This window comes from Podarcis raffonei, chromosome 7, assembly GCF_027172205.1.
Source record: "Podarcis raffonei isolate rPodRaf1 chromosome 7, rPodRaf1.pri, whole genome shotgun sequence".
NCBI lineage: Eukaryota > Metazoa > Chordata > Lepidosauria > Squamata > Lacertidae > Podarcis > Podarcis raffonei.
The window spans coordinates 30,148,491-30,292,669 of record NC_070608.1 but is presented as its reverse complement, the minus strand read 5'-3'; the positions used below and the strand labels follow the sequence as shown (position 1 = coordinate 30,292,669).

At 43.0% G+C, this 144,179-nt stretch overlaps 3 protein-coding genes across 4 annotated transcripts; 1 reads left to right on the top strand and 2 right to left on the bottom strand.

Annotated features, from left to right (window-relative positions):
• Nucleotides 1–34,416: 34,416 nt before the first annotated feature.
• STMN2 (stathmin 2) lies at nt 34,417–75,656 on the top strand. Its single transcript, XM_053395794.1, has 5 exons — nt 34,417–34,660; nt 66,411–66,506; nt 66,715–66,887; nt 72,045–72,236; nt 74,087–75,656. Exons 1-5 carry the CDS (start codon nt 34,642–34,644, stop codon nt 74,144–74,146), a joined length of 540 nt encoding a protein of 179 aa, XP_053251769.1. The 5' UTR covers nt 34,417–34,641; the 3' UTR covers nt 74,147–75,656.
• Nucleotides 75,657–90,383: 14,727 nt separating this feature from the next.
• HEY1 (hes related family bHLH transcription factor with YRPW motif 1) lies at nt 90,384–94,119 on the bottom strand. 2 transcript variants are annotated; one of them, XM_053395793.1, is made up of 5 exons: nt 94,025–94,119; nt 93,092–93,167; nt 92,921–93,004; nt 92,685–92,766; nt 90,384–91,229 (listed from the first exon to the last, which is right to left on the bottom strand). In XM_053395793.1, the coding sequence occupies exons 1-5, from the start codon at nt 94,036–94,038 to the stop codon at nt 90,643–90,645; spliced, it is 843 nt and encodes a 280-aa protein (XP_053251768.1). In that variant the 5' UTR covers nt 94,039–94,119; the 3' UTR covers nt 90,384–90,642. The 2 variants fall into 2 exon arrangements, with proteins under 2 accessions (XP_053251768.1, XP_053251767.1); XM_053395792.1 differs by having other exon boundaries at nt 93,996–94,093.
• A 31,278-nt stretch (nt 94,120–125,397) lies between these two features.
• On the bottom strand, nt 125,398–126,207 carry LOC128417343 (protein B4-like). The gene has a single exon (XM_053395836.1). It carries the CDS (start codon nt 126,205–126,207, stop codon nt 125,398–125,400), a length of 810 nt encoding a protein of 269 aa, XP_053251811.1.
• Between the last annotated feature and the right edge of the window lie 17,972 nt (nt 126,208–144,179).

Below are 144,179 nucleotides of genomic sequence, written 5' to 3'. Positions count from 1 at the left end.
GGACCCATATTTAATGTTATAATCGATTGCATTTATTATGTATTGTGTATTTTCTGTTTTTTATATTGTGATTTTATCTTGTGAACTGCCCTGAGATCTACAGGTATAGGGTGGTATGCAAATTTTAACAACAAAATGAGAGCTAAAAACATCTGGCATGCTTACAAATGCCAAGCATTTGGGAGGATACCACTGGGTTGTTGTATTTAAAATGACAACAACAAAAAACAGCCAACTTACTACCTAAACTAGAAAGTAGTTTTTAGACTATCAAATGTGTTTTATACTACTGAATAAATTCCAGAAAAATCAAGCTAAGGAAAACTACTAATATCTAAGACACTAGTTTCATACAAAAGTCTTGTCTCACACCCACAGCCAAAAATCACATATATCATTGCTTCTAGAGATAGTTATTCAATCAAAAAACATGCACCTTTGTGGTGGTGGTGGTGGGGAATTCAATCTACATCCCTACAGAATAAATTTCTGTCTTTAATGAACAGATCTGATAGGCAGTCACAACATTAGTCATCTGTCTATCACACATTTCCAAATTTGGTGTTCACCTAATGTGCTGTGCATACCATTTTATCAGGATTTTGAAATATCATGCAAATGAGCTGCAGCTCCACAGGCTTGGCTCAGAAGCTATAACCTCATACTAGATCTGCAGGAGACAAGTCTAGTTGCCTTTGTTTTGGAAGGGTATCTTTCAAAATGCCCCAAACAAGGTCCAGGGATCAGATTCCTCTTTTAAAATGTAGACATGTTGGGATTTTACAGCTACAAGAACCTACAGTATAGTAGCCTCTACTTTAATTTGGTAAATTATTACGTTTCAGCAGCTCCAAGAGAAATATAAGCCATTAGCAGCATGCAGCGCTTCTCCAGGGATACAGCACAATAGCACTCTTTCAGAGATGCAATCAATTCTCAGGGAGGTTGTTTCCTGCATGATTCCAGGCTGCTCCTTTAGAGGAAAAGCTCCCCATAAATGAAGCAGGAAATGCATGACATGTTTCAGCAACGGGCCATTATAATTTAATGGGGCATTATTAAAATACGAAAAAGAAAAAGTGCCACGCTTAAAAGGCCTTCACGTGAATTACCCTCCCTCCGTTTCAAACTGGAAGCATCTGTGGCACGTTTTTTCATATGCTTAACCTTTTCCTCCCTCCGGTGGGAAAACAAGCATTCAGTGCAATAGATCAGCTGTGTTAGTCTTGTGGCTGGAGATAGACAGAAAAATAGGACACTCGGAATCTTAACTACATGCGATGCTAGCAGAGTGATTAGTAAATATGTTGTTTTTAAAAAATTAAGTACCAGGGGTGTGGAGTGGGAAGATAGTGTTAGTGCACACAGGGAAGGTAGGTTTAAGCCTTCCTAGTAATAATGGGGGCAACACACAGCAGTTAGCATTGGGGGGAAACTATTGTCCTCAATGGGAGCTTTCCCCTCTTAGTGTCAATTGTTGCAAGAAGAGGATGTTTTACTAAGACCATGGCTGGGGAGGGAAGACTTAGACTGCCCCATGCACTGCAGTGTTGATACCTAGCCTTCCACACACATCCCACAAGCCTGTTTTTTAAAGATGTGATTGCTAATCATGTCATTAATGTCACACATAGTTCAGCCTATGTGTAATGCAAGACAACAGTTAGTAATACACATACAGGCATATACAGAGTCATTGTCATTTTCAATGTACAATTAAACAATTATACTTAGCAGAGTCTACCAGCTTCCCACTGAGCTGTCATACTGTACTTTACAACCAAGGGACATTAGATGGCAAAAGAAGACGCATGTGTACTTCTTTATCTTATTTTTAATAAGATTTTTTAAAAACATTTGACAGCCCTGTTTAGGGAAGTTTTTAATATTTAATGCTCTACTGTTTTTAACATTTGATTGGGAGCTGCCCAGAGTGGCTGGGGAGACTCAGCCAGATGGGTGGGGTATGTATAAATAAATAAATAAATAAATAAATAAATTAATAATAATAATAATAATAATAATAATAATAATAATAATAATAGAAAGGGGTTGGTTTTGTTAGCTGTTCCTATGAGCTTCCATGCTTTGGACTTTAATTAGAGCCATCTGCCATCTGTCTGGGACCATCATAATAAGTATCATAGCTAATTGTCCAGCTATGGGTTGGCCGTTCTTATTACAGTGGTACCTCGGGTTAAGTACTTAATTCATTCCGTTCTTAACTTGAAACTGTTCTTAACCTGAAGCACCACTTTAGCTAATGGGGCCTCCTGCTGCTGCCGCACCGCCGGAGCACGATTTCTGTTCTCATCCTGAAGCAAAGTTCTTAACCCAAGGTATTATTTCTGGGTTAAAGGAGTCTGTAACCTGAAGCGTATGTAACCTGAGGTACCACTGTACATGTAAAGTGTCTTAGACAAGCGTTTCACCTCTTTACTCACATACAAACAAATTACCAAAGTGGGTACAATGGGAAAGGATCTAGAAAACAGACAGAAATCATGTCCGTAACGAACTGCTTTGCTTTCTGGGCAATGGATATTGAAAGTATCTCTATATGATAAGCATTTGTTGAAGCTTGGCGGCTGAAGTGTTTCTGTGACACATTTAGAAAGCTGGTGATAAAGTCATCCTTAACAACACTTGGGCGTTAGGGAGTGGGGGAGAACGGCAGGGAAGAAATAAGCCTCCCTGAAGTCTGGTCTTTCCTAAATCATCCCCAGAATATTATCAAAGCTTTCTCTCTTTGGCACATGTGTAGGTGGTTGACAGCTGCACAATACTGATAACTAGTTACCAGCACGGAGCTATTTCCACTGTATTTATTCAAAGGCCCCTAATGACAAGTTATAATTGGCTATCTCTAAAAAGCATGTTACATGCATGATCTAAACTTCTAGTAATTTCAGAAACTGCATCTAAAAATAGCTATTTTTATTTTTATTTTTTTTGGCCTTTTCTTCACTTGCTTCTGTTCCTTAATTGAAGAGACCAGCTCTGAATACACTTACTGGCTCTCAAGAAAACCGGAATAAGATTGCACTATAAATATGATTTGGCTAGATCTCTGGGTTTCAAAGCTAGAATGCAGCCTTAAGGAATATTAAAGCTCTCTTGACTGCTGTGTCATTTTAAGTCCCCATTAACTCACTGCAGAGTCACTTTTGAACCTAGTTATCTGGCATTATGAAGTCACTGTGGTGAGAATCTTCTTACAGGAATCCAAAGGCATTCCTTGGGAAGGAAATGCATCTTGTAGAGTCAGCAGATTCTATGAAATGTCGACTCATAAGGCTCGTGTCCATCTCGTTAATTATTTACCGTTATTGGTTTGTTTAGTCCCTTGGCTTCTGTAAATGTGGTTTTCTGCAGCCCTAGTAATGCAAAAAGGGGGAAAGGGACAAAAAGGAGGGATCATAGGAGATATCTTGGGCTTAGGCATTTTGGGTATAGTCAGTCCCTTGAAGCAAACTGGGAACCTATGAGAATGATAAAGAACTGGCATAGTATGCCCATATCACTCAGTCTCGTTTAGTACTATTGCCACCATGTTCTTTATTAATTGCAGTTTGTGGACCCATTTTCAAAGGTAGCCCCAAACACAATGCATTGTAGTAAAGACTATCAAGACATGAAACACTGCAGCCATACTATCGCACTCTAGTTAGGTCATGGCTAGCATTTTGTTGGTGTTAGTACAGGGCAGGTCACAGGGCAGATTACAACAATTTAAAATTCAATATTCATAGAATCTGTGAATTGTAGAGTTGAAAGGGGTCACAAGGGTCATCTAGTTCAACCTCCTGCAATGGAGGAATCCTTTGCCCAACATGGGGCTCAAACCCACAACCCAGCAATTAAGAGTTTCGTGTTCTATTGAATGAGCTATGATAAGAGTGGTTGAAACAAATTATAATCATGGAAACAGGGTGAGACCTGAAAACGCATCTCACGTGTCAAGCTTAAATTCCCTAACAAAGCCTTTTCCAGTCACCCTATCGCTCCCCTTTGCCTTTTAGCACACAACTCACTACCCCTAGAGGACTTCACATGCAGTCTTCAAGTTGATGCTCACTTCCTTAACTCTGGAGTCCTTTGGGCTTCTCTCGGGATTACAACTGTGGTCTTCAATCTACTTCGGCAACAACTGTTGTGTCAGGTTTGAAAGGAAAACCTCTTGGATCCATGCCTAGAAATCAAAGGGCAAATGAAAGAAAACATGGAATAAAGAGAAGTCTGGACGAGTCCTTAGCTTCAGCACTTTCTTAAAGTCTACCATAGAGCCTTGCTCTCTTCTTAGACCTCCTTGAACTCTTCACTGGAATGATATCAGCATCTAGGTTGGAGCTTCAGTTTCTTTCAGATGCCAACTTCTGCCATTGGCCCTGGCTCCCGTCGTGCTTTCCCAAGGCTCTCCTGAACCTCATTTAAGGTCCCTTGCTATTCCACTCTAACCAACTTCAGCTAGAACTGCTACTTTCTCTGATCATTACTGAACCTTGCCTTTTATTTGTACCAGCCAGGCTACTCTACCCAAATGCCCCCATTGGTGCTAAACTCCACCCTCTTGTTGCATCTTGTCACAAGGAAAATTTAATTTGGTTTGCCATTGCTGTTTACCTGCCTAAGTCCCCTGGTAGTTCAAAATGGTAAAATGGATTGACTTACTGTCTATGAAGATCCAAGTACCTGTGGTTTATTATTGAGCAGCTGTCCAAACTCTGACTCACTGTCCCCATATTTTATAGACAGTATATAAAGGCTGCCTTAATTAAAAATCAGAGCAACTTCAGGCTCACATTCTTAGCAGAAAACATTAAACAATCAACAGGAGGCTTGCTTTGTTTAAATGGATTGGAGATGACAGGAGAGAGAAGACTGAAACCCAGCTATACTGTACCTAGCTTCTTGCCTTAATGGTCTTGGGATTTTGCCCCCTTGTCAAAATGTATTTCTTAATTCTTAAACCAAATGTGGTCATAATTACAGCAAGAAGACTCTTAAGAAAATAAAAGAAATATCTGGAAAAGAAATCCTAATACGGAAATAACAGAAATAATACTGTTGCACCAATAACAGCCTTGTAGCTCCTTAGCTCCTCCTGCCCACCTAGCAGTTCGAAAGCACGTCAAAGTGCAAGTAGATAAATAGGTACTGCTCTGGCGGGAAGGTAAACGGCATTTCCATGTGCTGCTCTGGTTCGCCAGAAGCGGCTTAGTCATGCTGGCCACCTGACCCGGAAGCAGTATGCCAGCTCCCTTGGCCGATAAAGCAAGATGAGCGCCACAACCCCAGAGTCAGCCACAACTGGACCTAATGGTCAGGGGTCCCTTTACCTTTACCTAGCTCCTTAGAAGGCCAAGGACAAAATTATCACTTGATTTGGAGAGAGGCACAGCACAGAAACATTTTGTGAGAATTTTTCACCCAATTACGTTTTGATGTCATAGAATCATAGAATTGTAGAGCTGCAAGGTACACTGGACCTCAGTGTCCGGGCAGAATGATGGGGGTGGAGACGCTCCATCAGGTATACTGGACCAAGGCCATTTAGGGCTTTAAAGGTCAGCACCAATACTTTGAATTGTACTCGGAAACGTACTGGGAGCCAGCATAGGTCTTTCAAGATCGGTGTTATGTAGTCTCAGCGGCCTCTCCCAGTCACCAGTCTAGCTGCCGCATTCTGGATTAGTTGTAGTTTCCGGGTCACCTTCAAAGGTGGCCCCACGTAGAGTGCATTGCAGTAGTCCAAGCGAGAGATAACTAGAGCATGCACCACTTTAGCAAGACAGTCCGTGGGCACATAGGGTCTCAGCCTGTGTACCAGATGGAGCTGATAAACAGCTGCCCTGGACACAGAGTTGACCTGCGCCTCCATGGACATCTGTGAGTCCAGAATTTTTTGGCAGCTGTGAGTCCACAATTTTTTGAATTAAGACTATATATAAATATAAAAATCTAGAAACAGAACAGCACCAGCACTTTAATTAACAGCAGTCAGTTCCCAAAAGTCTGTTGGAATAAGAAGGTCTTCATTTGCCGGAGCAAGGACAACAAGGAGGGAGCCAGTCTAGCCTCTCTAGGAAGGGGGTGCCAAAGTCTGGGAGCAGCCACCAAAAAGGCCCTTGGTGGTGTACACCGTATTATAACCTTAGAGTTCCACAGAAGGACTAAAAAAATGAGATGATGTTATCCTATTTCTTTCTCTCTTTTCCCCTCTCCAAGTTATTCCATGTATATAAATGTAAAATCGCAATAGGAGTAGCATCATTAGCATCTACCGCTAGCATATACCAGAAGAGCATTCTTTGCTTTAATATAAATATACTGATTTGCACAAAATAAAGATGTATTTGTCTTTAGCTGCAGATTCCTATGCTCTGAATACATCCTCTTTCATTATATTTTCCATCTGTTGGCCAGTACATTATTCCTTCCCCTGTATTTTTGAGTACCACATTCAGCCTCACAACACACCACTGCCTTCTTAAAATAATAATAATGCTGGGTTGTTTCCAACTAAATCATACTCAAAGTAGGCCCACTGAAATCAATCTGCTTAAGATTGCCATTTCCATTTATTTCAGTTGATATACTCTGAGCATGGCTTATGTGGAGGTACCCATTTCCTATCTGCTTGTTTTTCTGTTTTCTTCTTCTTAGTGTCCTGATCTGTTTAAAGTTGCAACACATCCATAACATTCATCATGAAAATTGTTGCCACCTTGTAAAATGACTTCATCATTATTAATGGTCCACAAGTTGTGGATGTATGTATAGTTTAATAAGCTCTTAAATGACCATTTTTTAAAAAAGAATCATTTCAACAAAAAGAATAAATATAAAAATCTGCAAGCCAATTTCTAAAACACTCCCTAGGTGCTAATGTTATTGATGGGGAAAGTGTTGTCAGTACCAGGAAAATATTCAAGAATGGGGCTCTAAGGCCTAATTCACACATTATCTAGGCAGTGTGATAGCTATTAAACAAATGATTCCACATGGTTGGGCTCCATAATACATACAGAGGGGAAATCGGGCTGGGATAGCTCAGTCGGTAGAGCATGAGACTCTTAATCTCATGGCTGTGGGTTCCAGCCCCATGTTAGGCAAAAGATTCTGCATTGCAGGGAGTTGGACTAGATGACACTTGTGATCCCTTCCAATTCAACAATTCTATGATTCTGTGGTTATCTCCGTGGCAAGAGCCCCATTGGAGATGTGGTGGTGCTTAGAAGAGAAAGACCTGTGACCAGAGGTGAGCAAAGGTGTCAATTTCATTTTTTCATTTTTCCCATCTTAAATCCAGTCCTCCACATTTTTGCAGCAATTTGCTCATTAAAAAAAAAAAAATCCACGTGAAAATTCATCAATATTTTGGTGCAAATTTCTCCTAATGAACACATTTTTGTATGCCGTTTTGGCTAGTATAGATATTTTTGCAACGCATATTTCCTCCTAGTATAGCACACCTCCAATTTTGTATGTTATTTTCATGAATATATGCATTTTTATGCTCCGTTTTACATAATAACAAAATTTAATGGAATAATTTGTACACAAAGAACAATGGTTCCAGCCGTTGACTTTTTTCACTTAGCCAATCACAAGATGTTTACAAAGAATATTTGTAAAATGAAGTCCAAAGAATTCATAGCCCAGTTCAGTGTTCCAATCACCAGTTAAGGGCTGTAGCTCAGTGGCAGAGTATCCGTGGCATCTCCAGGTAGAGCTGGGAGAGAATCCTGTTTGGAAAACCTGGAGAGCCACTGACTGTCACAGAGCAAGTCAGCAGTAAATCACTAAAAAGGTAAAGGTACCCCTGACCGTTAGGTCCAGTGGCGGATGACTCTGGGGTTGCAGCACTCATCTCGCTTTACTGGCCGAGGGAGCCGGCGTTTGTCCACAGTCAGTATTTCCAGGTCATGTGGCCTGCATAACTAAGCCGCTTCAGGCGAACCAGAGCAGCACACGGAAACGCCGTTTACCTTCCCGCCGGAGCGGTACCTATTTATCTACTTGCACTTTGATGTGTTTTCGAACTGCTAGGTGGGCAGGAGCTGGGACCGAGCAACAGGAGCTCACCCCGTCATGGGGATTCATACCGCTGACCTTCTGATCGGCAAGCCCTAGGCTCTGTGGTTTAGACCACAGTGCCACCCACGTCCCTAAAATCACTAAAGTTGGAGTTAACTCTTCATTAGCAAAAGCACGATCTTCACAGACTTGGCTGAGTGTCAGGTGTAATGAGCACAGCAGCTCAATCCTGGTGGTCTTGCTCCATGGAATTAGTTGCCGAGACTGAAAGTCCCTGCCTCCCCACTGCCATCTACATCCCCTCCTCTACAGGATTTCCCCCAATAATCAGAGACTGTGCCTCTGCTCTTTTCATGCCTCTTCTGGTTTTGGGAGACCGGGGGTTGGGGGGGACTTGTCGCAGCAGGAGGGAGAGACCACTCTGACTCATCTCTGCCTATGGGCCTCTTCCCCCCCCCACTCACCTGTTTCAGCTTCTGCCTCTGATTCTGCACTTCTCTCTGCCACAGACTCTCCCAGCTCACTAAGCCCTGTTACTTCTTCAGCTTCCAACACCTCTTCCTCCTGGTCTTTTCCCTCTGTTCCTTCTGACCACTCATTGTTGTCTCACCACCTCTTGACGGGTTCTTAGCCTTCTACCTCTGGTGGTTCCCCACCTGGTTCCTCCCACCATTCCTCTGCATCCAACCAGTCCATGACACTGACAGTGTGGACAATTGTGAGCTAGAAAGACCATCAGTGCTTCTCAAAATAAGGCAGCTTCCTATGTTCCACCAGTAAGATGTGCTCGTGTCTTCTGTGCATCCCTATCAGGAGTCTAACTGCAATAGTGGGGGGAAGAGTCTGACTTGACAAGCTTGCTGATGATCATGAAAGCAACAGAGAGGCTGGTAGTCAAACGATATATTTCACTGCAAATATTTCTGAGCAAACTGTCTGCAACTATAAACGACAATCAAGTTTCCAGAAATTCTGCATGCTGCAATTATCTCTTCTCTCAGACTCCTACTGTAAAAAAAAAAGCAGCTTCAGAAGTGCAAGCTATAAATTTCAAATGAAATTAGTACTCAAAGAGACATGCCAGCTTGTCATTCCTAGCAACAGAAATCCTTTCTATTTTGTATTCAGGCACCATAGATTAACTGTGTGCTGTTCTTTCAAGTGCATCCAGACTCCCTATCCCTCTAGGAATAGGAGACGTCTCAGAAAGTGTGGATTTTGTAGGTTCACCTTTAAATACAAACTCAGTTGTCTTTCTTCCCCATCACTATGACTGATGTCCTGCAAGCCTTCCATGACAATGTGCAAAGGCCCTTAAAACCACATAGATACTGTTTGCAACAGCAGCAGTCTTGGTAGTCTATTGACTCCTTCATCTACCTCCCACTGAATAATATGTTCATGGTGTCTCAGAGCTGCTTAAAAGAACAGATTGAATCCCACTGGTGTCTGTCCACTGATGGAAGACTTTTAGATCCAGTGGAGGTTTCTGTCAATGGAATGGTGATTTGCCTTTTCTACCGCAGTTCCCCATGCCACTTTCCATGCTGTCTGAAAGGCCCCAGCAACCGTCCAGAACAGCTATGGCAGACATAAAGGGTGACTGCAGGTAAATGGCAGACTATCTTGAACTGTGTTCTGCTGGTGGAAGGCTCTGCTGGGTCACAGTCTTCCATCAGCGGTGGGGTACCAACTGAATACAACCCACATGCACCAAGTCTCTCTAGGCAACACTTTGACAAAACAAGCTTCTGAAAATGAAGCTAAAAGGTCCTGGGCCTTGGTGTGAAATCTGAATAATTTGGAAATACAATTCCCCCATTTTCAGGATTCTGTGACTTCTAATATTAGAACTGAACATTATGCTGCAGCGTGGGAAAGATAGCATGAAAATCTTGATTTTAGAATAGTTCAATTCTGCTCTCACAGCATTCTTAGAGGGACTTTGGCCAAGGGGAACATGTTTCTTAAGCAAGGTTGCCAACTGCTAGTAAATTTGCTGACTGCCAGGAAGAAAAATAGTCGCACAAGCTTTTCCTGCCATGGAAACAACAATCCTGCCAGTAATTCATTTCATTTCATGCCTTACCCATTTTTTGAGAATAGAAACCAAAGTACAGAAATCAATATAATTTGAACAGGAACTCAGTTGCTCTTCTGTTAGCTATTAATTTATAGTAGGTATCTTTATTTTAAAGAGCAAAGAACATGGGTTTCAGTTAGTGAATATGTGTACCCACTTAGGTCTCTGCCAGTGAGCAATTACTCTAGTTAGCCTGCTGCCCTGTGGTGCTTTTAAACCTTCTGTGTTGTAAAGCAGGTGTGGCGAGCCTGTGGCCCTCTAGATGTGGCCAAAATATATCATTCCTACATCCTTGACCACTGGCCATGCAGGCTGGGGCTGCTGGGTATCAAATCCAGTGACATCTAGGAACACCAGATCCCTATCCCTGGTGTTTTGTTGCCATTTCCAAAGAGCATATAATGATGGCTCAGTCTGAGTCCTGAATCGCAGAAGGTCCCTCTCCTACCCATAAACACACCTGCATCAGACAACCTTGCTAATTACCAGAACTCTAACGATCAATCCCAGTCTACCTTCTGCCTGCCCCTGCACTAATCTGTCCCTTTCCTTTCCTTTCTCCTTTACTTTGACAAACCACGATTCCCTCCTGTATTCATTGGGGCAGCAGCAGCTCTTTTGGAGAGAAGCTGAAGGTTTAAGGCCAAGACAGCTCTTTCATTCATTTCCTCTGTGGTGTGAACATCTTCTTTGTCCTTTGTTCTTTCAACTACTATAGAGGTAGAAGACAGCAAAGGGCAAGATGGCATCTCTCCACCCGCCCTTCTACGGTGTAAAAGACTGCTTCAAAACTAGCAAAAGGATAGTGTCCTCCCCAACTTCCAAAGGCAGCGAGCTAGTTATGGGGTGCAGGAGAGACCATGTGGAATGTACAGCTATGTCCTTCAACAGAAGGGTGTGACTATGGGGCTTGTGAGGATCAGCCAGGGCAGTTTCCTCCCTCTGCCTAATGGTAGGTCTGGTCCTGGGTGCTCCAGCAGTAACGAAAGGAAATGAATAGCCTATTAAATAAGGTATTCCTGTGTAGGGACAATAGGGGACAACTGAGGCTCTTCACTGAAGCACCAGGAAAGGAAAAGAACAGAATCCCTACATTTGCCCAGGGATGTAGTGGCAGGAGAGGTAGTTGCTAGGGTGGCCGCTATCCTACTTTACAGAGAACAGCCTTCTACTGAGATGCTGTCAGAGGATGGTCTTCCAGTTGAAGGGCTCTCTGCTTCAAGTTCTGTTTAAAGATAAAACAGCATAAGAAGAGAGAGCAGGGCCCTTGACATTTCCCATCAAGCTGCACAGCAGAGCAATACAACACACAGGTCTCTTGACCACCGTCTTTCCCAGGCTAGTGAGGTGTCTTGTATTTTGAGTTAAATTATACTACTTATTTCTAAATCTGCATCTATGCAGTAATTTAACAAATGCAAGTATTACGCAACTGTGTTGTCTTTAATGGTGATGGCTGTCCTCTTTTTTGACAATGTGGATCCTCATCTCCTTCTTGTCTCTGTCTCTTATATTAGGATTCTTGCCACGTGCAGAAAAATGCACAGAGATGGTGATGGATTGATTTTAATGGTTTTGTATGTTTACTGTGAAGTGCTTTGTGATATATAAATGAAAAGTGGTATGTATTTTTTTTCAAAAGAATACAATGAAATAGGACCCATTTCTATGCATTGCTTCACAGTTTAGTGTCCAGAGTCACAGAAATATACAGTTCAGTTTAAATTCCTTGGAGTCTACACTGAGACAGTATGACAAACACCTTGCAATAAAATTAAATCAGGTAAGAAGACAACACAGCTTAAAGGGAGAATTGGTCCTCCCCACCCAGTTTTATCTAATCACTGGACCATGTATAGGCTAGCTAATTTCTACTTCCATTAACATAGGCCTAAGCCAAGTGCTCATTTTAATTTAAATTACATAGTAAATGGAATGCCATCCCAAGGGTCTTAGTGGAATCTGGAAGGAAGAAACCATGTCTGTATCATTTGTATTTCTGTTCCGGCATTAGATGTACGAGGATGGGGACTGGGAGGAGGGAGTGGCAGGAAGAAAAGCACAAGACACAACATTGGGAAGAGTCTTTTTGGGTTTTGTGTCTAACATGATTCAGTTCTGATCCATTAATTCTTTCTCCTATTCATAGGTCCACTTATCCAAAAGTATGTTCCACTGAAATCAAGTTTAGTCATTGTGATCATTTATTTCTCGGTTACATTTCTATCCCGCCTTTCAGCCAAGGAGCTCAAGATGGTGGTCATGGTTCTCTTTCTCCCCATTTTATCCTCACAACAACCCTCTGGGGTAAGTTAGGCTGGGAGACAGGGACTGGCCCAAATCACCCTGTGAGCTTTGTAGCTGAGTGGCAATTTAAGCAGATGGCTGAGCCTGCATGTCCAGTGATGACTGGGATGGTGGCCGATAGCGAAGGGCTGCAACTGCCACCCATCCAGGAAAGAGGGTAAGCGGCCATTCTCTACTGTGGCCAGTGGCCATAACAGGTTACACCATCTCTCTGTATTTGCACCCTCTAGGGATTTCCAATATATCACTGTTAGAATTCTTGCAACCATAAGTATCTTACTAGTTATTTATTGTTAACATGAAAACATTCGCAAACTCAGCATACATGGACAGCGACACTCTTTTACAACTCTAAATCCTGTCCTGGAGTTTGCTTCCCTCTCCTCTTTCCCCATAATCCCACTTGGCTTCTGTTAAAGGGGCAGTAGCATATTAACAATTAATAAGGGCAAAGCTGAAGGCATAAGCTTTTATGCTTTAATAAGCTTTCTTTTCCCCTTGCTAGCATCCTAATTCAGAACCCATTAATAAGGCATGATTTGCACAAGAAGCCAATTGCATAGGTGGCTGCTCGCATAGCAACTGCTATGTAGCAAGCGGTTTGTATGAAGCCGCTCACCTTGTGGTTATGTCAATGTTAAGCAAATCATCATATATGTGGCAAGCTACATGAGTAAATTCAACCAAACACTCCTTAAATTAATCCTACACGGGAAATTTTTAGGATCAAGGTCTAGGGCATAAACCTTGAATGACAAGTTAATGTCTGGGCTGTAGAAAGCTCAACGGATTAAGAAGCTGCAGTCCTTTATATGTCATTTGACATCCCCTGGGCAAACATTCCACATACAGAGAAGTAGCAGGAATTGATCCAAGCAAGATTGACAGGAGCTAGCAAGTTTTCATTTCAGGCTCAGAAATGAGCTGTAGAAATAGTGGTAATCTAAAGCGAAGAATTTGATGTAATAGATTTTCCTGGGGCTAATGTTTTGCTTTCTAAGACTTAGAAATATGGAGATTTGATGGGGAGAGGAAAATATTCAGTTACGCCATGGAGACTTGTGTTGTGTTGAATATTGGAGTGCCAAGATTCCATCACAATCATTTTGACACCATCTGCTAATTTTCTGAGCTTGCCATTAAAAATTGCCATCTATGTCATGCCCTCTACTCAGCTCTCTCACCCACCATTATCCTTCTTGTGATATTTCATTCCAAGCTCCCTTCCGGTTCCTTTCTCTCTCTCCATTGTGTCTTTTTGTTCCTTCCATGGTGACAGACCACTCCTACCTCCACCTCTTCTGCAGCAGCTACCAGCCGTATTACGTACAAAAAAATCATTAAAAGAGGGGCACCAAACCATTTCCACAGAACAGAACAAAACACACACCTCAATCTGATTTGTTAGTGAAAGGGACTGAATAATCCCCAAGGTATTTTAATTCACAATCTCACGATTTATGTAATGATGTGATTTGAAATTGGTAGCAAACGTTTGCAAGTCTGGAGCTATATCTTGGCATCATCATTAGCTTTCAACTGGATTTTGGGCCATGGGTCTTTTCCTGTTGAATGTTTTCTACAGAAAAATATGCCCTTATGTATATATGTATGCATTGTTACGTATTAAATTTCTATACTGCACTTCATCCGAAGATCACAGGGAGAAACACAAAAATATATAACATAAAAACAAACAAAATGAAACAATAACACACACACACCACAGTTTAAAAGAATGTAGATTGCTTAATTAGTCAAAAGCCTGGGAGAAGCAGAATGTTTTTGCCTGGCAAAACAGGAAGTGGCAGAAGTGGGTGGAGTACAGGTCTTACTCTTACTTTTGTACCATACCATGCAAAAGCCAGAGTTTTGGACACCCACATCTCAATGCTGGTGAAAGGTGCTATCATAGTTCCAAGGACACATTCCACCAGGCAAAGTACTCAAGGAGGATGAAAACTGTGGCCTGAGGAGCAGGTGCAAATGGGGAAGATTCCAGGGAGGGCAGGTACAGAAGCCTGGGGTGCCATATTCTGACCCTGGTCACAAAGTTACCTACTACAGATTTAAGGCTAAATCACCATAGCAGCTCTTCGACCAATAAGAAGATTAGGTTCAGAAGTTATATCAACCTATCTTTCCCAGATCAGATTCTCAATGTCAGCATCAAATGTGGGCCGCCAGATCACTATAATCAATTCAGTTTAACGTTTTAATAAACTCATTTTCTTCTTCAAATACCAGTTTAGTTAGTTAGTAAATAAATAAATAAAGTAGATAAATAGGTACTGCTGCGGCGGGAAGATAAATGGCGTTTCCATGTGCTCTGGTTCCGTCACAGTGTTCCCTTGCACCAGAAATGGTTTAGTCATGCTAGCCACATGACCCGGAAAGCTGTCGGTGGACAAACGCCGGCTCAGTTGGCCTGAAAGTGAGATGAGCACTGCAACCCCATAGTCACCTTTGACTGAACTTAACTGTCCAGGGGTCCTTTACCTTTTACCTTTAGTACTTTGAACTAACCCTGTACCAAATTCCTAGCTCTTTTTGCAGAGATGTCCTGTCAGATGTCTCCTCTTAACATATCCCAATGATAAGTTGCTGCAGAACTGCTCTGTCCCTGAGTTTAGGGTTAATCTTAACTGTTTCTATCTTTCTGCATATCTTTTATAACCTCATTGTACACTGCTTAAAAACTATTAACACTGTGGTTGAATAACTGAATTTAAAAAACAACACTGACATTAAAAAGTCTGTGGCCTTCAAGAAATTTTGTATCCCTCGTGCCATTCCAAAAGTTCAAGGTATCTCCATTAGATGATAACTCTATGTATGCACATCAGGCAGTGTTGTTTTTGAATGATTCTTCAGTACATCATTGGAATATGAAACTAGCTAAATAGTTTGTGGTAGCTAGTCAGTCAAGGGAGGGAAATATGCCAAAGTGATGATTTGTCGAATGGACAAGTCAACTACATAGCTTACTTAAAAAACCCAACATGGTCCCTTCCAAATCTATGATTCTAAGATTCTCCATGACGAAAGGCTGGAGTATACTCAAACCATTGGACTCCCCACCTCACTCACCTCATCACAAAAAAGTATATTGTGGAGTTGGAAAAGGTTCAGAAAAATGCAGCCAGATTATCAAGGGGGTGGAGTGACTCCCCTATGAGGAACGATTGCAGCAATTGGGACAGTTTAGTTCAGAGAAAAGGCAAGTAAGAGGTGGTAGAAATTTATAAAATTAAGAATGGCATGGAGAAACTGGATAAATAAATCTTTTTCTCTGTCTCATAACGTAACACTCATGGACTTACAATGAAGCTGAATACTACAAAATTCAAGACAGACAAACAAAGGTCTTTCTTCATGCAGCACATAGTTAAACTACAGGACTTGTTCCCACAGGAGGCAATAATGGCCACCAACTTGGATGCCTTTAAAAGAGGTTTGGACAAATTCGTGGAAAATACCTAGAATTCTGGGCACGTTAATTTGCTAAGGGTTGCTGGGAATTATAACTTTGCAAGGGGTGAATTACAGTGCTCAGAATTCTATGAGGGAGAGAATGTGCTTTGAATGAACTTTAGACTTGAAGTGCACTCACGGCCTTAACAAATGCTAAGAATTGCAAATGGAAATGTGCTAAGGTGCTCTTGTAGCCTGTGCAGCTATATGTCATTATCTGTAACCTCTCTCTTGTTCAAGACAATAGCAGGAGGTCTATAAAATGTTCTGGTAATGAATTAAAATTCATCTTATTTGTATAATCTTCATGTGCTGGGACTGCCTCAATTTGTATCCCATTGTTTTCTTCCACTTTGCATTTTCTTGACTTTGGGGGGGAGAAATAAGAAATTAATCAATTTCATTCTTTCTGCAATCTGTTACGTTTCCTAGTTCCCAACAGCTACCCCTCCATCTATGTATTTTGTTGATTTTGTTCCCTCCTTTCTCTCCCCAATCCGATTCTTGGGGTGGGGGGAGAGAACAATTTTATATTGGATTTTGTTTCTTAAAAAACACCAGCATAATTTTGAAAGAACTGCCTTGCTGCATTTGGAATTATTTGGCATTATTGCTGACTTCTAAGTGGAAAGAAAATTAGCTGCAATATAATCAAAAACAGAAAATCAATTAAGTAAAATTTTATTCATCTATCAGTTTTATTCACACTATTACGAAAGGCAACCATGCCAAGGTTCTGATTAAATCAAAAACTTTTCATTAAAAGAACAGAACTACAACCTTTGTTGTACTGTACCTACATTTTATTCCATTTTACACAACAATCTAACAATCAGAATCATGTTATCAGATAATTGATACTATTGTTCTCCACATGCCATTGACTGGTTAATGTCAATGGCAATGCCCTAAAAGAGGGCTTGAGAACCTCCAGATGTTGCTCCCATCATCCCTGACCATTAGCCACTGGGTAAGTATTAAATCTCAGAAGAGTGTGATGCAGACCTTTTGGGGTTAAGAATAGGGCTTTTTTCAGGGCAAACGCACAGGAACTCAGTTCTGGTACCTCTTAGGTGGGTTCTGGAACCTCTCAGGTGAGTGCCATTGCCATTCTAAGAGAAACAGTGATACGTTCATTGTGAATTCCGGCACCTCTTTTTCTAGAAAAATAGCACTGGTTAAGAAAGACACGTGGAGATATCTGCTGACTGGCCCTACTCTGCCAAAGCATAGCAGATATATTTGGACACTGAACCACACTGCGAAAGACAAATTAATACAGGCAGTTTCAGAAGAAAAGGAGGTTTGTTGCTGAACACAGTACTTATGCATTCTGCTCTGTATTACTGTGCTCAGTGGTGTAGTGTGCTACACAAGGGTGCATAAAACAAGAATAAAATATGGGGGAGAGGTAAGCCCCGCCCCACATAATTGATCACATGACACAGCACATGCACACCATTTGAATGGCAATGCCTATCAACTTTGGGGAGGAGGCTGACCCCTGAAATATTGGGGGGCAAGGGACCTTGACCCCCTAAGAGTTGGTTCCTACAGTGGTCCACAATTATTTTCTGCAATGTATTTAAGAGTTCAATATTGTAAATGTTGGAAGTAGAAGGAAGGCCAGCCAGGGGCAAGAGAAAAGCAGCTTTGCATATCAGCCTTTGTAAAAGGAGTCCATGAGATCAGCCTTAATGCTGCAAGACAAAAGGAGAAGCATGACTGCAATGTTAACAAGGGACCTTGTTTTTATACTGCCCATTTTTTTACATTCTAACAAGCCAGATTGTTCTGTCGGAACAACATCATTTTCTGGCTAATTAATCTATCAATTAATGTATAGAACCTTGTGTCTAAACAGTGACATCTGTGACATGTGGCATCTGTCAATGACCAAAGGCCATTGTGATGCAAAGCAGAGTCACAGACAGTTGTCATTGCGCTCTTGGCTGAATCACTGAGCGTTGACATTAGCAGAACTATATTCTCTCTTTGCTAACTGCCCTCCAGTGCTAGAGGGGAGAATGATTTCAGAAATGGAGTGAAACGAAGGGGACGAGATCATCACTGGGGAAACTGAGCCCTGGGGTATTTTTCCAGACCAACAAGACATTTCGCACATCCAGTGGCATGGAAATTCTGCAATCAGTTACAGTGCAGGCCAATCTGCACAGATGCAACAAGCAGTGGCTCAGGCACAGCATTGTTTAAAAAGCTGCATGTTAATATTCATATAAAACCTCTCTCTCCAGAGGGTGAACATGTGGCCAGGCAGGGCATGGCTCAGTGGTCAACAGCTGCTGCTGCCACCACTACTGTCTAGGAGTAGCTTCCACCATTTTTCCCTTGTGTGGCCAGAGGAGGGAGAGGATGGGGGCTGCCTGTCACTGGGACATGCTGCCGCCATGTTCAACTCCACCCCCTGGCTGCATGTGACATCATGCACGTGACATCAGAAACTTGTGTTGGGACCCCACAATGTTTTTGAGAAGTAGGCATCTCTGATGAGCACCAAAGAAAGTTAAAGGCTCACAGCAGTCACATAATCCAGGTTCAGAGGGCTGGGAGGTCAGCTGAGCTGAAGATACAACAAAATCAGGCAGAGAACACAGGGCAAAGTACCGCAGCCAAAGAACCAGGTCTATTGAACTCAAATGTTGGATTGTTCATTGTTTTCAGTTTTGCATTTCAGGAAGTTGTATATGTCCCTGAAACATTTGTTTGCCTAAAGTGATGAATAAATGCAAATAATAAAATAATTTTTAAAAGTGTACTGGAAGGTAGCGGACTCAAAATTTGGTGCAAGTTGCACCCTCTGTTCAGACAGGCAAGGAGCCAGGATATAGGCCTGTCATCCAAACAGCTTCAAGGCTCCGGCAGAAATGACTGGCAGAATCCGCGACCAGGGAGAAGAGTCGGCAGAAGAAGATTGGAAGAAATTTAAGGACTATTTAAAGAAATACTGTAATATTACTGAATTTTGAAGGGAGTTGGATTGAAATTAATGGTTTCTAGCTGTTATGGTAAAAGATTACGGAAGAATTTTTTTTTCTTTTTTTTCTTGTTTTAATAAGGTTTAAGCTACAATAATTTAAGAAGCTGAATAGAAAATAAAGGGTTAATTAATTGTGAAGTTAGGAGATTAGGATTTGCTGGATAAATAATTTGATCTAGAAAACAAGAAGGGGAGGTTCGAGGAAGTCAAAGGACGATGGTTTGGAAATCAGGTTGTGAAAACTATGTGTTTTTAATATTGTCTTTTTTCTTTGTGCTTTTTTTTCTCTTTTTTTGTTTGTATAAAATGGAAAATTTTAATAAATATTCATTAAAAAAAACAGCTTCAAGGCTCCTCTCCCCATCCTTTGGCTGAAATAACACCTTCAAGAGGCTCATGATACCTTCAGATCAAGAAGGCATTCACATCTCACCAGAAAGGAGGGATCTTATCAGCAAAATGTCTTGCAAACATGCCACACTAGGACACCAAGCTGTCACTTATTTCCACAGGGACATGTCCGATTGTCTCCCAAACTACTCTGCAGGTTGATATGTGGCAATGGCCACATTGAAAGCCACAAAATTTGTGAACATACAATACCAGTTCTGAAGGAATGGCACTGGCTGCCAAAGTCAAAGTGATTGCTTTGACATATTAAGCCCAACATGGACATCTGATGGACCACATGCTTCCCAGTGTGGTGTAGTGGTTAAAAGCGGTAGACTTGTAATCTGGTGAACCAGGTTCGCTTCCCCGCTCCTCCACATGCAGATGATGGGTGAACTTGGGATAGTCACACTTCTCTGAAGTCTCTCAGCTCCACTCACCTCACAGAGTGTTTGTTGTGGGGGAGGAAGGGAAAGGAGATTGTGAGTCACTTTGAGACTCCTTCAGGTAGTGATAAAGCAGGATATCAAATCCAAACTCTACTTCTTCTTCCCAAACATTACAATCAGGCGAGGACAGTCTCTCAATGGTGCCACAGTTGTTGAGTGTCTGATAGGCGGCAACTCATGGAGTGTGTAGCAGCACCTTTGCCTGGTCCTGCCCACCACTGGCACATTGCTGCTAGGTTGCCCACAAGGTTATAAATACTGATCTAGATAAACTAACCATCTGACCCAGTATAAGAGACTTCCTATGTCCCAGCCAAAGGTGAAACCTGCGAATAGATTTCAGACACCTCCTAGCAGAATGAGTTTATCTGTCAGGAACTCCCAAGGAAAGTAATCTTTAAACAGAACAGGCAGCAGCGGTATTTAGGAAATGAATCCAGTTAGTTAATGGATCACAGAGAAAAGCAGACAAGATTATCCTGCAAAGAGGATGCCTCTAAAGATGGATTATCTGTAATGAGATTACTCACACAGCAGAGTTCAGTTCCAAGAAAGGGGAAGAAGTCTTAGTGCTATAATGCAATTCTGTTTCTAAATGTATATCCCCCCCCCAAAGAAATATTAAAGTTAATCTCACAGTCAGTTCCCTACTTCAGTTAATATTATGTAGTCGGTTACCATGATAGAGATATTATTATTGTTAATGATCAAATGCTGTGTTTTGTATTGCTTGTTGGAGTATTTGACATCCAACTATTCATGACACCTAAAAATGAGGTACATTCCAGTTATATTGTTGAGTTTCCTGGGTGCTGGAAAGCACAATCAGGGCAGGGTAAAATTATTTCCCCCTCCTGAGCACAATCTCTGCCATCTTCTTTGACTTGTGATACTTTGCAAAAATACTCCCCATTAATTTTCCCCAGCAGCTGCCATGTTACTACCCTTTGACCATATTTCTTTTTCAAACTCTGTGAAGGCTCTAAGGGCTTATTGAAACCTATAGGCAACAGAATGAAACAAAATCAGCAGATTGATTAAAATAAAATAGCTGTTGGAGAGTTGAGTGCCAGAATTGGACTCGATAGACTCAAGTTCAAAATCCCACTCAGCCACTGACTCTCAATCTAACCTACCCCATGGGGTTGTTGTAAGGATCAAATGGGGGGGTGAGGCATGTAAGCTGCCTTGGGCTCCAGGGAAAATATACATACACACTAGTTGAATTTGTCTCCAAAACTCTGTCCCAGAACATGAATATAAAGATTACAAAGTTATAATTATTTTCTCCAAAAAAATAATAATGAAATGATAGTCGTTTTGCATGCCTGGCATATGGTAAATCTAAACTCAGGAAAAGGGAAGGACATCTTGGATAAAATTAATCCCTAGAATTAGACATCCTGTCAAAATGCAAGGTTGTCACTTTGTCACCCAAAAATAACTTTGTGAATAAGTAGGATGCAGGTCTGGTTTATAGTAATTTGTTATAGCAAAAGCTGCCAGCATCTCCTCCTGGAATTTGTAGTGTGTGGCACTGCTGAAAATCCACTCTTAACCTAATTTTTAAAAGTGCAATATATTCCAATTGTATATTTTCTGAGTTTATTTTAAATCATTTGTAGTTACAGCTTTTATGTTTCATTTTAACTCCAAAGCCAAATGTGCCAGTAAATCAAAGCAACGAAGTGGTTAATTGGAGCCAAGGGAGGGAGAGGCAGGCAGAGAAACAATCACCTCCCCTCACACCTCCTTCTGCTTCAGTTAAAGCAAATCTCCCCCCTCAAGCATGCATGGTGGCCCTAGAAGAGTTTAAGGCTGAGCTGAAATTTTAGAGCATGAGTAGGCAAACTAAAGCCCGAGGGCCAGATCCAGCTCAATCGCCTTCTAAATCCAGCCTGTGGACAGTCCGGGAACCAGTGTGTTTTTACATGAGTAGAATGTGTCCTTTTATTTAAAATGCATCTCTGGGTTATTTGTGGGGCATAGGAATTCGTTCATTTATTTATTTTTCAAAAATATAGTCTGGCCCCCCACAAGGTCTGAGGGACAGTGGACCGGTCCCCTGCTGAAAAGGTTTGCTGACCCCTATTTTAGAGGATGGGTCAAAACAGAAGCTAAGACTATGGTAGGAATGGGAGAGAGGTTTGACTCAGTTTCATTTAAAGACAAGTCCACCTCCTTTCCATAACAAAATGCAAACCAAAATACAATCTTCAAAATATGCACTTCTCCAAATACTGTGATGCAGTTCTCCAACTGAACAATGTTTACAAAATTGCTTGTGCTATGTTAAAATGTGCATAAAAAGTACACATACTGATATAAAGGGAAATGCAAAAATGCATTTCGTTGGGAGAAATTCACATAAAAATGCTGGTGAATTTTCATAAGATTTTTTTTTTAAAAAAAAAAGAAAATGGAAAACGATGCAGAAATGTGAAGAAATGAACTTAGGATCTGAAAAATGAGAAACGAGGGCAGGGGGGGCCAAAACAGAAAGACTTCATCCATCCCTAAAGCAGACTGTCTTTTCTTGCCAACTTCTGCTATGCTGTGGCAGCACTGCTCCTGTGTGGTGGAAGCTGCCATATTTGCCTATAGGCATGACTCTTTGTCAATATGTTGCATTCTTCTGAGGGTTGTTCTGAGGGAAGAAATGGTAGCCGTGGGCCAGAGGTACCAAGAAGAATGGCATTGCTGGTTGTAAGCCCCCCTTCACCCATATTTTGCCTCACCCCCTGAATCGCTGCCCTCCCTCCAATTTCACCACTTATGAAGGGGGCGGCAGAATGATTAGCCAACTGCCTTGTGTGAGAGGAAGAAGAGGCAAGCAACTCACGAACTTGGGCCTGCTCTCATGTCAGAGTTTACCTCTTTGCTACTGCCGTCCTTCATATTCAAAGGAGTTAGGTCTTATTTTGCTTGTAAGACTTTCGCTTGTTTAGTTTTGTTTCAGCTTGTTTTTCAAGCTCAGCAGCTTAACAATTTGTAAGCAACCTGGTTTCCCCTTTGCTTTGCTTCCCTTCCCCTCCCCCATCAGCCCATTTCTTTTATGGTTTCTAAATTTCTAAAATAGTGGTGTCATTTACTGGGACCATGGCATTCTATACAAATTTTCTCAGCCTCTTGGTGGCTTTGCTCAGGAGGTGGGATACAAATGAATGAAAGACCGGGATGTCATGTAGCCCTGCCTAGTGGCTAAGGCTGCAATCCTCAGCTGCTGCAACACCTGGGCACAAACACCAGTGAATTCATTGGGACTTACTTCTGGGTATATGTGGTTAGGATTGCAGCCCAAGAGAGTTCAAGCCAGTCAGCTTCTAATTTGATCTCAGTTCAGCCACAGACTCGGCAAAGGGTTTTAGGCTAGCCACTGTTTCCTCAGCTTCAGCTAGAGATAATAAAATGCCCATTTGCTTTCCAGCAATAATGGATGCGAAAGTGCTTTCAGTGCTCAAACCGTGCTGTGTATATGATAAATATGATTAAATAAGTGTGATCATTACCTAAGCCTGACATCACAGTTTAAAAGTAGATTAGTCATGACATTTCACAAACAGGGAACATGACTTAACTGCCTGTAAATGGCCCTGATCTGAATTTGTGAGAGAGCAGCAGAGGTTATGGGCCCACTCCTTCACTTGAACAGATTGGTTGTTTTTGGTGGGGATACCTGGACTGACTCTTGCTTTCCTGCCCTACACAGGCCCTATTTAGGCATTTCCCCTCAAGTGTTTCCCATTGCATGAGGCAGAAGATAATGCACATTCTATGAGTCATCCCTACCTCCACTGTCAAGAGGCCATATGCCTCAGCCCAGTATACCTGAAGGAGCATCTCCACCCCCATCGTTCTGCCCAGACACTGAGGTCCAGCGCCCAGGGCCTTCTGCAGTTCCCTCACTGTGAGAAAACAAGTTACAGGGAACCAGGCAGAGGACCTTTTCGGTAGCGGCACCCGCCCTGTGGAACGCCCTGCCATCAGATGTCAAATAAATAAACAACTATCTCACATTTAGAAGACATCTGAAGGCAGCCCTGTTTAGGGAAGATTTTTAATGACTGATGTCTAAATGTATTTTTAATCTTTTGTTGGACGCCACCCAGAGTGGCTGGGGAAACCCAGCCAGATGGGCAGGGTATAAATAAATTATTATTATTATTATTATTATTATTATTATTATTATTATTATTATGAGTGCCAGTCACTGGGAAACACACGTAGGCAGAGTGCTGTTGCAGAGGAAAATCCATGCAGATCCATGCAGAAGAAGCCAGTCCCTAAGGCACGCTGGCAACTTCCTTATTACCAAAACAAGAAAATGCTTCACACACAAAAACATGGCAGACACTAATTTACACACATAGATGTGAATTTAGAATAGTGACTATAATTTAAATAAGACAATACATCTCAGCATTGGGGGAAAGAATGCAACCAGGATACCTGTATGCCTGGTCTTCTACCCCATCCATATTGTTAGGTTGGTGTTCCAGGTTGCAACGCATCAACACAACTGATTGGAATCAGTTTGCTGTCTAGGTGCTAGGTGAACTTCAAAGACCTCCACTCTTTCTTCTTAAGGAAATTTATCATTAAATTGGATTCGAAGCGGGCAACCCTTCAAGGAAATGGTTGTTCTGTTAAAGTAAGATGCATGGCAATGCTACACTCCTCCCAAGCCATTGACACCTTCCAAAATGAAAAGAAGCACACATGCTAGAAATGGACCAAGAGCTACTGTAGTAGTTGTTTGAAACCAGTGACTCCAGTCAGCAAACTAGCTGCTGTGTTTTGAAGCAGCTGCAGTTTCTGAACAGTGCTCAAAGTCAGCCCCATGCATTGCAGCAATCAGAATTTTTCAAAGCACATCACATTTGGGGGTGTCTGCAATAGTTCATTTCAGCCTGGCAATTTGTCACCGCAAATTCCCATCTCCTGTGCAAGGAAGCAGTGTTGGAGGTGATTAATATTACCCTAGGGATCAGCGTGTGGAATCGTTTTTCATTTCCACTAAATCAACAAATTGGGCAGATGTTTAAATATTAAAATAAAAGCAAGGCCAACAGGTAAACGTCAACAGGAGAAAAATAATAATTAAAATGCTGATCTACTTTATCCTTCTATCGTTTTTGTAATTTTGCAAGTGTGTATTATTCAAATAAGATTTCACCATAAAATTATAGTTTTAAGTGGTGCCTTGGGTTTTGACATTTAATAAATGTATTTGTCTCATTATACATGTTCTTTATCAAGTGTTCATTTGAAAAGCCCAGGAATCCCATATAGTAAAATAACATTTTTGATAGGAGATATTAATGAGGTGATTAAGCTGTCTTGCAAGATTTGGTTTTCACTGGTAAACTGATGGCTCAATTCTAACAACTAGTAATTAGAGCAAATCATTTAATTTTAGCTGGTTACAACTGTGTTGTCTTGTCCGCTTACCATTTTCTTTTGATATTTGCTCTTTATAAAGTCTGCTTTTAAATATTTTATGCTTTTAACATTTATGTGTAAACAAGTAGTTGCATGTCAATAAATTAGCTGCTGAAGACCAACTGTAGAAATGGTGTAGTAATTTGTTTTTTAAAAAAATTGTAAAGCACGAATCACTAAAAATATGGAGCTGGCTTCAAATCCTGCTTAAGAGAGAAGCTAACTTGCCTTATATACAGCTTAGGTCAGCGCTGAAGTAACCCCCACAATAATAAAAGAGATGAGAGGTTCCGCAATATGGAAGGTGTGGACCTGTTAACTATCGTGAGTGATAAAAGCAACTTTACACCATAGCTGTCAACTTTCTCCTTTTCTTGCAAGGAATCCTATTCGGAATAAGGGAATTTTCCTTTAAAAAAAGGGAAACGTTGACAGCTATGCTTTATACCTGCATTGACCAAGTGAAGATAGAAGATAGCCAAAGACAACTTAGTTTCAATAGGGAAATGCTGTTTGCAACATTATGATGTTAATGAATAGCAACATACAATTGGTTGTCACTTCAAAGGAATGGCCCACAGGTGATCACCAAGACCTTCAGATGTATGATGTACAGAGCACATGGTTTTATTTTATTTTTTATTAAACAAATCTATTCATTGCCTTTCAGGTGTTCAAGGCCAGCAGACAATGACAAGCATAACAAAACAGAGCAGATTCAATGAGCAGCGCAGAGACTCAGACACAAATAAGAAAGCAGCACCAATAAAAGGCAAGGAAAATCAGGGCTCATCCAGACTCCCTTTTCTGCTGTGTTTCTAGGCTTCAAAGCTCGGTGTCTGAGGATTTCTTTCCCGCCCCCACAGGAAAACCTACATTTTAGCACTAAATTGGGACAAATGGCAATCAGATTTTCTGTGGATTACCACTTGCTCTGATGCAGCAGTAAAAAACCCACTCAGACAAAGGACCCTGTGCCCGGAAAGTGTGGTGCAAAAGGAAGTCCAGATGAACCCTTAGATAGGACTTTTGTTTTGTAAACCTGGGTCTAGTTTGATGAAAGATGGCTTAGAAGTTGAATGAGTGAATAAATCCACGGTGGAGAACCTTTCTCAGCCTGAGGACTACATTTCCTTCTGGACCATCTGCCATTGGTGGGTGAGGCCAGAAGCAAATGGTAGTCCAACAACATCTGGGGGACCCAAGGTTGGGAAAGTCTGCTCTGAAGACAAGGGCTGGATCTAGACACATAAAAAAAAGAAGTTTTAGAAAAATGCATTGTAAACCTCATAATGAGAAATCACATTGCCAAAAAATGGAACTCCAATTGTTACTGCCCTTTCAATTTAATATCCAGCTGCTGCTTTTCCCCTGGCAGAGACTCCAGGCATGAGCAAGAACCTTCAGGGTCTGAAAAGCCTTGGTCCTAACCTATTAAGCTACTGTGGACTGCATTTCCTGAGACCTCAGTGCCCTCTTCAGATGCAGAAGGGGACAAATGTGTACCCAGGGAGTTGCCTGATGCAAACTCCATCTAGCTCAGTACTGTCTACGCTGACAGGCAGTGTCTCTCCAGAATTTCAAGCCAGGTTCTCCCCTAGTCCTATCTGGATATGGTGGGTCTTGACCCTGAGGCTTTCAGCATGCAAAGCAGATGCTCCAATTCTGAGCTATTGCTTTCATGTTACATCTCCCCACATGACTGGAAGACAGCAGGAATATCTGGATTGATTAGGTCTAGCAGTAGTCTACTTGGAACCTGGGTGTGTTTCTTTGCCGGGTCAACAAAGCTATATATTTTGCTCTCTGCATCCTCCAAGTTCAAGACACTGACCTTAGAAGGTCTGGATTGAGATACAGCCAGCCAACCACAGCCCAAGCCATACAACCCAAGAATAACGAGGAATGAGAAAAGAGAAGGCAAATTTATCCTTACCCAGCAATGTTCTGCTAACAAGCTACAGGGAGGTTCAAAGTTCTATCACTGTGTTGACTAAACACAAGAAAGTAAATAATTAAGAGAGACAGCCTTTTGACATTCTTTATTTTCACTCTGAAATGAGAATCTTAACATGACTGCAATGTAATTGTTTTTGCTGCATATAAACCCTGATGCTGGACAGGGGTTGTTTCTCTCTCTTTTTTACCAGCAGTGAGCTACTGTTTTAATTGGCTTTTCTGAGCTGGTACATATTAATAACAGCTTGCAGTGTTTTTCAACTTTTGGTGTTTAATAAGGAGTCTCTTTTCTTATGATTTACAGCAGCAGTTTTATTCCTCCTGGCCATTATTATTAAATTGAAATTTAAGCCTTCAAATTCCAGTGCAGGAAGCAATATTCTCTATCATGTAGCGCTGGTAATTAATTAGGTTCTAATTTAGTATAATCCTTGTGCATTCTTTTTTCAACACAAAGTTGTATAGAAGAGTATCAGAATGGACTTATTATAGCCATTTTTTCCCCTTAAGGGTTTAAAATCATTAAGGAATTCGGCTTTCAGTTTTTACAAAGTAATCAAGCTTCTAGTCCTGAAAATTTATAAAATATGCATTCACAGTATTTGCAAAATGCTTTCTGACTTTTTCTTTTCACAGGGTTTCTCCTGTAAGGTTCCAACCAGGTCTGGATACAGTTCTGGTGTGTGTGTGTGTGTGTGTGTGTGTGTGTGTGTGTGTGTGTATACGGCTTTACTGCACACACATAAAACATATTTTATGTTGTTTGCATGATTAGTATTTTATATTTCTTTATTGTTGGTTGCTGAATAATTTCAATGTGGGAATCCAGTTCAAAGCCTCTGTAGACAATAATCAAACCTAGGGGTCATCTTCCCCAATATTCTGGATGGAATGTAAAGCAGCCTTAAGGAGATCAGTCCTGTTGTTGGCATGCAGAGGGTCGCAAGGCCAGCTGGCTAGCTCCAGCTGAGTCGTCTCCTTCCAGCCATCCTGCTGCAAAGATCCATCAGCCTCTGCTCCAACGTACATCAGTGACTCGGGCTTCAAAGCCAGGGCACACTATTTCAGCAGAGTGAACTGCACACACAAATAGTCATGAGGTTTGTGGAAGCATACTACAACTACTGATTTATTAATCATAAATCAGGACAAAGAAATATGTCGTCTCTCTCTTTGTCTTCCCAGAGAGACAGAGAAAAGCAAAATCTATATTCACAATAGAAGTTCCCAGCAAGCTGTGCTGGTATGTAAACAGACATGTGACACGCAACAGTTCCATGTCTGCTCCTTAAGGTGGAATGCCAGATGTTGGGCTGCTTGCCAGATGTTGGGCTGTGGGGGCCCAGGCACCCACAATTTTTCAATGAAGGGGGCCACCCCTCAAAGTTCTATACAGCAGGACACGCACAATATGGGGTGTCTGCATGTCACTCAACATGGCCCACAATGTGTGCAAGTCACCACCCCAGGCACCCTCTGTAGCAGGGGCAAGGCAGCGTGCCTGCCTGCCTGATGGAATACTCTCCCATCTCCTCCCAGCCCCCAGCCCCCCGTGCTGTTCTGGGGATTCTCCTGATTTCCCCAGCTGATAGGGGGGCTACAGGGGGAGCAGAGGAGGAAAGGCTGCATTGTGCTAGTGGGACTAATAATTCAGCCAGACCTAACCCTGATCCAAGCCTTCTGATCATCTGAACCGGCAACATAATCCCTAATATGTTCCGTGTCTATACAACCATGTATTCCTAATTATCTCAATTTCTTATTTTCCAGCATATATAGAATCATCTAGGATGCTAAAATATTTACACCTGCAAGAAGTTTCTCAGCTCTCCATTTGCAAAATGCAATGTGTGAGATGCCATTTACAGTGTATTGACTAAGGATGTGGTATTTTAAAAGCTATTAGATATTACCCTGTTCAGGAACAAACGTTTGAGAGAGAGAGATTTCCATGAATGACAATGTACGCAAAACTCAGGGGCACTCATACATGTACTTCAACTCAATAAAAGCTTCATATAGCCCCTCAGCTCTTGAAACATCTGAAGAGAATTATTGGAAGAGAACATTTAAGAAGAGGCAATTTCTAATGTCAAATCCTGAAGGTTTAAACTCCCTCCCATCCCCCCAACTTTTCTCTACAATTTGTGTGAACTCAGTATAAAAAATTTGTAGCCCCGAGTGCTCCATCGACAGCCTGATAACTGCTCCCCATAAATAACTGATATGCCATGGGTTTGACATGACATTGATTGTCATGTAATTTCTTGAGCCCAGATTTTGGTGATGGAAATCTCCACGGTACTCAAGACAGTCTCCTCCCTGTTCCCTCTGGGGGCAGGCAGATTTTTATGTGCCTGACAAGTTAATAATGTGGCCTGTTACTCTGCCACGTTTTCTTTTCAAATATGGAAATGCTTGATCTGTGCAGCAAGCCACAATGAAAGAAACCCTCCCCCCTTTTGGCTCAAGTTGCCCATTCTACTCCTCCCAGTGAAATCCCAGAGAACAAAGAAGCTGTCTATGGATCATCATGAAGTCTTACAGAATGGCATTAGGCTTTGCAGATAGCAGTGGTCTTAGAGTGCTCTGCTTTACATACCTTAATACTGTTACATATTGTGTTCTTAGAATAAGGATGATTCAGGAAACATTAAATCAGGTACTTCTTCATACAATGTATCATTAACTTACGAGATTTACTGTGCAGTGATTGGCCACTAGCATTATCCGGGGTTAGACTCATCAGATAGACCAGTAAGGGAAAGAGGGGGATGAATGAGTCAAACAGAGACTCATTTATGCTCTTCTGTAAATGTTCAGCCTCAAGCTGCTTCACAGATGTGCAATGGAGGGAATCTGCCAGCAAAGAAAATTGCCTTCTAGATTCTACAGTAACAGCCAAAAGGTTCCTAAATGTTTGGATGCCTTATGCAGAAAAATCAAGTGGCATAGACACATTGATTACCAACAGGAAAATTCCAACAGGAAGTTATCCTGTGGAAACATCATGATGTTCCCCACTCTACCAGCCCTAATGCTTAATAAATGCACCAGATGAAGTGACCATCACATATTGCCTCATTTCAGGAAAGTGTCTGACTAACAGGAAAGGATTGGCCTAGGGCTGGGTGGACTTCATGCTTGAAGGAAGAGTCCCTAGCAATGGTGTAGTGGAAGGGCAGTGCATGTGCTTCTTCACAGTAGGAGCTATGATGTCATCTGCCAGAGTGGCATTTGTGGGGATTCAGAGACAGATCTCATCTGGCACATGAGCCTAGGGTAGACTCAGGCCAGAAGTCACCCAGTACACATCATGACTGATCAGGCACTATAGGTGTGTGTGTGTGTGTGTGTGTGTGTGTGTGTGTGTGTGCCTGTCATGATGAGCTCCTACACATCATAAATTACCACTAAACCACTGTTTCCTGCACTGGAAAAAAGACAATACCCTAATGCTCTTGTATCCCCTCTGAGTATGACTCAAGGAAGCCATTACCTTTCTCTCTCTTCTCTGTAAATGAAAACTACACACACACACACACACACACAGAGAGAGAGAGAGAGAGAGAGAGAGAGAGAGAGAGAGAGATCAACCCCTTCCCCACACCCCCTCTCTACTGAGCTTTGCTTTTTAAATTGTTTCAGAAGAGATAATCTGCTTTTTAAGATAAAAAGTAAAGATTATTTTATGGCTGTATCTACAGAGGCCACATTGTGCTACACAAAGAGTTAACTGAAGTCAGCCATTTGCACCCATTCATCCTCTACATCCCATCTCCTATTCCTAATCCAGCTCAGGTGGGAGGGAGGGGGGATTTAGCTTTCATGCTTTATAGCCAGACAAAAGGAACAGAGTGAGAATATAATGAAACATAATGTATAATGAAAGTGGCAAGGTACTGACAGAAACTACTGATTTCTTATGTTGGAGAAAATATCATATAAAGAAAGGAAGCAACAGATACACACAGGGGGGGGGTGTCCCCAAGCTAGACCCTGATTCATTCCCACCCCACCCCCCAGTTCCAGTCATTGCTGTGGTTGAAGGAAGCTTTCTTATGATTCAGCTAAGTGATTCGATTGGCAATGTAACAGTCTGGAAAGCTGCAGAGTGTTTCAGTACCAAGGACAGCTCCAGTGCTGCTGCTCACTTGCGTTCTTGCTTGCCTGCTGAGCATAGAAGTCCTGGACAAAGCTTGTGTGTGAGGCAGCCACAAGCTGATAATTATGACTATTCTGATCTGCATCATCATTGTGGGTTGGTTTCTGTTTCTTAGCTTAGATTTTAGAACCTTTTGATGGAAATCCAAAGAAAGTTAGCAGTGTTTGGGGCTCTTGCTACAAGAGCTGTCCTCTTATTTCAACACATGAATCCTTTTTTCCACTTCAGTACAGCTAACATTGTCTCATTCAAAGTCAAGCGGCATCTGTGCTCTCCCACAAGACTTTGCAGTGCATCAGCAACCCTTGTCTCTGGTCTGGAAAATATCAACCATCTGCCCTCTCAGCAAAACCATAATGGTTGTTTTAATATTTGTTTCAAATAACCTGGGACTTTCAACATCTTAGTGGGGATATGATCTGAGAATCATACCTGCTACATGGTGGGGGGGACCTTTGGCCTGTGGGCTAATCTTGGCCCACCAGAGGGTACAATTTGGATCATGTGGCCATTGCCCCCCAAACCATGCATACACTGATATCAGTTGACATCACTGATATCAGTTGATGGGCAGGAGGACAGTGTTGGCTGTGCAATCCTTTCCCCACCAGGGAATACCACCAGCATGTGGCTCCCATATGGATGCCTAGATGGGAATGTGGCCTCGGGCTGAAAAGGGTTCTCCATCAGTGCTGTAGCTCAAGGCCTTGAAGAGAAATTCCAAGGTCCTCACATCATACTGTAAACTGCTGTCCCAGTCTGAACATTTGGGCAAGATTTAACCAATATACCAGTGACTACAATTTGGGGCTTCTGCTAGAATGCACAACACCTTTTTCCAGTGTTGGCTGATATGCTGGCTGTGCCTTTTCCGGGAACATCTCACCTAGTCCTAGCTGTACATGCCCTGGCAACAGCCAGACCAGATTACTGTGGACCTGCTTGTAATAGCTGCTTAGAAATTTTAATTGGTTCAAAATGCACCTGAGAGGATCTTAACTGGGACTCATTGTATGGAGCCTATAACATCAATATGACATCATCTTTATTGCCTTACAATTTACTTCTGGCCCCAATTCAAAGTGCTGCTTTTGTGCTTTGGAGCCCAGAATAAAAGAAGGAGGGGGATTTTCAGTAATTGCATCCAGACTCTGGAACCTACTTCCTGAGAAGGCTTTGCTCCTTCTTGGTTTTCAGAATATTGTGAAGGCACAGATGTTCCAGGGGGCTTTTTGGAGTATGACAAATGAAATCTGCCCTATGCTTAAAAAAATTAATTGTGTTTTAGTTCTCTACTGGATTTTCTGGGTTGATGTTGTTTTAAATCATAATAATGTGATTTTAGCATTTTTGGCTTTTTGATATTCTTATAACCTGTCTTGGATGTTCAGTTGAGACAAAGGTGAGATGTGTTTTAAAATTAGAGAGTGAAAATCCTAACATCACAAACACACACACACACACACACAGAGTGGGTGCCTGAAAAATCCCTCCCACCAATCATTTTCATCATAGTTACCTCACAATTATTTTCACTCACAAAGAAGTATGTGTTGTGGTAAATCTCAGGGTACTACTTAATGCCATCGCTTTGACTATCAAATAGTACAAAAGAAAGAACATCACTGGTATTAGTTCTTAGCTCACCAAAGCTGTGTTCATAGTCCTTTCTAGCACAGCATCTTTGAGTCTGTATCTTACATGAATTTCAATTCTCTCCAACTCAAATTATCAAGTGAAAGCACAAATTGATGCTTTTGCTCTATTGGATCAGAAGGGAGGAGGGAAAGTCCTTCTCTTTCTCTCTCTCTCTCTCTCTCTCTCTCTCACACACACACACACACACAGCCCTTTTGGCAATCACATTAGTGCTTAGTTGTGACAAAGGAAGGGAAACATGGCAGCAGAAATTAAATCAGATAATTATCATCACCTGGATATATAATTGCATCAGAGAGAACAAGAGAGATGTTGAGCCACTTGAAACACATCCCCCCCCGGATTATATTCTGATCATTTTGCAATTTCTCAGCTGCTTATATTTATATTTGCTAGTCTCAGGCCAAGCTCTGCCACTTTCTTATGCACAATAGTTGGCCCGTGTGAAACCTAACACCCACCACCCCCAGCAATGATCCTATATTTTTTAGAGCACTAAAATACTGGAAGACAGTGGTGAATAGGCCATTTCCATTCTTCATTTTAAAAACCCTATGGTTTATACACACTCCATCTAGCTAACAGTTCTTTTCACACTAATGGAATAGAGGATAGCACTGATCCCTCCCACACTCCAATGAGCCCACCTCATAATAAAATATTATTTCTCCATTGTCACCGCACCACAGAAGAGGAAAGAACAGGTTCATTCTTGTCCCACATTGGGTTCACAATAGAATTTCCCCTGTTCCCAAATTTCAGACACATACTGTACATCAGCAAATGAAGCTGTACATTTACCATTAATGCATTTGGGAGTCATCACACTTTCTCTGCCTTATCATTCTATATTTCTTAACAATCTGGATGTCAAACTTCATATTTTCTATTCTTATTTTGTAAGCTTGCAGTGATGATCCCAGACTTAGCTTTTTTCAGCTCTTGGCCACTTGCTATTTTTATGATATGCATGATAACAAGAAGAGTTTATAAGAGCAAACCAAAACACATTAAAAAGCAGTGAACTATTGGTGTTAACAATACACTCACAATGAAATCCGATGCATGTCTACTCAGAGGTAGGTCTCCCTGACCTCCATAGGCCTTACTCACAGGATAATGTACATAGGATTACAGCCAATATATCTATAATTCCACTGCATGGGTGCAAAATCAGCTATAATACTAGGTAATTTTTGTTTAATGTTCTCCCCTGCTTCCTCCTATTAGTACCATAAAATGTGTTAAAGTGCATTTGTGCATGTTTTACAGGTAGCAACAGCCAGAGATTTCAAGACCAATAGGCTTTTCATGTAAGACATTAAGCATTTGACATGGAATGTACCACTGAAATGAAAGCGAAAGGGGGGTAGCAGCATTCAAGAGCCAATTTCTATTTCAAACTGCATTCTGGCACTTTATACTCCATCACCATTGGCAGATCAATATTTAATGCTTGGAGATTCTAGCTCTGCAGGAGTCATGTCAGGGGACCTCTCGAGCCAATCTGCTTGGATAGAGGAGTGATAATTATTCATGGGCTCCTGCCTCTTACTCTTTCTTTTGCACAGCCCCACTCTGCTGACTCAGTGCCTTAGTCTTCTCTCTCTCTCCCTCCACTGCTGTAGCTGGACCTCTTTGCCTTCACAACCTCTGAGCGTCTGTACACCTCACAATGGCTAAAACTGCAATGGGTAAGGAAATAGTACCATCTCTTTTGTCTTCATCCTGTATAATAGCTGCTCTATTCTAGAAACCTGCTGTCCGTGGTGCTGACGGAGCGCTGATAATACTTATAATCAAAAATACTGTTTTTATTTCTATTATTCTCCTTGGGTTGTTGTTTTTTGTTGTTTTTTACAGCCAAAACCTGGAAGCAGCTGACAATTTGAGGGTTCCTTATGGTTTACTTTTAAAAAGAAAAATCCACTTCGATTGTTTTACACCCCTAGCCACAAATCAGTTCATCCGGAGTATTAACAGCGCAATCCGATTGCAATTCTAGCGGTCTGCTTTAGTGTTTGGGGTCAGGTAAACCCGAAGCTCCATTTCCAGAGCACTTTTCTGGGACTGGCGTGTGGCAAAAAGGAACAAGTTATTCTGTGTTTTATGCGGAGTTGTTTCCAGCCTCCTAAAATCACGCCCTGCTCATCGCCTGGTGTTTGCAACCGGAGGGGGTGCGAGTTTAGGAGAATGCATTGGGGGAAACTGACCAGTCCTTTTCGGCTTGAAATTGCTCAGCCTTTTTGAATTAGATGGAGACGGCATTAAATCCAACTATCTTTATTGCGTAAAGAGGAAGTGAAGAAGGGGTTTAAGAATTAGGTTGCGCTGCCTTTGTGTTAAAGATGGACGGGTGGTGTACGTGTTTTTCCTCCCTTTTACTCCGTTGTAGGGTGGGGATTTAGGGTTGCGGTCGCCTTTGCTTTCTTTGTGTAAGGCTGTCATGCAGCCGTTGCTCCGGGCGTTCCCGGCGAGAGCGCACCTGCAGAGAGAGCGACGCCACAGACTCCAGCAGCCCGACACAATGCAGAGCGACCCCACCCATATCGTTGTTGCTGCTGCTGCTGCCTAGTCACAGGCGCACTGGGGAATCCTCCCCCTCCCCTGCTTTTTTCTCTCCCACCCACTCCCAACGCTCAGCTAGCAAGGGAGAAAAAAGAAGGGGCTGGAGGACAGGAAAGAAAAGGCACTTCACCCTTTCCAAATTGCAGCTATTGCTTATCAGCATCGGTTTTCCGCTCCCTTCCAGTTGTTTGTTTCTGCAGCAACCTCTCCGATCCCCTTGATCTCTAGAGGCTGGTTCTTTTAGTAGCCAGATTGTGGGGGGAGAGGGGAAAAAGTAGGTCACTGGATTACAAACCTCTACCTCTTCCTTCTCCCCACCCCGCTAGAATTGCCCCACCTGCTGTAATGCCTCCAGCGACCTTGTTTTTGTTTGGTCTCGTTGAAAGCAGAAGCAAATCCCCCTCTCCACGCACACACATGTAGACTCAGCAGCCCCCCAGCCACACCCCTGCACCGCACCCAACCTCCCTCCGCATCTGAAAAGAGGTTCATTGCAGTGCTCACCGAGAGCTCTCCAGCAGTCAGGACTGCAGGTCGGGGAAGAAAGATCATAGCTAGCTGTGTTTTCGGAATTTATACCAAGAAAGGTTATTGTTGAAGTCAGTAAAATCTCCTGATTTAATTATTTAGCATCGTTTGGAAGAGAGCCACGGGCTTTGCTTTCCTCTTGCCCCTCTGATCCCTCTTTCCTTCTCCCCTTCTCTCTCTTTCTCCGACTTTCTCGTCTCCATCCCAAAACTGAGTCTGCAATAAAACTGCTTTATGGTGGAGAAAACAGATATTGCAGTGAAGGGCGCGGTGGGTACTGGGGAAGTGAAGGGAGACGGCTTGGCGACCAGCATCACACATCTTGAAATGGCTTTTTAACGTATCCAATTCTTTTCTCCACCTTTTGCAAAAAATGAAACCAATATATTATAAGGGGGTGCCGATTTCCCCCCAAAAAGCACCAACTGACACACAGGCAACTTGGGGAGATATCATATTTCTTTTTTCCCCTTTCCCTGGTCCTCCCTCTTTCAAACAAAAGCCTTGTCACCTAAGAAATCTTGCTCGTTTGCTGCACTCTCACTTGTCCAAAATTAATACGGATGCTCACTGAGCCCCACTCCTTAAAGGCTGCTTTCTTTTGGCTTCGAGGTGCTCAGTGCTGCAGGAAGCCACTCCAGCCCACTGGCAGAGGGCTTTGTTATTCCTGAGGGAAGGGCATGAGACAGCTGTTTATGCCAATGCAGCCAGACAGGAGTCTGGCCTCATCCCCTTCCCACTCCTCCCCAATGCTGCAATCGGGTAATCAGTATTGATAATTTGTAGTCAGTCAGAGACTGGTCACTGCAGAAGGCCCCTGTTCAGAATTCCATAGCCACAGCCAGCAAGGGATCTTCAGGGTTTGGCAAAGGAGGATTTCATGAATCCAATGCAGGTGAGGTGGTGGCAGTCCCTAGCAGCTGCCGATTAACCCTGATGATTAATAGACCCTTCCTAGTCACTCCACTATTCAGGCCTGCCTTACTTACTTACCAAGGGTATTGTCTGCTAGCATAAATAAATGCAGTGCCTTATTCTTAAAACTCCCTCATGAGTAACTGCATTGCCGCATAGACAATAACATCTTTATTTTCAGTTTTTTAAAAAAAATAAAAATGGTACTGAAGTCATGGAATCATACAGCTGAAAGAGACCTCTGAGATCATCCTGCCAATACAGAGATTCATTGCTAAAGCATCCTTGAAAGGAACACAGGCACTAGGAAGCTGCCTTTGACTGAGTTAGACCATTGGTCCATCTAATTCTGCATTGTCTACCTTGACGGGCCGTGGTTCTCAAGGTTTTCAAACAGGGTTCTCTCCCAGCCCTACCTTGAGATGTCAGGAATTGTACACAATACCTTCTGCATGCAAAGGAGATGGTCTACCAGTGAGCTGCAGCTCTCCCCCCAAAATATTTTGAATATTAGAACATGGGAACAGAGGAAGCTGTCTTATACTGAGTCCATTGGTCCATCAGACTCAGTATTGTCTACACTGACAAGCCTGGTTTCAGACAAGGGTCTTTCCCAGGCCCACCTAGAGATGCCTGGGATTGAATGTGGAACCTTCTGCATGGGGAGCAGATGTTCCACCCCTGAGCCATGTCCCAAGGTGGCTGTCCAGCCTCTTCTTCAAAACCTTTGATGAAGGAGAGTCCACCACCTCCTGAGATAGTCTGTTCTGTTGCCAAACAGCTCAAACCATCAGGAGGCCCTTCCTGACGCTTAGTCTAAATCCTTTCTCTTGTAATTTGGACCCACTGGTTCAGGCCCCACCCTGGGGAGCAACAGAAAACGTATTTGCTCCATTGTCTATGTGGCAGCCCTTCAAATATTTGAAGATGACTTTTGTATCTCCTCTAAATATCCCTAGTGAAAAACTGCTTATGCAAAATTATTTTCAGTTGTTTACACATGCAAATTTGAAAGAATGTTTTGGTAGCTAAAATATAATCCATCTGTTCCCCCTCCCACTGGGTATGGTTGTCATCTTGTTTCCTCACTGAGGCTCTTTGCCTTTTCTCACTAAAAGATGCAGTGATGGGAAAGCTGTATCTGTTGAACTTAAGCCTGTAACAGCACCAGAGTTCTAGGGGGGAGGTGGGGGCGACTCCTATATCAGTTGCAAAATTCTCTGATTAATGTCCTAGGGTAGGGAAGTAGAGTTGCTATTCCAGAGGGAACGCAGATATTCAGTCCTCATCTCAGTGTGGGAGAGAAACACTTGGTTCTCATTAAGCTGGAAGGCTGTCAATTATTTTTAAGACAAATAATTACACTGCAGGACATATACTTCCACGGAAAATGGATCAATGAATAGATGAAGAACTACACACTGATTTGGCAATAGATGTATAGCATTATTTAATGGTTTAGGCTGACTTTCCATCATACATGGGCCCTGACATCAAGATACCAGCTTTCCAAGAACTGCATGAATTCTGCTCATTTCAGCTCAGCACAGAGGTCCTCGCCAGTTACTGATTTTCAAAGAAATGTGCCAAGGGCAGATGTTCAGACCTAGAAGCCCTACTCCTACTAAACTATAGGTCAGAGTGAGCAATGGGTGTTTAGTTGGGAAGGTCATGTGGGCGGGGAGGGGGGGTTGCAGTGATTTTTAGGAAGTCACTAGCTTGCACCAGGCGTCCTACTGGGAAGATCCAGTTTTCTGAGTGCATGTTCTGGAAGTTGGGCAATAGGGGCAGTACAGGATTCCTTTTGGTGTACCGACCTCCCCGCTGCACCAAGGATTCCCTGTCTGAGCTGCTTCAGGTCGTGGCGGATTTTCTCCTGGAGACACCTAGTTTGGTTGTCCTAGGGGATTTTAACATCCATGCCGACACGACCTTACAAGGGGCCGCTCGGGACTTCGTGGAAAGCATGGCCTCCATGGGGCTGTCCCTGAATAAGTTTGGCCCAACTCATAGTCATGGACATGCCTTAGACCTGGTGTTCACCTCTAGTGACGTGGGTGATCTGACACTAAGTAAAAGTGAAACAAAAGAAGTGCCATGGTCAGATCACTTCCTGGTGCAACTGGACTTCTCCGCGACCCTTCCCCTCTGCAGGGAGGTGGGACCAATTCGGATGGTCCGCCCCCGCCACTTAATGGATCCAGATGGTTTCCAGAGAGTGGTAGGGGATGCTTTATCCCATGTTGATGGCCTTTCAGCTGATTCCCTGGTGGCCCGCTGGAATGCGGAGTTAACCAGGGCTATCGACTGTCTGGCTCCGAAGCGCCCTCTCCGATTGCATGGAGCCCGGACAGCCCCGTGGTTTTCTTCGGAGCTGAGGGCGATGAAACAATCGCTGAGACGGCTAGAGCGTCGGTGGCAAAAAACTCACTCCGAATCTGACCGGACACAGGTTAGAGCTCAACTTCGAGCCTACCAAGTGGCGATAGCGACGGCGAAGAAGACTTTCTTCACCGCCTCTATTGCATCTGCAGAAAATAGTAGCAGGAGACTCTTTCAGGTGGTTCGCAATTTAACGGAACCACCTTTACCACCGGGGCCTTGTAAAGACCCCAAGATCTCCTGCAACGATTTTGCAAAGTTTTTTGCAGATAAAATCACTCATATTCGGAAGGAGCTAGACACCACCGTGGGAGCAGGGCTGGGGTGGGAGAGTGCTAGAGCTCTGTCTGGTCAAGTTGCATGGAATCAATTTCAATCCGTTACCCCCGAGGATGTGGACAGGCTGCTTGGATGCGTGAAACCAACCACCTGTCTCCTTGATCCTTGCCCATCCTGGCTAATAAAAGCAAGCCGGGAAGGGCTGGGCGATGGGCTCTGCGGGGTGGTGAATGCTTCCCTCTGTGAGGGAACATTCCCAGATCCGCTGAAAGAAGCGGTCATTAAACCGCTTCTTAAAAAACCATCTTTAGACCCGGCCAGTATGGCCAACTATCGCCCAGTCTCAAATCTTCCATTCTTGGGCAAGGTGATTGAGCGCGTGGTTGCTGAACAACTCCAGGCACGCCTGGAGGATGCGGACCATTTGGATCCCTTCCAATCAGGATTCAGGCCTCATCATGGGACTGAAACTGCCTTGGTCGCGCTGGTTGATGATCTCCGGCGAGCTAGGGACAAAGGTGAGAGTTGTTTCCTGGTTCTGCTGGATCTCTCAGCGGCCTTTGATACAATCGACCATAACATCCTTCTGGACCGTCTAGAGGGGCTGGGAGCTGGGGGCACTGTTATGCAGTGGTTTCGCTCCTTCCTCCTGGGCCGTGTTCAGAAAGTGGTGGTGGGGGATGAGTGTTCAGACCCCTGGGCCCTCACTTGCGGGGTGCCTCAGGGTTCCGTCCTCTCCCCCATGCTTTTTAACATCTATATGAAGCCACTGGGAGAGATCATCAGGGGGTTTGGACTGGGTGTCCATCAATATGCAGATGATACCCAGCTCTACCTCTCTTTCAAATCAGAACCAGTGAAGGCGGTGAAGGTCCTATGTGAGTGCCTGGAGGCAGTTGGAGGATGGATGGCGGCTAATGGATTGAGGTTGAATCCTGACAAGACAGAAGTACTGTTTTTGGGGGACAGGGGGCGGGCTGGTGTGGAGGACTCCCTGGTCCTGAATGGGGTAACTGTGCCCCTGAAGGACCAGGTGCGCAGCCTGGGAGTCATTTTGGACTCACAGCTGTCCATGGAGGCGCAGGTCAATTCTGTGTCCAGGGCAGCTGTCTACCAACTCCACCTGGTACGCAGGCTGAGACCCTACCTGCCCGCGGACTGTCTCGCCAGAGTGGTGCATGCTCTGGTTATCTCCCGCTTGGACTACTGCAATGCGCTCTACGTGGGGCTACCTTTGAAGGTGACTCGGAAACTACAACTAATCCAGAATGCGGCAGCTAGACTGGTGACTGGGGGCGGCCGCCGAGACCATATAACACCGGTCTTGAAAGACCTACATTGGCTCCCAGTACGTTTCCGAGCACAATTCAAAGTGCTGGTGTTGACCTTTAAAGCCCTAAACGGCCTCGGCCCAGTATACCTGAAGGAGCGTCTCCACCCCCATCGTTCTGCCCGGATGCTGAGGTCCAGCGCCGAGGGCCTTCTGGCGGTTCCCTCATTGCGAGAAGCAAAGCTACAGGGAACCAGGCAGAGGGCCTTCTCGGTAGTGGCGCCTGCCCTGTGGAACGCCCTCCCATCAGATGTCAAAGCGATAAATAACTACCTGACATTCAGAAGGCATCTTAAGGCAGCCCTGTTCAGGGAAGTTTTTAATCTGTGATATTTTAGTGTATTTTTGGTTTCTATGGAAGCCGCCCAGAGTGGCTGGGGAAACCCAGCCAGATGGGCGGGGTACAAATAATAAATTATTATTATTATTATTATTAAGAAACCTGTACATGTCAGAGGAATTCTCTTTCTATGTGAAATTACAATAAGGGGGCAGCTTGCTAGAATAAGCCCATCTAGTCTGGCGTTCTGTAAATGCCTGCAAAACAGGGTGCTGGAATTTGTGGCCCTCCAGATGTTGCTGGACTACAAGTCTCATTATTCTGACGATTGGCCATGCTGGGAGTTTTGAGTTCAAAAATGTGATCTGGAGGATGGCTACTCCTACTGTAAAATCTTACTCGGAAGAGTTGGTGATAGCTATCACCAACTCTTTGTCCCACCATTTGTTGTGACTAAGCCTGTGAGAATGAAGGCCACAGTTAGCCAACAATTGAGCTGGTTCACTTCCAGTTAAATTGCACTTAGGGCTAAGGTGCTTACTGTTAATTATGAGCAAATACTCGTACTGGGGAAGGAGCCTTAAAAGTGGTGGCCCCTTTCTTAGAAAAGTTCACTATCTGCCATCTTGAGACCAGCCAAGCCATTCCCATTTAATCCACCTTTTATTCTACCATAGAAGCTGGTTGTGATCTTCAATTTGTTAAATTACAGTGTTTTCATATCTCATTTTTATCATGTATTGCACTTATATTTTATGTATTTTTAAAGCCATTGGAAGTTGCCCAATTTTAAGATAAAGGGGGATGTAAAATGTTTAAGTAAAAACATGTATAGTTCCCTGTTTTCTAGGAATATTGATGCATATCTGTAGGGGTTTTCTGCGTCTCCCATGACAATTTGTTGCTGCTTTGGTTATGTTTTTCCTGTCAAAACCTAACTATATCATTTCTTTGCAAACTGCCACAGCTTTTATTCTAAATACATCAAGAACAGCCAAATTTAAGCACTTTTTTAGTGCCGCTGATTTAAACGGGAGAGAGATTTAAGCACATACATAACACTCACACTGAATCAATGGAACTTAAAAGAGCTAAATTCTGACAGGAGCGTGTTCATTGCTTTCCAGTCTAAAAGCTTCACTAGGTTATGGCACATGATGCTAGACAACCACATGCTTAAGTGCCTAGACAGATACAGGCTAATGGACTGTGTCTCATCTACCAGCATCATTAATGTGAATTTATTAGAATATTGGGTTTAATGTGGGGAAATGTCTTAGGTCATAACCCTCAAACCATATCTTCAGCACTTCAGCTTTATTTCATGGTTTGATTTCTAAATCATAGCAGTTTTGACAAAACTGTAATTAATGTGTCGCTTGCACAAAATAATAGGGCAGAATTTGGCCTAAAACGGAACAAGAATGCTATTATTTTTTCAGCATGTCCACTGTTCTTTGGTATGCATGCTTATATTGTTCAACTTTATTTTTAAAGACTAGTAACTCAGTCTTCAGAAAGTGTCAAGGAGTTCCTGTTGCCAAATTTATAGGAAGCTGCTCTCTTGATAAAAAGAAAATAATGATCCAAAGCCAGTACACACTTCTGAATATAATTGTCTATATAATTAATAAAACAACAACATGTATAACTGAGGATTAGAGAGTATGTATAGTCCTAAAATCTCTTTTGGCTTGTTCTGGTCTCTGGAATCCAGAAGCTGTGTCATATGGCAAGGCCAGAGAAGTCTCAGATACCTTGTTGTTACTGGTTTCCAGACATTTCCCCCCCAGCTTTATACAATTCTGTACTAAAATTTGAAATTGGTTTCTGTCTGAGTTATAAGCAGTTGCAAGTTGTGTTTGTAATGTTTCCTTACTATTAATATCAAGGTTGGGGAACCTGTGGCCCTACTAATGTTGCTGAACAACAGCTCCCATCATCCCTAGCCATTGGCCATGCTTGCTGGGGCTGATGAGAGTTTGTAGTTCAGCAACATCTAGTGGTCTACATGTTCCCCACCCCTGATTTATACAGTACTTGGTTATTAGGTTTCTGCCTTGGCTTTCCTTCAAGCCACTCATGACAGAGAACAAGCCCTGTTCACATTTATCCTGGGCATGGGCAGAGATCATCTATTTAAACACATATCTGCTCCATTCCCAGAGACAATGAGATTGTCCACATTTAAAGGAGCATTATAAAGTGGTTCTCCAACTCTCCTCTGCATCAGGGGTAGCCAATGTGGTACCCTTGAGAGGTTGTGGGACATCAGCTTCCATGAGTCCCAGCCAGCATAGCCCATAGTTTGGGATGGTGGAGTCTAACAACATATGATGTACACACACTGCCAGGGGATCTTCCTCTGTTGAGCTCAGATATTGGCAATGAGCTTGACTGTGGGGGAAAAGCACATTGAGAGAGGGGTTGTAGAAAGGTAGGTGGCAGTCAGAGTGAGGCTCCTACATTCCTTACCCAAGGAGATGTTTTGCTGTTAAAAATCATATCTACACAGCCATATTATTTTTCTAAATAAATAAAAAAATTGTCCAACAGCACCTTAGAGCCCAACTAAATTTGTTCTGGGTATAAGCTTTCGTGTGCATGCACACTTCTTCATGCACATGAAAGCTTATACCCAGAACAAACTTAGTTGGTCTCTAAGGTTCTACTGGACATTTTTTTAATTTTTTAATTTATTTCAACTGTGTCAGAACAACACAGCTACCTACCTGAATATTATTTTTCTGTGCAACTGGGACATGGGTCTGGTGCCATAACATCTGAAGGGAGCCATAATGGCAGGCCTATAGACACCCAATAATTTTGTGGCAAAAAGTAGGAATTTGAACCAGAGTCCTACACTCTGTACACTACCCTAGCAGTGGCACACTAGTTCACCATCCATTTGATTATTTTTCTCCAAAATAAATTCTTCAAAGGTGCTAGCTAATGAAACAAAAGCAGTCTTTCTCTATATAAAATCAAACCCATCCCCCCAAAAAATTATACATTTATAATATAACTATAAAACAAATTTCAGTAGTCGTAGTATTTATTAAATTTGCTAGTCACTTTATCTTACCCAAGGCAACCCAAAGCAACTTACAACAACAATAATAGTAATAAGCGAAGAGTTCAACATTCCTCACTCAGACTTCCATTCTTCGCATCTGATTAGGGCAGACAGATGATTAAAGACACAGGTCTGTGACTATTCTTTTGGACCATCATATATCGCATAGGAATTATGTCAAACAAAAGCAAACTGGCAACAAATTAGTGAGGTTGTTGGAATGACCCATGCTGAAATCTGGAGACAGGCTGATTTGATCTGTGAAGCCAAAAATATTCTTGTTGTTGACTTTACCCAAAATGGCATCCAAGTTCTTTAGAAACACTACATTGAAAAGTTATGTATTCAAGGAAGAAAATATTTAGGCATCATAATACAATGTCCACAATCATAATCACAACCACATGTGGTCTTCCAGGTGTTGTTGGGCTACACGGGATAGTGGCCCCTAGTCAACATTAAGTGGTAGCAGCTGTCCAGAGTTTCACACAAGTCTTTCTTTCTGTTGGTCAATGGCCCAAGGGACACCTCTGAAATTACAGATCAGGTCAACTAGCAATTGGACTGATCTACACTTTCGAAGCTCTTCTCCCATGGTTGCCATATCTCTTGCTCTCCTCCCTGCCCACCTCTGCTAGAACGAGCTATGGCAGGCCACATCAGGCCCATGGCCTAGAGGTCATAGATAATGGGACATAAAATATGAACATGCATACACTTTCGAAGCTCTGCTCCCATGGTTGCCATATCTCTTGCTCTCCTCCCTGCCCACCTCTGCTAGAACGAGCTATGGCAGGCCACATCAGGCCCATGGCCTAGAGGTCATAGATAATGGGACATAAAATATGAACATGCATACTTGACCTTTAAAGCCCTAACCCTGTGGAACGCCCTCCCGTCAGATGTCAAGGCAATAAACAACTATCTGACTTTTAGAAGACATCTGAAGGCAGCCCTGTTTAGGGAAGTGTTTAACATTTGATGTTTTATTGTGCTTTATAATGCTTTTAATTCTGTTGGGAGCCGCCCAGAGTGGCTGGGGAAACCCAGCTAGATGGGCAGGGGTATAAGAAATGTAATAATAATAATAATAATAATAATAATAATAATAATAATAATAGGCAACAATACCTATACCAAAGCACCTGCATTTCTCAAAATATGCAAAACCTCTGAACACAGTTGACTGTGGGTATGAGTGTGCATACTGTGAAAAGCAAAATGTCTTATTGTATCACTTCCAACTCTGAAAGCCGTTAACGCCCATCTCCAGACACTACTTTAGAGCCAAGTCACATAGTTCTACTTACACAAGCTTAATGTTAAACCCTCTCACTTTATACGCTGTGCATGTAAGGGCTAGTATACCCATTTCTGCCTTGCCGCTTCAAGCTGAACTATGGACCTTTCTGAAGAACCATATTTTGCCTCATGAAGAATTATGATGATAAGCTTTTATGTCCTGCTCACATGACAGCCTGAAGTATATGCATGTTTCTAAGCCAGCCATTTTCAAAGCTGATAAGAATTTTTTTTGTTAGGATATCTTAGGGCAATCCGAAAACACAACCAGGATTTATTTTAATTTCACCCTGTGCCAATTTGTACATTTGATATTGATTGTGCAGCTGTGTCAGAACACAATAGAATTTGTGGGAGCAGAAAAGTGACATTAATAATTACTATTTTAAGTTTTGGAATAATATTTTCATGCAATATACTGAAAATGACATTTGAAGATTATGTCATATTATGAGGATTATTTTCTTAAAAATAAGTAGCTCTTTCAGTCATCTGGTTTTTTAATGGGACTATTAAATACAAGTGTATTTTTACTTGATCTATTCAGTTTAATTTGCAAAGACTGCTTTTAAAGGTTGTATTCCAATCAACCATCACTAAAACGGATTTCTGAGATAATTGTCATGAGAAGAACAAAACTAAAAGCAGAAAATTGCTAGGAACATATCAAAGACTTTAATGTGACTCAGATAAAAATGGCAGTGCTGTCCATGCCACACACCCAATTTCAGTAATTGTATATATAACAATTATCAATTTATTTTTAGCTGGTTGCAGTGTAAGTTTCCTTTTTTATCTAAAACACTCACATATATATTGTAATTGTCCTGAAGTATTTCAGTTAGGATGAGTGCTTGAGATGGATGAATCTGACAAAGAACTATTTAAACTTTAGGCTGCGTTAACAGGGTGATCCTATGTTCTCAGAAGTAAGGCCCACTTAATTAAATGTGACTAACTAGCCTATGTGTATCTACTGAGAAGGAAATACCACTGAATTTAGTGGGACATACTCCAGTGGAAAGGGTGCATTAGATTGCTCCCTATGCCTGCTAAGATATTTTCTTCCCCTCCTGCTTCCCTTCCTATTGGTGCTGCTTCAGTCTGTACCTTTCTTTTCTGCTCCTAGTGGTAACCAACCACTGTTTCCTTTGCTTAGGCTGAGCAAATCTTCTAAGTGTGGGTGTTTTAAGAGTCTGGTCCATTAGGGCAAATGGGGCACTTCCCCGCCAGTCTGCCCTCAGCCAAATCCTACCTGCCTATCTTCTTGCTTACTACCAATCGGGAAGTTGGGGCATGGCCCAACCTATCCGTTTCTTCCTCCTTACTGTTGTAGAACTCGACAGGGATTAGGATGGAGGAAAAGTTAGTTGGCTGTGCCTTCTCTGGGGCTCCTTGCCTTCTGCCTTACATGTTTTGTTTTGTTTATTCATTAAATGTGTACGCTGCCCTCCATCCACAGTTCTCAGGGTGGTTCACAACATAAAAACACAATATAAAAGCACAAAATACATGATAAAAAATAAGAACAAAAAAACCCACAAACCAATAATCACCGCTCTCTACCACCCTTACCTAATGGGCTCCAGCTACCAACAAATACCACTACAGTTTTGAAACATGGTGCCCAGTGCCCTGCTTACCACTTATGACTTTATTTATTGAAAAACATTTTACAAGTTCTTTTGAAGAGCTCAAGGCAACTTCTACCAAAGACAACGTTATTGTCCAAACACTAATAGCAATAACAAAGGATATCTCAACACTGAGACTTCCGGGTTAGTGCCAGCGCTGAATGGCGGATTTCTCCCGGAGCTCCGGGAGAGATCTGCTTCGCGGGTTCGGGTCTTGTTGCTCACGGCGGAGCAAAGACCCTTAAAAGTCACAGGCGCGTAGCCTGTGAACCGGAGACTCGGCGGGCACCTTTGCCCCCCCCCCCGACGTTGTGAAATAGCCTTTTTAAAGGCTATAGATCAGCGGAGGGGTGCGTGGAGCGGTGCTGAGAGTCGCTTTCACCCAGCCTGCGAAGCGAAGCCGCGTCGCCATCAGCGGAGAGCGCTGACTTCTTCCGAAGATTTTGGACTAAAAGAGAGCAACTTTCCGTGAGTAGGATTGAGTTTGCATTACAAATTGGACGTCAAAATTAATGAATTTGGGCACCGAGACGGATAAGTACTAAAAAGGAAGTCTGCTTACCGTCCTGCAGCAAGATTAAAGCGAAAGACAGTGAAGCTGTAACTTTTGACAGCTTTTATGAGCTAAGAAACCCAACACCAAGCAAAGAACTCCCCCCCAAAAGGCAGGGGAGGGGGGGAAGAAGGCTTTAAAGGGATTTCCTGCCTAATTTAAAGGAGATTGAACTGATTACCGCTGCTTATCTACCTGGGGGTCGGACTGCCGGAGGAAAGACACCGGCTAAGGACGGTTGCTACAAATAAGGTTAGAAAGTAACTGACATATAGACTTTGGTTACTCTCAACTTGAAACATCGTATTTGGTTACATAGTAAGTCATTTGCAGGACACTTTTAATTTGGATCTTTTACAAAGTAAGGGACTTGGAGGGCTTTTGCTTTTTGGAAGTGTGGGAACAATTTAAAGTTCAGAAACTGATTTTGCGCCCTCTAGAGGATTTGGTCAGCTTCAGGAACTAAGTGGAATTTAAAACCTGAGAACTTTTTATTGTTGACAGTTTAAGAGTGTGGGAATGACCTTGAACGAAAGACTTTGTTATGGCAGATGGTAAACAGAAAGAAGATCCACAAGAAACAACTTTGAGATCTGGTAGACAATACAAAGTGGACTCTTCTATGCAAAGAAGGGCCTCTGTATCAGGGGCCCCGGGAACTGCAGCTGCAACAAAGGCAAGAGTGAAAACAATGTCTTCAGAAGATGCGTTTACAAAGGCCTTGGGAAAAATAAGTGATTCTTTAGAGGAATTAAAGAAGCAAGGTGCTGAAACAAATAAGAAAATTGAAGAAATCTCTGGGAAAATTGATCTGAATACAAAAAGTATAACTGACCTTGGAAATAAAGTGAACTCTAATGCAGAAGCAATTGGGAAACTATTGGAAGATTCATCTACAACGCGAAAGATAGCTGAAGAAGCTAAGGAAATTGCTACTGCTGTTGAAGGGAAACTTCCACCGGTGTACAGGAAATTGGATGAGTATGAACTGACACTTTCTATGCAGGATATGCAACGCAAGGAGAAAAACCTAAGGATTAGACTTGTGCCGGAAAAAGAAGGAGACAACTTGGTGGATTATTTGACAAAAGAGTTTTCTGACTTTTGGAAGCAAGATTTGAAAGAAGAAGAGCTCAAAATTGAGAGTGCATTCAGGTTGGGAACAAGGCAGAAGAAGAATAGACCCAGAGACTGCTTGATAACTCTAAGATCCAAAGAAGAGAGGGATAAAATATTGAACCTGCATTATCAAACAACCCTTCGGATTGAGGACTCTTATATTGAGATTTTTAAAGACATCCCTAAAAGTATCTTGGATGCAAGAGGTCCTTATAAGGATTTGGTGACACTATTGAAGAGGAACTACATACTATTCAGGTGGGAGTTTCCCCAAGGCTTGTCTTTTAAATACAAAGGCAAGAAAAGAAGAATAAAAACAGTGAGTGATAAAGACAAGTTCTTGGGAGAACACGAAGAAGACCTACAGAAAGAGACCCATCCAGGAGAAGGACATCCTTCAAGATTAGATAAAGACACAGAACCACCGACAAAGGACGAACAACAATTGGGAGCTGTAGGAGGAATTAAATAACCCCATCATGGCTTTGCAACTTCTAACTTGGAATTGTAATGGTCTAAACAACCCCCGAAAAAGAAAAAATATATTTCATGCTTTAAAGAAAGATCATTTGGACTTGATTTGTTTACAAGAGACCCATGTGACAAGAGCACATAGAAAATTGTTAATAAATAAGAGACTGGGACAAGAATTTATATCTTCAGATAAAGTAAAAAAGAGAGGAGTGGTGATCTACGTAAAGGAAAATTTGCAGCCGAAACAAATTTTTAAAGATGACCAAGGAAGATATTTGGCAATTGAAATCCAATTTCAAGGAGAAAAATTTCTGATAGTGGGGGTGTATGCACCAAATGAAGGGAAAACAGAATTCTTTAAGAAGTTGCATGAGATTTTAACGGACTATATGGACTATAAACTGATTATGATGGGAGACATGAATGGAGTAGTTTCAACAAATATGGACAAAGCACAAAGACAGGTAGTCACAAAAGATGGAAGACTACCAAAAACCTTTTTTGAAATGACTGACAATATGGATTTGATTGACATTTGGAGAACAAAACACCCACTAGAGAGAGAGGGAACCTTCTTTTCTGAAGCCAAAATGACATGGACTAGGATCGACCAAATTTGGGTGACTAGCGGTATGGCGTCGAATATAAAGAAAGTGGAAATCTGCCCAAAAACTCTCTCCGACCATAATGCAGTAAAGATGGTGATGAAGCAAACAACAACTGGCTCTTTCAGATGGAGAATGAATGACACCTTATTTAGAGACGAGGAGATCTGTAAAAAGGCCCAAAAAACCCTGAAAGATTATTTTGAAATTAATCTAAGGACTAAAGTAGAAAAAAGAATAGTATGGGACGCAAGCAAAGCCGTGATGAGAGGGTTTTTGATACAACAAAATACATTAAAGAGAAGAAAGCAAAATGAGAGGAAGGAGAAAATTCTGGATAAGATAAAAGAAGGGGAAAGGAAATTAAGATTGAAGCCAAAATCGCAAGAGATTCTAAGAGAAATTAAATTGTACCAAACACAATATATGGAACTGATGAATCAAGAAATAGAATGGAAAATTAAACAAATGAGACAGAAGTCTTTTGAATCTGCAGACAAATGTGGCAAGTTATTGGCTTGGCAAATAAAGAAGAGACAAAAACTCAACACGGTAACAAACTTAGAAGTGGAAGGAAAGAACATATGCAACCCAGTAGAAATTAGGAATTGTTTTCAGAACTACTTTAGACAATTGTATACACAAGGGCCGCAGAATGAAATAGATATACAACAATTCCTCGAGAAAAATGGGCTGAAAAAGATTTCGCAGGAAAGTAAGACAACTTTGAATCAGGAGATATCAGCACAGGAAATAGAAGATGCCATTCAAAACATGACGTTGGGCAAATCACCTGGACCAGATGGATTGACTTCCAAATATTACAAAGTTTTGAAGGAAGGACTTATACAACCTTTGAAGGAAGTCTGTAATGAGATCATGAAGGGGAAAAGGGCACCCGATACGTGGAGAGAGGCCTACATTACACTTATACCAAAGACAGAGACTGAAAAGACCCAACTTAAGAACTACCGACCCATCTCCTTGCTAAATGTGGATTACAAAATCTTTGCTGATGTTTTAGCAAAGAGACTGAAAAGAGTTTTGATGGAGGAGATTCATGGGGACCAAGCGGGCTTTCTCCCGAAAAGGCATTTGTCGGACAATGTAAGGAATATAATTGACATTTTGGAAAAGTTGGAAGTGAATATAAACACTAAGGCTGTTTTGATATTTGTGGACGCCGAGAAAGCCTTTGACAACATTTCTTGGAGTTTTATGTTGAAGAACCTCCGGGGGATGGGGGTAGGCCAAGGGTTTGAAAATGGTATAGGTGCAATATATTCTGAACAGAAAGCAAAATTAATTGTAAATAATGTTGTAACAGAAGAGTTTAAGATTGAAAAAGGGACACGACAGGGGTGCCCTATTTCCCCATTACTTTTTATATCGGTCCTTGAGGTTTTGCTCAATATGATCAGGAGGGACCAGTTGGTTAAAGGCATTCAGGTCGGAGTCAAACAATACAAATTGAGAGCATTTGCAGATGACCTGGTACTTACATTACAGGAGCCAGAAGCTAGCACGAAAAGAGTTTTGGAAATAATCCAAGAGTTTGGTCAATTGGCAGGATTTAAATTGAATAAGTTAAAGACTAAGGTATTAGAGAAAAATCTAACACAGATTGAAAAAGAAAGGTTTCAGAATGAGACGGGGTTGACTGTGGCTAAAAAAGTGAAATATTTGGGTGTGAATATGACAGCTAAGAATGTGAATTTATTTAAAGACAATTATGAAAAAACTTGGACAGAAGTGAAAAAAGATCTAGAAATATGGTCAAACTTGAAGCTTTCCTTGTTAGGTCGAATTGCAGTTATAAAAATGAATGTTTTGCCAAGAATGTTGTTTTTGTTTCAAACATTACAAATAATGGATAAAATGGACTGTTTCAAGAAGTGGCAGAAAGATATATCTAAATTTGTCTGGCAGGGCAAGAAGCCCAGAATAAAATTTAAGATATTAACGGATTCAAAGGAAAGAGGGGGGTTTGCCCTGCCAGACTTTAAATTGTACTATGAAGCGGCAGCTTTCTGCTGGCTAAAAGAATGGCTGCTTCTTGAAAACACAGACATTTTGGATTTGGAAGGATTTAACAATATTTTTGGGTGGCATGCATATTTGTGGTATGACAAGGTTAAAGCGCATAAAAGTTTCAAAAACCATATTGTCAGAAAAGCACTGCTGAATGTCTGGGTTAAATATAAGGACTTGCTGGAAAATAAGACTCCAAGATGGTTATCACCAATGGAAGCTAAGGCAGTTAAAAAGCTAAATATGGAGTCGAAATGGCCAAGATATTGGGAAATCTTGGAAAAGGAAGGGGACAAACTGAGATTGCAGAGTTTTGAAAAATTAAAAGGGAAGGTGAGAGATTGGTTACATTATCACCAAATAAATGAAGTGTTTAAACTAGACAGAAAAATAGGCTTCCAGGTGGAAAAATCAAAATTAGAGACTGAACTGTTAGAATCCAGTACTAAGAATTTGTCAAAAATGTATGATCTGCTGCTGAAATGGAATACACAAGATGAAATGGTAAAATCAAGTATGATTAAATGGGCTCAGGACATTGGTCATAACATCATGTTTGCTGATTGGGAAAAGTTGTGGACCACCGGGTTGAAGTTTACGGCGTGTAACGCCTTAAGAGAAAATATAATGAAAATGATTTATAGGTGGTACATAACCCCAGTCAAGCTTGCAAAGATCTATCACTTGCCTGATAATAAATGTTGGAAATGTAAAGAAAAGGAAGGTACATTCTTTCACCTCTGGTGGACGTGCCCGAAGATTAAGGCATTCTGGGAAATGATTTATAACGAACTGAAAAAGGTATTTAAATATACTTTCCCCAAGAAACCAGAGGCCTTTCTCTTGGGTATTGTCGGCCAGGGGGTGTTAAAGACAGATACAACTTTTTTTATGTATGCTACAACAGCAGCTAGAATACTTATTGCAAAGTACTGGAAGACACAGGATCTACCCACACTGGAAGAATGGCAGATGAAGGTGATGGACTATATGAGTTTGGCAGAGATGACGAGCAGAATCCGAGACCAGGGAAGAGAAGCGGCGGAAGAAGAATGGAAAAAGTTCAAGGACTATTTAAAGAAATATTATAAAATTGGAGACAGTTAGAATGATGTTGGATTAAAACAAATGGTTACTATCAGTAATGGTTATGACAAAGAGAATAAGGGTGATTAGCATAAATTTATAATAAAATAAGGCAAGATTTCGCTGAATAATTGTAAGAATTTGGAATACAGAAACGGGAAGTAAGAGGAGGTCGAGGAAGTAAGGTTTAGAAATTGGGTTATGAAATGGTACTTGTTTTATGTTTTATTATTGTTGAATGTTTGTTCATGTATGTTTTGTTTCTGTTATATAAAAAATTGTTCAATAAAAAAAAAAAAACAAAGGATATCTCAACACTGCCCCCAAACCCCCCACTAAAAATTCATTACAGTACAGTAGACACATAACTGTAACCAAGAAACATCAGCAGCAAGAGAAGACGACATTTCTTGACATGCTTTATCTCAGAGGTGGCAAAAAATAATAATATGCAAGACAAAGTCAAAGCATTAGACATGCCCATTCTAGTATGGTCCTCATGTATGGCCTAAGGATCTGTGCTACATGTAGCATCCATGCTACAGAATGGACCTCCATCTTCTAGGGGTCACCAGCCTTTTGGGGCAAGTGAGCACATTTGGAGCAGGGGCCATGGGTGTCAGTCACAAAATGGCTGCTATGTGGTGTCTGGCATAACACAAAATGGCTGCCACATCTAAAAGAGCAGAAAAAGATGCAGAAAGATGCACAAAAGGATACAGGCATGCCTGCCCTATGTCATGCACTGTGGATTTTTGAGGAGATATTTACTGAGGCCTTTTGTAAGGGCCATAGGACATACTTGTAAATGCAGTGACTCCTTTCCATTTTTTACACTTCTCATGAGTGAGCATGTGAAGGATCATTACAAAACAAGAAAGCTGGGACTTGGTATTCATATTACTATGGTATTCACAAAATATATTGTCTGTGTTGCTAATAGAAGACCTTACAAGCCTCCAGTAAATCACCAAAACAAATTAACCAGGTGAATAGAGGCTGTTAGCAGTAGCAGCAGCAGGAGATTATGCAAGACTAATAAACATCCAAAGCAGCAACTCAAAGATGTGGGTAGCCCAACTGAACATTCAACCAAATAGCCCTAATTTTAAGAAGCATTTAAAAATAGGTATCCGCAAATGTTTGTTTCATACAAAAGCAATTCTGGTTCTTCATTCACATTCTCTACAACACTATATCTCTATAGCATCATACCAATTTATATCAGAAGTACACCTAACTTTTAACATTGTGGGTTATATCCAGAGTTACCTTCCATGAACAGAAGGACTTCGTCCATTTCCAGGAAGGACCTAAGTCCAGTGGAGACCAGTAATGTAGTGGCAAAGTTTAAAATTATTGATAAATCACAGCCATGTCTCATCAGAACCACACCCCCTCACAGCCATGCCCCTTTTAAGATTATACAATAATCTTAATCTTAAAATTCTACAATAATAATAATTAGGGGTGCATCTCAGCGATCAATGCTGGGATCTCCATGTGTTGCCTTTCAGCTAGATCTGCTATTTTATGCATGCATGCATGCATGGACAAATGATTTGGAGTGCTCCTGTACCTTATTTTGGACTCACTTTAGCCGTGTTTTCCTTGAAGTTCCATTGTACATAATAGCATTTGCACACCATTCTCTTGAAACCAAAGCGCCCTGTGTTTTCAATGTTCCTAAATGCTTGAGGGCATGAAGAAAAACTCCTTCTTCGTGTTGTTCCCACTTGCCTCCTATATTCGAGGAGCCAATCCTCTGGCTGACCCATCTCCTTTCACTCTGATTGACTCCAATCAGTAGCTTTAAAAAAAAACCTCCCATTTCATGATGAATGGACAGCTCTTGGACATTGGAGACAGGGTCTCCGCTGGGACCCTGCTGCAAATATAGTAATGGGTCTTTGACTCACCAACCCCTCATGATCCCAGACCACTACACCTCTTGTGGAAACTCCACCTGAAACAAGGGGAAGGAAGTAATTTTGGCTGACTCATCCATCTCCCTCCAGCCAGCTTCCACATGGTTCCAGAAGGGCTCCTCCAATCCACGGAAACAGATATTTAGGGGCCGCAGGAGAGAAAAAATCCACAAAAATCAACTTCCCACCACTTCTTAACATGGGAGCAAATGGGACCTCAGGATTGAGTCCAGTAATAATATATAATAAGATTGATGGTAATAGTTCAATCTCATGTTGACTAGACAGATTGACTAGTTAGCAGTACGTATTTTGGAGACAGTCTTATATTCGCAAGGAATCAGCAAATTTCCTGTTTTCACTGTTTAAATTTTAAAATATGAGATTTCCAAAGGAATATTTTGAATGGAGAATATTGCATCAGAATTTTGAGTGGTTTGGTATTGTTAGTACCTATTGGTTGTTTAGTTTTTGGAAGCTATCAAATAGAAAAAGCTGCCAACTCTCTAATACTAAATTCATTGCATTCTATTCAGCAGCATTGAGTACTGTCAAAAACTATTCCATGGCAACTAGCAACTACTGCCAGGTGCTAGATATCCTTGCATATTACTAAACCATAGACTTGTGTTTTTAAAACTATTGTACACCAGTTCCAAGATACTAAATATAATTGTGTGTCATCCATCAAGTACTCTCAAAAGCTAAATTAAGCCTACACAGCTTGGGATCGCTCCCTCCAAGCTAAATGCAGCCCTATAGCCCACCAGGGATTTGATCAACCCCCAGGTTCTGCTGCCTGCTTGGGAGTGTAAAAACACTGGGGTGGGGGTGGTGCTAAGCAACTGTCGAGCAGGCATATATTACATGGCAGGTGGGCTCCATTCAGTTTGCCTGGCCTCAAAATTGCACGCAGACTGTATTTTTACTATTTCCCATCAGCTATCAAATACCAGCAGGAGCTTGATAACACCTCTTTTGCAAATCTTGTAGGAGCAATTGAAGTTTTCTATACCTCTGGGGAGACAGCATATCTAGATGGGTCACAAATTGTGTTGCCCTGATTTAGGAGCTCTTGCGTAGAATTTAGTCAACATATTTTCTGTCTTGGGGCACTATTTTTAGGGAGAACTTAGGCTTTATTAAGCTGTTTTGGCACAGGCTGGAGAAAGGATGTGGAAAGTTTTTCAGCCAAGGTTGCATTTCCTAAGGCTAACTTCCTGGGAGGGTACCACATGCTAGTGGGAGGTGGAGCCCAAGGCAAAAGTAAGCAGGTCACTGAATGTGAATTTTACCTTCGCACAATAGGCTGATTTCCACCCATGCATGCACACATCTTTATCCTCCATCCAGGCAGGTAAAAGGCCTTATCAGATTTCAGGGACACATTCCAGTCATGCAAAAACACTTGAGCAGAAGGTGCAGCAGGGCTGGTCGTGGGGAAGTGTGGGCTGGGAAGGGCAGACAGAGAGGCTTGGCCACCCAGCCTGAGGTACCCAGTCTCTGGGTTAGAGTAAAGTAAGTTGAAGTATTAATTAACTCCAAAATGTGGCAAACTTCTACTGTGAATTCCTTTGTGATCCTTTGAATGGACATCTACCACCTTGGCTCTATTCAGGATTAGTTCAGTTCATTTATGAACATTCTCTGCAAATTCTTAGAAAGTCCTTTAATTCATACAGCTGACAAATGCAAGATGGTGCTTCTTTGAGAATCCACTGCCAAGCAGTGTAGACTCTGGCCCCAAATATCTGAAAGACCACCTCCTTCTCTAAAGACCCTCTTGGGTGCTGAGATTGGCAGATGGGGCCCTCTTGGTAGCTCCTCCACCCTCAGAGGTTTGGGATGGTGGCCTGGGAATGGGCATTCTCTGTGGTGGCCCCTAAGCTGTGGAATTCCCTCCCCACAGAACTGAGTCTGGCACCTTCATTATACAGCTTCCGGAGAATGCTGAAAACACACCTCGTTTCTCTGGTTTTTGAATCCTGGGGGTATATATTTTTAGGACCCATCTTATTTTTTGTGGTTGTAAATTGTTTAAAACTTTTTTAATATTGTGTTTTAATGTTGTAACAGAAGCCCTGGGGACATTACACTCTAGATAAATTTGTACAATGATGACCTACTTAATTATGGGCACTGGTGATGTCTTTACCTCAAGCCAGTTTAAGAGTCTTTCCCTCTCTTCAGTGAACCCTGGGGGCTCTAGTCCTAAGTCAGGAACTAGGAATCTCTAACAGGGAATTATCAGCATCTTCACTAAACTACAATACCTAGGATTCTTTGAGAAAAGCCATGGAGACAGTTAAAGGGATAAGCTTGCAGTGTAAAAATGCCAGCTGTATTCAATGCTGATTGTCATCAAGATAACATATGCAAATTCATGCTGATATGCCAGCAAGAGATTCAGCAAGAGGGTCTCAGCAAACAGTTGCTTTCATGTATTGCATTTGTTTGTTTCTAATTGATTCACTTGCAGTTGTTTTGTAATTGTATGTGTTCTACGATTCTATGTACCGTATTTACCAATTTCTGATTAAAATGTAGCACACATTTGAAGTCAGCCTACCACAGGCTACAGTTAACATATCATAGCCTTAGGAGAACAGCACCCGTGCTTCTCTGTTTAAATAACAGATGAGATGCTTAGTGTTAATAAGATGTAAATCACTTGCCTAGTCTGCAGCCAACACCTTTACATACAATTCTATCCCGTGTATCTTCAAGAAATTCAGGTGTCGGTCAGTACCTGAGAGTGAAAAAAGGCATTGACAAGAATGAAGTTCTGTGAGAACTATGGATCCTTCTTCCAATTAGCACAGGGTGGTACCTATCGTCACAACTCTATGATGTAGATTAGGCTGACAGGGTAACTGGACAAATGTAACCAAGTGAAAGCTTCTCAAGCAAAGTACAGTGGTACCTCAGGTTACATACACTTCAGGTTACATACGCTTCAGGTTACAGACTCTGCTAACCCAGAAATAGTGCTTCAGGTTAAAAACTTTGCTTCAGAATAAGAACAGAAATCGGGCTCCGGCGGCGCAGCAGCAGCAGGAGGCCCCATTAGCTAAAGTGGTGCTTCAGGTTAAGAACAGTTTCAGGTTAAGTACGGACCTCCGGAACGAATTAAGTACTTAACCCGAGGTACCACTGTAGTCAGTTTCCAGACTTGTGGAGCAGCTGCCAAACAAGGCTCCTCTGTGCTCCCTTGTGTTGTTGTGGACTTGGACTTGTTCATAAAGAGCTTGCCTGATGTCTGGGACTACAAGTATCACCTATCTTCTCCAATCTCTTGGACAGCTTTCATCCTGACATTTAGAAATGGATAATGAGCAACAGTTTGTTTCCAGTATTCTCAAAATAGCCTAAGAGGAGTGCCTAGTCCAGTATTCTGGTTTCCATAAGTTTGCAACCAGAATGCCTCAGGGGATTATGAAAATAAAGGCCATCAACTCAGTATCCTTCCCCTGTTGTTCATTCCCACCATCAGAGGTTGACCACCTTTTGAAATTTCTGCTGCTTTTCAATCCTTGATTGCTGCATAGTTGCCTTGCTGATTTAAGAAGCAGCTTGAGTCCTTTGCTAGCATCCACTTCAGTCACAGAAGGACAACCATGCAAGGAAGGGAAGAGGCAGCCCTGCAAGCTCTGCCCCACTTATGCTGCATCACATCTGCGTTGAAGGACATTCTTCCAAAGTGAGGAGGCTCCTCATCTCGTGGAAACTCCCTGCATGATTTAGAATCCTGTTTTAATCCACTATGAATCCAAGTCACACCTATAACTCTATAGGCAGAGGAGGCTCCTGATTTCAGAAGAATGACCTTCAAGGGAAGGTCATGTGCTGGAGAACATGACATAGGATAAACCCTGCAGCTGGATCAGACCAAGGACCCATCTAGCTCAACACTCGCTTCTCACAGTGGCCAACCAGATGCCATTGGAGAGCCCATAAGCAGAACCTGAGCTCAAGAACACTCACCTCCCCACCTGCAATCTTCAGCAACTGATGCTTAAGAACCATGCTATATCTGCCAGCATAGGGAGCAAGAAGGCTTGCCAAATGCATGATTTATTTATATATTTTATTTGTGAATCATTTCCCATGAGGCATCTTGAAGCAATTTGCAATATCATTGTAAAGCAATTTACAAGATAATTATGTATTTGCCAACAGGATTCCTTGCCGGCCCTGCACCATAAGGTCCCAGGGCAGGTTATAAAAATACAATATTCATTGCATAAGTGAATTGTATGCCTGAACAGGCTTTTGGTGCCCCCAGGGGCAAGGACAGCTCAGAATTACAGTTGTTTTAGCTTTTTTTGCTCTTTAGGTGGCTTGACTGAAATGTAAGTAAATTCATTATTTAAAGGATGCTTGCACACATTTGATCCCCTCCTCCCTTTTTTAAAATTGATATATATCTGGATGCAAATGCTAGGCAGCAGAGTCATATCCACTCTCAGTCACATCAAAAGCCAGTGCAAGAGCCCTTGCTTTCCTCTGGTGGAAAATAAAAGGCACAATTAAAATTTCATTTGCATTAGTGTTTGCATTCGCTCAGCAAAACCGACACATTAACTCAAGTTTGAGAAGCGAACATAACAATAATGAGACTAGGAATGGATTCTCTGTAGCTTGTTCAAACAGAACTGCAGGAATGAAGATACTGTAAAATGGCAATTTCAAGCCTTCAGGGATATTATTACCTTTTGGCATCGGTAAGCAAGCAATATTAGTATTACCTTAATATATACCTCAGGATCAAATCCTGTAAGTGCAGCACAAATAATTCAGCTTGGCAAGGGGTCAACATGGAAATGACAGAATGGCATATCAATCAGATCTCTATCCAGTGGTTTTTTAGGCATCCAAAAGAAGAAGTACAATGCCCATATACCTGTGCTTATTTTTTGCAACCTTATAAGCATCATAAATCCAGTCCCTTAATTATTCATTGTTAAGCACCCACCTGATCACTATGGCTTCTTTGGTCATTGTTTTCTCAACGGACACATACAAATTTCTGTTTTGAAGATTCATGCTGAGCAGTGCAAGAGAGCCATGATGCAAGGATAAATGTCTGGCAGTGGTGATGATCTTCTGTCTGGCCCATGGACCAAATTAGGCTAGCCAGGCCTCCCCATGTGGTCTGCAAGACCATTTTGGCCAAGCCACACCCACATGCTTGACATGGGGTGTATAAAGATGTGGCTCAGCTGAAAAGCGGGTTTGCAAGCACCACAAATCATCTGATTGTCAGTGCCTGCAAAGCACCATTCCACTTCCCCGCACGATTTGATTTCAAACCACACAGGCAAATGAAAACTGGTCACCTGGTTTCACTGTGATGTCAAGTCACTGACAGATGGGCAGCCCCACTCACTTGTCAAACGGCCCATGTGAGGTGGGGAGTTAAGAGTCTGGTCTGTTAGCCAGATGCAGTTTCCCACCCCTAGCCTATGAAGAGTATTTGGAGTCCTGATGATAGCTGTGTTTAGGTTGTCCAGCTAGCTGGGAGGTAACTAAACAGTCAGAATGTTTGGGCAGATGGACCTTACAGCAAAGATATGTGCAGATTAGCATGTTGCTCAACAACTCGGCAGGAGCCTAGAGAGAGTTTATATGCTGTGGCACGCTCCTTGCTTCAACTTAATGGAAATGATAGACTACTAGTTGACTTCAGGACAGTACATCTTCACACAGTGCATAGTTAAACCATGGAACTCACTCCCACAGAAAGCAGTGATTGATGACAACCAACTTAGATGGCTTTAAGACTGGTATGACAGATGACACCTGTAGCATCAATTTCAGTTCTCCCAGATTCTCATATTCTCAAACGACAGCTCCCTTGGCCTGAAAAGCAAGATGAACTCTGCACCCCATAGTCGCCTTTGACTGGACTTAACCATCCAGGGGGCCTTTACATTTTACCTATTTCCAGTCAGCTCTCCACATTTCTGCAGCAATCAGCATTAAAAAAATAATAATTCAATCCTTTTTGGATGCAGCTTTGACTAATATACATATTTTGCAAGTGGTTTTCCCTAATGGAGTGCATACTGTAAGAATGCACAGTCTGCAGCATGTAGATTGGTTGTGAGCCTGAATAATTCGTCTTAGATTTATGTGAATCCACCTATAATAGTGAAAGTCAGTTGATTTTTAGCACTCACGTTGGCTCTGGAGCCCAATCTACACTATACATTTAAAGCAGTATCATACCACTTTAAACAATCATGGCTTCCCCACCAAAAATCCTAGGCACTGTAGTTTGTTAAGAGTGCAGCAATCTGTTAGGAGAGCCCTATTTCCTTCACAGAGCTACAGCTGCCAGAGTGGTTTTACAATTAATCTCTCTTCCCTTCTTAAAGTACTATGATACTGCTTTAAATGTATTGTACAGATGGGTCATTACATTCTTCTTTATCCCTGCTTTCTATGGTCAAAAGTATGGAAGACAAGTAGTAACTGAAGTGAAATATCCACCCCTGAATTACTGGGAAATGGTTACTCACATGTCTCCGGTACTCTGATTTCGTTCTTCTATATGGCAGAAAATTAACCTTGAGAAGAATGGCTATTCCATGTAGCCCTCTACTCCACCGTCTACTATATGTGCTAATTCCACATACCATTCTTTGAGATTACATGTGGTCCCAGGGTTAATGACTTGCCTTTGGATAATAGAATCATAGAAGAGTTGGAAGGGACCCTGAAGGCCACAGTGACATGAAGGTTCAAACCCCACTACTGTTATTAACTTATTATGCACCCATGAGCAAGTTGTGTCAAAAGGCCTAAGGCTGCAATCCGCAACACTTTCCTGAAAGCAAGACCCATTGAACTCCATGGGAACTGACTTCTTAGTATAAAAATGCATGGCCAGTTTCCTACTTGCGTTGTTGGATGAATTGTGGCCTACTTCACGGTGTCGATCAGGGGTGGGGAACTGAAGGGCTGGATTTGAACAAGGCCAACCCTCCAAGAGTCCAATTCCACAGGACCCAAGGTAGAAGTGGGTGTGGCTAAAGTACACGGGGCTAAAGACAAAGGGAGAATAACAATAAAAGAAGAAATGAAATGAAAAATTTAAATCACGTCTCTGAAAGAAGTGGGAGGGAGTGTCGCTAGCAACCAGGAAGTCTACTGACATCTACTGGAAGGAAATCAAGTCTCAGAAGAAGAAGAAAAGAATATAGTAGTACAGGTTTGATACACCAATGTAGTCCATTCCCCTGCCAAAAGCAGCAGGGACATGGGTGGAGGAAAGGCACCAAAACCAACCAGCACCTCAATTTCATCCAGATTCAAGGTGCTAAATGAACTGTCAAGCCCCAGCTGCAATCAGGAGCACACTGCATGAGCCGTGGGATGTTCCCTAATGCTCTAGGTTCGGGTGACATTAGGTGATGCTGGATGATTGACAGTTGTGGGAGGGCTGGAGGGTTCCCACTGCTGGTGCAGACAAATAAAAGAACATACATGTTAACTCAATCAGTCGTTCACAAAAGGGGGGAAACACAGTGCTTAACATCACTTCCCTTTGTGACCATTGCCTATTACTATTTTTAACAGTAGTTGTATTTTAACTGTCAGTCGAAGCAGTCTTAGCAATCTAACCAAATAGTAGATACAGCAATGTTTTAAAAACTAGGGGAGGAAATATGAGGCTAATGCCTAGTTCTAGGATTTCTATTAATGTAATTTTTCCATAACCATTTATTCATTGTGGTTGATCAGAAGCGTGAAACTCCACATTGCGAATCACAAAGGGAACCAAATTAAGAAAGCTGCCCAGCAAATCTGTGTCAGTTTGACACTGAAAGAAAAATGCAGGCTTTACGCCGGCAGCATATTTAATACAAACCCAAAAGGCACATGGCATAGCTGAATCATTTAACCTTCAGAATTCGAGAAACTGCTTTTGCCAATGGAATGACCGAGGGATCAATGTAAATGCAGTTATGATGCACTAAAGGAAATACGACCCTTGCGTGGCCTGCATTTCATGCTCCATCTAATTTGAACCTCCTGCCTCTGCCTCTCGTGGCGTCTCTCCCAAAGCAGAAAATGAAATTGGATTCAGGGTCAGGAACTCAAATGCATCCTGAAAGCCTGCCTAAGCAGCAAAAGGCTCTGCAACAGACAGCAAGGTGGGGCTGAGCCAGATTATGGTTTCCCCTTTGAGCCCACTCACCGCAAAGGAATCAGCTATGCCTGTATCTGTGTCAGCAGGTTCCAGGAACCCTCTTGGTTGAGGGATTTTGTGAGTGATCTGTGAGTTTGCTTGGGCTCTGGGTGAGAGGTGGGAGGGTGAGAGGTGCTGAGAGTGCCGAATAAGGATTTTTATACCCATATTTATTCATTCATCATTTGTATTAATGGTTTTATTGTTCATTTTTGTAACGTGCTGCTGTTTTGTTTTCTGTACGCTGCTTAGATATATTTTATGAATTAAGTGGTGCAGATGTCTAAATAAAATACATAAATAAGGCGGCCAAAGGGCATTTTGTCTTTTGTCTCTAAATCATCCCTCCAGTGGTCTGCACTTTGTACCCTTCCTTAGATGTCTGTGCTTCCTGAAAACCCCATGACGTCCTCAGCTGGGCTTTCTAGGAAGCTCAGAAAGATTGGGAGGCTGCCTACTCCTTGCCTGACAGCTGTTTGACATTTTCCTTTTAAAGAAATCTGCATGGAAAGACTTGGCTAAAAATTACAAGGAAGATGAAATTGAAATTGGTGAGTGCACACTCACAGGTGCTCAGTAGACAGCTTCCCCATGTTCCAGTTAAAGCTCTGAATGAACCTCTCCCATGTGGCTCTGAGTGGTGATGTTTTTTATGAAATGGAGAGAGAATGTACAGTATTTTGAAGCAAAACAATGAAGCATAGAGGGGCCTGCTCACTCTGCTTTTATGATCACAGAATCCACAGCAATATGCAAATTATGCTTTTCTTCCCTCCCTACATTAAAGTTGATCAGGCCATAGATAGATAGATAGATAGATAGATAGATAGATAGATAGATAGATAGATGATAGATAGATAGATTGATAGATGATAGATGATAGAAGATAGGTAGATGATAGATAGATAGATAGATAGATAGATAGATAGATAGATAGATAATAAATAGATAGATAGATAGATAGATAGATAGATAGATAGATAGATAGATATAGATAGATAGATAGATGATAGATAGATAGATAGATAGATGATAGTAGATAGATAGATAGATAGATAGATGATAGATAGATAGATAGATAGATAGATGATAGATAGATAGATAGATAGATAGATAGATGATAGATAGATAGATAGATAGATAGATGATAGATAGATAGATAGATAGATGATAGATAGATGATATAGGATAAAATTTGTGCACAGATATCCAGTGTGTTTATTTTACTGGGCCTTCTACAGGCATAGCTGTGTTTGTCCATGCATCCATCTCTGTAGGAAAAAAATAATCTGTAACCTCACTAAAAGCATTTCAATTCTATTTTATAATCTCAGGTCCAAACTATGTTAAATGTGTAGCTTGACATTGCATGATTCTTTTTTAAATTTTTAATAGCAGCTTCTGGGAAGGGAGTTGAGCAAGATTGGACTGCAGTGAGTGAAACAAGCCAACTTCAAACAATGGATTATAAAGTTGGCTTGTTTCAACAATCCATAGTTCATATTAGCTGCAGTTTAGAAGCAAAGGTCTCTGAGTTTCTAGGTGCCATTCTAATGGAGAGAAAAGAAAGGGGTATGCAGAATCAAGGGTTACCACTGCCATAATAAACTGTAGTTTCTTGTGACATGCAGATATAGCCACAGTACAGTTTTGCTGTGAGGTTTTTCCAAAGTTACCGCCTACTGAGATTTCTCTGATGGGATTGTTTACATACCATTCAGCTGCTACTTAGTTTTTAAAAGAATCACACAAATCCAGACTATACACCTGCAGTTTGGCCCCCAGACCATATGAAATAATAATAATAATACATTCAAAACTAAACAAGGCAATCTCAGTTGTTAGCTAAAATTTATATTTAGATCTATGGTGTGTTTCATGCAGCATTATTTAAATGAAGTGCATTGTTATGCAGTTCATTCCTCAGATGTTTTGCATGCCACTCACAGTTTACTATATTTTACTCAAAGCCCTAGATTCAAAGAACTATGGACTTTGGACCTGCATTCAAACTCCCCATGTCATTTTGCAGACCTATTTTGACACTGACAGGAGTTTGTGACATGGCAGTGAGGTAGGGGATTGATGAGAATGCCACTCAAGGGGGGGGGGGGGGAATACTGAAAGTAGGTTTTGAAATCCCAGCCAAAGTATATCCTATTTGCAATCTTGCTGAGAAACATGCAGGTTAAATGTTGATGTACTTGCTACATATATGAGACAGACAATTCAAGGCTAGAAGTAACCTCTTGTCTTTGTGAGTTTTCTTTGCATTCACATAAGCTGGACCTTGGAGGGGAGGTCTCAGTACTTGAATAGTTGGCACTGTGGTGCTGGATCCTGGCTTCATAAATGCAGATTGGCATACATTATATGTTCCAATATTTCTCCCCTCTCCACAGCAGAGAACTGGCCAATAAGAGCCATCAGAAACACCTGTGCATAGATGCCAACTCCATACGGCTGAAGTGTCTTCAGACCCCCCACCCCCAAAGTCTATTGGGGCTGAGCACCCCCCCCCCATCTTAATGGGCTGGGCTTCATGGTGGTGGGCCTCACCAGGCCTCATTGCAGCAGCAGGCCTCACTAGTCCTCACATCACAGATCACATATTTGCATGACAGCACACTGTGCATCATGTGTGTGACATCACACACGCATAACAGTTCCCTCCCCCCCCCCCCATGTTGGGCGGAACTCAGTTTCTGGACCTATGTGAGAGCCTTGGGGAAGGAGAGGCTGAAGCAAGACTTAAATCCTCAGTGCCCTAGGTGGAGAGGCTTTATTCTTTCACTTCTCATTGGAAATAAACAGTTATCAGTCTTTAACTGCCCATAAGTGAAAGACGATCCCTGATGGGTGAGGAAAAAGGCAGAAACTGCAGCCTTATTCATATTTGCTGCTACTGGCATGATGAGTGTGTGTGTGTGTGTGTGTGTATGAGAAAGATCAAAGATTCTTCAATGCATAAGAAATTATTTTAAAAAGCCACCATTTATGAGAAATCTTTCATCTTCTTAAATATTTTTACAAAGTTTTAGTTGAGCAATTCATTTTGCAGCTCTACCAGCAACACTAATTGCCATTTAAATTAAACATTCTGTAAGACAGGAATCAGGAGAGGTGAAACAGATTAATACAGTCTCTTTCATTTCAGCCTACAAGGAAAAGATGAAGGAGCTGTCGATGCTTTCTTTGATCTGCTCCTGTTTTTACCCTGAACCTCGAAACCTGAACATATACACATATGATGGTAAGTAACTTTCAGTGGATATTCTTTGGTTTAGCAAAGGATTCCTTGGGCTGCCTTTTATAAGTGTGTGTGTGTGTGTGTGTGTGTGTGTGTGTGTTCTAATGTCTGTGGCAGCCCAAGAAGCCATCTGCATTATCTGTTGCCATTGCTCTTTTATCACAATACTAGCACAATATTGGGTTGAAATGTTTTAACTTTTCCTTTACAGACATGGAAGTGAAACAGATCAACAAGCGTGCCTCTGGCCAAGCTTTTGAGCTGATCCTGAAGCCACCTTCTCCAGTCTCAGAAGCACCACGGACTTTAGCCTCTCCAAAGAAGAAAGATCTGTCCCTTGGAGAGATCCAGAAAAAGCTGGAAGCTGCAGAGGAGAGGAGAAAGGTATCTAGCCACTTACTTCACGGTCAAAACATGTAACTGGGAGGAGGAGAAGGGATCCATTCAAGTTAATCTACTTGCTATCCATGTTATTATTGGCACCAAAAATGGTGAAGGAGCACTTGCAAGTTATACATTGCAAAAATGTTGTTGTTGTTGTTGTTGTTGTTCTCCTCCTCCTCCTCCTCCTCCTCCTCCTTCTCCTTCTCCTCCTTCTTCTTCTTCTCCTCCTCCTTCTTCTCCTCCTCCTCCTCCTTCTCCTCCTTCTTCTCCTCCTTCTTCTTCTCCTCCTTCTCCTCCTTCTTCTCCTCTTCCTTCTTCTTCTTCTCCTCCTCCTCCTCCTCCTCCTCCTTCTCCTTCTCCTCCTTCTTCTTCTTCTCCTCCTCCTTCTTCTCCTCCTCCTCCTCCTTCTCCTCCTTCTTCTCCTCCTTCTTCTTCTCCTCCTTCTCCTCCTCCTTCTCCTCTTCCTTCTTCTTCTTCTCCTCCTCCTTCTCCTCCTCCTTCTCCTCCTCCTTTTTCTCCTCCTTCTCCTCCTCATCCTCCTCCTCCTCCTCCTTCTCCTTCTCCTCCTCCTTCTCCTTCTCCTTCTCCTTGTAGTACATTCCAAATAGGAAGCTGCCTTATACTGAGTCAGAACATTGTTCTATTTATGCTGATTCTAAGTGGCTTTCCAGAGTTTCTGGCAAGGGTCTCCCTCGGCCCTACCTGGAGATGCTGGGAATTGAAACTGTGAGGAAAGATGCAATTCTTCATTGCTTTCCTTAACACACAGTGCTCCACGTTGAATCAATGAGCTGCTTCGTTTGCAGAAATCTATGGTCTGTGTCTGAAAGCAGATGGAACTGTCACTTAAGAATAACCAAGCATATGACTGTTTCAGTGCTGAGCGGACATGGCTCAGTGATACATGCTTTGCATGTAAAGTATCCCAGGTTCAAAACCCAGCATCTTCCAGGTTGGGCTAGGAGAAGACCCCACCCTAAAATCCCAGGCAATACTGAGCTAGATGGACCATAATCTGATTTAGCATGACTGCTTGCTGAGAACATTTCCAGTTGTTGCAGCATGAAAAGGGGCCTGAGCTGATGCTAGCATGAAGCTCTACTATGGCACATTCATTTCTGCAAACAGGCATCTTAAACCCCTCTGGATTTCTGTAACCTAGTTAAGATATGTTCTTCAAAGGTACAAGCTCTCTTAAAAGTCTTGTGACACTTTTAAGACTAGCAGATTTATTGTGGCATAAGTTTTTTGTAGACCAGAGCCCACAGCGTCAGAAAACATATGGTAAATCTATTTGTGTCCAAGACTCCCATGGGATTCCTAGTTGTTTTGAGTTCTTACACTGTCCCCCAAAGGCAGGAGTGGGAAACAACACTTCAAAATGAAGTTAGGCACATAGGAGAGCTAATATTGTGTATGTGTGCGTACTATTGCTGTTAACTGCTACTACTATGCTTTAAACAATTTAAATGTCGCCTAACTGCAATAGTCTCTAAGTGGTATACAGGAAATACAATTCAGAAAAGGTAAAAATCAGTCCCTACACGTTCAAGAAATCGGTAGATCACTTGCTTTTTCACACATCCCAATCTTGTACCTAGTTTCTCATTCACATTCCTCCCCACTCAGATCAATAGCACTCACCTGTGTACAATTGGTATCAAGTTTACACCTGAAGACTACAGGCTTGCTTGCAGGTTACACTGAGCACAGGTGCAAGCCGTCTCCACACAAGTACAAATGGTTGTTTGGAAGAATATGCGCTTGTTGATTTGGACGGCGCCACTGCTGTGTACACAGACTGCACACTCAAACTATACAAGTGAATAACTGTACAAGTGTACAGCTCAACTTTTTGTGTATACATATTGTTCACTTGTTAAATGTAGTGTGTGAACTCCCTGTCATGATACCCATAAACTATTTCAGATGTCATGATAACCATGGCTTATTTCCCCTGCCATTTCCACCTCTGTCACAATTAGCTACAGTTTAGCTTGTCATCTAAACCCTGCATAGAAGCTATGGTGGTGCTATGTGGTTGGCTGTATCATTATTAGCACCAGTGCCTGTAGTCGTATTTATATTATTTCACATCCACCCCTCTCATTTTCAAGAACCACAAATAAAATCCATCCAAATATATGGTCCCCAATGCACTAAAGAAATGTATCTGAATATCAGTGAAAGACAGAATTCATGCCATAGCATCTATTACCCAGTCCTTCCCCAACTGAGTGTCCTCCAAAAACTTTGGATAGCTGTGGCTGATGGGAGTTATAGTCCAAAAAATCTGGAGGGGATCACATTGGGGAAGGTTTCTATAACTGAGGGACTCAAAATACTTAGCTGTTAAACTAACTTCCAAGGTTTTAAAAGCAAAGATTGAGTTGTACAGTAGGATCTTCCTTAGCCAGAACATTAATATGAATTATATTCCAAAGGGATTCATATTCTTAGTAGCTTTTGGATTATGGTGCAGAAATTACATGTGATCCTATTAATGGATTTGCATTTATGTGAAAGGTAATTGGGAAGCCCCTGCTGTTTAACATTCCATAGAATTGGGGATAATGTTCACCCTTTTAAGTATTCATGCTGTCAGGTGCTCAGTGGCCATCTTTTGCTTGTTAATATCACTCACCATAATGACTATATGCAAAAGAAGCTTCCACCTAATCATCAGCAAAATCTTCTCTGTTACAGCAGATGGGCAATGCCATCCAATTTCCTTTTCTAGTCTGTGAATGCAGAAGCTAAATAAACCTTTATTTTTAACCTTTATTTTAAAACAAGCCAGTGCGAAGGGGAGGTGTATGCCTCCTCCTTTGCTTCTTACTTAAATATACTAGAAGACTGTTCATGATCTCCTTTTCTGGTAGGTTCAGGGTTCTCAATGCAAAACAAGCATCTCTGCCCATGACCCGCTCTCTCAAAGTTTGTGTTTAATCTTAGAATTTATTGAGCTCAGATAGAGAATACAAACTTCCCCCACTATATAGTTACATGCACAGCTATGCTCAGATTCTTTCTGACTGTGGGGAAGAATACTTTGGGACTAGTTTAGGAGCTCATTCCTGACTCTGCAATTGATCTGCCTGGCCCAAGCCACTAGTAAATTCAACAGTGTGGTGCGTTAGCTCAGTTATGTGAGTAGCTCAGATCTTTCTGAGATCTTCTGAAGTGGAAATTGGCCCCGCACAGTCTGAACCCATATTAAATCATTAATACAAGCAAGATAACACACACACACCAGTCTGAAAAACCACTAAGCATGCAGTAGCTGATGGAAATCACTGCACATATTAGTTCTCTCCTCATGGTGAGCTGACTGTATTCATTTCACATACCATGTGCAGGATTTTATTGTTTTCCTCCCATATTTAATGAGCAAACTAGACAAGACAGCAGGAGATATAAAACTGGAGCTGGTAAGTGAGAGTAAATGCAATTATCATGGAGCAGGGAGATACAGTAACTGTATGCTTCCCCTGAAGGGCAAATAACAGCTCTAGGGAGGATGTGAATTGTAATAAGTGCATGAGGGAAAGGGTTAACTCTTCTCCCTCCAGTGCCATATTCCCATTATCTTTCTCCTTTTGAAAAACTGTAGGGGATTTAATCATGGACTTCTCACTGCCTTATATCACTGGAGCCCAATTCACATTCGGAGTAGTTAATGGTGGTGCGTGGGGTGTGTGTGTGTGTAAATACACAACTGAAGTGGTGTGTACACCAGGTGTGAGGAACCTTTGGCTCGCCAGATGTTGCTGAACTACACTTCCCATCAGTCCTAGCAAACGTGGCCAATAATCAGGGCTGATGGGAATTGTAGTCCAGCGATTTCTGAGGAACCAAAGGTTCCCCATACCTGTTGTATGTAATGGGTAACATATAGACAGCCATTCAATGTATATGCAATTTCAACCAGATGTCATCATCTGACACCAGTTCACAGGTTGTGTGAATCATCCCCCAGCTGACAGTAAAGGCCAGCTTCAGGACACAAAATAACCTTGAGAATTTAGGTCATCCCTGTATGCTACCTTTAAATATTTAATCAATATGTGGATGAATAAAGTTAAATATGGAAAGTGTCTAAGAAATATTTTTAAATGCAGATAGTTTTGTCCACCCGTTCAAAACAATCCAAACAGTAATGTAATAATACTTGTATTAAGGAGGAAAGCCAACAGTTAACTTCAATGGGGAAGGGATGGCCATTGTCTTTTTGCTTAACAACATGCAGCAGGAAGAAGAGTCTTATAAAACTCAAAAGCTAGCTCGCTGTTTCTGTAACTTTTAGTGGGCGGTAATCAAGACAGTATGCTACCGCTAAAGTATCCAAGGGTTATAAACACATTCCAGCTCTTTAGTTAAGAAAAATTACTTTCGGTAACTCCTTGGGTTTGAAGCCAGATTAAACAACAAAACATTTGGGGCATTTTGAAATCGTGAATTCCGTAGGATATGGAGGAAATGTTAACTTCTGAGACAATTTGCAATCAAGTAAACAAATATACTGTGAAATACATAACTTGAGTGAAATACAAAATGCACAGGCTGTGATCTAGCAGTGGCTCCCACCAGAGGAAGCCATTTCTGTTGATTTCTTTGCCTTCTGACAGCTCCCTTTGCCCCTTCCCAAAATAATGTACTCCAGAGGGTAGGTGAACCCCCTGAAATGATATGAGATGTGCTTTTAAACTACAGGAGGAACGGGGAGAATGTGCATCAGAAGCATAACTCCCAATCAAAATGTAGTTTTTAAAGCAGCCCATAAAATTTGCCTACAATCCCATAGAACAACAAAAATAGAATGGCAGAATATTTGGAGGAGGTTCTGTTAGTAAGAGTGCTGCTCAGGGATTCATGTTTGTCAGATGCTCTCAAAAATTTTCAGACATTTTTATTGGCATTGGCATTTCAGACCAGAGGTGGGGGACCTGTGATCACACACCATTGGACTACAACTCCCATAATCCCTTATTACCCAGGCCAGCTGAGAGTTGGACTCCAACAGCATCTGGGAGGCCACACGGCTTCACCATCCTTGCTTTAGACATATTATTTCACATATTATCCTTCCAACCTTGGCTGAATGCTTTTCAAACAGACTATCCCCTTGGATCTCTTTCTTTCCCCTTCCTTTCACAGTCCCAGGAGGCTGTGGTGCTGAAACAACTGGCAGAAAAGAGAGAACATGAGCGAGAAGTCCTTCAGAAGGCTTTGGAGGAGAACAATAACTTCAGCAAAATGGCAGAGGAAAAACTGATACTGAAAATGGAACAGATCAAAGAAAACCGTGAAGCTAACTTAGCTGCTCTTATTGAACGCCTCCAGGAGAAGGTAACCAGGCTGAGGTTATTTTGGGAGGGTGGAAGTGGTCATTTGTATTTCAATATGCATGATGGGCATTGTAGTCCTAAACATCTGGACTGAATTCATGTGACAGTTTACTCCAGTTCTCCAATGTTTCCCTAACTATTCATTTCTGCATTAGATTTGAACGTTCACATGGCGTAAAAGGCATTTCTGGAAAACTAAGGGAATATAGTGCATGCTTAGTGCTGGTTTCCATGTTATTTGATTCCAGAAAAAATCCATTTGCAGCCCCCTAAACCCAGAAAATCAGGGGAGTAAAGTGGTGTAATTTGAGGTAGTATGCCAGCATACAGTTCTTTCCTGCTGTTTTCATCAGGGAATCATGCAGGAATAGAAGATGTATGTGCAAAAAGTGCAGGGTAGCATTTGTTGTCATGTCAAACCACACGCACTGGTGTGAATAAAATTTAGCACAACATGCGAGTTTTATCACTTAAAAAGCCACAGTTCCATAATGCATCAGGTACTGCAGTGCAAAAGGAACGTCAGAAAATGGGACAGAAGTGCAGAGTATTATAATTAGAAAAACTAAACCAAGATGCCTTATGTCTTAATGCAGCCTGGAGGGCACCAGGTTGGGAAAGGCTGCCAAGGTGCTAAAGGCGAAGAGAGAAACAGCCAAAGAAAGCTGTGCAGGCATGAGGGAAATGCCCTCTGCTTTCCCCAGAAGGTGTAGGAAAGGGACCAAAGGCAGCAGACATGCTTTCAGCTGATTTCCTGCCTCAGCCTAAAGTTGACTTTTGATGTCCCAAAGATGTCAAAACTTTCTTTCAGATGGATTCAGAGATAAGTGTGCAAAGATGGCATGTGGTGTGGAAGCACAATCATGTCTGCTTACCTCCCACCCTCTCAGGTGTGCCTAGCCTGACTCTAATGCAGGGCACCCAGCTCCCACCAGGCAGCATGACCAATAATGAGGATGGGAGTCCAACAACCTCTGAATCAGTATGGAGAAGGCTCCTCTAGACCAACTACCTGTCCACACACTGGACATCATATTTGGTAGTCGGCGGTTCGAATCCCCGTGATGGGGTGAGCTCCCGTTGCTCAGTCCCTGCTCCTGCCAACCTAGCAGTTTGAAAGCACGTCAAGTGCAAGTAGATAAATAGGTACCGCTCCGGTGGGAAAGTAAACGGTGTTTCCGTGCACTGCTCTGGTTTGCCAGAAGTGGCTTTGTCATGCTGGCCACATGACCCGGAAGCTGTATGCCGGCTCCCTCGGCCAGTAAAGCGAGATGAGCGCTGCAACCCCAGAGTCGGTCACGACTGGACCTAATGGTCTGGGGTCCCTTTACCTTTTTTATACCCACTTAAGTACCATTTATGTTGACCCATGTTAATGACTCCAGAACTTCATTGAACCTGGAGGACAGGACCACATGTGACTCTGCTCCCTACCAAGCACAGCTGCTTCGCACTTAAAGGGTGGCCCAAACCCTCTTTCTGTCTCCGTTCTCCAATTCCCTCTAATCCAAAGAGGAATGGAAAGGACCATTAGTTATCCTAGCCAAGGAGCATGGGTTATATTCTGCCTCAGAGGTGGGGAACCAGTGGGCCTCCAGACTACAGTTCCACATCATCTCTGATCATTGCCAATGTTGGCTGTGGTTGATGGAAAGTGGATTTCAACAACATCTGAAGGACTACCACAGGTTCCCTGCCTGTTCTACCTAGTTTAAAATGCTTCTAATATCCTTGCTTACTTTGCAGTACATGAAACCAAATAACGCTTGTCTTCTAAAATTCTTTCTGGAGAAGGAAGGTGGAGGTTAAATGTTTCCTGTTTTTATTTTATTTTTATTTTCTTCCTCCTAGGAGAGGCATGCTGCAGAGGTCCGCAGAAACAAGGAGCTCCAGGTGGAACTGTCTGGCTGAGCCCAGCAGTGGAGAGGGTGGGATAAGTCCCCACCCCTCCTCCAACTCCCCTGCCTATATTATTACAGATCATGAGATATTAGTATGGGAAATGTATGACACGGTTTAAAAAAAGAAGAAGAAGAATCAAGAACTCAATAGAAAACAAAACAAAAAAAATAAAACAATGCAGTTTTTGCAGAATGATTTGCTTGATGTTTAAAAATAAAACTTGGATCTTATTTTGTAAATACTTACATTTTTGTTAAAAAATACAAGTATTGCATTATGCAAGTTATTTCATAATCTTTACATGTCCTGTAACAGGCTTTTGATGTTGTCTATTTCCATTTGGTTGAATTTGTTAGATCTGTTCCTATGAAGTTCCCTGCAGCAACCTCCATGCATTCCAAGTGAACATCTAAGTCAGTGGAAGGTCTATGGTGCTAGAGTCTAGCCATTGCTTAATTACCTAGAAAGGTTTGCGATCAATACACTTCCTTAAAACAATAAGCAAATTACAGGCATTGGGACTTGACAGAGCAGTCCTGAAACAGCCCCCTAAATCATTAAGCAGTCATGTTTTAATTACAGCCTCAGTGCTCCACTAAACAACAACAACAAAATTGCAGTGCACCATACATCTCTTGTTACATCTCTACACAGAAGTCAGACCCCATCAAATTCAATGGGACTTAACACCCATTGGAGAAGGTAAGAAAAGGCTGCAGGCATAAACACACTTACAAAGGAGTAAGCGCCACTGAACACAGTGAGACTTACTTCTGAGTAAACATGCACAGCGTTGTGCTGCAAATTAGTATTCACAGGAACAATTTCTTCTGTCTTTTGAAGAAAAATGCTTCTGTTTTTCAAAGGCAAGTGTCATTGACAAGGAGGCAAGCAGAAGCAAGTTTTGACTTTTTTAAAAATAGGCATTACGTGCAGCTGAGAATGACCAATCATATATCTGGCCAAAAGAAGCTTATGGGTTTTGGGGAAGCTGGATTTAAAAATAACTCAAAATCTGCCTCTTCACCAATGAAGAAATTATTTAACTTGAGTCGAGAAGCTTTTAAGTGTAGATGCTGTGACCTGTTCTATTTATCTTAGGCCACAGTCCTGCCCACCATTGCTAAAATCAGTGGGGCAACCAGGTGCACTTTTGTGGGAAGGATTCAAGCCTTAGTCTAATCTGTTTCATTACGGTACGAGACGCTCTGTAGGACATTTTTCATCCAGACTCAACAAGCTTAATCCTGCTGACTTCTCCTCTCCTGCCTAGTTTTAAAAAGATACCAAGAATGACAAGGGCTGAAGCAGCAGGAGCGACTAGGAGCCAGGATGCTTGAGCCAGGTGTGGCATCGCTCACCTGCTTTCCCCATAGAGCTGCCAGTTTGAAGTTGTCCCTCTCCCTCCTGGGAATTGCTGCCTGCATAGTCTACTCTTCATTTGTGCTATTTTTCCTGTATGTCATTGTGAGCAAGCTGTGATTAATAAAGAATTGGGGTTCTGTGAACTGAAAAAGGACTGGTCTGTTGACTCGCTCATTCCCTTCTCCCAGCGTGAAAAGTGTCGGTCCATATAAGCTAAGAGGGAAAATAACTGTTTCATTTGTCCATTTGTTTCACTTCATATCCCCAAGCATTTTGACTTGCCTTTGTTCATTGATTGTGATTGTTTCTGTGCAGCATTTTCCAACCAACGGGCATTTCACATCCAAATGACACTGGGCATCAGACCACCCAAATTTCAGATTGGATAAAGAGTCCCTGTTTTATAGGCAATGAAAGTACTGGTGGAGGAAGGCGGGTGCAAGGGGGTGCGATGCACACCAGGTGTCAGCTGTGAGGGCGGGTGACATCGCCGCGCCACCCACCCCAGCTTGCACGGGCGGTGGCCCCAGACACTCGCTGCATGAGCGGCAGGCAGGGACGATGCTGCGGCAGGTGGCTAGCGACGCCCCTCGCAACACTCACCACGCAGGTGGCAGGCAGCTAAGGATGCTCACTGGGCAGGTGGCTAGCCCCGCCCTCGCTCCGGGGACTGGGGCAGGTAGCTCCACCCCTGGATGAAAGAAGATATACCACCTTATCACCTTTCCATTTCATTAATGAAAGCACCTGCTGCATTTCTTCGGCTTACAATGTGGGTGACCATTGGCATGATTCTGAAGACATTCTGGCACTCTCCAATGGGAGGGGCACCTATGGGTGCATATGCACCTGCAGAGGCCTTCCCTTGGACTCACAGTTTCCCCTCCCTCCCTCCCTCCCGAAATAAGGCTCAAAATGAACATTCTCTTATAATCTGAGGTTGTGGTTGCTTGCAGCTCACAATAGCTTCTCCAGTTCACAAATGTGCCCAAAAAGGTTGGTGGCCCCTTCTCCAGGGCATCGCACTACATGTATGTGTGAATGAATGAATTTTCCTTTGGCAGATCCCCATTCATTTTTAACGTAACAATGAACAAACAAAGGGAGGGGGCGTCCTTCATACTGATATTTATTCATTTAAAATTGAGCATGCAGCCCTAGTCAAAACCAAGAGGTTCCTATAAGAGAACCAGTGGAAGTTTCTGAATCACTTCTACAGCACCACGAGACTAATGCTTCCATTTAATCGTCTTATATTTGAAGTAGCGGCGCATATAGTTCAGTGGTAGGCCACATAACTTTGCATGCAGAAAATTCTGTGAAGTGCTGGGAAAGACTCGTTTGAAGACCTGGAAACTGCCAGTCACAATCTGAGCTAGATGGTCCAGTGGTATGACTTAGCACAAGGCAGCTTCCTGTGTTCCTATATTTTCAGTCAGTACTTTGTTAGCTGTTTTTGGATGACATCTAGTGTAACGAAGCAATGCACACATACCTGTCAATTACCTGGAAAAAGTGGGACATCCTGCCCCACCCCACTCCAACCCCCCCCCATGCCATTTGGGGCACCTTACTCTCATGTGATTTCGGGCCAAGGTCTTGCCCCGAAAAGTGCTTTTTCCAGGTCCACAATCTCACATGGGTCGCATGATTCACACGGGATTTCAGACTCAGAAGGTGGTGTCCCGGATTTGGGCCGTGTCATATTAGAGAGTATGTACATGTACACATGCACACAAGAGGTGAGAGGGAGAGCTGAGTGAGGGGAAACCATATATTGAACTCTAGCCTCCGATCTAGCTATAGCTGGAAGCAAATATTCAGACAACAATTGGGGGCTGTGAATGTGGGTAGATATTCCCATTGGCATCAAAAGATGCATCTGGCTGGGTCAACAGCAGAGAGCAGGGGCAGCCAGGTACACTTGCCCCAGGCCTCAGAGGGCTAAGCTGGCTGGGGGGCCCCAACAGGGAACAGCTGCTTTTTTGTTGGAGTTTTATAATTGTATTCTAACATGACTCCCAACTCAGACCCCAGACAAGCTCTGCATGGGCCTGGTCAACAGAGGTTAGATAAGCATCATGATAATGGATCAGAAGCACATTTCCACGGGCAACACCACACAGCACTGTGCCATACTTTCAGAATCTAGTCTCAGGCTGAGTTCTCAGAAATCCTATGCCTGGATTGTGCCTCTTCAAAACTGGAAAGGGATCTTGCATGAGCAAATGTTCCTCCATCCAAAACCAAAAACCCAGACTTAGAAAATTAGCAGGTCGCAAAAGACTCCAGCCACCACCCTTCCAAGATGGCGAATTTGCAACTCAGTAACCTCATCACATGATCAAAGGTTACATTCAACTCAGAGCAGAGAACAATCATTAACCCATTTAGGAGCTTAGAGTCCCATAGTATGCCACTATGGGGGGAAACCATGTTAATCCTTCAGTGATAAGACATAGGCATTTTCCATTTTTGTGTGAATTAAACAATTATGCTTAACATTAAGCACATTCAAGTCATGCACAACCACGCATACACGTGGCGCTGGAAACCTGGAAGCGGGGGAGAGACCTGAAGAGCAACAACAAAGCCCCGCTGTGCCTCCGGCATGTGAGGAGACTCTTCCTAGAGGCCAAAGGGGACGTCTCCTTTGGGCTCCGGGTACAGGCTCCCCATGAGCTGAAGGTACTCCCCACTTAAGTGCATTTCACTTATGTGAGCAGGGGGCCAGAACATAACTCCCAAGTAAGTGAAGAGTCACCTGTATTTCAGAAATGCAAACAAAGAAACACAGGAGCACCTAAAAGGACATAGAACAGCAGGATATATTGTTTTCTCCACACATCACAGTTCCACATACAGAGTGGGAGGGAGGGAAGAGTGGGCACTGGAACAAATACCACAAAAAAATTCTCTGTGAAGGCTAAGAGAGAAACAGTGAGAGCTTCAGTGTTTTTAGTGGCCTGGCCTCTCTTCGTTACCTCATCTGTTGGCAACTGTTAAATCCTTTTTTGCAAGATATAATATCAGACGCATATATGATGCAGATTTCCCAGAGATAAGTCACAACTGTGGACCTCTCTTCTTCTACATCAATTTATCCCTGAGCATCTTCCAGAAAACCTGTAAGAGGCAATTCAGACATCCAAAACAATCAACCAACCAACCAACAAACAAACAAACAAACAAACAAACACTTATATTTGCAGATCATAAGTCCTATTAATGCTGTAGTCTTTTCTTAAAACACCCACCCACACACACCAGGACCTCATCTGATTTCACATTACATTTCTGAGGAACGTGTAAAATCCTAGTTTATCACCAGAGGGCAATATAGGATCATTAAATATGAAGAAATTGCTTTTTAAGGAAAATCAGGCAGAGGGAGCTGTGAATTGGCCAAAGCTGCGTCATTCTTGGGGTGAAGTTGTCCTTTAATGGTGATGAAGGATTATCAATTTTGCAGTCTGCTCATAGGAGTGTATGTGCTCTGCTTGCATATTTGTAAACAAAGCAAATATTATTTTAAAAAATGCATGCACACATACAAAACACATTCTTTCCCTCAAATAATCCTCGGCACTGTAGTTTGCACCTCACAGAATTACAATTCCCAGCTGCCCTTAACAAATTCATTGCGGCGAAGCAGGGTGGGTATGTGTTTTGAATGTGCTCTAAAGGCACCATGTGTATGTCGCCCTAGTCTCCACAGCTCTCTTATTCAATGGAAACTAAGCCTTGTAAATGCTGTTTTGGAAGTTCCTAGCTCTTAAAAAGGAAGAATGCATAACAATAACATAAGCAGCAGCCCCGAGGTGTGTTCAAGAAGCCCTGAGCTTCTCATTCTCAGTCTATATATATATCTGAGGTGAGTCTTTTTCTGGTAAACAGTAATAACAATACACTACAAGCACTGAACATTCCCTATGTGAATTATTTCAAGGTCGGAATAGTCCATCTATATATCTATGAATGGCCAAGTTAGAAAGCATTTGCACTTTTGGCCAAAATGTTGCTCTATGCTACACAGGACTAGAACCTTTCTAAATAATAGCCCCATTCAGGCATTTGACAGGAACGCACGGAGGGAGATATAGGACTGCACACACTAGCCTCACCTTCAGCTTCGCCATCCCTTCATCCTTAGACCTTCATACATCGAGTGGGAAAGTCTGAAGGGAGCATTTCAATAGGTCCAACCAATTTGTCTTTAGAATCCTCAGTCACATGGAGGATTCTGAGTGTATTCAGCAGAACACACGAATAGTCTGATGAAAGGCGTAAAATGAAGCTAGATCACCTAGCCTGTGCTTTCAGAACAAGAATGTCATACTAGATGCATACTTTTAGAATGCATCTAAAAGTAAATTACATACAGATCAACGTTGATCTGTTGAATGTTACCCACACAGGCTGATCTGCTCCACCCGTCTCCCTACCAACGTGTTCAAAAGCAGGAGTGCCAATATACCCTGCAATTGAATCACAGCAATTGCTCATGTACGTAGTTGCACAGAAAGCTCTAGCAGCACTCGAATAAACCTGCCACTCATAGTCCTCCGCAGAGACCAGAACCACAATAAGACACAGCACTCCGGTTCATTGAACTTTGTGTGCCCTGTTGTGTTCAGCGCACGCTTGCCGACCTACCTAGCGGCAGCGTGCTGGGACTGTGCATCATCCTGTCAAACACCACTCTGGAGAACGTCTCCTTTAGGTGGCAAGAGCACCGAGGGAGCTGGAACTGGGAGGAGCTACTGCAAGTCAAGTGACAGATCAGCTCGCATTCACGTCTGATGTGAATCGTCTTAACAAAGTCAACCGGACGGCTGTTTGCAAGAGCTGCTTCCCTGTTTAGATTTGTTGTCAAGCCGAGTTACATCTCAGATATGGGCTGGGCCCATCCACTGGAAGGAGAAGACATCTGTTCTGGACAGCTGCTCCTGCAATGCTTCTTCCCTACAAATACACACACCCATTTTGCCATATGTTGTCAGACCCATCTCAATAATATGCTGGCTCCTCAACATGCAAGGTCTTGTTGGAGCAGACTGCTTTAAGAAACATGCTGTTAGAAATGCCTTTTCTTCTGAGCTTCAGATAATTGTGTTCTCGCATGCAAAAACACTCATAAGTACACCAGCTTGTTTTGCTTCCTCATATCTCTAGCTAATTCTTAATAATTATAGACACCTTGCTATTATCTTGCTGTAATAATTTATCACCGTCTATATCGATCTTCCTTTGCACCGTTATTTGTTTTGCCAGAAGTGCATTTCATCCCTTCTTCCCCACCACCAGCACTGTTTTTTATATCTGTTTGTTCATTTTCTATTCATCGCTGCTGCTCTTTTCTCATATTCGAAAGGCTCTGAAAGAAGAAAAGGAATGGAAGAAAAAGCCAGTCATTTTAGCACTTGATTTAATAAGCTACTTTCCCACTTATTCTAACAACTAGTTATGAAAAGAAAACACAGATTTCTCAATAATAATAATAATAATAATAATAATAATAATAATAATAATAATAATAATATAGTTCCTAAACCTATGACTAGTGAACATAATTACCATGTCTAGGCCCTTTGTGCAGTGATCCTCAGTTCATCTGCGTTATAGGTTTTGTCCTCAACAACGATCCAATCTTCACACAAGTGGAAAGAACACAATACATCCGCAGAAATATTTTTCTGCTACCGATCAGCCTTACCAGATATACAATAGCCAGCAACCAGTACTGTTGTTCAGTGGTAAATCTTAAAGCAAAGGAGCTCATAATGATAGCCCCCATAGCTAATTTCATGCATACCAATTAGCTGTGTAATACCTAATTTATTAGGATTAGCATGACTTCAATCCTGTGCATCACTCCTGGAAGTCAGATCCACTGAACTCAGCTCAGCTTGTAACAGACATGGAGTTTTAATAAAAGATCTTCAGCTAGCTGAAAACCACCTTCTAACTTTTGATTTGCAATCAGTGTGGCAAGGAAATGATACCATTTAAACTGCTAACATGAACTATGAACCCCAGCAAAGAAAAGGAAGTAAGTACCCAGCCTTATTCTACAACTTCCATATATATAAATATTACAAATTAAATCAACAAGCTTGAGCACCTCATTATTATCTCATTCATTTGCTAAAACAAAGAGAATGCATCAGTTACCCAGGTGCTTCGACAGACAATGCCCTTGCTTCTGCTCTGAAACAGAGTCCTGGAGCTGTGATCCTCTTTGTCAAGATGTAAATAGATGCTAGGAGAGGATATATTTATTAACCTTCCTCATGTTTGTGAGTTCTGCAGAGTGCCATCTCTTTGCAGCTTAAAAAGAAGCTTAGCTTTTCTGTTTAAAACCAATGCTTTAAGGCAGACTGGTATTCTCCTGGTTAAAAAGCTAAAGGGACCCCTGACATTTAAGTCCAGTCGCGAACGATTCTGGGGTTGTGGCGCTCATCTCGCTTTACAGGCCAAGGGAGCCGGCGTTTGTCCGCAGACAGTTTTTCCGGGTCATGTGGCCAGCATGACTAAGCCACTTCTGGCAAAGCCAGAGCAGCACACAGAAACACTGTTTACCTTCCCACCAGAGCGGTACCTATTTATCTACTTGTACTACGTGCTTTCGAACTGCTAGGTTGGCAGGAGCTGGGACAGAGCAATGGGAGCTCAACCCATCATATGGATTAGAACTGCCAACCTTCCAATCAGCAAGCCCAAGCAGCACAATGGTTTAAACTACAGCACCACCCGCATCCAATTCTCCTGGTATTTCCCCCTTAAAATAACAATTAGACAAACAGTCTTATAAAAGGTTAAAAAAAAAACTTTTCTCACTCAGAATACTTGTTGAAGAGTAATAGATAGAGCAGCTTTGTTCAGACAGGCTTAAAATGGTAATTCAGTTACAAAGACATACTTAAGTCTAGCTTAAATGTAGTCTGAGCATGCAGCTCAGACTTTGCAGAGAGAGAACTCTGTGAGAGACACTCCTACTGTGAGTTGACAGGAGGAGGGCGGAGCTACATATTTTCTCTTACTTGCCTGGGAACATCCTCTTACTCTTTCCATCCCTTTCATCACCAAGCCAACAATGTGAGAACCATACTGGTTTCAGACAATTTATCACCCAGCCCCAGTTGTAAGGCACCTTAAACATTGCTTTAACTTTGGAAAGGAGGCATACCAATGAAATGATGGATAGATGGATGGATGGATGGATTGATTGATTGATTGATTGATTGATTGATTGATTGATAAAGGGGAGAGAGGCTTGATAGAGCTTTCCAGTGAGGGAATTTGCCAAGCAAAGATGCTCTTCTTTAACCAGGCCGATGCACATCCAATGTCCTTTTAAAATGGGGGGGGGGGGTATTGCGTTGTTTTTGTTTTCATTTTGATTATGTATTTTGTGTTTTTATATTGTGATCTTATTCTGTGAACTGCCCTGAGACCTGCAGTATATAGGGCAGTATTACAAAATAATAATAATAATAATAATAATAATAATAATAATAATAATAATAATTCCACAGCTGTGGGGCTACTAATGCAGTTTCCATCAGTTTGATCTTCACTAGTTAGTAATGGACCAGAGACCAAGGCTTCTGATGGTGATCTTTGGGCTCCAGTAGGTTCATATGAGCTATTCACACTTCATGACAGATGAGTGCCTCAAGAGGCTTGGCTCCCAGTAAGTGATGCCAAAAGGTCGGGTCCTAGCTATCATGAGGAGACAACAAGATGAGGGGACAGAAGCCATAGCCAGTGGTGGAGCTAGGAGACCCATTCCTCATGTGCTGTAAAAATGCAGCTACAACCTGAGAATCCCCACTGCTGCTGCCGCTGCACCCTTGCCTTGGGAGCACAACTTCAGGCCCGCATAACCAATGAAACTATTGAACCAATAAGGATTACCTATTGTACAAGGCTAGTGCTTGTGATACTAGTCAAGGCCCATGACCTGTTTAGTGGTGGTAAAACAGTATTTGTTCATAGGCACTCGAAAGAGCAATCAGCCTTTCAGAAGGGGATTTTTTTCTTTGAGACACTTGTGGGACAAGAGGGGCTTAATGGCAGAGAGGGGGGAGGGAGAGAGAGAGAGAGAGAAGAAAAGCAAAGGCAGGTGTTCATTTTCTGGGGGTACTCAGGGGTGCACGGTGCCGGCACCCTTTTTTTCTAGAAGAAAAGCACTGGTGGTGTACAAAATATGGAACTTTTGCTCTGTGTTTCCATTTATCCTTCCATATTATAGTCAGTGTTAAGAATCCAAGTCGATCAACCTCAACACTGAAGCAGATCAGCTCACTGGGAATATCGCATGTAATAAGGCAACAGATGTAGCAAGGCAACACTTTGCTTTAAGTTTAACTGCTCATACATCATGAAAGCATGTGAGACTTTTTAAAACCACACCGCTGCTAAAAACCTGTTCAAGTCACACACAAGAAACCGTACAGAAGCCAATCGTTCTTGTGAAATGGAATATTGATGTTTTGTGTCACTTTCAAGCGTGGGTGGGAGAGAATCCTGCTTTACCAAACAAAAGAGCTGCAGAAGCATTTAAGGATTTCTTAGGAAGAAAGAAAATAGAAAAGTTGAACTGTGTAAACCTTGATTACACTGACATTTGTTTGCCAAGGTTGGATCTTTTTGTTGTTTGTTTGTTTCTGTTTTAAACGGACAGGCAATATATTTTATTATTGGGAAATGAGCTTAGCATTCTGCATAGGGTTTTCCAGGAGTCAATTCATGCAACCAAAGTGGTCTGGCTAGCCTGCGAATTGAGTAGACCTGACTTGAGCTCAAGAGGTAATGAGGTGCTTGTGTGATTGCATTGCCATAGACATTCCTTTGCAATCCAAGCCATGTATATACCGCATTGGCCAGAGCGAGGTCAAAAGTCTATGGAGCAGTTGCACAGCAAATGTGGATTGAGTTGCAAATGGGGCCTGTGGTGAAACAATTATCTTTTGAGCGTGTCAGGCAAGCAGTGACTTTGAACCACTGCTAAAACACATAATATAACAGTGTTGTACTTCCCCTTTCATTCATTGGAAATTCCGGTATCAAGGACCAGACAAAGAGGCTTGGAGGACCACATTTACCCCCCTGGCCTTACACACACACACACACACACACAAGTGCATGAATGGGGCTCTTAAGTCTTCTTCTCATTTTAATGTTAAACAAGTATGGATTTGTGCCTTGGTGATGGCCAATATGCTTCAGAGTTTTGCTTCTCGCAATTAATGTTCAAACTTTTTTTTAAGAGTCCAGGGTATTTACAATGATGTATTTTGCAATGCTTATGTTCCTAAAATGTGCATAACGTTATGTGATCATTATGATCAACTGAAGCACGTTTATAAAAGTATCCAAGAAATTTGAGCTTCCTCCTCCTAATTCTTAAATCAGCCTTGGACAAGGTGAAGCTCTTCTGATGTTTTGGACATCAGCCCCACCCAAAATGTCATCCAAAACATCTGGAGGGAGCACAGAGATGAGATAGAAGCACTTCCAGTTTAAAAGTTTTGTTTTTCTTGTATAGGATAATAGCAGTTTTCTCTCTTTCTCTCCCTCTCAATAAAATACTATCTCCTTGCTATAATAATCCATCTGTTTCATGGAGTGCTGTGCTGACTACATACACTTCCCTCCAGAAAGGAAGCCCCTTTTCAATAAGGACCATTCAGTACTAGTACAGGATTTCCCCTTGTTGTTTATAGCTTCCTTTTAAAAAACGATGCAATAATGCTCAAATAAAATTCAAAGGGGGAAACTACAGACAGCGAGGCATCGATATGATGCAAGGGACATTGTTCAACTTAATGGATGTGTTCCTTGCAAAGCAATACAGAGAACTGCTATTTTTAACATGTCATCATAATGCTGGGTACATTGGGGTGCCATACGTCCGGAATTTCCTGGACATAGCCGGAATACTGCAGTTGGAAGTGCCCGAGCGAAAATCGCTAAAATGTCAGGGAAAATCTAGACATATGGCAACCCCTGTCAGCAGTGTCATTTTTGGTGATTTTCCTAAAAAATAGCTCAAAAACTTTGCCAAGAAAAACTCAACAGCTTTTGTGTCCAGATTACATTCCCTTTCTATCGCACTTGTGTGTGTACAATACTGTAAACTGTAGACATTGCAAAGTGCATCTATACACCCAGCATTCAGGTTCGTTAAATGTGGCCTTCATCAACTGGTGAGAATGGGAATGATAATGAATGGCACCCTCCTCATCTTGGAAGTGACTCAAGTTGGAATGAGTTGTAGGGGCCCTTGGACTGGAATGCCCAGTTAGGACTTTCCAGTAGAGGGTATTTATGCTCCATCCATCCACCCTTCTTCCTCTTTGTCTTCACAGAGCAACCTCCCGCCCTCTTTTAAACTGCGAGCTTTAATTACTGAGTAGGAATTTTGGAGCGAACCCCTGATTGGCACCCGGGACTCCTGTATTTTGCCTGTTTAATACCGTAGGGCTGCAGTTGGCTTGGTTGTTCTGGCCTGTTTTGCATTCTGTGCTGGCTAGTGAAGGAGGTTATGATAACAGCTGACTGCTACCCTGAGGCATTTTTGGATAGAGGACACTCAGAAGTTACCACCCAAAGCACATGGCTTTGGGGGTCGTGTCCCTTCTGGGCCAGGGATGCAAGCCTGGAGCATGTTTACAACTCATACCCCCAGGGTTCATCTAGTAAGGAGGAAAGTTTATATCCCATTCCTTGGCTGGGGAGTTACAAAATGTGTGTATAAACATGCCCAGAGGTGGGGGGGGGGGGATTGCCCCACAGCTCCTGAGCGAACTTCAACTTCAAATGGTTATTTTGTAGATCTTCTAATTTTATTTATTTTGCCATAATGTAACCTTTCCTCCAACATTTTCTGGGTGTAAGAGCAATAAGACTTAAATAGGGATTCAGTTTATAATGGGGGAAGTGTCATAGTTTATGAGCTTTTGTTTCCCACAATAATGTTGTCATTATCTGCAGATGCGGAGACCATCTTATCAGGAAGTCTGCTCTGCAAGATGAAATCAGGTCTTTTCATGGCAGCACCTAACCCTTTGATACTCTCCCCACACCTCCACCCATTGCATCCCCCACCTGTTGAAGACCTTCATTTTCCAACAAGCAAAAAAAAAAAAAGGTTTGTTTTTATCTCATTCTGTGTCTGTATGTGTACTGGATCTGAATTTGTTTTTATATGTGAAATTATTGTAAGTATTTTCATTGTTATTTTTATTATTAAATTGCTTTGAATTGTTTTGGGAATCAATTCAGGCATAGAATGAAATGAATATGTCTTATGTTAAAGAGGGCATTCCTACTTGTTCAAACAATGCAGAGCTGTGTAGCCTCTTAAAAGACTTACCAATTTATTACAGTCCATTCGGTTATGGACTAGATTCTAATTCCTGAGATGGAAAGTTTTCCTGAGTTTTGAAGTAGATAAAACACATGGATGTAGAGAGAGTCATGTTAGCTGTGAGGTGCAAGGAAAGTGAAATACAAGAAATACAGTGATAATTGAATGTATGTAAAGTAGACTCTTCCCAAAGCACAAAACTTTCCCTTCATTATTATGATACAGAAGCACTAGGTCTGTCTTCTTCAACCTCTATATCTTTTGGAATCTCCCATCATCTCCAACCATCTGCCATGGTGCCTGTGGCTAATAAAAGCTAGTAGCTGAGTATCTAGAAGGCACTACGTTGGGAAAAGCCAACCTACAAAGATCGTTGCAGGCAGGTAAGCAAGACAAATTATATTGCTGGATTGACATGCTACTTAAAGCAACCAGGTGCACACCAATCTTCTGCCAAATGGCACCATTCCATTGTAATAGATAACTGGCAGCCTTACTTAATATGAGATTTTTAAAAATATAATTATCAGGAGTGGGGAACCTGTGGCCCTCCAGATGTTGTTTGACTAAAATATCTATCATGCTCAGCCATTGGCAATGCCAGCTGGTGTGGAGCCAAACAACCCTATTCTAGGTACACCCACACACCCTGTGCCATAGTATTCAGAGAACCAAGGCAACATTGAGCAGTTTGGGGAATCTCCCTTATATGTTCCTGTAGAATTAGATTGTCAGCTCATTTCCTAAACATGCAGGTGCTGCCTTAAGTAACTATACAATTAGCAGAAATCCAACCTGTGGAGCTCATATCACATACTTGCAATGACACAACCATATTTATTTACTTTCTTTGTGCCACTTTGGGGGTGGGAGAAGGGGGACATTTTGTGGGGAAAATACCTAAGGTTCATCATAGAAGACCAGAAGGTTTCAGAACACCAATAAGGAAAGTAGCCTAGTTCATGTTGGGTTTCAATGCCAGCCACCAACTAGACCTGCCTATCCCTGGCAGGTGGGCCCCAAGAGATTCTACAACCAAAATGAATGCAGTCCTCAACATGAAACATCTGCCCACCCCTGGAACAAAGCTTCCCCATGTACAAGTTGCAAAAGGCAAGGTCTCCAATTCAGTACACGAGGTTTATGCGCAATCAGCTGTACCTATACAGGGTTTGTTAAAACCTTCAGAATAATAAGTGAAGCTGGGGCAGTAGGTTCAAACCAGATTTTCTGTCTCTTACATCCCACCCAACACTGAACATGTGAACAGTGCTCTCCTCTTCTATTGCATAAATGAACTATCAAATTTTCAGTTACTTTTAACGTCCACTTCATGAACAATGTCTTGAAATATCACTTCACGGGCCAAAATTAGAAAACAGAACAGTAAAACAGAAGATGCACTGAATAGTAGACTTAAAGCAACACACACAAAGTTAATTATACCATAATCTGTTTAAAACACCCTTTTCCTCTCATGTAGCTAGACAAACTTGCCAGTCAACTTTTTTTTTGTTCTCAATTCTTTTATTTAGGCACAATGCAAATACAAAAGTGATCAAATCCAATTTGGTGGAACCCTCTTTAGAATAGTCATTTAAAGGAACAAGCCTGTTGAGAATAGATAGGGATCCTCTTCGGATTACCCTCTTGAATTCATTTTAAACCCTACAAAAATGCAGTGACTACGGTACTTTTCTGCACAGTATGTATATACATCACAGCAATCGATTTTGTGGCTATCCATAGCTGCTGCTCACCTGGTTTTTGCCCTGGAATGCTGGATCACTGTACTACAAAATCCCACATTCTGTGATGTGAAAACTACAATCATACTAGAAGGATAAAGTATGCAGATTTAGACAAACCGAACTATGATTCAGTATCTTAATTTTGGTTGTATTTTTAAACATAGAATAATCACTTTCGTTTTCTCCAGTTTTGCTTGCTCTGAACAGAACATTATGTAACAATAGAAATGCAGGCTCAAGAAACATTAATGAAGAGCACTGGGAGGCAACTAAAAGTTGTGCTGGACCAAATTTTCACTTCTCAACTAATGGAAGGCCATATAAAGCCTTCAAGTTTCTAGGTACTGGATAGCAGCTCTTTATGCAATTGTTTTGGGGGTTTTTTTAATGCTGAAACTTGCTTTAAAAAAACAAAACTTTGCTCAAGTTCTCAAAGGAACTATTAGATTCTATGTCACAGTTATGACCACATTACAGCTTTTTATGGGATACAGCCAAGTGTGTGATGGATGTCTGCCAGATTACAACCTTCAAACACACCAATAAAGCACGGGACAAGGAACTGTGGCTTTCCCCACCTATTCTGCCCCTTGTCCATCCAGCTATCCCATACCTGCAGGCAGGAGCAGGACTATTTCCATGTCCAGGCAAGAAAGGCAAGGCAGACTATTGGGTAGTGTCCACCATTCATCATCCTCAGAATAGACCCATTGAAATTTATGGACACAATTCATTTCAGTGGGTCTAATCTGAACAGAATAAAGTTGGACACAACTCTTAGTCATCATGACTCACGTCAAGTCCCACTGAATGAAACCCAAGAGCAACCAATTTAATTTAGATGCAACTCCTGTTCTCTGGATTGGAACTTTGCACATCAGCTTGCAGGAACTTCGAGTTGAAGACACATCCTACGTTCCAGCCACGTGGCAGGTGATGGTCTCTGTCCCCACATCCCCAAACCCAGCACAATCTATCCCCAAAGCCCTAATGTTCATAATCCCTCCATCCTAAAAAGCAAAACAAAAAACATCCAATGGATTGGAGCTGGACAAAGTTGGTTGAACTTAGTTGCAGTGGTAAAGCTTCTAGAATTAGGATTTGACCTGTGACTTTTTAGTGTTGTTTGCCCCAATGGAAGAAAACCACAACAAAATTTGGCACAAGAAACAAAACAGTGATTCTGTAATGGGGATAAATATACCTATTGGGGAGCAGGATAAACTTGCAAGCAGACTGAAACACTGCACTAGTCACAGAAAGATTCTGTTCTTAGAATACTGATGGAGAACCAGTGATCTTCAAGGTGTTGTTATACTAGAGCTCCTATCATCCCCTTAACATTAGCCATGCCATAGCTGTCAACCTTTCCCTTTTCTTGCGAGGAATCATATTCAGAATAAGGGAATTTCCCTTTAAAAAAGGGAAACGTTGACAGCTATGAGCCATGCTGGCTGGGGCTGATGGGAGCTGCAGAAGCCCACAGGTCCACCACCATCATCTGAGATAAAGCTGGTCCATCTGATTTGTCAACGCTTTTGCTTGGAAATACAAAAGTCAAAACATAGTTTACAAACAATATCTCCCTTGAAAAACATCTCAGTATCACAAAACCCCCACAACCAAACAAAAATGTGAGTTAAGGCTCTGTTGCGGGGGGGGGGGAGACAAAAATTCTACTCTTTAAAAAAAAGATCCAGTGTTTTCAGACAAACAGGATCATTTGAGAAATGCCACTAAGATAACGAATGAGTCAGCAAAATTCTATTTTATTATCATTTTTAAATTAACATCTATGAAGATTTTACAAAAAAATTGAATAAACTTCTGGCAACTGCTGCTTTTTTAAAATCTGCTAATAGAAAGCAGGGTGGGGAGAAACATTTTCTTTGTACAAACTCTGTTAAAACTGGAACTGTACCTTTGATAACAAACTGTTAAAAGGAGTTCAGATGCCCCAGCTCAGCTGGCTATTTTACAGACAACGCACCCCTTCACCACCCTGCTAGTTCTTAAAATGCACCAATCTCCGTTCCCCATGGTCTGTAAGGTTTGCCAAGGCCGGCCGACTGTGCCGGTGTAGACGGGCTGAGAGCATTGGGAGACAACAGATGGAACGAACCAAAAGAAAAGGGGAATGCAGACAGGGAAGCCATGGAAGACAGCAAGGGAGGAGAGAGTTTAGAAGCTGAAGTGACCACGGGAAGCACTGGTCCAATGCTGCCATTAGGGGGCGCTCTCAGTGAAGATGATTCAGCATGGGGAGCCCCACTTCTGCTGTGGTGATGATGACCTTCTGTGGAAGTTGCGCTGCCGCTCGTAGTAGTATGCCCATTCTGAGGCAGCAGTAATGGGTGGGAGATGTGGGGATGATGTCCAAAGGCACTGCCCCAAGGGATGTGTCCAAGCCCTGTATGGGAACTGCTTGCGGCTTCCCTCTGAGAGGCATAATTATTCAGGTGAGACACTAGGCGGACACGGAGAGGATCAGAAGTGTCCAGACCTTCGATGATGCTCAGGTAGCGGGCAACTTCGGCCAAACACTCTCGGAAGCCCAGACTTCGATAGTCCATAGCAAGAGCGTGAGCATCAAAGTAGCCTAGAAGAAAGGAACAGTAGGAAGAGTGATGTCTTAAGCATGGGCAGCAATTTCCATTCCTCATTTGCAGCCGTCTCTCTCAAGAAGATGGGTTTTCTCCAGGGCATGCCCTGGAGAAAGATGTGCTACTCCACATTCACTTTATAGAAACCCATGAGCAATAGAAATATTGATCAAACCATCATGAAGCGAAGTGTCTGGCAAGTACACTTCACGTCTCATTGTGACTGTGCCCATAATTTTTTTTTTATTTTACATTCCACCTTTCTTCCACCGTGGAACCCAAGGCAGCATATAGGTGCAAAGCTGGTTATTTCGAGAAGCCAAATCTCATGAATGAGAACAGGATCCAGAATACAGTGATCTGCTCCAAGTCCACACAGACCCAACCTCAAAACAGCCAATAAGAATCTGTGATGTTCTCAGCAAAGAGTCTAAGCGCCAGTTAAAAGTCCACAATCAATCAAGATACTCTGAAGCACAAACTCCAGGATTTTTTTATGGGATTGTTCTGCGGTTACTGGGTTATGAAGTACAGTCCAAGATTTGCTGCTACTATCCACCAGTATATAGTTTATTACAAGTTTAATAACAGCAAATTAAACATTTGGAATGACCACTAAATAGATATATATGCACACATGCTGCTCTCTTCTTTTACCATTTTGTTAAATGTATGTCCTGTCTTTTCGCCCACCAGGAGCCTTCAATGTGGCTCACGGATTATAATCTTAGCAGCTCAGCTACCAACAGCCTTTAAGATACTAGAACAAAATGAAAAATACTAAATGGCTGAGACAGTGACACGTACATGAGATCCAGTGCCTTTGGCACAGAGGAATTAGCTGAAGATTCCTCCAGCCAAAGGGAAATCGCGCACAGCCAGATCCTTCACAAACTTAATTGGCTGTACTTTCCACTGAAGTTAGGAAACGAACACAAAATTGTGCTTGCCAAACACAAATACTTCCTGCCCTTCAGGTGATAGCCATTCCGTCACTTATTTTGAAGTAGAGCTTTTACCATTTAGACTGCTAGGTAGTAAGCAGGCTGCAGATGTGCTGCTAGAGGGTGGCTGAATTTTGAACAAATCTATTCTAACACACACACAGTGGGACCTGCAATGAGATGTTGCAGTGTCGTATGCTTCCACTCAGTTCCAGCCAGCCAGCCATGTTCTTTCCAGGATACTCCAATCCATTCCCCTTCTTTGCCCACTCCTCCCTGCAACAGTCAGTCAGCATCCCATGCCCATTCCTTCCTGAGCTGTTGTGGGAGGACACCCACCTACCCACCTTAAGGGCTTTCCCCGCCTTTTTACTACTTCCAGAAACCTTGGGTCTCCCCCAAGCTCAACAATGATGCTTCGCTTTGGCTACCTAGGGAACCACACTCAAGAAATCTGATCGGGATTAGTACACAGAATTGACTTCCATGCCAGGTTAAGGACCTTACCTTTCCCCCCTGCTGTGTGCAACATTTTCAGGTGATCCACAGTCATCTGCAGGATTTCAGCTTTCTCCAGTTTAGCTGATCCCTAAGAAATTGAAGGCAAAGATCAGCATAAAGGCAGCTGGATTCAAGCCAAGCGAAGGAGGCAGCACAGAAATAGCACATTGCTGCCTAATAATACTGCACCCCAGTTGCAGCATCCCACCCCTCACATACACAGAGGGCTGCCTCAAAATTACCTGCTTTTCAAAAGCACTAGGCACCAGCCTCCTCAGCTCTGACAAGCTATTGTTGATCCGATCCCTGCGACGTTTTTCAATAATCTGAAAGGGAAACAGGAATATTTTTCAAGGGGGCTTCAAGCGGAGCAGAAAGAGAAGGGACTTCGAGCACAGCAGAAAGAGACCTACCCCTCTGCGTCTTTTCCGAGCCAGAATTTGGGAAGTGGTGGTTGGAGACATAGAACCTGGAGCGGAGCTCAAGTTTCTGAAACCAGCAAGAAAGAAATCAGGCGTCAATACTGAGAAGGCACAGAAAAGGAGTAAGATTGGGGAGCAGTGATTTCCAAAAGAAACAGCTGGAAAGCCTGTAGGCACATAAATACTTGTAGCAAAGAAACGCCTGGGTAATCCCAGGTAACCCAGTGCCAAATGCAGAGCATGGGCAGCAGGCAATGGAGCATGGTTTGATGTGTGCAAAGACCCATCCTTTTCCTCCCGTTTTCAATGCCAAGATTTGCCGTCTGGCCCTGTGCCACCAGGCAAGTGTGTGTCAGGTTGCAGCCGCAGTCTTCCGGAAAGTGAGAAGACGACCTAGAACGAGGTTGCCTTGAGTGAGTGCAGAGGGCCTTTCCTTCGCCACCAAATGAATCTAGCCAGAAGCACCCTCCTCTCCTTAAAATAAAGGCGTCCAAATCAAGAGGGTGAGATCCGTCGCCCCACCCGATTCCCCGTGTGTTTTGTTTTAATGCACCAACAAATTCACTAGGAAATAAATCGAGCGTACAGTAATTATGGAACCGGCTTTTTAGCAAAAGGCAACCAAGGGGCCGTACCGGAGACGGTAGCGCATGGTTACTTTGATTTAACTCCCGCTGAGCGTGACCGGGCTTACTCCCGGGTAAGTGCGCACAGGATCGAAGCCGCAGCAGGGGCGGCCGCGGAGATGGTTGTCTCTGCGTGTCAGCAGCGGGAGTTTGCCTACAGCTTCAACCCTGCATCTGGCACAGACCAACTTGGACCAAGTGCCACTGTTGTGCCAGGGGCTGGGGACCCCTCCCGGCCTCCCCGCGGCCCGACCCCCCAGCACCCTCACCCATTCTCGTCTCCGCTCTCCTTCTCCACCTCGATGGGCTCATCCAGCTCCTCGCTGTCGGAGGAGCTGTAGTCCGGGTGCGAGCGCTTCATGCTGCTGCTGCCGGCTCCCTCTAAACAGCCGTCCGCAATGGGGAGGGGAGCTCCTGCTCCTGCTCCTGCTGCCCGCCTGGTGCGAACGAGCGGCGATTCCCCGGTGCCAGCTCAGCGCGCCCTCTGCTCCCACCGCCGACGCCGCTCGCCCTCTGGCTCCGTCTCCCCCATCGCGTTCCCACGCTTCGCCTCTTACCCGGGGGAGGGGCAGCCTGGGAGGCGCGCCAAGCGCTCCCGGCTCCAGGCAACTCCGAGCAGCCGACATACCGCCCTGGCGCCTCCGATTGGCTGCGCCCCCGCCGCCCTGAGCCAATGGCCGCCGACTCAGGGAGATACTCGACGGCACGCCCTCCCGCCCGCCGCCGCTCATTGGCTGGAAGCATTAGGATTTGCTACACGGCCGCGTTCGAAGCTCCTCTCCGGTTTCCTCCTCCGCCTCCGCCCACGCCGACCTCCCCGCGCTTGTGCAACTGGCTGGGCTCGGGGCCAGTTGGGGGCCTGCGGAGCCACACGCGTGGCCGGGCGGCCGTGGGAAAGTTGCTCTGTGCCCGGCTGGCGGCCAAGCGGGGCCGGCGGCGGCGGCGGCACTGAGCGGGGCGTGCAGGAGCGGCGGCTGCCGCGTGTGAACCTCCCCTGGGCGCGGGGTGGAGCGGCGGTGGCACTCGGGCCAACGGCGGCTGTTGCGCTGAGTTGCCTGTTCTCAGCCACCGGCGCCGCGGCGCGGAGCCCAGCCGGGGATGAGCCCGAGGGATCGCTAACAACGCGGGAGCCCGCGATTCGCTCTCCGGCTTTGCCTGCTGTCGGGCATTTGTTGCGCTTGCGATGAAGAATCGCTTGTAGGTTCAGCAGCAGCACTTCACTCCTCGTAAGGCCCGACCCTAGAGCGTTTTAGAAAACGTCGTGCTGCCCGCAGTTCGTGCACGCGTCTAGCTGGTCGCTTCCTGACGGCGACTGGTAGCAATTCTCTACACGTTTGCCTGCGAGTAAACTGCATTCAAAACAATGGAAGGTTGCTCCGAGTAGACTGGTATAGAGTTGTGCTCTGTATCGCAAGCGGTAACTTATAACTGACTTGTAGAGTCAGTTTACATACCCCTTTCAGTTGCTAAATACATGTCAGTCAAGTGACATGCTAGTTATTTCATAATTCAGAGGACACTGTAGACTAAACCCAATGTTTTGTATGTATATAAAATTAACCATAAATATGGGCTGCACTTTAGGTGGGAAGAGGGAATTGACTGCTCAGTCAGCAAGGCAATTGTGAACTGAGTTGTCCCCAACCTTGTCTGCATCGTAGAAGTGAGCCAGAAAACCATTCATTGTAGATAATGATCTGAAATCATCTCATGTAGTTCTATTCATGAAAAAGTTGGGCTGGCCCTACTTTGTACCTGGATGGATGATTTGAAAAACCCCATGAAGGTTGGTAAATAAAATACATAAAGATGAAATGTGACCAACCTGGTTTGAACCATCCTTGCAGCCCAAGCTGTGACATTGGCATGTAAGCCTCCATGCTGCCTCTACTGTCGCCTGCAAACGACTAATAATCTTACTTTGGCACTAAAATGCTCAGACTCTAGAAACCCCGACGTACACATGTCCCTAAATATGTTTGTGTTAAATCGCTTACTGCATTTAATCATAGAAGTTGGCTGTAACGATTTTACAATGATCACATCTGCTTTCTGTGCTTACTGCTCTGGTTGACTTAAGAGACCTCCGAGATTCTTTTAGGCTCTTTTCTAGGCACTTCAAAGGGAATTTATGGGGACAACTGACATCTAGGCATGCCTGTGTAAGTACTTGCAGATGAAGCGGATAGGATGCTGAAGTGAATGATTACCTGGAGCTTGTAGGCCAGCTTGACAGATTCTAACCTGGACATTCTGCCAATCAAATGCCTTTTCTCTGGCCTGCTGTCAGGCAAAGGGAATCCTGGTGCAGCAAAGCAGGAATCCTGGTGCTGCCCTGATACCTCCAAGCCTTTCTAAGGTTAACATATTTCAAAAAGTGAAAATCCAGACACAAAAGTTGTTGAGCTTTTTAAAAAAGTTTTACCCAAAACTTCTGAGCTATTTTAAAGGAAAATCGCCAAAATCTAGACTTCTGACATGGGCTGCCATACGTCCGGATTTTCCCATACATTTCAACAATTTCTGCCCAGACACTGCTTAAGGGAACCGAATACCGGCTATGTCCGGGAAATTCCAGATGTATGGCAACCCTACAACTGGTGCTGCATTTCCTGATCTTGACTTTGGAGCTAAACTAGACAAGATGTTCAGCGCTGGCAGATTTCTTTTATATATGCTGCTCAGATTCATAAAGGGTGTCTCTCAAACCCCCCCCCCCCCCCCGTAGTCAAGAATTGAGTGCAGAGGTCTTTTGAGCCAAGTTCCCCTCCTCTTTTCTTTTGACTGTTCTTTTGGCAGACGTCACTAAGCCTTCAGGGGAAACTCAACTGCAAACCCAGAATCAGTCCAGAAGTATCTAACCATCTTTCTTTTAAACAAAAACAAAAACAGTTCCTGCAGGCTGTTGCATGAACCTAGTCAAAATAATACCGAAAGGTGAGAAGAGGTAGCTTTAAGGCACCCTGAACAGGAAACCACTCCTGTTGACCTTTGCTTAGTGGGTGTGCTAAATTAACTTTGAAAGCCTTTCTCTCCTTAGACTCCACCCACCCACTTTTCTTCTTCGGGAAGGAGGAACTGCTTTGAAGAGTAATCCTGTCAACCTGTCATACTAAGTCCAAAAAACTTACTGTGTCACTATGGTGCCTTACTCACCTCCTGTAGATCATCAAATGGTACTGGCATTCCTGCTACCTCTAGTAGACGACATGAATGCCAACCTAGTGCGTGAGCTCTCTGATCATTGTTGTTGTTGTTTAGTCGTTCAGTCGTGTCCGACTCTTCGTGACCCCATGGACCAGAGCACGCCAGGCACCTCTGTCCTCCACTACCTCCCGCAGTTTAGTCAAACTCATGCTGGTAACCTCGAAAACACTATCCAACCATCTCATCCTCTGTCGCCCCCTTCTCCTTGTGCCCTCCATCTTTCCCAGCATCAGTGTCTTCTCCAGGGAGTCTTCTCTTCTCATGAGGTGGCCAAAGTACTGGAGCCTCTGATCATACTCATACATTAACCCTCATTCATCTAATGGCCTGGGGTATCTAATCAGAAGTTAGAACAAACACATGTGAGCGTCCTTCCTTGCACATGGGGAATACCAACAGCACAATTCTGATCATGCATGCTCACAAGTAAGTCCTACTGAATTCAGTGGAGCTGACTCCCAGGTATGTAGAGTTAGGATTGCAGCCTAAATCAATTGTAATGACTGGGTGATTTCAGCAATTATATTCTACTTAAACTTTAAATGAAAGAGGCAGAGGCATAGCGTTGGCTATATAAATATGACCCCAGATAATATAATTTCACAGATTAGATTAACAGTAAAATGGAAAATCTGGGTAGAAAGGCTAAGCAAGTCCATTGACTTGCAAATGGTATAATGAAAATCTTAAGTTTTATAATGATTGTTTTGCTTATTGACCAGTGTTTTAGTAGCCACAGTGATTCAACAGAGACAGTATTAGTTTGAGAACGGAGGACATCACCATTTAACTAGCAGTGATCCACTGGCCCAATTCTAATCACGTTTGCTCAGAATTTAGGCTTGGGCTGGTTAACAGATCATAAGCATCACTTAATTTCAGTTAATTACAACAGTTGAATGTATGAACAAGGCGTCATAGAAAAGCTGTGTGCTTATGATACAAAAATTTGACCTGCGATGGCATATTCACACAAGAAAGCCATCACTAGATGTTGCCTTCAGTCCCCTTCAGGTGTTGATGGATGAAAAAGGGTTGAGTCTGGGAGCCACAGTTCCCCATAGCCAATGTGCACATGGGAGGGGCCCTTCACACACACAGTGGCTGCTTGTGAGGTGGGATCCCGATTTGATGTAGGGCCATTTCACTCACACGCAGGCTGCACGTGGCAGGCAGGGGGAGCATGGTTGATGGTCAGGGGGCTTGGCCCACAGCAACCTGCTTCCCCATCAACGCATGAGTGATGTTCATTTGAACATCCCTTCAGTCATCAAATAATAACCATGCACGTGTGAACTAGCCTCACTGATACGGAAGTCTCTTTGGGCCTGTAGTGCAAGCTACCTTGTCCCATTGATTTTGTCCTAAGTCGCATTGATTTCAATGCGCCTTCTTCAGACATGACTCTAGTGTAGATAATTCATTTTATGTTAACTGCCCAGGGAATTTCTACTGAAGGCATGGGGATTTTTATAATACACAAACAGCACTTTGAAGATCTTAGCCTTAAAAACCAAATGCGCTCTTGGTTTTTATTTGTCTCAAAATGAATGCAGTATTGCATAAATACTGAATTATATAAGGCCACTGTGCCCAGACACCACAATGATGACTTTTGCAGAAACGCAGTAGGTTGTTATTATGAATACTATTTTCCCCAGGGGGCTAAGAGAGGCCGTTAGACATTACAGAGCTGTTTCTCCAGATCCAGTGTGTTTAATCTGCAAGGGGTCTCCTCGAAGGAATCTCCTGAGCTGCAAAGGAAATACGGGCTTTGCCCTCTCCCATTTTCTTTCAGCCAAACATGTACAAGGGGCGTGCAGTTTTGCAGGACGATAATCTCCGCCATGTGCTTTAAGCTGCTTCAGTACTGATGGAAGCGTGTTCCTTTACTTCTCTTACCTCTCAACAAAAGCGAAGGGTACTAAACATTATCCATGCAGATATATTTTTTGCTCCCCACCACCTCACCCATTATTATTATTATTATTATTATTATTATTATTATTTATTGCAAAGAGAGGCAGCACCTGTGTTTTCAGAATCTCGAGATGGAAATAATTGCTGCATCAGAGCCAATGAGCACCTTGGCGTGAGATGCTCGTGCGGCCCACTGCAGTCCGTGGACCACTAGTAGCCAGCAAGGAGGTTGCGAAATTTGAAAGAAATCAGTCGGGCTATAATCGTTATCCAGTTAAACCCAGTGAGATTTATTCCCCAACGAGTGGCTTGCGGGTCACAAGGCAGGCCTTCTTTTAGCTGGGGATTTATTTATTTATTTGAGGAGGGATGTAACTGCAATTTATGCCGCGTTCCCACGCTGCCATTGTTTGGGCTTTTGTTTCCTATTCCCATCACGTGTCCTAATTAGCCGGAGCCACTGCCTCGCTGGGAGGCGCGCGGCTGAAGCAGCGGCGGAGAGAGATCACTTCCTGGAGAAGGCGAGGAAAGCCGAACAATTCTCTTGCTTTTATTTATTTTTTTGCTCTCAGGCTTTCCCCCGCCGCCCCCCCCGACGTGGAAGCGTTTGTTGGCTGGCAGGCAAAACACTAGAGAGAAACGGCCCTCATTGTTAGAAACAATTAAAGGTACAGACATATTACTCCACCCACCACTTTGAGTTTATTTTTGCAAGAGTGTTTTTTTTCAAAGGCTTCCTATTGCTTATAGGGCTTTAGAGAAAAGCTATATATTCTGGGGGGTTTTCCTTTATATTTTTAAAACTACGTATATCACTGGGTGACCTGCTGAGACTAAAGCTAGCTCAGGCCACAGGCAGTAATGTTAGAAACTGGACGATTCAGGATGCTGGTTTTCTATGTGCTGGGATTGGCGGCAGGGCAAGGCGATAGTTTTCTTTATGGGGTATCACTCAATTATGAGACACCCCCACACACACACCTGTAGTCTGAATGCATATATAGTCTGGCAAGAGTTTTCCATAGAATCTGCTGTTGGTATCAGTTATATTCCTAGTGACTCATCAGATCACTGCTGCTCAGTCCTTGGGCTCCTCTGGAGCATTAATGGGCATTCAACCTGATACGCTTGCACAAAGCTTATGCGAAGGTGAGACAATGTCTGTCTTCATTGAGCATTCATTCTGATTTGTTTGCAGGGCAGCTATACGACAATGAACATTCATCCTGATTTGCTTGTGCAGTGGTTATATGTCTTATCCGTTAATCAACCAATTTTCCCACCCTATTTAGTGCAATTCACTTTCCTAGCTGCAAAAACTCCTGTGTTTCTAGGTGGGTTTGTTGGGCCAGAGTGCTTTAACCCACTTTTAACTGTGCAAATCTAAATTTCCAGCATGTGATCTCCCAGTTTCTTTTCAAGTCTTGCTACCCAAGGTCCTTTGCCAGGAGATTCCAGCCAGTGATTAAATCCAGGATGGGAAATGGAGAAAACTAAGGCCCTCTTTAAGAAAGAGGCAATAAAATCTAAACTGCACAACTTTCTTTCTCACAGAATTTATATACTTCATTTCTAGCCCAAAAGGGCTCTTTGAAGTGGCTACTGTGAATTTCCAGCAATTCTATACACGTAAGCCCCATTGATTTCAGTGAGACACTCTCGGTTAAGTATATACCTTTTCTAGGGAATAAGTTCCAGTTTGTATTACTCTGAAGTAAACATGCAAATGATTGTGCTGTAAATGAATGCATATATTGGTAGGACCATGAGACAATAGCCAACCTTAGGGTGAGAGACTATTCCTTATTACATCTGTACCAGCAGGTAAAGGTAAAGGTAAAGGGACCCCTGACCATTAGGTCCAGTTGTGACCGACTCTGGGGTTGCGGTGCTCATCTCACATTATTGGCCGAGGGAGCCGGCGTACAGCTTCCGGGTCATGTGGCCAGCATGACTAAGCCACTTCTGGCGAACCAGAGCAGCGCACGGAAACGCCGTTTACTTTCCTGCTGGAGCAGTACCTATTTATCTACTTGCACTTTGACATGCTTTCAAACTGCTAGGTTGGCAGGAGCAGGGACTGAGCAACGGGAGCTCACCCCGACATGGGGATTCAAACCACCGACCTTCTGATCGGCAAGTCCTAGGCTCTGTGGTTTAACCCACAGGGAGCTGCTATATGTGTCGGATGATTTGATCTGAACTGATCAAATCAATTAAATTTGATTTGAACTGATTTTATAATGAATTGATTTTAGAATGCTGTATTATTTTACTATTTGTTACCACACTTTGCTTTTAAGATTCAATAGCTTCCCTTGAGAGTGGGCTGCCTTTAGCTTCATGAGGCAGTTGGCTGTGTATTTAGGTAATGGCGGAAGGGTGGAAGCAGGGCTTTTCTTCAGCTGGAACTCAGTTTTGGCACCTCTCACATGGGTGCCATTGCCGTTACCATTACCATTGACTGGGAGTGGCCACCTAGACCATATAACAACGGTCCTGAAAGACCTACCTTGGCTCCCAGTACATTTCCAAGCACAATTCAAAGTGTTGGTGCTGACCTTTAAAGCCCTAAATGGCCTCGGCCCAGTATACCTGAAGGAGCGTCTCCATCCCCATCGTCCAGCCTGGACACTGAGGTCCAGCTCCGAGGGCCTTCTGGCAGTTCCCTCATTGCGAGAAGTGAGGCTACAGGGAACCAGACAGAGGGCCTTCTCAGTAGTGGTGCCCAACCTGTGGAACGCCCTCCCATCAGATGCCAAGGAAATAAATAACTATCTGACTTTTAGAAGACATCTGAAGGCAACTCTGTTTAGAGAAGTTTTTAATGTTTGATGTTTTATCGTGTTTTTAATATTCTGCTGGGAGCCACCCAGAGTGGCTGGGGAAACCCAGCCCAGCCAGATGGGAGGGGTATAAATAATAATTCTCCTTCTTCTCCTTCTTCTTCTTCTTCTTCTTCTTCTTCTTCTTCTTCTTCTTCTTCTTCTTCTTCTTCTTCTTCCATGTTCCAGCATCTCTTTTTCTAGAAAAATAGCACTGGGCGGAGGTACATGGAGGCCATGGGATATTATTGTTGGTCAGAGGCAGTAATGCTTCTGAATACCAGCTGTTGGAAACCACAGGAGGGCAGGATGCTCTTGTGCTTGGGTTCTGCTTGCACATCTCCCACAGGCATCTGGTTGGCCACTGTGAGAACAGGAAGCTGGACTAGATAGACTATAGTCCTGATCCAACAGGCTCTTATGTTCATATTGTGATCAGTAGTAGTCAAGGTCACCTGGAAGAAGCGGTGCTATTAAGTCCATTGCGCCTCCTGGACCACCCCACAGCTATCAAAGTTGGGTTGTCCATGTTAGTCAACCCCTCGCTTGGTGGGTGTTATGAAATGCCAGGTCACTTCACAGTAAGTCATCTATACTTCCTGATTCAATTATGTAGGACAGGGCCCACATGGTATGCGTTACAAAGACCTAAGTGGGCAAGTTGTGTGGACTGAAACACCAGTCCAATCTAGAACCATTGTTATAAACATTCTATCATTCTTACCAGAAAGCCAATCCACTCTGGGACTGGATTTGAGGATGCTGCTGGTGTGTCACCCATCTCTCTGGCTGTCAGTTTCTCAGGCTGAGCTAGCAGAGGTGGTGTTGCAGGATTTCAGCATTCACACTAAGGTGGTCTCCCATGATGCTTGACACTTAATGGTCTCCCATGGTGCTGCTTCTGGTCTTAGTATAACCCTCCTACCTATGGGTCTCTGATTTTCTCTATCAAAGGTATGTTTTAGATATCACTGTCCACTGTACCCTCCTGGAGCACCTCCAGGATTTGTGTGTGCTGGAAGCCTAATTTTGCAGCAATTTCACTCCTGCCTCCAGGGTCATTTTCAGAGAATAACAATAGGAGACTGCTGCTTGGTCCCGTGAAAACTGTCCTGCAGGGTCCCACAGGGTTCAGTCTTAGACTATTTGACAACTATATCAGGGATTGGGAACCTCAGGCCTGGGGGATGGGGTTCAGGTGGCAAATATTTGGTAATTGGGACTTTTCCAAGGCTACACACCATCTCCAGCCTTGTTCCACACCCTCCTTGAGAGTTTTTGCCTGGCTGGAATGTGTCCTTGAACTCTGTTAATGATTCTTGTTTGCCTGAATGGATGATAGAGGGGTGTGTGTATGTGTGTAAACTAGCTTAGTGTACAAAGATAAAATTCACATTCGTTGCTCTGTCCACATTTGGTTCTGGCCTTGCTGAAGGGAATGCCCAGAAGGCCCTCAAGTTGAAAAAGTTTCTTCATTCCTGAATTATATGAAGCTGTTAGGAGCAGTCATCAATGGATTTGAAGCAAGGCATTATGACTATACATAGGACACCCGATTCTCTTCCAATGGAATGAAGGGAGGCCATGCAGGTGCTGAACTAGTGCCTGGAGGTGGTAATACGTTGGATGTGGGCCAATAACTTGAAGCTAAAGCCAGACAAGATGCAGGTGTCAGGTGGGGAAGACTGTCAGGCCAAGGATTGAGAGAAATCTCCTGTCATTGAAAGAGCAGGTGTGTAGCTTGTGAGTGCTCCTGAAGCCAGCATTGTCACTTGAAGCCCAGGTAGCTTCAGTGGCTAAGGGTGCTTAATCCAAGCTCTGGCTCATTCTCCAGCATGGTCATTCCTAGAGTTATCCATGGCCTGATAACTTCCAAGTTGGACTACTGCAAACTCTGGCAGCTAGAATACAAATGGGTACCACGAGTCAGGCACATATAAGACCAATTCTCGTACAATCAAGCTGTTTGCCAATTGTGTTCCAGGCCCAATTCCAGGCACTTATGATGACCTACAAAGCCCTAAATGCCTTGGGGCCCAAATATTTGAAAGAATGTGTCAAATACCCCATGCAAAGCTGACCACGATCAGCAGATTCTACCATAAAGGGACGCGGGTGGCACTGTGGTTTAAACCACCGAGCCTCTTGGGTTTGCCAATTGGAAAGTCGGCAGTTCGAATCCGTATGACAGGGTGAGCTCGCGTTGCTATGTTCCAGCTCCTGCCAACCTAGCAATCTGAAAGCATACCACCACAAGTAGTTAAATAGGTACCTCTGTGGCAGGAAGGTAAACAGTGTTTCCATGCGCTCTGGTTTCCGTCACAGTGTTCCATTGCACCAGAAGTGGTTTAGTCATGCTGGCCACATGGCCCAGAAAGCTGTCTGTGTACAAATGCCGGCTACTTCGGCCTGAAGCGAGATGAGTGCTGTACCCCATAGTCGCCTTTGACTGAATCTAACCATCGAGGTATCCTTTACCACCTTCTTTTTTTTACCTCTGCCCCCACCCCCAGTGAGGTCTGCAGTTGTGCAGGAGGACCTTCTCTGTAGTGGCTTCATACCTATGGAATGACCTCCCCTCTGAAGTGGGTCATGAATCAAAATTATTGGCACACATTTTTGCCCTGGCTTTGCCCTAGCATCTCATGCTAATTGAATCTGCTTTCTTTGTTCACTGCTTCCATATAGATATTTAATTGACATTTTGCCTTATGTTCTAAATGTTTTAGCCCATGAAATGTTTTTAAATATGGTCATAACATATTAATCTGGTGAAGAGCGATTTATAAATTTACTAAATATAAGCAGGCAGGCCGCCCTGTCCTAAAGCAGGTTAAAACACCTTTTTTAAAGAAGAAGAACAAAGGACAGGATGAAAGGGATTGAAAGGTTTGTCCAAATGACCATGGCTAAGGTTATTGGTAATTTGGAAAGGTGCTAATTTTAGTACTTAAAAGGGAAAATGGAAGCTGAGACGCAAACTGGGGCAGAATATAGTATTAAAAACAGAGTGCACAAGCAATATGTGGCATTTACGAGGAGGGGGAGTCACATGCCGAACAAATTATGGTAAAGATACCTGTTTAGCAAAAACAGGATCTGAACTGACATGAAGTTATGCCGATTCCTGGGCACAAAGCTTATACCCTGCTAGTGCAAAGGGGTGTATCCAAGTCAAGACATGCATGTTAAAACTGGATTGCCCACTGTTTCTGTATTTTATTTTAAAACAGAAAGAATCAGCAGAATTGGGCAGTTTAAGTTTATGAAACTATACATGGGAAGCTGAAAGGAGACCTTCTGCCCACCACTCAATTTTGCCGCAACAGCCAAGTAGGTGGATGTAATTCCCCCAATTGTTTTCTCATCATATTCCTGATTCTGTCATTATTGCATTTCCTTTAGATGTGCTGTTTTGTCAGCCTATGGGCTTTATGAAGACCTCCTCCCGTCTCCACTCATGGCATTCTTCTTATTGAGCTCATTACAGATCTGGAATGCTTGTTTTGCTATTTGGGAAATAATTACAATTTGTGTGGTCTGATAAGTGGCCCCAGAGTGCTTCAGATGCAAACAGCAGGGCCTACAGGAAATATATCTGGATAGTAGAGCAGTTGTACTAATCTACGAGGAACTAAATAAAGCACTTACCCCAGACTAAAACCAGTAGCGAGGAGCTTAATTGCTTCCATGTCACCAGGAGAAATTACTGTTGCCATATAGACTAATGTGAACCTGATTTGGGTTGCAATCCTCTACACACGTACCTGGGGATAAGTCCTGTGACTTGCTTTTGAATAGGCATCTACAGAATTGCACTGACTTGTATTTCTGATTAAGGACCATTTTGTTTTAATCATTTCAGATAACCCAGATCATCCATAATGCAAATATCCTTGGCTCAAAAGGGCAAGTCATGTGAATAAGGGGCTAAAAGGGGACCATTTAAAATATGGTTAAACTGTTGTAGGCTTACTGTCTGATTACTGCACACACATTTATCGCTATGGTTTTGCCTTTGATCAAAAAAATTTAACGTTTTTTAATGGCCAAGGGGAGGCAGCTGTGGAAATGGGTAGGCAGCCTCAGGCCTGAGGGCAAAATGTGGGTGTCTTTATCTGGCCCTTGAGACTCTGCCTAGGCCAAGCCCCTTCCTCAGATCACATCCATCACTGGTCCTTAATACCCTCCTTTATTGCTTTTGGTTGGGCCAGTGTGGTGTAGTGCTTAAGAGCGGTAGACTCATAATCTGGTGAACCAGGTTTGCATCTCCGCTCCTCCACATGCAGCTGCTGGGTGACCTTGGGCTAGTCACACTTCTCTGAAGTCTCTCAGCCCCACTCACCTCACAGAGTGTTTGTTGTGGGGGAGGAAGGGAAAGGAGAATGTTAGCCGCTTTGAGACTCCTTAGGGTAGTGATAAAGTGGGATATCAAATCCAAACACTTCTTCTTCTTTTGCCTGGCTGGAATTGGTTCTTGACCTCTGATAATGCCTCTTGGTTTGTTGACTGAATGCACAATTAAAAGTTCCATGTGTATAGAAACTAGCCTTTCATATAAAGACAAAATTCACATTTGTTATCCTGTCCACTTTAGCTTCTGGCCATCCCACTTTTTACCTCTGTCTTTACCTACCACTGACATGTGGAGCCCAGAAAGGAATGTGGCCCACTGGGTTCCCCACCTCTCTGTTAGAAAATTATCTTTTCCATATACAGAAAACTCCCATATACATAAAGAGGAGAGAGTACAGTAAGTTGTCACGCTACCATGTGTGCAATAAAATTAATTTATGGTGCACCTTTGACTGCCTCACCTCCACACATTTCACTAATCCACTCCAGCTGGATCAGCTTCTAACATTCCAAACTTCTGAGCTGCCTCCGACAGCTGCCGCTGTTTGTTCTTTACCAACCTGCTATAGAGAGACGTTTCATTTGTTTCTCCACTGAAAAGTCTTGATTCCCTTCCCCCACCACAATCATCTATCGCATTTAAAATTAGTTTCAGTAAAATGTGCAACCCTATACATCCCTTTAAAAAATAATGCTCCACACAATAAAAAATACGACCGTATTTGTAGCAGGGCAGGGAAGAGACTTAAAGCCACCTCCCTTTCTAATGGCTTAAGCTAAAGGTACCTGTTTATCTACTTGCACTGGTGTGCTTTCGAACCACTGAGTCTCTTGGGCTTGCCGATTGGAAGGACGGCAGTTCAAATCTGCAATGCAGCGAGCTCCCTTTGCTCTGTCCCAGCTTCTGCCAACTTAGGAGTTCAAAAGCACACCAGTGTAAGTAGATAAATAGGTACCACTGTGGTGGGAAGGTAAATGGCGTTTCTGTGCGCTCTGGTTTCCATCACGGTGTTCTGTTGTGCCGGAAGCGGTTTAGTCATGCTGGTCACATGACCTGGAAAGCTGTCTGCGAACAAACGCCGGCTCCCTCAGCCTGAAAGCGAGATGAGTGCTGCAACCCCATAGTCTCCTTTGACTGGACTTAACTGTCCAGGGGTCCTTTACCTTTACCTAATGGTTTAAGGAGGGCATCTATGACATCAGTTGATTGAAACTTCAACACTTACCACACTGAGCTCCTAATTCTTCCCTTGCAACCATGGCTGCAAATAAACACTTGTTTGACACACATGGTCTGCATATGTCAAGATGGTGCTTCTGCTGTGAGGGTCCTGCGTGTTGCCTGAGAAATTGCAACACTTTCCTCAGACAGTGCATTCCATGTGGAACATGAGGGGTGTCTACCTATTTAGTATCTCTTGGTTTGCAATTCCATCCTTGGAATGGCAGTATTTGAAAAATGGGAAGAGTACAGCCCTTTCACCATCTCTCTTGACCCACCTTTGTGTGTGTGTTTTATGCTTTTATTTATTTTTATTTTTAAAAATTATGCACATCACACAGAAAACAATTCACAACACATCAACCACTTTGCTTTATCAAATTCTTACAGTTTACTCCAAAAAACCTTTCCACATATTGCAATGAGATCTTAGGAGGTTATAAACATAATCTTCTTGACACATATAATCCAAAAATGGTTTCCACACACTATTTAAAAAGATGGGAGTCAGAATACCCTTCAGTTGCTTAAATCTGGCATGTCAGCTTTTCAGCCAGGGTTACTGTCCATTCTCTGGAGCACTATGCTTCAATGTTCAAGTCCAAGACAGTGCACCATTGCATTGCTATTTCCATATATGCTGCCACGAGCAGAAACATTAAAAGTCCTTTATGAGCCATTAGTGGAGTAGACATGTCCTTTATTCCAAGTAAAGCAAGTTGAGGGAAAGGTTGTGGGTCTGTTTTGTATATTAAACTCAATTCTTTAAATACCAAAACCCAAAATGAGTAAACAGATTTGCAAAATCACCACATATGGATGTAAGACCCTTTTGTGAAACCTTGCAAGGGAGGCTATGGATCTTTAGCATTACCTAGGATTCTTTGGGAGGGACGCGGGTGGCGCTGTTGGTAAAAGCCTCAACGCCTAGGGCTTGCCGATCGAAAGGTCGGCGGTTCGAATCCCCGTGGCGGGGTGCGCTCCCGTTGCTCGGTCCCAGCGCCTGCCAACCTAGCAGTTCGAAAGCACCCTCGGGTGCAAGTAGATAAATAGGGACCGCTTACTGGCGGGAAGGTAAACGGCGTTTCCGTGTGCTGCGCTGGCTCGCCAGATGCAGCTTTGTCACGCTGGCCACGTGACCCGGAAGTGTCTCCGGACAGCGCTGGCCCTCGGCCTCTTAAGTGAGATGGGCGCACAACCCTAGAGTCTGTCAAGACTGGCCCGTACGGGCAGGGGTACCTTTACCTTTACCTTTAGGATTCTTTGGGAAAGATCTGACAATTAAACTGATTTAATTTTTTTAGAAGCACAAGGGCAGAGCAAATTTCTAGGTCATCCTCGCCACTCCCTAACTCCCCAATACTGTAGGAAGCTCATTTTTTAGAAGAATCAGCGGAAGGTGGTAGGACAGAATAGCAAAATGTCCCCAAGTCAGTCCCAACTAGCTAGGATCAGCAGACTTGTTTCTACTCTCACTATTGGCATCTTGCAGCATCATTCAAGTTGGGTGAACAGATGATGGGGCCAATGTGGATGAATTTGCAAGTGCTCTCTCTTTCTCACATACACATCACTGTTTTGATCAAGTTCCATGGGCTGCTGATTATCTTCTGTAGCAGGGAGCCCCTGTACTCATGGAGAAGATTCCTGTGGAAGATTCCCCATGCATTTTAGAACCCTGATTTTCCAAGTTCACAAGTTTGCCCTCCCAACTCATGGAAGGCAACAGGAATGGCGAAGGGTTGGGGGTAGAGCTAGTGCACATGCTTACTGAACTCAAATAAAGAACGCCTGAAGAGGGTTTATGTTTTCATACATTCCTGGTGGTGCTTTCAGAAGACGGCCATTCCAATTGGTTGCTCACACAGACTCTTCCTTTCTCCTCTTTTTTGACACCTGGTCTGGGTTTTCCAAAGGAGATATATGATCTGGAGCAGGCCAAGCAGCTGTAGGACACTCATAGTTTCCTGATGTCATCAGCCTGCCAGCTTCAATGGATAAGTGCGCAGAAACTCCTGTGTGCCATTACCGATTAAATGCAAAACATGCGGCACCATTTCAGGAGTATCTTTTTTCTACTTGCATAGGAAACAAGTAACTGACTTTGCAGTATTGTAATATGGGGTAATCTCCCTCTTACAGACCAATTTCAGTCCCTTGGTCCCTGTTCACATCAAAGGACTGAATTCTGTATCTGATTTACACGTTGCTCAGCTCTAAATCAACTGAGCTTTGGGCCACCCAATCCCTCTGACTGCCAAAGTACTATATATATATTGGAGTGCTCTGATGCTTAAGCAAATGTGGAAATTAGGTTAGTCATACTTTCCTGTAATCTATATTCCGGTCCATTTGGCGACAAGCTGTACATTTTTATGAGTGTTCTAGCAGGAGCCAAAGCTGAATGCTTGTCAACAAAAAGAAGTACCAGTCAAGACAAAAATGTAAACTTATGCCACAGTGTAAGAGTAAGTCTGACTCATACAACAACAAATGACTTTAGATTGCTGCTGGGGAACATGCTTTGAAAACAGAAAAGACCATGTCCTATTCCTAACATCTGAAGGTAAAGGATTTCAGGAAGCAGGGCTAAGAAAGACTTCTGCTTGAGACCGTTTATAACTTTTGCCAAATGGAATGAATAGTCCTGAGTGAGATGGGACTGAACAAAGACAAGTCAGCTTCAAGCGCTCAAGGATTTCTTTGCAAAATGAAAGTTCAGATGAAGCAGGCCATGTTACAAGAATAACTTCTGACTTGTTCCCAGGAAAATCAGACAGAGATGATCCAAAATAGTTCAGATACTAAGTTACACTGCATAAGAAGAACTAAAAAAAACCAGCCTTCTCCAACCTGGACATTTTGGACTACAGCTTTCATCAGCCACAGCCAGCACTACCAGTGAATGGTATGGGGTGATGGCAATTGTGGAAGGCCACAGGTTAGCCACTCTTGTCATGTCTCGTAAACTAGGGTCCACTTCATCAGATGTTCATCTAGCTGTCCCACCCACATGTCTTCATTGATGTTGGGGATATCTGAAATACCAGAAGTTGCAGACTCTGGTAGGCTAAGTCTACTGTCTCCTGCCATGGCAGCTGTTGAATGTCTTCCCAGCACACTGAATGGACAAGAGCCTCCTTTGACTGAATAATCAGCAGTACTGGCAAATACTCTGAACTTAGGCTTGGAGCTTGATTTGTGCCAGGGTTGAGTTCCAGAGCTTACCCTCTGGGAATGCCAAAGCATAACACTGATGGCAGTGCCAACGAGGAAATGCACAATTTTCTTCCCTTTACCACTGAACAACCACCTCCAGTAAAATCAAAGCAGGTGACTACCAAGCAAGTTCTGTACCCACCCCCAACTGCTAATTTAAAAATTAACTAGTGCTGAAGTTTGTCAAAATGGTTCAGCTAAGTCTTGGTCAAATTCACACCTGATAGCAGCGAATTTTTAAGCGCGCACACAGAGAGAGAGAGAGAGAGTTCTTGCCAAGCTAAGGCAATTGGAAGTCAAATAAAGGAGGATTGTCCTGAAAGTGGGTTGCATAATAAAAACAAACCCAATATTCTGTTAACGAGGGTTTAGAGGTCAGGTTCTCATCCCTGCCCACAAAGACATGTGCAAGCCCAGGAGATTAAGGGGAGGGTGAGGGGAAAGGAGCTGAAGGGAGACGGTTTCCTTCCTCCCCACCCTGGTGCGTTTCTCTCCTCCCACCCCCAATCTCCTTGCAGACTGACACTGAAAGAGAAAGGATCGTTTTTTAAGGCGCCGAGGTGCGATTGCACCAGAGAATGCCATGCATTGTGCACTTCATTGCAGGCAGGCCAGCATTTCAGTGCCAGCAGAGGAAACAAATGCTGCCCCTCTGTCTCCTGGAAATCCCGCTCTCATCCCTGCTGGGCGAGCTCATTTTGACGCCAACTGACTTTTTGCCCTCTTCTTAATAGAGCTTAAAAGGTTCCAGCTTTCTTCTGTCCTCTCTCTCTCTCTTTCTTCCCCCCACCCTGCTTGCCGCATGCAATGATCCCAACCATGAGACATGTGCATAATCCTGGTTCGTCACTAGGGAACATACCGGGAGAAGGGGGGGGGAACTCTGGGGTGGTGGGGATTAATAGGAGGGCGCTTCTCCTCCAGCTTGCAAGGGGGTGTGTGAAGCTGCTTGGGTGCGAAGGCTTCTCCTCCCCGCAGCAATCTGAGCAAAACACTATAAAAACAACTGATCTTAAAAGGTAGCAGCTAAAGCCACCCAAATCCCCTCTGGAGCCTGACCTTTACAGCTGCGGGGCTGGATGGGCCCCCCAGCAGATCTTTCTCATACTCTCTCCCCCTAATGATGTTTTCACTCCCCTGGAGGCGCACACTCAGCCCCTCTCTCCCCCCCTCGGCACGGAAACAAAGGTTTTGTGTGAAGTGCGGCCTGGCCTGCCTTGGGCCTGCCACCGGGGAGCCCTTTCAGCCTCAAAGAGGCAAGGCTCCCAAGGCGGTGGCGGGCCTGAGGTAGGCCGCTCTCCAGTAATTAAGTTAGCTCTGAGCTTCTGTGAGTGGAGGCCTTCGCCCCAGCTGCACCCCCCCCCCGTCCCTCTCTTTCCCTCTCTCCCTCCTCCCCCCCCCCCAGACTGTGTGTGTTTAGGAGGTGATGTTTCCCACAGCTCTGATCTAATTCAACTGTAATTCAATCTCCGTGTGACCAACACTCAGCCAGCGCTCTCCCACCCGCCGGCAGACTCCTCTCTCTCACAGGCTGTGTGTGTGTTACACATTTGCACTGTCAATCTGACATACTCCCCTCAAACAACCTCCCCGTATAGATTTACGGTGTCAATCAGGCAGGCTTGGGTTGGGGGGGGGGAGCCTGTCTGCAGCAATAACTCTCCACTCTGGACGCCTCCATCCGTTCCTACCTTCCTTTTCCACCCACCCTTTCTCTGTGTCCCCTTTTATGCTGTGGAGAGAGATACCCTATACCTGCCACTCAGCAACTTGCAAAGGGGTTTAATAGGGGTTTGGGAGCAGCCGCAAAGACAAAAGGCACCCCCACCCCCAAACCAGATAAGGCTGAGAACCTGAAGCAGATGTAAAGGAGATCAGGCCCAGTTTGCCCCTGGATCGACTTGTAAGAAAATTATAATCCCTTTTAACCTCTGTCTAAATTGGGGCTGCTTTACGACTGATGGAACAAGGCTTGCTGCTTATCTTGAAAAGCAGCCTAAAAAGCAGACAGAAATGGTGAATTCTTATCATGCAGGAGTTCGGGCAGCTAACTACATTTCTTGCTGCTTTTCTCCCTCTCACTTGTTATCTTCTTCTGGCTTCATTCTGTGAGTCCCCTGAAATATCCCAGTACTTTTAAACTAGTATACATATGGCTGCATATGTATCAGTTCAGTCTGCATGACTAATGCAAAACTACAATTGCATTGACTGGTTGTTCCCAACTTCTCAACAACAGATTGCCCACCAAATTTCTCAGTGCAAGTATCGTTTGAGTTGGTTCAATCCCCAGCACATTCAGGTAGGGCTGAAAATGTCCCCAGATGCTTCTTCACACAGTGTATAGATAGTTAAACTACAGAACTAGAGGCAGTGGTGGCCACCAACTTGGAAGAGAATTAGACAACTTAATGGCGGATAAGGCTATCAGTGGTTACTAGTCATGATCACTACATTCTACCTCCATTGTTTGGGGCATCATGTCTCTGAATACCAGTTGCTGGGAATCCCAGGTGGGCAGAGGGCTTTACGCTCATGTCTATCTTGCAGGCTTCCCATAGGTTAGCCACTGTGAGAGCAGGATGTTAGACTAAATGGGTCATTAGCCTGATCCAGGAACATCATCTTATGCAAAGGAACTTGGGCCTCTCCAGACACTTAAGGAACCCACAAGCCTTCTTCAGGCATTTGCGTGGAATGCATGTGGGCCAAATGTGAGGAGAGGGGTGGAGATGCGCATGCAAGCCCTGACCACAACATCCCCACATGTGCTAGCTCCACTTCAGACCTTCCCACATTTTGAGAATCTGGAGAAGGTACACTATCAGAATAATATGTTTTCAGGCATATACCTGTGTAGTGCTACAGTGTGTGTTGTAATTATGCAGTGCAATTAGTCACAATTCCCCCATCCCCAGGAATGTGAAGCGGTACAGTCCATAATTCCTTACTGGAGCCTAATGCCTCAATCTTCTGCACATGGGCATAGCCAGGATTTTTGTTGAGGGGGCAGGCCTTAGGGGAAGCAGAACCTCATTTTGTTATGTATTTTTGTTGATTTTGAGGGGCAGCTGCCCCTCCCTGCCCCCCTGGCTACACCCATGCTTCTGCATGTGCAGATGAAACCTTTGATACAGGGGTTTTTTTCTCATTTCCTTAACCGGTTTTCCCATTGGTAGAGAAAGCTCTGAGCTATTTCTCCCCTCCCCCACCCCAGAAGTTTTTCATGCTTTTTTTGGTGCTGAAATCTACTGATGGTTAGAATGCCAGAAACATTGTTGTAAATCGCTGTGATATTTTCATGAAATAGCGGTGTATATATATATATTTATAATTAAGAATTCAGTAGTATTAGGCCAAGTTTAATTGCTGGACAGCACCACTGAAAAAACAACATTAAAATCAAGGGAAATTTCTTCATCTTTTTTTTTTCCCTAAAGAAAACTATCCATCATCCTCCAGCAAATTCCAGTCCTGCACATTAACCCTAACGCTGCAGTCCTGTAATCCCCATTTGCCTGGAAGTATGCTCCATTGAACTTTGTGGGACTTATTCTGAGTAGACATATAGAATTGCATTGTAAGCATCTATTTTAGCTTAATCTTAAAGAGCAATCTCACATTTACTCTGGAGAAAGAATTAAGGATCACCCATGACAGATGACAATTTTTCTTCAGCTCGGAAATAAAGCACCAGGACTTTTTACTTAAAGTCTCAGTGAAATATTAAAACCCCAATAGAACCATCATCTTTCAAAGGATATGTGGTGCTCGTTAAGCTTCATTAGACAGCCTTGAAGATTTGCCTTTTTCCTCCTGGGAAACTAGAAAGGGTAGCAGTATCTTGGTGAAATGTCTCCCAAGTCCTCAATCACTATTTAAGAGATTGTGGTCTTTTGAAGGGCCATAGAGGAATGAAGTTGTTTGGGGATTACGTGAATAGCTTTTATTTCCGCCCATAATGGTGTTGGGAAATGCAACAGATGCCCCTGGGCAGATAAGCTGATCCACAAAATACTGCTCAAGTGCCTTTGCTAAGCTAGAGGATCAGCGTCAACAATGCAAAAAAGAAAACCCAGCCTCTTTTATTCGGTCATAAGTCATAATGTTTTAAAGCATTGAACAATGAAAATGTCAATGGTCATGCAGCGCTGAAAGAACCTGCAGCCGTTACATGCACATCCCCTTTGAAGTGACTTCAAAGTGACTACTCCTATAAGCAGAGGGTGTGGTTTCACCCTGCTTGGCTAACGAAGGAATTCTAAAAATGATTTAAGAAAAAAGAAAAAAATGTAATATATCTGAGCGTGTTTGTGTGTGTGTGTGTGTGTGTCGTTGGAGCTCCTAATATTGTTAGCTAGCTACTGACACTTCATTTCAGCAGAAGATGTTTGTGCTACACTCCAAAGAGAAACTATTTATCTTTGGCATTAACTTGCACACAGTCACCAATGAAGACCTTTTAATTGTGCACACCTAAATTTCCCTGCATGTGCTTGAAACCTTCCCACAAAATACCGACAATCTGGCGGTGCCTCTGGTCGGTTGCTGTGGAAGGCAGGAAGATGCTGGGCTACACTTGACAAATCCTTGGTCTGAACCAGCAAGACTCTTGCATTAAATCCTTTAAATTGAAACACCCTTGCAGTGAGGAATCCAGTCTTGTAGATTGCACAGCCTGTTCCTCTCAGTTTTTGAACTCTGGGAGATTCCTCTAGCCTGAATCACCTCCCACATCTGGTTTGCAGCAGTGATCAAGTGCACCAAACTTTTGATTAGTGGTTGTGAAACAAGATTGTGGAACACTAGGAACAGGAGCTTTCTAAATGATCCCCTCAGCTTGACCGGAGATAACAACACAACTTAGTTATGTGTAGCATGGAGTGAGGGACATATGGTGGTCCCACACTCTGCACAGGATGACTCATGTTGAATATTCTGCTGCATGAAGACAGCAGCTGGGCTGGGACTCCTCTTTTGCAGGCACAGGTGGATAAAGCCCCAGCTGCAGCATCCTGAATACAAAGCCAAGGCAGCCAAATGGGGAAATTGTCAAAACCAAGAGAAAGGTTCCTTTGGCCAAGATGTATACATCACAAAGCAACAGCATCCTCTCTCTCTCTCTCACTTCAGCTGCTCTCTCAGGACATACTTGTTGAGTTCTTGTTGCTTTCTTTTTTGGAAACATCACAAGATGATAGTGGAGCTTCTCAAAACACAAAGGGCACAGGAAGTTTCCTGCTCAGGCTCCATTGAAACAAATGAATGCCAGTCTCTTGCCTTTTGATAACACTGGGATTTTGGTATTCCTTGGTGTGTAAATAAAGGTAAAAGGACCCCTGGACAGTTAAGTCCAGTCAAAGGCGACTATGGGGTTGCATCGCTCATCTCGCTTTCAGGCCAAGGGAGCCAACGTTTGTCCACAGACAGCTTTCTGGGTCATGAGGCCAGCATGACTAAACCGCTTCTGGTGCAATGGAACACTGTGATGGAAACCAGAGCGCACGGAAAGGCCATTTACCTTCCCACCACAGCGGTACCTATTTACTTGCACTGGCGTGCTTTCAAACTGCTAGGTGGGCAGGAGCTGGGACAGAGCAACAGGAGCTCACCCCGTCGTGCGGATTCGAACCGCCAACCTTCTGATCAGGAAGCCCAAGAGGCTCAGTGGTTTAGACCACAGCGTGTGGTCAGGGTTGACCCTACCATTAGGCAGAGTGAGGTGCCTTCCTCAAGGAAGGCAGTCAGGTGTGTGACATATAAACTCAGCTTTGCACCTTGAGCTTGCCTGCTGCCCACAGATTTGGTGGAGATTGCTGTTCTGCTGCCAATCTGGCTGGCTCCAGTTGTGAGTTCTGGGGAAAGGGGCATCCTGGGATGGATCCACACGAAAATTTTAAAGCATACTCAATGCACATTAAAAAAAACAAAACATAACTTCCCTCAAAGAATCCTGGAGTTTGTTAAGAGCACTAAAAATTGTAGTTCCACTCCACGAGGGGGGAAACTACAGGTCCCAGTTTCTATGGAGAACCCATGTGCATTGAATGTGCTTTAAACTTATAGCGTGTAGCTGTTCTTGTTCTTTCCCTCAAGCAGCAAAATGTTTTGGGTTGGCTCTGAACATGAGGGGGAATTCTGGAAGAGGATAAGCAGGGCAAAGCTACTGATGGAGAATACCAACTACTAGCCACAATGGCTATGTTCTGCTTCCACTACCAATTTCTAGGAATCAGAAGTGGGGAGACTCAGGTCCTGCTTGTGGACTTCTCATACGCATCTGATTAGCTACTGTGAGAACAAGACGTTGGATTAAACGGGCCTTTGGTGTGATTTTCTGAGGCTTTTTTATGTTCTTGAGGAGGAGGGAGAAATTGGTCTCTCGGTGGCCCTGACTTCCCCACTCCGAACTATTCAGATCACCTCACAGTTTTGTCCCATTCACCCTTTCTCCCAGTAATTCAGTTTGTTGCCTTGTATGGGAGAAATTTAGGGGACTATATTTGGGATGACTGCAAAAATTAGTCTATACCTGTCATCTTCCTCATCTCTTAGACTACCTCATAACACCTTTATGCTCGTTCTCCCAGAGACATCAACACAAAGCATTTGCTTTCATGGGTCAAGGAAGTATCCATGGCTCATCCTGATCTGCACCTTGTTAGTTTATGGGAACATTCTAAAATCTATAGCTTCAGCATTTGAAGCAATCACTTGGGGGCAAACAAAATTCATCAGTGCCAAAGCTACTGAGTATGGAGCTGAGGGATTAGAAGAATCATCAAGAAGCTTCAACATATAAATAATGAGATCAGGTAAAATGCTGGGAGATACACAAATAAACAGAACAAACTTCAGGAAAAAATTGGAGGAGCAAAAATAAATATTGAATATGGCACTGCAAAGCTTTTTTAATCCAACAATGCAAACCTAGAAGATAGCATGCTTGCACTGCACCTCATTACCCACACTTTAAACACCTTAAAGTTCTGTTAATCTCAATATGAGAACTAAGCACATGCTTCAATCTCTCCCTTGAAATAAACAGAACTTAAAACTAGTTTGACATCAGATGGATTGCAACCAGTGTTTTTCAATACAGTAAATACCGTATTTTTTGCTCTATAAGACTCACTTTTCCCCTCCTAAATAGTAAGGGAAATGTGTGTGCGTCTTATGGGGTGAATGCAGGCTGCGCAGCTATCCCAGAAGCCAGAACAGCAAGAGGGATTGCTGCTTTCACTGCGCAGCGATCCCTCTTGCTGTTCTGACATCTGAGATTCAGAATATTTTTTTTCTTGTTTTCCTCCTCCAAAAACTAGGTGCGTCCTGTGGTCTGGTGTGTCTTATAGAGCGAAAAATACGGTACTTTAATATAACTTCTAAGATTTAAAAAATGTGGACTACTAACATTGCACATTTTTTCGTTTAATGTTGCAATCCTTCATGTCCGTGATAACTTGTAGTTAGTTCCATTCAATTCAATGAAACTTTTTTCTGTATGAGATTAGACTGTATTAATATAGAAGCAGCAAAAAAGAAAAAGTAAGCATGAAATAGAACAGAAAAGGCATATTTAGGAATGCTAATTTTAAAATAATCTGTCCTCCACATAATACAATTTAAAGAAGTTATCTGAAGAGTTTTCTTGCTTCCCAAATTGTATGAGTCAACAACTGTCCCAGCAACATCCCACTAAAGTGAATGGCAACTTCATAAAAACACACTCCCATTATTTCTGTAGGACTTACTCAGGAAACATTTCTCAATGGATTGTAATCACCATCAGGGGACCCCCCTCAGCTGATATAGCAAATATTAACAGGAGCTCTTTGACCCTGTACATGTTAGTTTTGCCATTGTTGTCGATGAAGAAAGAGCAGCCCAAACAACAATAGGGATAGTTCTGAAAAGAATTCCCAACTATATATGGAGGGTGGCTCCTTTTAAGAAAAGTACCTTTCTGCAGCTGATCAGGAAGTCCACGGTTAAGTTGTACAATTTCTCATTCTCAGAATTGTTTCCCTCTGCCTACAAACTTTCTATTGTTCCCTAAGCATTATCCTAGAACAAATCATATCCTTGAGAAAACATGTCCTTTTAAGCCACTCTGTTGTTGTTGTTGTTGTCTCCTCCCGTCCCTCCCTGGATCAGATTTGCCTGACGCACAGAAGCCAGTCTGTCCTTGCTGCTCTTGCTGCTGCTCAAATCTTATTAGGAGGGAAACAAGGACAGAAGGATTCTTACACAATGTACAAAAATGCATACGTGAAGCCCTCTGAACTTTCCTGATGTCACCCTGTGAAGTACAAGGACACATATTAACTCCCACCAAATATGAGTTCCTATATCTGCTTAGGGAAAGTCCATAGCTCAGTAGCAGAGCACATGCTTCGAATACTTACTTATTCAAACCTTTATTAGGCATTATACAAATAAAACGATAAAAGAGAAAGAAACATATAAAAGCCTTGAGATATAAACAGAAAGGCAGCAGTTGGCTACATACATATATATATATATACATATAAAATCAGTGGTTTTCCTTGTTAACCTGCTCCTTGGAGGACTGCTACCAAAAACTCGGCTACCCCCGCCGTTACCCTTTGGTCAACGTCGGATAGGCAGAATCCCACACATTCACCTTGTTGGGGCTCCAGACCACCCAGAAGAGGGGACAGCACGCGTTGACGGAGCGTACTGTACAATGGGCACTGAAAGAGAATGTGCTCTACCGTGTCCGGGACATTCATAGAACATCTGCAGAATCTCTTATTTCTAGGGATGTTTTGATATCTTCCCCTGACAAATGCTGAGGGAAAAACATTCAAACGGGCCAGCATAAAAGCCCTACGTTGGGCTGGAATTATTAATTTGGTGACGTAATTGGCTCTGCTATCTAAGATATTTAAATCATAGAATATGGGCGAACAAATTTTGTTTACAGCTGCCATAATATTTTGCCTCTCGACATCCTTTAGTCTAGTTAGGATATTATGGAAAATGTATTGCTCATTAGAATTGTACAGGGGCTCCAGCTCGATGCCTAAAGATTCAATCTTTTTTTCGAGGTACTGATACCATCTTGATTTGTAGGAGTCTTTGAGCAAATCAGCGAGCAGACTTGATGGAGGGCAGCGAAAATGGCAGCGTAACCAGTACTTTATTGAGGTGGACCAGGCCCAATATTCCATTGTGTGTATGCCTATTTCTGCACACATTGTTTCATATTTGATCACAGCTGGGAGTCCAAGAATACGTCTCAGAAAGCTGGAGTGAATCTTTTTTAAATCACTATTATATGCTTGGACCCATAGCGGGATTCCATAGAGTATCTGGGATTGCACTTTTGTTTGGAATATCTGATTGGCCGCAGGAATAAATTGATTGCCTTTCTGATAATAAAAACGGGCAACAGCTGATGAGGTGCACTTTGCCTGTTTTATGGCATTTGTGCAATGATTTGCCCACCCTAAATTGCTCTGGAATAAGATTCCCAGATACCTATAGATTTTCACTTGTTGAATTTCCTGCCCTCTTATTTTCCATTTCTCTAATTTCCAACCATTCGAGAAGACCAAAATTTTTGTCTTCTCGTAATTTATAGAGAGCTTGTTACATTCGCAGTAAAGGATCAGAGAAGATATAAGGCGTTTCAGACCCAAGCTCGTTAATGATAGTAGAACAGCATCGTCTGCGTATAATAATAGAGAAACTGGTTTCTGATTAAGTTTAGGGGCATGTGATTCTATTTTTTGAAGGTGATCTGGCAAATCTGATAAAAATAAATTAAATAGGAAGGGGGCAAGAATACACCCTTGTTTTACCCCTTTCGAGTTTGGGATGTCTGATGAAAGGTGACCTTTGGTGTTAAGTTTGACTTGACAGATATTGGAAGAGTATAAATTTTTTATTAGGATCAATAAGCGCTGATCAATTTTTAATTCTGCGAGTTTCCTCCACAGCTTTGGGCGGTCAATTGAGTCAAATGCACCACGAAAATCTACAAAAGCAGCATATATCTTAGATTGCCTTTGAGATCTGTATTTTTCAACCAAATGCATAAGTATAAGGCAATGGTCTAATGTAGAGCAACCTTTGGAGAAACCTATTTGTTCTTTCCCTGGTAAATTTAGATTTTTCATCCAGGTAAGGAGTTTAGATAAAAGGTGCTTAGCGTAGATTTTCCCTATCACTGATAATAGGCTTATCGGTCTATAATTCCTTGGTTCTTTTGGGTCGCCATTTTTAAAGATTGGGATAATTATTGATCTTAACCATATCTCAGGTATGATCCCATATTTATCTATGAGAGTAAACAATTGAGCTAAGGGTTCTGCCCACCAATCTATATAGGTCTTAAATAATTCTATTGGTAGACCGTCTGGCCCAGGAGATTTCCCCGATTTGAAATTTTTAACTATCTCTCTAATTTCCTCTTCTTCTACCCTTGGCCACTCCTGGAGTTTATTGATTTTATTTTTAGTGGTTTCATTTCCTTTAAGTTCACTGTGTAGATTGTTAAATACCGATGTAAAATATTGGGACCATTTGGATTCTGCAATTGGTGGTAGAGTTAGTTGATTTTCGGGTTTCAATCCTCCGTACACTAGGTTCCAGAACGCTTTGTTATTTTTACTCTGAATTGAGTCGAGTAATTGTAGCCATTTTTGGGTTGCATATTTCTGTTTCTTTTCGGCCAGAATGTAATGATATTTTCTTTTTTCATCAAGATAAGAGGGCTCTAGTTTAGTGCGATTATTTTTAAATGTTTGGCGCAGTTTTCTTTTTAGCTGGAAACATTCATCGTCAAACCAAGGGCTAGCGCTATGTTTAAGTACCCAAACTTTAGGTGGAGTACTAAGTTCTACGAACATTTGGAAGATCTCATTATAAATTTTCGGAATATCGCTGTAGGAATTAGTGGTCTTTAAGTTGGATAATACTTGTTTTCTCAGGTTGGCTGTAAGTTTTTGCCCCACTACTGCACTCATTTCCTGGGACCATTTTAATTGGGTCATTTGTTTGTATTGAGAGGGTTCTATAATATTGTGCTTGGTTATCTTGGTTTCATCCTTTAAATTAATAGACAACAATAATGGCTGATGGTCGCTTTCAGTACGCGTTCCAATTTTGAGGTCCATGATCGAATTTATAATATTATAAGGGACAAGAATATAGTCGATGACACTGCATCCTCGGGGGGAGAAGTATGTAAACTCCCCGCTTCTATCGCCTTTTGTTGAACCGTTCACAATCTGCAAATTAAAGTTGTTACATAATTCAAGTAGGCGTAAGCCTTCGTTGTTTACAACCCTATCTCTGGAGAATCGTCCTATTTTCAAGGCATGTGCGATATCATTATCAGTATTCCAATTTAGTTTGCTACATAGTTGTTCATTGTTGGTTCCCACTCTGGCATTAAAATCACCTGCTATTATCAATGAGGCATTTGGGTATTTATCGGTCAAATTTTCTATATAAAAGGTTAGTTGTGACCAATTTTCACTGTTGCTGTTGTTTTTGGATGGGGGGATATAGACATTTACAAGTAGCAAACTATCGTCTTTTTGGGTTAAAAGTAGGGCTTGTGCAAGTGGCAAGCATTTTTCTAACTGCTTGATTTCAAACCCTAAGTTGTCTTTGATCATACAACAGAACCCTGCTTTCGGCCGGCCCTTCGTGTTTATTTTCAATGCGGGTTTCGTATAGGAGGAGAATCCATTGATTTTAATATCTCTAGTTGACCATGTTTCTTGTAGAAGTATTAATTCAAAATCTTTAAAGAAGTTCATTAGGTCTGGGTCTCCGTCTTTGTTTCCCCACCCTGCAATATTCCAGGACAGCAAGCGTAGGATCCGTTTTTGAGTTGGTGGCTGGTTGACAGCATTTAGTCATTCTAATTCTATTATTGAGTCCAGCGAGGGATTTTGTCTTGTGCCGATACAGCCATTTGTCGCTACTTTCGGTGGGGAACATAATGGTGGATCTTTTTGATTCTTTTTTAAAGTGCGGGAAATTAGAATTTCCTCCCTTTCTTGATTTTCTTCCTTAGCTGTTCCTTGTTCCTGAGAGATTTCTGTGGTTGGTGGGCTATTATGGACAGTAGGATTGTTTTCGGTCTCTACTTCCATTTCAGACAGGGAGTGTGGAAAATCTCCGGAGGAGTTTTCCGAGTAATACAGGGGCTTGGGGGTGTCGCAAAGGCACTGCGCCCCCCATAAATCTCAAGGGGGAGACCCTTGGGGGAGAGATACCCAGCCGTGTGGAAGCGGTCAGCTGTTTTTTCGGGGTTTTTTTTTTTTCTGGAAGATCTCGAGGCAGCGAAACCGCAGCACAAAAGGGAAAGTAAAGACCCTGTATTACGATGCCTCTGACTCCCACTGAAGAATGCAACGGACCTCCAAAACTATAAGAACGGAACCCTTAGTGTGAGTAGACTCATTTAATGCTACAAAATTTAAAAATACACTAAGAGAACGTCGGATGTTAGACGATTTAATTTAGGAGTTCACCTCGGTAGAGGACTAAAATGGCGCAGGCTACAAAGTCGCAAGGTGGAGGAAGGAATGTATCTCTTTGCCTGACTGAGTGAATACCAAGTTGGAAATACGACCCAAAGAAATTAAAGAAATATTCGGAAAAAGAACTTTTTCTAACTTTCCCTAACTTTGGGAACTTATCGACGTTTCTGGGACTTATTTTACGACTGTTTATTTGAACTTTAATCTGAAGAACACTAGGACCCCTTGAACTCTGGAATTTACTACGGAGGATTTATGTCCTGCTCATAAACCTCTGGCTTCTTTTCTCCTCCCACTCTCTCTCTTTCCTCCCATGTTCCCCTTATGTTATTTATGATATTTATGATATTTACATGGGAATGAAAACTGAACGAGATTGCGACCTGAGAACTTTAATACTTTATCACTCTATTTAGAAGTCTGATCTCATTGATTTAAGAAGAATCTGCAATGAGAAGAGCCAAAAGACTCAGGTGTCTTGACACAGAAACTGACGCAGAGCCCTCTGGTTTCAAACAGAGTAATCTAGATAAGTATCTGCTACTTCAAAAACAGCACATATCTCCTCCCAAAAACTCTCTCAACTCTTTACATGGAAAGACAGTTGAAGAGATATCCCTAGGAATAAACGAGGACAAGGCTACTACTCCCATAACCGAGGCACAAGTACTAATTGATAGAAAGGTGGAGCTGCTGGAGGAATGCTGCCTACTGACTGCTCAAACAGTTCAAAAAATCTTTGAACAATTACAAAACATCTTCAAGAAGCTGGATAACCCAGATGAAAGGAGGCAACTCACTCCCTTTTTGCCATCCTTAACAAGCCCTGGAGATAAACAGAACAAATACAAATTTATACCTCTAAACCAACCAAAAATCAGAGGAAGCCCCCCTCACTCAGTCAACTTGATACTGAGGCCATGTGAGATTGTTCTCCACATTTTTCCATACAGAGGGCCCCTACCTTACTGGGAGTCATCCTTCTGGGCCAGACATCATCTAAATCTGCTCCTAGGCCTTGAGGGGGGAAGGATTGACTTAAAAGCAGTCAAGAGGCTCACTAACGATGGATATTCCAAAAAAGTACTACTAAGATTTGGTAGTCATAGAATCCCAACCAAAATCTTAAGGGAAAAGGCTCATTTAGCCCAGAAAGGAATTATTCCACGTCGACACTTTGAAGATATATCGCTCAGACCATTGATTGCATCTAAAAGACAGAACAAGTTGAACAAGGCCATTCCAACAGAAGCCGATATCTGCCCTACTCCCGTGGAAGAACCCAGTAGATGGGAGAAACCGCTGCCAGCTACCCGAGAAATCACGCAAGAAAAATCTAAGCTCCCAAATCATGCGATTGTAGCATCAATTAACAGCCTCGCCCTTGACACAACAGACTGGACAGTCCCAGAAGAAGAAGATCTGCTGAATAACTTTACCAACTTACCAGATAAAGAACAAACAAGCATACTCAGTAAACTGACGAAACTACAGGCCAGATTGACCGAAATTCACCAACAAGGCCAACAAAATGCAGTAGAAACAATACACAATCAAACCTCACACCTACCAGCCCTCTCCCCAAAATGCATAGTCAAAAAGAGAGCTACTAATGGAACTTTCAAATGTATAGATGCAGAGCTTCAAATCCAGCCTCCTTTAAAATATGAAATGACAAGGAAAAACTCCAGCAATGAGACCACAAATTCCTGGCTGAGATATCAAATACTAGCTCCAAACGAAATAGGTACCCCTTATTTAAGTACTACAAAGGATTCTAACATTGCCGAACAAAAGATGACCTCCAACAGACCTGACACACTGAGCTCAACACCAAATGAAACCAAAGAAATGGAAGTATGCTTCGAATACAAGAGCCCCAGGTTCATTCCCTAGACTTTCCAAGTCTACATCTGAAAGCCTGGAGATTTGCTGCTGGTCAACGTAGAGGCAGTGGTTTGATTTGTACAAGGCACATTCCTATGTCACTTTGAAGCCCAGCTGATACTTTTCCTTCTTTTCCACTGACAATAGACCAATTGGTGTAAATATGTTTACTGTTGAAACTGCTCAACCATTTCAACATGCTTGAATATTCCCACTTGTGCGGTGCTGCTATTATGTTTTTATATGTGCTGCCCAGAATGGCTGGGGAAACCATGTTGCAGTGGCTTCTGTTGCTACTTTTCAAATTTGGCTGTTTGTTTTTGCTGCACTCTGAACTTTATTGGAAAATGACACGGTGTTTAAAAACAGGGTCTTTGCTTCATAATAGTCCATTCATAAATGGGGACCCCACCGTAAAAGGGGTTGCCTCTCCCTTGGACAAGGCGGATGAAGGGTGACGCGTTGGACGGCCATGTGCGCTCATCCTGCCCTCCCTGCAGAATCTGGGCCCTCAGGCCTCCTTGGAGTCCCGGCTGGCTGGATTCTCCCCCTCCTTTGGCTCTGGGGGGCTTGGACCCCTGGCCAGCCTTGGCTTTCTCCCCCTTTGCCTCTTTGGTTTTCTTGGCTGCTGCAGGTGCCTTGGCCTCTTCCTGGGGGCCCCACATCCTCGGCCCTCCGTCTTGCTTTCCTTAGACACAGCTTTCCGGGGGGCACCAGGTGTGTTTGCTGGCAAGGCCTTGGAAGAGCTCGGTTTCTTGAGGATTTGGGCCGCTTTCTCCCCCATGGGGGACTTCTTCACCTTGGGCTTTGCTGGAGGTTTGCCTGGATGCCTGCTAGCTTTCGCCTTGCTATTCTTGCTGGGAGCTACCTCCTTCTTCTCCCCTTCTGTGATTGATCCCTGCCTCGGTTTCTCCACAGGAACCTTCAACTTGGGGTTCTTGGCTGCTTTCTTCAGTTTGGGCGCTGTTTTCCCATCTGAATCTGATTTTTTTTCATGGCTTTTCTTTCCCTTGGCTTCCTCTGTACCCAGCTTGAATCTCCCCGTGGCACCCAGCGTGGAAGAGTTTTGGGGCCGGATGAGGCAGTCCCTTTCCAGGCCTTGGGCCAGGGTGTACTTCAGGTGGATGGGGTCCACCCCGGGGTAGCTGCCCAGGATGTAGCACTTTGTGGCCACAACAGAGACCCCCTTGCGCTTGTCCAGGGTCTTCACCACCTCCATCACCATGGTCAGCGTGGGTAGGTGCTGTGCCTTGGGGCAGTTCAGGAGGGCCAGGGGGCTGGCCAGTGAGGCAGAGGACTTGGCTATTGACAACGCCTCCATTGCAAGCAGCCCCCAACTCTTCCACCCCTCTCCACCTCTTTTCAAAGATGATTTGTACAGATATAGGTTGTTTAACCAGAGTCCCCCAAAACACTCTATTGTGAAGGGTGAGAGCAATACCGGTAATTGTCAACATCGTGCAAATGTTCTGGCATGATGATGCAGTATCCTGAAGCATGGCTCTTGGTTTATTTTTATTCTGCTGATAGGGCTCACCAGGAATCTTCTATCCAGAAACTGCTCAGGCCCAAATCTGCTTAGAATCAGAGGTGGTTTTATATCACACCTCTTTGATTTCCCTGCGACATATCAACGGGAGAATGATCAAGAGAAATATTTCTTCCTCGTTTATTTCTCTCTTTCAACACAGGACATCTAACACAGGACTTAAGAAGCTGTGAATGGTGTTCAACTCTTGACTGCCATCAACTGTAGCCACCAATAATCAGGGAGGATGGGAACTGTAGTTCAACAAAATCTGTAAAATCACAGGTCTCCCAGCCCTGATCTAGAGCATCACACAATTAAATTGACGCATCTTCGTTGATTCTCAAAATATGGGTGGGAAGTCGTGGGAATGAGAAGACCCAGGCACAAATTAATCTGTCATGTGAAGGACAAGGGTGAACCTAATCCCCTGTGCATGATGATACATTCATTTCACTTCTGCAGGCCTTTATTTGCCAATTAAATGCATTCACAAAGCCACTGATTGTGCCAATTGCTGGGGTTGTCATCGCAGTTCCATATTAGCAGGATAAGCATCCTTCTGTCACTATCCTCGTGTAAACACACTTACATAAAACACTGCTTGGCTCCCTTAGCCTAACTTTAAAAGAGAATCTGAGAACTCTCGTCCCCGCAGAGCGGTGTATGTGTGTTTGTGTGATTCTATCAATACAAGAAGTCAAACCAGAGGAAACAATTTTAATTGAATCAGAGGCCTCCTGTGGTTGCAGTTTATGTGCCACCAGATTGGTCTCTTCGTGAACAAATTCATTAGACTTCAGGCTTGTCAGAACTGCCAGGCATGTTCCTACTTTAAAAAAAATAAGAGGCCAAAGTTAAATTATTTTGAGGTCAGGATTTCAACAAAAGTTGCCTAAAATATTATTATTTTCAGCACCATTTTTAAAAATTTCACAACTAAAGCAAAAAACAAAGATTCCCCAGTGCATCCCTGAACAGAACCCCCCATTCATTAGGGCCCCAGCACTCTTAATACAATTGCACAGGTGCATGGAGAACAGGTGCTCTAATCACAGGTGGTGGTTAAAAAACATTCTTTCCACAAATGGGAAGAATGTTTCTGAGCCCATCATTTTCTCATTCCCTATTCAGATGGCTTTTCCTCATGAGCACGGTCTGCACTTTGCTCTCAAGAATGGTGCACTGTGCAGAAAGGACAATTTTTATTGGTCCACGTGCATCTCTGTGTGCATGCATCCAGGTGTTTGCCTATTCCTAAATACTCAAATGTGTAATACCACAGCCCCATGGTAAATTAAACTGGGCCAGGATCTACTTGACTTGTCAATGTTGTTTTTTGTACTGAATTCAGACTCCAGTCTTCAAAAATGACAATATGTTCATGTCATTGCTTTAAGTAGAGGGTAGGAGTGAATAACAGCACCATCCTATGTACACGGACTCAGAATTAAGTAGATAGGATTGCAAGCACAATCATTTTAATTTTACAACATACTGAGGATTCCCCCCCCCCCCAAATCTCAGATGCGACTGTTACTGCGATACCCTCTTTATTTGCATGAGAATACTTTTATTTTCTTTCACTTGGCTTTTATGTGCCAATTAAATGTATTCCCAATGCCATGGCTGGCTGGCTGGTGTGGTAATCAAAACTCCATTTTAACAAGATATTTTGTCTTAGAGTGACCATGTGTCCTGTTTTGCAGAGCAAAGTCCTCAGTTTGAAAGAAGGGCTGTTCAGTTTTAAGTATGTAATTCAATTTAACTTAATATTTCTAAATATTCTATTCAAATCTGTGTCTCCTTTTGTTCTCTTTTTGGGTGATGCCAAGTGGGCATCCAATTTCCTAGGATAGTGGGACAATTTCCCCAGGTATTGCCCTTGTTCTCATTCTTGTGCAAAGCTGGGATAGCTCAGCTGGTAGAGCATGAGACTTCATCTCAGGGTTGTGGGTTGGAGTCCCACATTGGACAAAAGATCCCTGCATTGCAAGGGGTTGGACCAGATGACCCTTGTGGTTCCTTCCAATTCTATGACTCATGTAATAAGTAGAACAACTAATTAACACTATGAATTTCAGGTAGAAGAAGAAGAAGAAGAGTTTGGATTTGATATCCCGCTTTATCACTACCCGAAGGAGTCTCAAAGCTGCTAACATTCTCCTTTCCCTTCCTCCCCCACAACAAACACTCTGTGAGGTGAGTGAGGCTGAGAGACTTCAGAGAAGTGTGACTGGCCCAAGGTCACCCAGCAGCTGCATGTGGAGGAGCAGGGAAGTGAAGCCAGTTCACCAGATTACGAGTCCACCGCTCTTAACCACTACACCACACTGGCAAGGTAGTTTTCTTGTCACTGATATTGTTTCAAGAGTAGTCAGTGGGGTGCCCTCTGAATGCTGCTGGACTACAACTTCCACCAGGCACAGCCACCATGGCCAATGGAGAAGGATGTTAGGAGTTGTAGTGCAAAAACATCCAGAAAGCATACATTGGCAGCTGCTGTTTAGAGCACCAAACTAGGGCTGGAACTCAGGGAAACAGGCTTTGAATCTTCACTCGACCATGAAGCTCACTGGGTGAGATGGGACCAGTCACTGTCCAGCAGCCTGAGCTCCTTCTCAGTGTTAATGTGAGGATAAAGGAGTACAGTGGTACCTCGTGTTACGTACTTAATCTGTTCTGGAGGTCCGTTCGTAGCAGGAAACTGCTCGTAACATGAGGTGCGCTTTCTCTAATGGCGCCTCCTGCTGCTGCCATGCCGCCAGAGTGCAACTTCCGCTCGCATCCTGGGGCAAAGTTCGCAACAAGGGGCATCTACTTCCAGGTTAGTGGAGCGCATAACCCGCAGCATTCGTAAGGGGGATAGTACGTAACACGAGGTACCACTGTAGGTGGGAAAGAACCGTGTTAATTTCTGGATAGTACAGAACCGGGATGTGGAAGTTACAAAGACCACAACCTTCTGCCTTTGTGTGTGGGGGTATACCTTCCGTTGATTTCAATGGTCCTTAATACATGTAACTGAGCTGCAAGCAAAATGTCTCAAGGGCTTTAATCTGGCTCTGCAAAAGAGCAACATGCTGCATAATTACTCAGCGCAACATCAAGGCAGCCTTGCAAAAGACAATGTTGCTTTAAAGGGTCTGTAAAGCAGAGCACACATGTACCCTATTAAAGAGAACTGAGAGAGATAAATGTAGGGTTTGTCCACTGACACATTTTATTTCCCAGCTCAAGTCGGTGAATAACTCTGTGAACGGTTCTGGGGTGCAGGGGGAGAGAAAACAGAGAGGTAGCGAGCTCTAAATCCTCTTGCCAAGTACCCTTTTCATAATTTATAGTCTGTCACTGGTTTTATCACAGAGAACTGTCCCTCTCCCTCTCTCTCTCTCTCTCTCTCTCTCTCTCGTTCTGCCGGCTCCTTTCCCACTGGACAGTCCATGCCAGCTGTCTAGGCAGCAGGAACGTCCTTTTTTTCCCAAGCCCCGACCTGTGGGAAAATCTTCATTGGCCAGTAATTGATTCCACCCTGCCAGCTCCATTACTTTACTCTACAGTCATACTGCCAGCAATCTGGAGACAGGCAGCCTCAGCCCTCCCTTGCTCTCGCTATTGAAGTCTGCTCTTACCAGTGCTGCAAGCTACTGGCTCTCCCAGTTGATGTGTCAGCCCTCCCTGCAATTAGCACTAATCTGAAAATTGGCCTCTGCTTGCAAAGCCAAGCACCTGACAGCTAATTGTTTATGTCAGATTGATGTGCATTTAATATGGAAAGGTTATTTATCAAAAGGTATTCTTCCCTCCCCCTCTTTCTCTTCCCCCTTCCCCCCACCCCTACTGTTTGGCTTAGTTCAGAGCAAGAAGCATCGCCACAGGCTGTGTGAGTTGCCAGAACAACCGAGATCTACGTCATGTACCTTAAGAAAGCACCTAAATAAATACCTAAAGCCAAAACAACTCCAAGAAGGCGGCTGACACAGGTTATCAAGGAATAACTAGTAGTGTTCTTTGCTTCTTCTGAATCAGTGCAGCTTGAGGGGAGGAGGCAGAGAAAGAGGGGGGTAGGATAAAATCTCCATACAGTATTGGGCTGGCCCAGTGGCACAAGCAAGCCAGGTTGTCATTTGGGACGGCGGTAACATTTTTGGGAATGCCCAGTGAAGCTTCCTGTGGTTCAGGACGTGCACCCCAGTGCGTTGCAAGTCCCTGATGATGCCACAGAGTCTGCTGAGGCAAAGTAAAAGAAACCCACCAAGCATTGCTACATTACAAGGGCTCTCAGTCCATGCAGTGCAGTCTGTTGGGGTGATAAACTGCCCATGTTGTGTTTATGGACTAGGGGTGCTGTGATTTTTTCTTCAGGCATTGAGGCTGGCAACAGAGCAGAAAGTTGATGTTCCCCTGGGTCTTAATTGTTTAATTACCACTGTTGACACAGCTACATAGGAGCCAATTCCTAGGGGCCGAGGTCCCTTCAGCCCCCCCAATAAAATATTTGAGGGGGCCACCCCTCAAAGTTGATGGGAATTGTGTGTTTGTGCCCTGACATGTGATCAGTTATGCAGGCATACCTGGACCTGCCTAATATTTTATTTAAGTTGGCCTGCGGCACCGTTTTACAACACCCACTTGTTCACAGCCTGACATCGTATGCAGGGCCAAATGGAAAAGGGAGATCTAGGTGTGCCCTCCACACTCAGTTCCAGCTCTTTCCACTCACTATTTGGTGCTCATTGAATTTGGTACCTTTTCCAATCATCCTGTTGCATGGATGCGAAAGTAGGGCATAGCTTCTGGTCTCATCCAACCAAGAGAAAGCTAGTTGTACTGAAGCCTGATTGAAACCATTTGAATTTAAAGTAAGCCATGTCAGAATAATTTCAATAGAGCTTAAGCCTATACGTATTATTCAAATGTCATTCATTCATACATGCATATATATATATATATATATATATATATATATATATATATTGTATGCTGCTTTCCCGTTAAAACAAAAATCATGCTCCAAGCAGCATACAACAAAGAAACAGGGATGCGTTTCAAGCAAACACTATAAAAACAACTTCATAGAATTATAGAATTGTAGAGTTTGGAAGAGACCCTGAGGACCATCTAGTCCATGCAATGCAGGAATCTCAACTAAAGTATTCAGGACAGATGGCCACCCAACCTCTTCTTAAAAACCTCCAAGGAAGGAGAGTCCACAACCTCCCAAGGGAGACCGTTCCACTGTCGAACAGCTCTTACTGTCAGAAAATTATTTCTGATGTTTAGTTGGAATCTCCTTTCCTGTAACTGGAAGCCATTGGTTCGAGCAGGAGAAAACAAGCTTGGTTCATCTCTCATGTGACAGCAAAACAATAACATAGGATAGGAACCATTTCATACTATCATAGCAAAACAAAAATCTAATAACATACAAAAAACCCCACATGTCAGTACTATAAATATAACAGGATTACTTAAACAACATACCTATAGCATCCAATAGAAAGAAAAACTAGGGAGTGTCACAGTTTCACCTTAGCCCTAGAAACCCCCCTCCCATGATGTTACTTAAAGTAATTGCTGTCATAACAAAAGGTTCCTTAATTTACTGTGACATAAATATTATAATGTTGAATGTATCCATCTGAACAGTAAGTAAATGGCCACACTACTCTGTTGGATGCAGGAAGCACTTCGCCACTTATTCAGTTACTGGTCTATGACTCTGAGGAAGACAAGGCTTGATTTACACTGTCCAAAGGCTAGTAATAGAAAAAGATATTAACATTTCCATCGCACTGGGTCATTCACTGCTTGAGTCTTCTGCATCAGAAATATTTTGTGTTACAGTACTTTAAAAAACAATAACAGCAAAAGATGGCCCTTTAAGATATGATTGTGTAGCCTGCAATTTTTAAAGTTTTCAATGATATCAATGTATTAATAAACGGTGGAAACAATGGCCAGTTTTGTAATTTGTAGGAAACACACATAGCATTAACCTAAGCCAGAGCTTTCCAAACTTTTCATGTTGGCGACACACTTTTTAGATATGCATCATTTTGCGACACAGTACTTCAGTTTTACTAGCAAACCCTTTCTAGGCCTGGGAGGAGTATGGGGTGCATTCGTGCAACACACCTACGCACTGCAGCTGACACACTAACATATCATGACACACAGTTTGGAAAGCTCTGGCCTAAGCATAACTCCCCAAAATAGAAGGAACTTGGGAAGAATATACTACTAATAATGAAATCTATTACAGAATAGAGAACTGTCAGCTGCAGATTTAGAAGACATTCTTATTCATGAAAAGTGAAAGAAGGAGGTTAACAGAGCTTCACAAATGTTTCACTTTGTACAGTTAATACACACAGCTGAGGCTCCAATACTTTGGCCACCTCATGAGAAGAGTAGACTCCCTGGAAAAGACCCTGATGTTGGGAAAGATGGAGGGCACAAGGAGAAGGGGACGACAGAGGACGAGATGGTTGGATAGTGTTCTCGAAGCTACCAGCATGAGTTTGACCAAACTGCGGGAGGCAGTAGAAGACAGGAGTGCCTGGCGTGCTCTGGTCCATGGGGTCACGAAGAGTCGGACATGACTAAACGACTAAACAACAACAATACACACAGATTAATACATACAGTTAATACACTCACACACACATACTTTGGCATAATTTATGAAAGAGCCTGTTTTACATATGAATGTTAGACTCTTCACATGTTACGCTGAAAGGGCAATATCCTGGTCCCTCCTCTACATGCCATGTCGGTTAACATCTGTACATTCTCGTTGTCGTCAGAAGGGTAGACAATCTGGTGCTTTACAGATATTGTTGGATTACTGTTTCCATCCTCCCTGTCCATTGGCTGTTCCAGCTAGGTTAATGGGAGTTGTTTCCAACAACATCTGGAGTACCACATTGGCTTCTACACTGTGGGAACAGGCGTCTCAACTGCCCTGCTATCTGATTTTGGTTTGCTTCAACACTTCTTTTCTTAAAAAAAAAAAAAAGAATAGAAAAGAAAATGACAAGGAACATGCATACATTTTATCAGTTAAAGGAAGAAAGGGGAATCAGCATGCCTAAACAAACAACCAGAGGATGAAAGATTAAGATGCATCATGTAAATATTCAGAGGCATCTTTAAGGGAGCAGCAGGGAAATGGAAGCGAAACAAACATTGTGCATTGTATTCTACAGCAATGATTATCTGCCAGTATTAAATGCTTATCTCCCAATCTAGGCCTTTTCAGATAACATACTCAAGTTTGCTCCAAGGACAGTCTGTGCCAAGGCACTGAAAACCAGTTGTGATTGAAGATTATGCAAAATGGTAAATCAAAGTGACACTCCTTTCCTCCCCACAAAGACCAGTTCTAAATTCTGTTTGCTTTTTCTTTCATAAAATTCCAATGTAATGAAGGGGAAGGTCCTAGGAGGGAAATGAAGAAGGCGGCTAACATGTCTCCCCCCTACACAACTTCTATTCTATAATATGCAATGTGGTATCAAAGGTTTATTGGTCTGTATTAGTGTGGGCTGCTTTTGTCCCTCAAAAAAAGTAAGCTGAGTAAACAGTGGAGGTACTGTGTGTGATTTGGGTTGGGGGTGGAGGAAAGAGAAGGAATCAGTAGGAAAATAAATTCAATCACATTCTCCTTTACTGTTTGCACAGGTTTCGTATTGCCTTCTGCGAACAGCTCAAAATACTGGATTTGACCTACGAAGCCCAACTGCAGACCAAATGCTAATAGTGGTGCTACCAATTCATGTTTTAACACAGAGATGAGGAACTTTGTGGCCCTCCATATGTTGTTGGACTACAACTCCCATCCTCCCTAACCACTGGGCTGGTTGGAGCTAGGAGTTCAACAACATCTGGGTGCCAGATCTTCCCCATACCTGCTGTGAGATAGTGAACCTATTCTTACTGGCCATTATGAGATTGCTCTTACCACCCTCCTTCAGAATGGTAGAGCATCATGCTATGCAGGTGTGTGAGAGTGAAGGGGTGGGGAAATTACATTGGCATAGTTCTATATTTGAACCAGGAGAAAGGCTACTGACAACTAGGGATGGGTAAAAATTGTTTCAGTGTGTGATTTTTCACTTTCCTAAACAACAGAAACCCAATCACTGGCATCCTTCAAAATTAAAACTTCTCCGAATTTTGCAATGCAGTTCTCCAGCCAATTGCAATACTGCAATATTATGTTGACCTGAATGAAAACACTAACACTGAAGTTAATGAACAAGCCAAAATGTCTCCACTCCATTCCTTCCACTTTGTCCCATTCCCTGCCCAGTGTTGTATTGGTGGATGCAATTCTATCTGCTTCCATGGCTAATTAAATCATTGTATCATTGGAAGGACAGATCCTGAAGCTGAGGCTCCAATACTTTGGCCACCTCATGAGAAGAGAAGACTCCCTGGAAAAGACCCTGATGTTGGGAAAGATTGAGGGCACAAGGAGAAGGGGACGACAGAGGACGAGATGGTTGGACAGTGTTCTCGAAGCTACCAGCATGAGTTTGACCAAACTGCGGGAGGCTGTGGAAGACAGGAGTGCCTGGCGTGCTCTGGTCCATGGGGTCACAAAGAGTCGGACACGACTAAATGGCTAAACAACAACATGACACCAGAGGCATATCAGATCTAGCAAAGAAAACTTGCTGTCCCTTATCAAGATGTATGGCACAGGGCTGCATCGCTCTGGCCTTATATACCTTGCAGCACAGAAATGAGAACACGGATAAAATGTCACCTTGCAAGAAAAAAAAGAAAAAGACTACCAAGGATCACAATAATCACAACAATGTAGAAAGTGCATATTGCTAACACTTGTCTTCTTAGGACCAGAAACAACCACCAGGAACCAAAATACTCCCACAACTGGGGCCTAAAGGATAGGGTTGCCATATTTCAAAAAGTGAAAATCTGGACAATTTTATTTTTTACTTTTGGCCAAAGTTGTTGAGCCAAACTTTGTTGGGCCAAAGTTGTTTGCAAAGAAATTGGATGTTTTTGAGCTATTTCTGAAGGAAATCGGCAAAAATGACACTGGCAACATGGGCTGCCAAAAATCCAGATTTTCGTGGACATTTTGCCAATTTTCACGAGGACACTGCTTTCAGCTACAGTATTCTAGATATGTCTGGGAAATTCCGGACGTATGGCAACCCTACTCAAGGACATAGAAATCTACCTTATATTGTGTCAGAACATTGGACCATTGGCTATCCTGACTTGAGAACAGCTCTACAGAGTTTTAGTCAGGACAGAATCTCTCCCAGCCCTACCCAGAATGCCAGGGATTGAGCCTTGGACCTTCTGCATGCAAGGCAGATGCTGTACCACTGAGCTATGAACGCTCCCCAAACAAATGCAAGCAAGAAACGGGAGCAGATAAATTCAAGTAGGACTTGCAAATATCCTACATCCCTCACTCTGCACACAAGAGCAAGCAGAAGAGCCCACCGCCCAATACCACCAGATGACTCCTCCTCCTGAACAGCTGCAATATAGGGAAACATGTATTATCTTAACAGCCTTCTCTTAATCCACAAGCTACATATATTGTCAACCAGCAGGCCATGACAATCATCCAAATGAAGATGGAAATGTGGTTGGACAGCATAATGGGAGCTGGCTAACATGGAAGGTTTCTGGGGCATAAATGGGCCAAGTTAACAATGTGAGGCTATCGTGCATGTTAGTGTGTGTTTCCATCCCTTTTCCCCTGGGAGATGGTGGCAAGATCTCAGTTTGCATAGATGCTTTGTTCCCACAGTGGAACTCAAAATACTTGGGATCCCAATTGGATTCCCCATGTAGAGTACCTGTCCAAGGCACCATAATAATTCAAACACAATTAATTTCCTTTGCTTCCTATGAAAGATCACAAAGCAATTAAACCAAATTTTCTGCCTCACCTTTCCCCCCTGGCTGTTAATTGGTGAATGAGTGTGATCACAAATATGTTACACTGGCATCTGGTACATTGCTAGGGGTGGCCTGGAAGGGTGGCAGAATGAGCTATGGATGCTGGGAGAGTCTTCTGTTGGCCAGGTGGCCACCTGACCTAACTCCCAGGAGCATTCATGAATGCATTGCTTCCAAAAGAGCCAGTGGCTAATGTTTGACTTTAGACTGGGGAATCCAAGACTGGGTTGTTTTTGATTATTGTTTTTTCATTGTGTACATAAACACTCACCTAGAGAAGTTTTCTTTAAGGGGACAAATAAATAAATCAAAAAGTAAATAATGAGGAGGGGGAGAGGATAGAGAGCAATCAATCAATCAATCAATCATTATCCTACACCACATCTTGTGTCCTACTTAGCTGCCCACTATCCTTCGTTTCTAGAAATTAAGTAACACCACAAGACTAATTGAGCTTCCATTGTGAATAAAGGCTGCCTTGAAGGATGGGCCATATGGGAGCTTCCTTCAGCCCTTCTTGTTCAATAATAATAAAAAGGGGGAGAAAATATTTGATGGGAAAGAGGGTGGAGGAGACACTCCCCACAGCTCCCTAATCGCTCGCGGTAGTACTGCCTGTACTACCCCTGTCACAGCAAACTAGCAATTACAGGGAATATCCTGTGGCAATTGGATCCTGATTCTCACGTCAAAGGCAGGTCTCACCATTTGCATGCAATAAATTATGCAGGGCTGTCAGCTGCTCAGATGGGAATTGGTACGTCTGTGGTTAAACGCTCGCCACATGGCTAATTTGAGGTGTGCCCACCAGAGCCTTACCCCACTCAAATTAAATATTATCTGGGGTGCAGACAATCCCCATCTGTGCCACAAGCTCATGTAATTTGGGTGAAGAATTGTGGTTTTGTAGATGTGTGTTCATGTCTCTGTGTATATCCATCTTCTGGCTAAGGGGGCAAAGCAGTGGGGGGGGAGGAAGATAATATCGTAGTGGGACGATCCAAATTTCAAAAAGACTAACGTATTTGCAGACTGCAGAATACCTTGCTAACGTTGTTATTTGCACAAAGTAAAACGAACATTTTCAAATGTGCTCCACATTTTCAAAAAGCCCACCAATATTGAGCAAGCAATAAATTATACAAGATGAAACATAAGGTCACCGTTGTTAACTAATCTCGGTTGCTTATTTAATTAAGGTAGAGTACTTAAATACTGCTTTTCAGGCCGTCCTCACAAAGCTGTTGCAAAAACTATCACATCTAAGATTGCCATCACTTGTCTGGGCAGGGATAGTTGCAGGAAATTGCTCATCATATTTGATAAGAGAAGATGTTTATATGGGGAGACATTTCTGCTGCTGCCTATCTGGAACTGCTGAACAAATGGGGTGGCAGGGAATTCATGGATATGTGCAAACATATTTGTATAAAGAGATTCCCCAATCTGAGCTGGCAGTGGTGCAAGCCCTGGTGAGGCCAAGAATGAAATAGGAGTGTAAGGCAGCTTTCCCCCAATGAAATGCCCTCCAGCTCTTTTGGACTACAACTCTCATCGTCCCCACCCAATGACCATGCTGGCTGAGGCTGGTGTAATTCTTCAGCAAAGGGTTCATTCAAGGAACCTGACCCATAGGACTCATGCACCATACTCCCTGATCCACTGAGTCTGCATCTAGGCAGAGGGAAAATAAAATAACAACTGAAGAGTCCTGCTCCAGCCCAGCATGCTCTTCTCACAATGGCCAACCAGTTGCCTGTGGGAAGACATGAGCTCAACAGCACATTTTTCCTCATGTTCCCCAGCAATTGGTTTGATCTTTGATGCGCTGTGGCAACACCTACATAATGGCCAGAAAGGTGTACTGCTGTTACGCAACCCAGTCAGAGCAGATCATCTTAGGAGCTGATTGAAGGCCAGTCGCAGACACTTCAGTTCGAGCAACTTGTCAAACAAAGAAGCCTTTATAGCACAATTTTATGCATTCCTGCTGATATTTATTTTGATGGATTATTTAATTTCTTGACCGCTTAACATATCTGTAAGCGGTATCCAAAATCTGAAGCAGCAACAGACAACTTAAAAGATTACAAAAAACACAGTTACCCAGTTACGATTAACTTACATTAATTTACCACTTCAGAGTTGTGACTTGGGTCTTACGATGCACAGATCTCATGTCTCCAGGCGCAGCAGATGGATTCAGGACAGTTTTATATGATTACATAATTTAGTGTTACGTTGCACAGTAGACACACTCCCCCATCCCTCCACCTCCCAGTGTTCTTTGTAACATTCAAAGCAATCCAAGGGGCTTCTGGGTTCATGTGGGAGATGGGCCCCAAGATGGTGGCAACGGAAACTCTTTTCCTTGCTGGTTTGAAGTTCCATGCCCTTGCCTAATGGGGCTGCGAGAGCAGCAGGGAGCAGCACACACATCTTAATGTGCTAGCAACAGCTGTAGACCCTTGATCTAGGGAAGCCCTAGAAGTAATGTGCAGTAAGCAGGTGTGGCGCTAAGCCAGGGGCCTTAGTAAAGGGTTTGGAAATGTTGGGTGGGATGTTAGCGGAGAGTGAGTCCGTCACTGATTATTTTAAGTATTAACTTTTTCTGGGAAAAGACCTAACGTGTTCATGTTTGAAATATCTTGAAAATGTATTTTGAGTCCGTAAGTCTCAAAAATCCCATTGTGACTTTCAAGTTTATTTTCACAGGTGCAAAAAATACTGATGGATTAAAATGTGGTTACAAATGGGTTCCAAGATACCACCTATTTTAAGAGCAATCTTTTGTTCCATAATATCATAGTAACAGAGAATATGATATTTCCACTCATTCTTTTAAGAAAAAAAATACTGTTCATTTAATCATGTTCCCCGAACACTGGGTAGCCTATAAATCACTACATTTTAAACCATTATGGTAAAAACGAAAGGACCTAGGAATCACGTGTGTAAAATGAATTTTTTATTATGTTAGCAACAAAAAAGGATGGATCAGGAACAAAGGTGCTGGACATTTGGTTTTTCTGTTGTAGTAGGTCTTTCTCCAGTGTCCCTCAATGAATATGTTCTTAGTAAATAAAACAAAAACAAAAGGCTTCTGAGAAATTATTGGCACTTGAACTTTCAGGGCTCTAAATGAAAAGCACGACTAATTTTCCAATTAAGCCGTTTGATAGGCACGATGACATGTGCAAAAGAGGAGGGCAAGCTTGAAGCTGCATTTTTTATCAAAATTTCTCATGACTACAGCGGCCTCTCTCCTCACTGACAGCTGAGAAGTACACTTTCCCATGCCGTCAGGGGTGAGAAGGTTACAACTTAAGTATTGTGGCAGTTGTTTTTCACACAAGAATCCAGCTCGCTTGAAAGAATCCAGTCCCTTGAAAGAGATGCAAGCGTCCCCCACCCCCACCCACGCACCCGTCTCTTTCCTCTCCTTTTATTGCACGCTACGCCCCCCACTTGAGTGGGCAGCTCAGTTTAACCCGCCATTGATCTGGACAACTTGCAACACTAATTGGGAACAGGGGCTTTTTTTTTCAAAGCTGCTCAGTCGGTAAATGAAACTTCAGCTCCCCTGTGATCCAGCGTGTGCAGGGAAGCTGCAGCCCAAGGGGCAAAGAGCACAGCAAAGAGAGATTCCAGGCAGCCGCTGCTCTTTCACAGCTCATGCTTGCTTTGCCCCAAAGCCAGGCAGCTTGCTTTGTTTGGCAAAATGGGGGGACACACACAGATCTTGATCTCCTAGCACGCCTCCCAACCCAGGGTTCATGGGGCTACGCAAGGCACCAGCAGGCTTTTCACTACTGGTCTCATTACTGTAATAAATATTCCTCCAAGCAGCTCTTCAGCAGCGGAGCTAGCTGCTCAGGAACCTGGGGTGGCGCGGAGCCTGCAGGTGCCCAAGCCACCACGTCACTCCTAGGAGAGATGTGTGGCTCCCAGTGCCCCCTGCCACCCCCCAGCTACGCCTCTGCTTCTCTACCTTTCCCATTTCATCTTCAGAGCTACCCTTGTGAAGTAGGCTAGCCTCAGAGGTAATGACTGGCCCAAGGTCACCTAGGAAGCTGTACTGTTTAGTGGGACTTTGTGCTGAAACTGTTGGTTATTTGGAGTTTAGTAGCGCTGCAGAGAGCTTGCTGGGGAGACCATGCATTAAAAAGGGGCTCAAAAATAACTTAAACAAGGTTTTAATAACAAAAACTCCTTTTACACTAAAGATAAGAGCAAACATGACCCAACCACCAACCCATCCCCCAGGGTAATGGGAGACCTAGGTGCTGCTCCTTATGTACTATACTCAATTGCTGACACAGCTTGATTAACACAACCTAGCAGCACCTGCTATGTTTCACAGCTGTAAGACTGGGTCTCGTTATTTGCCTTGGCCCTGGCCCTTAAAGACATACACAACTTGTGAAGCAATAATGAACCTTCACATTTTAAAGTGACCATTCAACAGAAACCTCATTCCCCAACTACTAGAATTGTAGAGTTGGAGGGGATCCCATGAGTCATTTAGTCCAACCCTCTGCAATGCAGGAATCTCAGCTAAAGCATCCATGACAGATGCCCAGCCAACTTCTGCTTAAAAACCTCCAAGGAAGGAGAGTCGACAACCTCTAGAAGGAGTTCGTTCCACTGTCGAACAACTGTTATTGTCAGAAAGTTCTTCCTGATGTTTAGTCGGAATCTCCTTTCTCCTTGAAGCCATTGGTTCGAGTCCTACCCGCCAGAGCAGGAGAAAACAAGCTTGCGCTATCTTCCATGTGACTGCCCTTTAGAGATTTAAAGATGGCTATCATATTTCCTCTCAGTCTTCTCTTTTCCAGCATAAACATTCCCAACTCCTTCAACCGTTCCTCATAAGGTTTGGTTTCTAGACCCTTGATTATCTTGGTTGCCCTCCTCTGCACATGTTCCAGCATGTCAACATCCTTCTTATATTGTGGTGCCCAGAACTGGACACAGGACTCCTGGTGTGTCTGAGCAAGGCAGAACTATTCCTTCCCTAGGACACTATACTTCTGTTAATAAAGCCTAGAATAGCATTAGCTCTTTTTGCTGCTGCATCACACTGTTGACTCATGTTAAGCTTGCGGTCCACAAAGACCCCTAGATCTTTTCCACATGTACAAGCCAGGTGTCCTCCATCTTGTGTTTGTGCAGCTGGTTCTTTCTGCCTAGAAAACTCAAAAGTTTTCTACATCTGCAAAAGAGGCTTTCAGTTTTCCACCTTTCACAGGACACTTTAGAATTTTGGTATACGTTCATGGCATAGAATTTATCTTTGTAAGGTGCCTGTGGATAGTGTGCTTGTTTTTTTGTTCCAGTTAAATATTTTTGCAGCCTCCCAAGCTGCCTGTGCCTCCTGTTCACTGAAAGCCCTATGGATAGAATTACCTCATGACAGCCTTCTCTGAATTTTAACTGATGTGGGAAGTTGTAGGTGGATACCAAGCACCTAAGGCTGGTGTGCATGCCCATTTTGTTTCTAAAGGGAACTCCCTCCATCTTTCTTTCTTTTTAAGCTTTCTGCCCTAATTTATTTAAAGTGAACAGCTCACTTAAAAACCACCACGACAAACGGCATACAGGCACAAGGTAGTTAGCATCCCTGCCTTCTGTACTCACAGAGTAGCTCAGCCAAGGACATTGTGGGGTTTTCAAGACATGCAGGTGCCCAGGAAGGCTGCAAAGTACAGACCAACTGAAAGTTTATTTGTGTAATGTTTCATTATGTTTTTATATAGGCTGGAAGCCACCCAGAGTGTCTGGGGCAACCCAGTCAGATGGGCGGGGTACAAATAAAAAAATTATTATTATTACTTCAGTGCACTAGATAACTGTGTACAGTGGTACCTCGGGTTACAGACACTTCAGGTTACAGACGCTTCAGGTTACAGACTCCGCTAACCCAGAAATAGTACATCGGGTTAAGAACTTTGCTTCAGGATGAGAACAGAAATCGTGCTCCAGTGGCGTGGCGTGGCGGCAGCGGGAGGCCCCATTAGCTAAAGTGGTACTTCAGGTTCAGAACAGACCTCCGGAACGAATTAAGTTCTTAACCCGAGGTACCACTGTAATTCCTTATCACAAAATACATGGCCTTTTTTCAAGTTCTACATAACTCATTGGGCTAGATCATGGGTAGGCAAACTAAGGTCCAGGGGCCAGATCCGGCCCAATTGTCTTCTAAATCTGGCCCGCGGACAGTCCAGGAATTAACGTGTTTTTACATGAATGTGTCCTTTTATTTATGGGTTATTTGTGGGGCATAGGAATTCATTCATTTTCTTTTTTCAAAATATAGTCTGCCCCCCCCAAGGTCTGAGGGACAGTGGACCGGCCCCCTGCTGAAAAAGTTTGCTGACCCCTGCACTAGATGGTAAACAGAACAATGTGGCAGGGTGTTTGTGTGTGTGTTGGTGATGCTGAAGCCATGGATACTTTTGTCTGTCTATGCTAGCTCCTAGTACTCAACCAACCTACCTCACTAACCACAACATATGAAAATTTGCTCCAATTCATTTAATAAGCACAGCTTTAGCCACTGGCATTATGTCTTATGCAACTTCATTCAGGACACAGTAGTCTACCAAAGTTCTGGGTGTACTTTGCAGAGTCTGTTTGAACATGTGGTTACACTGATTAACCCAGAGCAGTATAGGTAAGTTTCATAACTCAATTTGCATAACCAATAATATCTCATAGTTCTCAGGGGGGGAAATGCATATTGGATTGTGACTGACAGGCCACAAGAGTCTCTACATATTCTCAATCCAAAGAACTTTATTAAGCAGGGTATAATTGTTGGAGAAATATGTTTCCCACTGATTTGATGCTGAGCAGTCATAAATGAGCAACCACAGACATAGCCATGTTCTTGAAGTGGGAAGGGTGTGTAAAATAATGAAATGCGATTCTGGACTTGATAGTGATACTGTTAAAGTTCTCTGAGGTGGCTCACAAAACAATACAACAATTAAAATGACAACTGTTAAAATGAAAAACGCATACAAAACACAGATTTTAAGGACCTGGTCGTAAAACATAAGTTATTTTAAAGGCCTGGATGTTCACTTGGTACCAGAAAGACCATAAAAAAATATTACCAGGCAAACCTCTCTGGCAATGCTATTTCATAACGGGGGGACTACTACTTTACATGAGTAGAATGTGTGATTTTATTTAAAATGCGGTGATTTGTGGGGCATAGGAATTCGTTCATACCCCCCAAATATAGTCCGGCCCCCCACAAGGTCTGAGGGACAGTGGACCAGCCCCCTGCTGAAAAAGTTTGCTGACCCCTGTACCAAGTAGCCTGACATCTGGCTGGTTGATATGGGATCAAATACTTATTTCACTCATTATAATGCACATCAATTCTAACTTTTGTCTTCTGGGTTTCTGAGAGTTTTCCTGTTGTTATTCTGGCTCTCACAGCTACAATAAACCTACCATTAAAATTATGGACTGGTCATTTCTTCGTCAGAGGGCAAATGGGCAAATTTAGCAGGGGATCAAATACTTTCCCCCTCACTGTATAGGAGAAGACAGTCTTTCAGGTAACCAGGTCCTAAGTGCTTTGAGTTTTAAAGTTTAATGCCAACAGTTTAATTTGGGCCTGGAAACAGTCTGGGAAGCAGTACAGCTGTAGAGTATGGTCAGCTCACCAGTTAATAATATTCTAGGCTTGCATAATTTCTAAAGAAACACACTGTAACATACATTTTGCCAGACCTGGGGGCAAGGCTGAGGTGGAGCAAGGTTTCGTTTAATTTTATTAAAACATCGGAACCCTG

What these genes read in the sequence shown, in the direction of transcription:
- HEY1 (XM_053395792.1), bottom strand. Translation starts at nt 94,087, where the DNA reads ATGAAGCGCTCGCACCCGGACTACAGCTCCTCCGACAGCGAGGAGCTG. An exon ending in GAGAGCGGAGACGAGAATGG is followed by an intron (nt 93,168 to 93,995) that starts GTGAGGGTGCTG and finishes TGCTGGTTTCAG; the next exon opens with AAACTTGAGCTCCGCTCCAG. An exon ending in GCACACAGCAGGGGGGAAAG is followed by an intron (nt 91,230 to 92,684) that starts GTAAGGTCCTTA and finishes CCTTTCTTCTAG; the next exon opens with GCTACTTTGATGCTCACGCT.
- STMN2 (XM_053395794.1), top strand. An exon ending in GAACATATACACATATGATG is followed by an intron (nt 66,507 to 66,714) that starts GTAAGTAACTTT and finishes TTTCCTTTACAG; the next exon opens with ACATGGAAGTGAAACAGATC. An exon ending in CTGCAGAGGAGAGGAGAAAG is followed by an intron (nt 66,888 to 72,044) that starts GTATCTAGCCAC and finishes TTCCTTTCACAG; the next exon opens with TCCCAGGAGGCTGTGGTGCT.
- LOC128417343 (XM_053395836.1), bottom strand. Translation starts at nt 126,207, where the DNA reads ATGGAGGCGTTGTCAATAGCCAAGTCCTCTGCCTCACTGGCCAGCCCC.